General features: G+C 40.2%; 1 pseudogene; it reads left to right on the forward strand.

Annotated features, from left to right (window-relative positions):
- Positions 1-144,129: 144,129 nt before the first annotated feature.
- The window catches only part of LOC149749039 (acyl carrier protein, mitochondrial pseudogene), a 3,108-nt pseudogene continuing 3,058 nt past the window's right edge, over positions 144,130-144,179 (forward strand).

Here is a 144,179-nt window from a genome sequence, read left to right on the forward strand (position 1 = left end):
TCAACTATACTTCAATAAATTTTTTTTAAAAAAGGACTTGTTAGGGGCTTTCCTGGTGGCACAGTGGTTAAGAATCCGCCTGCCAACGTAGGGGACACAGGTTCGAGCCCTGATCCAGGAAGATCTCACATGCTGCGGAGCAACTAAGCCCACGCACAACAACTATGGAGCCTGCGCTCTACAGCCCGTGAACCACAGCTACTGAAGCCTGTGCACCTAGAGCCCGTGCTCGGCAACAAGAGAAGCCACCGCAATGAGAAGCCCACGCACCACAACGAAGAGTAGCCCCCGCTCACTGCAACTAGAGAAAGCCTGTGTGCAGCAATGAAGACCCAACGCAGCCAAAAATAAATGTAAATAAAATAAATAAATTTATTTTAAAAAAAAAAAAGGACTTGTTAGATGTTAGTCCCAATTGAAAACCACACATCTTTGAAACAGAAGTAATCCTAGTGATTACTTAATCAGATTTTTGTTTTGTGATAGTTGTTTTGTATTATTTTATTTATTTATTTTGCGGTACGCGTGCCTCTCACTGTTGTGGCCTCTCCCGTTGCGGAGCACAGGCTCCGGACAGACGCGCAGGTTCAGCGACCACGGCTCACAGGCCCAGCCCCCCCGTGGCATGTGGGATCCTCCCGGAGCGGGGCACGAACCCGCGTCCCCTGCCTCGGCAGGCGGACTCTCAACCACTGCGCCACCAGGGAATCCCATGTTTTGTATTATTTTAATTCCTTTTTGTCATAGGTATACTGAGACCCAGATGAATCAATAAGTAGCCCAAGGTAATACAGTAAATTAATGGCAAATCTGTGACTCGAATTCAAGTATTTTAAACAAGAGACGTGATTATTTGTAAAAAGTGAACAGTTGATATCTAAATTATCTTTTCCTTGGCTTGTAAAGCAGATTATTCAAGAGTCAGATATGTTTTTGGATTAACAGATAACCACTTAAAAGAGAGAAATTCCACTGTGCCTTATAGCCAAGACTGAGAGAAGACCAGGTCTCCCATTCTATGCCTCTCTCTCTGTGATACAGAGATATACTGGCTGGGTCATCTTGGATCAGATGGGCACCCCTCAAAAACTGTAACATGCTACTTACATGCTTGAAATCTTAACTCAGGTAGCCTGTAGAATTTATAGCTTTTTCAAGACAGTCTGATGTCTCTGAGATTTTCATTAACTGCTGTTTGGAAAAACTTCAGTTGCTGCAAAATAAACAGGAGCAGAAAAAAGCAAGCTGTCTTCTGTTCCTGGGAAAACTTAGTCATGCAAACAGCTCCAAACCCACAAGGGACTGTACAGTGCCAGGTGAAGAGTGGCTCACTGGATTTCTGAATATTTTGTCTATTGGGTAAGCGAAAACTGAGGCTGTTGAGGATATATTTTACTGTCCTTTGTAGGTACTACACTATTCGGAGCAATGTCTTGCCCCTGGTGACTCTACCATAAAATCCTGACGACATTCTCATAAGCAACCTTGATATTATGAGATAGTAACAACAGGCACACAATAAGTTCATGTTGAGTTTCTGGTCAGATGCCAACTAACTGTGAATGTGGAAACATTATTTGGTTTTATCTAGTGATCCATAAAATCTAGAGTAAACCTCCGGGACATCTAACTCAGATCAAGCCTCCTGTCAAACTTAAGTGTCTCACAAATAGTTATCTAGTTAATACTATGTGAGTCCATATGCCAGAATTCAGCTAGACAGTCCCAGACAATTTAGAGTTCATTTCTTTACTACTCCCAGTGCTTGATTTAGTTAAGAATTCCCAATGCCTCCAGGAAGCCCTGTTCTTGAACTCGGCATTCATCTGTACCATTCACTGGACCCTTGAATTCAATACAGGGCTGGAAGATCATCCAGCCCAGTGTTTCATAATGTGAAGTATGTATACTACTAGTGATACACAAGGTGGTTCGGGGGAGTAAATCAATAAACTTAAAAAAACTAATAAGTAAACATTCAACCTATACAATACCTTATTATTAACTGTAGTCACCATGCTGTACATTAGATCCCCAGAACTTAATTCATCTTATAACTGGAAATTTGTACCTGTGACCAATATCTTCTCATTTTTCCCACCACCACCCTTCACACCCTGGCAACCACCATTCTACTTTATGTTTCTATGAGTTTGACTTTTTTTTCTCAGATTCCACAAGTAAGTGAGATCATACAGTATGTGCCTTTCTCTCTCTGGTTTATTTCACTTAGCATAATGTCCTCCAGGTTCATCCATGTTGCAAATGGCAGGGTTTCTTCCTTTCTCATGGCTGAATGATATTCCATCATGTATATACTTTTAGTATGTTATATAAATATATAATTTTATATATCAATATATTATCTTGTATATTATAATATACATAAAATGCATCATTTTTTCTTTATCCGTTCATTGATTGACAGACACTTAGATTGTTTCCATATCTTGGCTATTATAAATAAAGTGCAATGAACATGGGAGCGCATGTATTTCTTGGAGTTACTGATTTTATTTCCTTCAGATGTATATCCAGAAGTGGGAATGCTGGATCATGTAGTAGTTCTATTTTTAATATTTCGAGGAATGTACTATTTTCCATAATGACTGTAACAATTTTACATTCCCACCAACAGTGCACAAGGGTTCTCTTTTCTCCACAGCCTTGCCAACATTTATCTTTTGTTTTTCGTGGGTTTTTTTGATAAAAGCCATCCTAACATGCATTTAGTGATTTCTCATTGTGGTTTTAATATTCATGTTCCTGATGATTATGTTGAGCACATTTTCATGTACTTTTTGGCCATTTGTATGTCTTCTTTGGAAAAATATCTATTCCAGTCCTTCGCGCATTTTAATATTGTATTATTATTATTTTGCTACTGAGTTGTATGAGTTCCTTACGTATTTTGGAAATCAACCCCTTATCATATGTATGGTTTGCAATTATTTTCTCCCACTCCATAGGTTACCTTTTCACTCAATTGACTAGTTTCCTTTGCTGTGCAGAAGTTTTCCTAAGAAGCAAATCCACTTAGCCTGACAGAATACTGTATCACTCAGGGCAGGTTAGGTTATATTATGGCATGGTGACAAACAGCCCCCAAATCTCTGTGGCTCAAAACAACAAGGATTTATTTCTCATTCACACTAAATATCCATTAGGGATCAGTAGGGACCTCTGCTAATTGTACATCCTTGGGGACCCAGGCAAGGAAGCAGCAACGTTTGGACATTACTATTCACCATGCTAAATGGAAAGACCTCTGGAGAGTCTTGAAAGGGCAAGTAACTGCTCTGACTAGAAGGAAGACACTTTTTTCTGCTCACTACTCACTAACCAGAGTTAGTCACATGTTCTACAGGAGGCCAGGAAGCTTATCCCAGAAGACAAAGAACACTACTTATTTGGCAAATAGCACTAAGGAATCATGCAGGAATCTACAAAAATTATATAGCTACCTTCATGCTTAATGCCACAACATTAAAAAATAACTTTGCCCATGAAACCAAGAACCAGACAAGGTTCAATAATATAATGGCGAGCCTAGTCATCTCAGAAAGGCAATATTAATTAACTAGAAATCAAGTTAAACTAGTAAATAAGAAAAAAAATGCTCATCATACATTCTATATATGAAATAAGAAATAGACAAACATAGGTATAAAATTAGTAAGAAAGTATAAGACATTTGCTTAATATAAAATTAATAACGATACCCAAGTGTTTTCTTGTCTCAGAAACAGACAATTCAATTAAAAATATTATTTTCTAATAACAAATAGACAAGTTCCCTAGAAATGAATCTATCAAATGATGTGTTGGACATTCTGTGTAGAGAGTTTTAAAAAATGTTTGCATTAAAAGAGATTTTTAAAAGTCCTAAATAAGTGGATCAATATGACATATTCATAGATAGAAATACTCAAGCCAATAAACATATTAATTCTCCCCAAACTGACAGACAAAATTAATACAATACCAATCAACGTCTCTGAAAGATTTCCTCTCTTTTTTGTCAAATTGACAAACGAATTCTGAAATTTATATTAAAGGGCTAACAGAAGCTAAGCCACTCCTGAAGAAGACAAATGAGAGAGGAACTTGCTAGGGCATTTAGTAAGACTTATTTGAAGTCATATAATTAAAGCACTTTAGATTGCTCGGGTATAGATATGTAAACTAATGACATCAAGCAGAAAGCTAAGCAATAGGACAGGCATTTATATAAACAGTGTATGACAAACAATGTGTGACATTGCAGAACAACAGAGGAATGGATCTGGCCTTTGGTAAAATAAAAGAACATATTTCTTTATACTACCTGTAAAAATCAATTAAAAACTTTATAAAGTTTTAAAAAAGAGGAATATATATGTGATCTTGAAGTACGAAAATGAGAAAAAAAGATACATAAATAGAAATCAAAAATGGAAAATTTGATAAAGCTAATTACATTTTAAAATTAAGAATCTCAGGGCTTCCCTGGTGGCGCAGTGGTTGAGAGTCTGCCTGCCGATGCAGGGGACACGAGTTCGTGCCCCGGTCTGGGAAGATCCCACATGCCGCGGAGCGGCTGGGCCCGTGAGCCATGGCTGCTGAGCCTGCGCGTCCGGAACCTGTGCTCCGCAGTGGGAGAGGCCACAACAGTGAGAGGCCCGCGTACCACACACACACAAAAAATTAAGAATCTCTATCAGAAAACATCATAAAGAAAGTAAAAATATAAGCCCCAAATTGGAAAAGGTATCTCTAACGTTTAGCAACAATAAAAAAGTGTTATTATCTAGAATATATAAAGTATAGATCATGCAACCACATATAAAAGTGAACACAGATGTGGACAGACACCATGAAAGCAGAAACACAAATATACATTTGAAAAAATGCTCAATCTCATTCATTAAAAAGGAGATAAGATAACCATTTAATACCCTTGAGACTAGTGAAAAAATAAAGTGTAAAAATACTGATTGTTGTAAAGCATATAGAGCAATAGTAACTCTCATATCTGGCTGATGGAATATAAATTAATCCGACATATTGAAAATAAATTGACATTTAGTTACTAAACTTCAAAAACCCTAAATGCAGCAATTCTATCCCTAGGAATATTTCCTAGAGAAACTTGCACATGTATGTCAGGAGACATTCTATAAGCATGACTCTAGCAACATTGATTTTACTAGCAAAAAACTTGAAAAATATCAAATTCCCATAATCAGTAGAATGGATGCACTGTAGCATAGCTATTACACTAGAATACCACACAGCAGAAAGAAAATGAACTACAATGCAAAAAATCAATGTAGATTCATTTAAAGACGTAAGATTAATTGAAAGCAGTAACTCATGAGGAAAATATATGTAGTATGATTCCATCTATGTAAAGGTATAAAACAGGCACAATAAACAGAGGGATATATTGGTAGGAAAATCTGTACAGAAAAACGAGGAGTAGTTAACACAAAATTCAGAATAGTGGACACCTCTGGAGGTTGGGAGACAGATAATGAAATACACATAGGAAAAGGCATATAGGCAGCTTCAAAGGTTCTGTAAAGTATTTCTGAAGCTGGATGGAGTATACGTAGTTCTTTGTTCCTACCTATCTATCTATCACCTATCTACATGCATTAGATATATTTATATATATATACACATAATATAGAATATTTCATAAGAAAAATAAATGCAAATTGACTCGGAGCTTTCCAACAAATAGAAAAATGAAAGAGGAAAATTCAGAGAGAAACAGCATGGACAAAAGGCATTAACATGTGAAAAACAGGTATGTATTGATGTATTTTTGAAAAGTGACACCTAATTCACATATTCGACCTTGAGACTGGAGAAAGTTTCAGAGTCAACTGAAAGAACAAGTGAAAGCACTGCTGCTCAGATCTCTGCCCCTTTTGGAGTAGGAAATCGGAGATGCACGTCCTTGTCTTGTTTCCCCTTTCTGAGATATCTAAGCACATGCTAGGTACAATCTACCTTCTGCTCTCAGGGGAAAGGGAACCTCTTTAGAGGAGGTGGAAGCGGGCTGAAGTCCTGGGAGCTGTGGTTTGTCTGGAAGAACATGCAGCGAGATAAAGAATGGCTATAGCTCAGGTTAGCATCAGTGATGTATCACTGGTGCTTACTGCAATGCTTGGCATGCAGTTATTCTCAGTAAATATTTGGAGAATGAATGAATGGAGACTTTGACACTGAGGGGTCCTGGTAACATGCCTCCTTTGTTAATGCTGTCCTGTTCTCTTTTCTCTTTTTGGCTATTCTCACAGTGGCTAGAGAAACTTTATAATGTTTTCCCCTTTCCTTTTCAGTAGCTAGTAAGGGTGGGAAGACCTAAAGAGGTCCAAGACAAACTGCGAATGGCCTTGATTTCCAGTGGTCCTCACAAAGTGCTGACAGATGTCTGACATGGGAGCAAGGCTGGAGACGCTGTCAGCTGAGGCCAAGAGCCAACCTCCTTTTCTGAGGAAATCTCCATAGATGGTGGTGGGTAAGGCGCCACTGCGGGTCGACTCTGTGCTTTTTCTTTCCTCCTCTTTACCCCTCATTTCTCCAGGGCACATCTCCTTCCATCCCCTACCTGATCATTTTCCTTTCCTTACGCTTTTAAAGGAGTGCTTTACATGCCTTTGCTTTGGTTAATTTCTTCTTGTACCATTCTTTCTCCTCACGGCCAGGAGGATACACAAGAAACTGGGGGCATGGTTGAGGCAACATAACTTGATTATAAATTTCATGGTTTTGAGAGCTCAAGTTTTCCTCCCATAGTGTAATTTCTATCTAGATTTAATTTCTTCTCAGTTTTGAATTTTTAAAATAATTTTTCTTTGGCAGAAATATAATGCAAATTCACTATAAATGAAATGTAGAGAGATATCAAAGAGAAAAAAGAATTATTAAAATCACCCAGAGATAACAGTCATTCCATGTATTTTGGGGAATACTATTCTAGTCTCTCTCTGTTTGATTTTTACTATTCATTTTTCTTTTGGAAATTAAGGGCACCACTCATTCAATGTCCTTTCTTTCCAGGTTATAACAAACATTGGGAAGAAGCACAGGAGGTAAAATATGGAGCTAGTAGTAATAGAGACAATAATTTTTAACATGTGGGGCTCCTCTATAAGGCAGAATTGAAGAGGGGTCCTCCTATAACCCTGTTATCTACTGTGGGGAGAATTGCATCTGACTGTGCTCGCCTAGCTAGCTGCCTAGAAAATGGTATCCGCCTCACAAAAAAGAACGGACAGCTGAGGAAAAGGGTGACTAGTGGGACTATGGGCTCGTCTATAGGAGGCTGAGCCTAAGCCTATCTCCAGGTGTTCTTAGACTTGAAATCAGGTAAACCAAAGAGAAACCCAAGCTCTTCTTCAAAATCTGTGAGGCAGGGAAAGGTGACTGCCTACTTCCAAAGTTTCGCACAAAACAGCCTCTCCCACCAGTGCAAATTTCAGTTTGTATCAGGAAGGATCAAATCAGGAAAACAGAAACCATACTAATCATTTTAACAGAGAGATTTAATAGTGGGAATTGGAGAAATAAAAAGTAAAACTAGGTAAATAAGGAAGTAAATAAATAAGGCAAAAAAAAGGAACTTTAGGAAGCAGGTACTAGAGTGGGAAGAACAAAGAGAAGAGGCTGAGATTATCCCATCCTAGGAGCAGAGAGGAATGATCTTGCAGGTTCTGGCCAGCAGGTACTGGGATATCAGGAGCTTGGAGAAGGAGCTTCTAGAGCTATGACTCAGATCTCCAAGAAGAACAGAGTCTGGCTGGAGCTGGTCTTTCTCAGGGTACATGATGAAACTGGCTCTGTGTGGGGAAAATACAGTAGCTAGAACTTTGCCATTACTTGGGTGAGGGGTCACTGCTAGAGCTAGGCTAATGAGAAAAGTAAGTAATCCAGAAGGAATAAGTGCCTCCTCAGACCAATGCTGTTTCTAGAGCCTAATGGGAGGAGAAGTGGCAAAGGCGAGATAATGGTTTGCAAAGTCCAGACCCTAGACTCACAGTTCAGAGTGTAGATGGATGTCAAGTTCAGTGTTGTAGCCACTCTGCAGAGACAGGATGGACCCTCTTTCCAAATTTGGTTTCGATGTAGAGACTGATGGCCCCATGCACATTAAGAAGGTATGAGAAGATTTCTTACCCACAGAATTAAGTTTTCTGGGGAGAGCAGAGGATGATCCCAGGCGGATCTGAAAATGAACTTGAGAGTGCAGGAAAAGGGGACTGGCTTGGCTTGTTAATGTGACCAAGGGGTGAGCTGGAGTGAGGGCTCCCCTGTGTGGACAGGGGCTTGCATGGTTTGAATCTTCCACTGGCCCCAAAGGAGGGAACACCAGGCTTTCTCATCACCCTGTTCAGATGTGGGACAGAAGGGGAAAAGGGAAGATTGAGACTTAAAAGCCATCAGCCGTCAAGCATTAAAAAGTGGAGTCAGACTCTTTATTACACTCAGAAGACAGAACAGAGACTTTTCCTCCTGAAAAGGCTGAAAGTGCTCCTGTTGGCATTCTCCAAGGGGAGAACATTTATGGGTAACTGGTGGAATGGGGGAAAGGGAAGATTCTGTCTTTCAGTTCCTAACCTTAGTTACCAACCTGAGTTCCAGCTGTACACTGCATCTAGGAGCTTCCATTTCTTTTTTTTTTTGCGTTACGCGGACCTCTCACTGTTGTGGCCTCTCCCGTTGCGCAGCACAGGCTCCGGACGCGCAGGTTCAGCGGCCATGGTTCACGGGCCCAGCCGCTCTGCGGCATGTGGGTTCCTCCCCAACCGGGGCACGAACCCGTGTCCCCTGCATCGGCAGGCGGACTCTCAACCACTGCGCCACCAGGGAAGCCCCTAGGAGCTTCCATTTCTTACCTAACAATATAGTCTGAACATATTACCAGATTATTCACTGTTCTTATAAAACAGTTTCTAATAGCTGCACGCTATTCCCTCTTTGGGTATTTGGATAAACTATGCTTTATATTATATCTGTTCTAAACTGATGGACACTTAGGTTGTTCCTGGATTTCCTTATATTCTTGAAATATGTATTCTATGCTGAGAAGTCACTGCTCCAGTCCCCAAGGATCCACTGAGCCCTTATTAGGTGCTTGGCACAGGATAAGAAGTGAAAAACAAAAAACAGCCTCTGCTCTCCGGACAAAATGACCCCATACAAACAGGACTGTGCTGTTACACCCAGAGGCAGGTGAAAACCACCAGGGGAAGCATAAGGTCACACTTTTTCTTTTTATTTCTTTTTAATTAAAGGATAAATCATGAATACATTCTCATTCAAAAAACTTTATCAAAATACACAGGTGGAAAAGCATGAATATCATGTGATTTTTGCAGCCCTGACTACCCATCCTTCCAAGCTTTGTGGCGTGAAAAAAGTACACAGACACACACACACATATAGATATAGAATACACAGTACATATTCATATAATCTGCAGATTCTCTGAGTATGAGGAGGACCAGAAAATAGAAAGACAGTTGCATAGATTATACAACGTTCTGGCATTTAAACTCTTTCCAGTTAATATGATACCTTAGAAATGCTCTGTTCTTTGGAAAGACTGCACTGTTCTCACAGGAAGAATCCTCGGGGATTAATGTAACCTTTTCTCCACTATTAGACGTTCGGTTTTTCCATTTTTAATAATTACAAAAATGCTACAATGTAAGAGCATTTTTATATACATATCTGTATGCAAATGTGAAAATAAATCTGAGCATAGTATCCTAGAAATAAAATTGTTGGATGAAAGGATACATGCAAGTTAATTTTTTTCTATTTTTTTCTATAGATTCTTCCTCTCAAAAAGAGTACTGATTTAAATTCTCTGCAAGTGTTCCTCTTTCAACATTATTTTGCTATGATTGGTTACTTTTGATATTTCTAAATATTACCATTCTAATGGGAAAACTCTCCCATTGTACTGTTATATTTTTAGCTCTTTAAACACATAGACTTATTAATGTTAAAGATCTTATTTACCAGAGATTAGGAACCAACACCGTGGAGTAGAAGGGCGTGCTGTCACTCCCTCTTGCGAGAACACCAGAATCACAACAAGCTGCTGGACAATCATCGACAGGAAGACGCTGTAACTCACCAGAAAAGACACCCCACATCCAAAGACAAAGGAGAAGCCACAATGAGATGGTAGGAGGGGCGCAATCACAGTAAAATCAAATCCCATAATTGGTGGGTGGGTGATTCACAGACTGGATAACACTTATACCACAGAAGCCCACCCACTGGAGTGAAGATTCTGAGCCCCACATCAGGTTCCCAACCTGGGGGTCTGGCAACGGGAGGAGGAATTCCTAGAGAATCAGACTTTGAAGGCTAGTGGGATTTGATTGCAGGACTTTGACAAGATTGGGGGAAACAGAGACTCCACCCTTGGAGGGCACACACAAAGCAGTGTGCGCATTAGGACCCAGGGGAAGGAGCAGTGACCCCAGGGGAGACTGAACCAGACCTACCCGCTAGTGTTGGAGGGTCTACTGCAGAGGCGGGCGGTGGCTGTGGCTCACCATGGGGACAAGGACACTGGCACCAGAAGTTCCAGGAAGTACTCCTTGGCGTGAGCCCTCCCAGAGTCTGCCATTAGCCCCACCAAAGAGCCCAGGTAGGCTCCAGTGTTGGGTCGCCTCAGGCCGAAAAAACAACAGGGAGGGAAACCAGCCCCACCCATCAGCAGTCAAGCGGATTAAAGTTTTACTGAGCTCTGCCCACCAGAGCAACAGTCAGCTCTACCCACCACCAGTCCCTCCCATCAGGAAACTTGCACAAGCCTCTGAGATAGCCTCATCCACCAGAGGGAAAACAGCAGAAGCAAGAAGAACTACAATCCTGTAGCCTGTGGAACAAAAACCACATTCACAGAAAGACAGACAAGATGAAAAGGCAGAGGACTATGTACCAGATGAAGGAAGAAAATAAAACCCTAGAAAAACAACTAAATGAACTGGAGAAAGGCAACTTTCCAGAAAAAAAATTCAGAAGAATGATAGTGAAGATGATCCAGGACCTCGGAAAAAGAATGGAGGCAAACATCGAGAAAATGCAAGAAATGTTTAACAAAGACCTAAAAGAATTAAAGAACAAACAAACAGAGATGAACAATACAATAACTGAAATGAAAACTACACTAGAAGGAATCAATAGCAGAATAACTGAGGCAGAAGAACAGATACGTGACCTGGAAGACAGAATGGTGGAATTCACTGCTGCGGAACAGAATAAAGATAAAAGAATGAAAAGAAATGAAGACAGCCTAAGAGACCTCTGGGACAACATTAAACGCAACAGCATTCACATTATAGGGGTCGCAGACGGAGAAGAGAGACAGAAAGGAGCCAAGAAAATATTTGGAGAGATTATAGTCGAAAACTTCCCTAATATAGGGAAGGAAAAAGCCACCCAAGTCCAGGCAGGGCAGAGAGTCCCATACAGGATAAACCCAAGGAGAAACATGCCGAGACACATAGAAATCAAACTGGCAAAAATTAAAGACAAAGAAAAATTATTGAAAGCAGGCAGGGAAAAGCGACAAATAACATACAAGGGAACTCCCATAAGGTTAAAAGCTGACTTCTCAGCAGAAACTCTACAAGCCAGAAGGGAGTGGCAGGATATACTTAGAGTGATGAAAGGGAAGAACCTACAACCAAGATTACTCTACCTGGCAAGAATCTCATTCAGATTCGATGGAGAAATCAAAAGCTTTACAGACAAGCAAAAGCTAAGAGAATTCAGCACCACCAAACCATCTCTACAACAATTGCTAAAGGAACTTCTCTAACTGGGAAACACAAGCAAGAAAAGGACCTACAAAAACAAACCCAAAACAATTAAGAAAATGGTCATAGGAACATACATATTGATAATTACCTTAAACGTGAATGGATTAAATGCTCCAACCAAAAGACACGGGCTTGCTGAATGGATACAAAATCAAGACCCATATATATGCTCTCTACAAGAGACCCACTTCAGACCTAGGGACACATACAGACTGAAAGTGAGGGGATGGAAAAAGATATTCCATGCAAATGGAAATCAAAAGAAAGCTGGAGTAGCAATACTCCTATCACATAAAATAGACTTTAAAATAAAGAATGTTACAAGAGACAAGGAAGGACACTACATAATGATCAATGGATCAATCCAAGAAGAAGATATAACAATTATAAATATATATGCGCCCAACATAGGAGCACCTCAATACATAAGGCAACTGCTAACAGCTATAAAAGAGGAAATCAACAGTAACACAATAATAGTGGGGGATTTTAACAACTCACTTACACCAATGGACAGATCATCCAAAATGAAAATTAATAAGGAAACAGAAGCCTTAAATGACACAATAGACCAGATCGATTTAATTGACTTTTATAGGACATTCCATCCAAAAACAGCAGATTACGCTTTCTTCTCAAGCGTGCATGGAACATTCTCCAGGACAGATCACATCTTGGGTCACAAATCAAGCCTCAGTAAATTTAAGAAAATTGAAATCATATCCAGCATCTTTTCTGACCACAACACTATGAAATTAGAAATGAATTACAGGGAAAAAAACACAAACACATGAAGGCTACACAATATGTTACTAAATAACCAAGAGATCACTGAAGAAATCAAAGAGGAAATCAAAAAATACCTAGAGACAAATGACAGTGAAAACACGACAATCCAAAACCTATGGGATGCAGCAAAAGCAGTTCTAAGAGGGAAGTTTATAGCTATACAAGCTTACATCAAGAAACAAGAAAAATCTCAAGTAAGCAATCTAACCTTACACCTAAAGGAACTAGAGAAAGAACAATAAACAAAACCCAGAATTAGCAGAAGGAAAGAAATCATAAAGATCAAAGCAGAAATAAATGAAATAGAAACAAAAAAAAACAATAGCAAAGATCAATGAAACTAAAAGTTGGTTCTTTGAGAAGATAAACAAAATTGATAAACCATTGGCCAGACTCATCAAGAAAAAGAGGGAGAGGATTCAAATTAATAAAATTAGAAATGAAAAAGGAGGAGTTACAACAGACACCACAGAAATACAAAGCATCATAAGAGACTACTACAAGCAACTCTATGCCAATAAAATGGACAACTTGGAAGAAATGGACAAATTCTTAGAAAGGTATAACCTTCCAAGACTGAACCAGGAAGAAATCGAAAATATGAACAGACTGATCACAAGTAATGAAATTGAAACTGTGATTTAAAATCTTCCAACAAACAAAAGTCCAGGACCAGATGACTTCACAGGTGAATTCCTTCAAACATTTAGAGAAGAGCTAACACCCATCCTTCTCAAAGTCTTCCAAAAAACTGCAGAGGAAGGAACACTCCCAAAGTCACTCTATGAGGCCATCATCACCCTGATATGAAAACCAGACAAAGATACTACAAAAAAAGAAAATTACAGACCAATATCACTCATGAATATATATGCAAAAATCCTCAACAAAATACTAGCAAACAGAAACCAACAACACATTAAAAGGATCATACACCATGATCAAGTGGGATATATCCCAGGGATGCAAGGATTCTTCAATATATGTAAATCAATCAATGTCATAAACCATATTAACAAATTGAAAAAAAAAACCATATGATCTTCTCAATAGATGCAGAAAAAGCTTTTGACAAAATGCAACACCAATTTATGATAAAAACTCTCCAGAAAGTGGGCATAGAGGGAACCTACCTCAACATAATAAAGGCCATATACAACAAACCCACAGCAAACATCATTCTCAATGGTGAAAAACTGAAAGCATTTCCTCTAAGATCAGGAACAAGACAAGGATGTCCACTCTCACCACTATTATTCAACAGAGTTTTGGAAGTCCTAGCCATGGCAATCAGAGAAGAAAAAGAAATAAAAGGAATACAAATTGGAAAAGAAGAAGTAAAACTGTCACTGTTTGCAGATGACATGACACTATACATGGAGAATCCTAAAGATGCCACCAGAATACTACTCAAGCTAATCAATGAATTTGGTAAAGTAGCAGGATACAAAATAATGAACAGAAATCTCTTGCATTCCTATAAACTAATAATGAAAAATCTAAAAGAGAAATCAAGGAAACACTCCCTTTTACCATTGCAACAAAAAGAATAAAATACCTAGGAATAAACCTGCCTAAGGAGACAGAAGACCTCTTTGCAGAAAACTATAAGACACTGATGAAAGAAATTAAAGATGATACAAACAGATGGAGAGATATACAATGTTCTTGGATTGGAAGAATCAACATTGTGAAAATGACTATACTACCCAAAGCAATCTACAGATTCAATGCAATCCCTATCAAAGTACCAATGGCAGTTTTTACGGAAATAGAACAAAAAATCCTAAAATTTGTATGGAGACACAAAAGACCCCGAATAACCAAAGCAGTCTTGAGGGAAAAAATGGAGCAGGAGGAATCAGCCTCCCTGACTTCAGACTATACTACAAAGCTACAGTAATTAAGGCAATATGGTACTGGCACAAAAACAGAAACATAGATCAATGGAACAAAATAGAGCGCCCAGAGATAAACCCACGCACCTATGGTCAATTAATCTATGACAAAGAAGGCAAGGATATACAATGGAGAAAAGACAGTCTCTTCAATAAGTGGTGCTGGGAAAACTGGACAGCTACATGTAAAAGAATGAAATTAGAACACTCCCTAACATCATACACAAAAATAAACTCAAAATGGATTCGAGACCTAAATGTAAGACCGGACACTATAAAACTCTTAGAGGAAAACATAGGATGAACACTCTTTGACATAAATCACAGCAAGATCTTTTTTGATCCACCTCTTAGAGTAATGGAAATAAAAATAAACAAATGGGACCTAATGAAACTTCAAAGCTTTTGCACAGCAAACGGAACCATAAACAAGACAAAAAGACAACCCTCAGAATGGGAGAAAATATTTGCAAACGAATCAATGGACAAAGGATTAATCTCCAAAATATATAAACAGCTCATGCAGCTCAATATCAGAAAAACAAACAACCCAATCCAAAAATGGGCAGAAGACCTAAATAGACATTTCTCCAAAGAAGACATACAGATGGCCAATAAGCACATGAAAAGCTGCTCAACATCACTAATTATTAGAGAAACGCAAATCAAAACTACAATGAGGTATCACCTCACACCAGTTAGAATGGGCATCATCAGAAAATCTACAAACAACAAATGCTGGAGAGGGTGTGGAGAAAAGGCAACCCTCTTGCACTGTTGGTGGGAATGTAAATTGATATAGCCACTATGGAGAACAGTATGAAGGCTCCTTAAAAAACTAAAAATAGAATTACCATATGATCCAGCAATCCCACTACTGGGCATATACGCAGAGAAAACCATAATTCTAAGAGACACATGCTCCCCAATGTTCATTGCAGCACTATTTACAATAGCCAGGTCACGGAAGCAACCTAAATACCCGTCGACAGATGAATGGGTAAAGAAGATGTGGTACATATATACAATGGAATATTACTCAGCCATAAAAAGGAACGAAATTGGGTCATTTGTAGAGACGTGGATGGATCTAGAGACTGTCATACAGAGTGAAGTAAGTCAGAAAGAGAAAAACAAATATCATATATTAATGCATATATGTGGAACTTAGAAAAATGGTACAGATGAACCGGTTTGCAGAGCAGAAATTGAGACACAGAAGTAGAGAATAAACGTATGGACACCAAGGGTGGAAAGCGGTGGGGGTGTGTGTGTGTGGGTGTGATGAATTGGGCAATTGGAATTGACATGTATACACTGATGTGTATTAAATACATACATAATATGTATTATATATACATAAATACTTATGATGACTAATAAGGACCCACTGTATAAAAACTATAAATAAAATAAAATTCAAAAGTTAAAAAAAAACAAAGAAAGCCAATCAATCTACCAAAGTAATAAAAAAGCAACAACAACAACAAAGAATTATTTGAGTCACAAGGTTAGTAGTACCAACGTTGAGAAACCCTGGGCTAGAGAATAGTAGAAACCGTGAACCTCCTACTTAGTCCTCCAAATTTTTTGGAATACAGAGCCTACAAAGAAAAGAAAAAACTCTTTAATATCATTGTTCCTCTCAGCATTTGGTTGGCAGAGGTGCTCTTGCTTGAAGACATAAGTCAGTGATGAACGCAATTATCTCATTATATTGATTCTAGAGACTATTAAGGAATTTTTGGACTCTACAAAGATCCTACCATAGACCGTTATTTATTTGGGTAAAAATCTGTGATGAATATAATATCTGTAATGGATCAAATCAGTGATTTTACCATGAATTCAACAGATTAGTTGAACAGTTTTTTAGGAGGTCTAAACAAACAGTGCTGCTCTGCGGTGACACAGAATAAACCTACCAGGCTCAGTAGACCCTTTAGAATTTATCCCTCAATCTTACCTTCTTTCCTAGCATTGTATACTTGAATTCTTTCTTCCTTTCTAAAAGACAGAAGAAAAATGTCTTCCTTCCAGAAATAAAGGAAAAGAATTCATTTTGAGAAGGAGAGTCTTAGTGCCCAATAGTATCTAAAAGCTCTTCCCGCCTCCACCAAGGCAATATGCTGTTTCTTCAGCAGGATTTTTATCTAAAGTTATGATGCATATTGAATGCACAAATGAGCAAATTAATTGCATAAAAGTCAGAATGAAAACCATTCTAATTACACTGGAGTTTTGTATCAACCACTTAATCTTCATGTGTTTAGGTCAATAGGTAAAACTACTTCAAGCTTCTCTTGGTTACATGAGTCAAAGTTATATTATTAACTCTTGAGTATTAAACTCTAGTTACTATATATTACATATAACATACATATTATATTTATTTTTAAAAAAAGGTCTTATTTACCTCATCGGTTTGTAAGAAGATTTGATGATTAAGGTGTAGAATAACAGTATTTTATTTCTTTAACCTTCATGTTAAATCAGGCAGAAGCTCTTTACCACCTTTTTAAGTAACATTTTGTTTCTAGAAAGAAAAAGCTAAAGACTTGAATAAGTTCTCAAAATAATTATTTGTAAAACTTCAGAGCGATTTTTTTATACATCTTTACTGGAGTATAATTGCTTTACAACGTTGTATTACTTTCTGCTGTACAACAAAATGAATCGGCTATATGCATACATATATCCCCTCCCTCTTGAGCCTCCCTCCCACCCTCCCTATCCCACCCCTCTAGGTCATCACAAAGCACCGAGCTGATCTCCCTGTGCTATGCAGCTGCTTCCCACTAGCCATCCATTTTACATTTGATAGTGTATGTATGTCAGTGCTCCTCCCCACTACGTCCCAGCCTCCCCTTCTCCCCCTGTGTCCTCAAGTCCGTTCTCAACGGCTGCATCTTTATTCCTGCCCTACCACTAGGTTCATCAGTACCATTTTTTTAGATTCCATATATATGCGTTAGCATATGGTATTTGCTTTTCTCTTTCTGACTTACTTTACTCTGTATGACAGATTCTAGGTCCATCCACCAGAGCAATTTTTAACTTGTCAAATATAACACTACAAATCCCTTGTAGACTTGTCTACAAGGGAACGTGATGGTTATTAAGTTACTGAATAGCTACCTAAGATGGATTGGGATGAACCACGTTGGGCTTTTAGATCACCCGAGTGCCTCTACCTTTTCATACCATTTCATTTTGGTCTTTAAGGAGGCAACTTGATGCACATTGTCTGCTTTCTTGATCTTCCTCCCTGAGATGTTGTGATTTTTTTTTTCCAGGTGAAGTTTGCACTTCCTATTACAGACTTTCACAGGATCTTGACTTCCTTAATAGGACATAACACTTATGTAGTAATTTCCTTCATTTCTGTTGCTTCTGCTAGAACATAAGCCAGGGCCGGGCCGTGTCTGATTTGTTCATTGCTGTATCCCCGGCACCTAGCACAAGGTGTGGCGCACTTTGTAAACTCTCCGATCATTTACTTTTGTGAAAGGAAGCACAACTCTCCCTTCTACAAAAGTGTTGAGGACCATTGAGCTGTTGTATATATTTAAATTACAGCAAAACTCCACGTGCAGTGTGGTGAGAAGCCTGATTTCTAGATAACTCACTTTTTAAAGAATATTTATTTATTTGACTGCTCCAGGTCTTAGTTGTGGCATGTAGGATCTTTTAGTTGCAGCACATGGGATCTAATTCCCTGACCAGGGATCAAACCCAGGCCCCCTGCATTGGGAGTGTGGAGTCTTAACCACTGGACCACCAGGGAAGTCCCTAGATAACTCGTACATTTATGGAATGCAATTATCACTTGGATCTCCTGCATGAACCCCCTTCTTCCTCCCTTCTGATTCCGTGACTTGTGCATTTCCATGGAAGTCAAAGACTTAACCAAATAGCCGGCAGACACCCAGCTCATTTCTCAAGGCCACCTCTGCCTCCTGAACTCCTTCTTATTCTGGTCCCTGATTCTCTGATAACATGTTTATGAGAAACTCAGGCCTGTCTTCAGGTTCCATTCACACAAGGTAGCCATTGACTCAGTAGAGTTTAGAGTTAGGGTTCGTATCAGATTAATTCAAGTAGTGAAATGAAATACAGTAGTCTGTTCATTTTCAAAATATTCTTCCATACCACCAAAGACTTCCTCTCATCTTTTCTGAACTTGCTTCACTCTCTATCTTCCCTTTCTCCAAAGAACCACAAATCCACCCCTCCCCTATTCTTACGAAGAGCTACTTTGCCTTTGTTCTCTGAAGTCCTGGAACCAGTCAAGGTCGAGGTCCTTGAGACCTCAATTTCTATCACAGTCACGTATTAAGGAACTTTTGCCTCATGAAAGATAATTTACTCCCAAAGAGGAAAGTGGTGCTGGTTTCTACAACAATAATACGCTGCTGTATTAGTTGCATTTACATCTGTGACATCTCAAATCTAGGAACGTTTTACATAGGTGAATTTCAGTTTGGTTTCTGTGAACAAAAGAGCAGCACAGTAATTACTGCTCTCTCCTTCCATAAACAGGCAGGCCTATGTTATCATTCAGAGAAAGCAGAGCTGGTTTCTCTTTACCCTTTCAGAACGTAGATCATGGATAAGGCCCAGAAAAACATGCCTTTAACACCACAGTAATTTGTGAGAAGGTTGGATTCAGAAGCATTCTGCTGAGAATTGCCAAAAAAAACCCAAAAGAAGCATGGAAGAATGCAAGTGCAAAAGTCATTAATTTTCAAACCAGTGAGGACTAGTTTGGAATTTTTTTAAGAGGCGATATGAATTACATCACAACACATTTATGGGAATAACTTAGCTATCTTTCCTGAACAATTGATGTAGATGATTCAGGGCAAGGTTTATCTAAAAAAAATTCTTTTACATTCCATAGAAGTATAACATATGTATGGAAAAGTGTACAAATCACAAGTGCATGGCTCAATAAATTTTCACAAATGGAACACACACATGTAACCAGGTGAGAAACAAAACCTTGCCATCAACCCAGAAGCCTTTCTCCTATGCCCCTTCAGGACCTCCACCAGGCTAATCACCCTCATCACTTCTGATACCATAGCTTCCAATAGGTTCATTTTGTCTGTTGTTGAACTTTATATTGATGCAATCATGTATCATACACTTTTGGGGGTCTAGCTTCCTTACCTCAACATTATGTTTGTGGGATTCTTCCCTACTATTGCTATTGACTATTCTCATTATTATTATTTGATATAATTAAATTTATACTATAAATACCATTTATTGAATTGCAACATTGAATTCTCTTGGTTGGAATATTTTATCCTTTTTTCTATTCTTATTTAGAAAATATAATTTAAAAAACCCACAGACGGACTTCCCTGGTGGTGCAGTGGTTAAGAATCCACCTGCCCATGCAGGGGACGTGGCTTCGATCCCTGGTCCGGGAAGATCCTACGTGCCACAGAGCAACTAAACCCGTGCGCCACAACTACTGAGCCTGCGCTCTAGAGCCCGCGAGCCACAACTACTGAGTCCACATGCTGCAAGAACTAAAGCCCGCGTGCCTAGAGCCCATGCTCCGCAACAAGAGAAGCCACAGCAATGAGAAGCCCGCGCACCACAACGAAGAGCAACCTCCACTCCCCACAACTAGAGAAAGCTCGCACGCAGCAACGAAGACCCAACACAGCCTAAAATGAATAAATAAATTAATAATTTAAGAAACCTACAGAAACACACACACACAAACACACACACACTTATAATAATATGTGCTGTCCAGGGAGTGGAAATGACTTCAGTTACGGTAGATTCTATAGGTTCTGAGTCTTAAATGATCTCCTCCTCCTTCCACTTGCTCTTCCTCTCCCTCCTCCTCCTCCTCCCCTCTTCCTCTTTTTCTTCTCCTCTCTGTCTCTCTCTCTCTCTCTCTGTCTCTCTCTCTCTCTCTCTCTCACACACACACACACAGACACACACACACACAACCCCCTCATTGGCACATTCTCTGTTCAGTGAGATCCAGTATTATTCCTAGCCAAACCTAGATCTCCCTATGGTTGGGCAATTGGAAGCTAAAAGAATGACAAGGTTCCTTCTCCCACCAGGACCTTATAGATTGAGGGGCAATTTTACCATAGGAAGGGGGATGCTGTTACCCGACAAAGGGAATTGTCCAGTCAAGCTGAGTAGGAGAAAAATATAGACACAGTGTACATCGTACCTACTCGAGAGATGATGTCTAAGTTAGTGTCAGTACTACAATAATCCAATGAGATAAGAACAGAGACTGCCAGTCAGTTTCACACCTGATGTCTAGATCTGAGAGATGTCTCTTTTCTGATGCACATATATTTTTGGCAGGATTTACAGAAAGCTTGGCATGATTCCCATTTGGTTGGCTAGGGAGTCAAGCATGGCCCGATTATATCTCTAGAGAGAGGGGGATAAGCTGTGTGCTGCAGGACCAAAACCCAAGTGGGATAGTCAACCCAGGGCCACACTCCCAGCATTGGCCCCAAAGGAGGCTCAGTGCATTAATAGTCTCCCTGGAGTAACTCTGGGGACTGATGGGCCAACACAATGGGAGCCTGGGCTTGCCTGCTGGAGACATGCATCCAGGCTTTCCAGCTGGTGGTCATGGTAACGGCACACATGTCTGACTTCCCTATCTCACTAGTGCCTGCTATCCCTGGACAAAGGTGGGGTGAGAAGGAATTATCAGAGTTTCTCTGGTGTCTCCATTTCTGGTAGCAGACCCCTTAACTGGTATAATTACTGCATGGGCTGCTACTTGTCTACATTTCCAGAAAACTAGGTTAAGTATTTCTTTTAATGGATGTTGATGCGCACCTTTTGGATGCAGAGAACTGATACATGTAGACCCCTTTAATACAGTGGGTTTCTGGTACTGCCTTGGAGACTTAAGTCACTGTTTCCTGGACATTTATAATGGGAGATTAAAATGGAATGAAGGCACCTCATGCTGTGTTAATTTTTTAAGAATTGTGGGCTCATATATATTTAAAGGATGGGGAATCTCCCATTCATTGATACATTTAATGCAATAGATGGATATATAGATAGATAGATGATAGATAGATAGTGATGGTTAATGTTATGTATCAACTTGGCTACGCCACAGTACCCAGATATTTGATGAAACATTATTCTAGATGTTTCTGTGAGGGTATTATTTAGATGAGATTAAAATTATATCAGTAGAATGAGTAAAGCGGATTACCCTCCATCATGTGGGTGAGCCTTATCTGATCAATTGAAGACCTGAAGGAAAAAGACCGACCTTTCCCAAGGAAGAGAGAATTCTGCCAGCAGACTGCCTTTGGGCTGGATCTGCAACATTACCTATTGCCCAGGTCTTTAGCTGGCCACCCCACCCTGCAGATTTTGGACTTGCCAACCTCCACAACTACTTGAGCCAATTCCTTAACATTTCACTCTCTCTCTCTCTCTCTCTCTCTCTCTCTCTCTCAGAGAACCCGGACAGGGAGAGAGAGAGAGAGAGAGAGAGGGAGGGGGGGGGGGGGGAGAGAGAGAGAGAGAGAGAGAGAGAGAGAGAGAGAGAGAGAGAGAGAGACGACAAAGCCTACTAAACACTCAGCACTCCTTGACGAAGCCCATGGGAATTATTTCATCTTTGGCATCTTTAGAACATGCCTAAGAGTTGGGCACTGATATTAGTCTAATTTCACAGATAAGAATCTGGAGTTAGGGAAGGTAAATCCCTTGCCCAAGGTCTTCCCGATGGTTAGTGCAGACCTGCATTCTCACTCCAGGATATGTGCCTCCACATTAGGTCCCCTTGTCTTTGAGGGTCTCTGAGTCTCGTTTATTCTCCTTTACACCTGCCTACCCTGCCTGCTCTCTCTGCATGCATTTGGAAGGGCTCTGTTCACACCATGGGCATTCTTCCCAGCTGCAACTCTAGCCCGGAGTCTGTTCACACAGTCTGGTGTTAATAGAGATCCCAGACGCTCCTGGCTTCACTGACAACATCAGGGGCAAAAGAATGCAAAATAGGAGCCAGGGACACTTTTCAGAGGAAAATGGGCTCCTTTCTTGAGTAGACCTTACTTGACCCCTTGAGCAAGGCCAGAATATGGGAATATGGGGCTTCCCTGGTGGCACAGTGGTTGAGAGTCTGCCTGCTGATGCAGGGGACACGGGTTCGTGCCCCGGTCCAGGAAGATCCCACATGCCGCGGAGCGGCTGGGCCCGTGAGCACTGGCCACTGAGCCTGCGCGTCCGGAGCCTGTGCTCCGCAACGGGAGAGGCCACAACAGTGAGAGGTCCACGTACCGCAAAAAAAAAAAAAAAAAAAAAAGAATATGGGAATATGGCTGTGAGAGACTGGACAGAGGTGCCCCAAGCTGCCATGGAAACATAGGCGTGTAATACATGCAACATTGTTACATTTCTCCTCACCTCCCCCTTTAAATTCTTGCAAATTTTCTGCACTAGTTTGTTCATTCATTTATTTCCTCATCCAATCAATATATATTTTTTGAGCGGGCATGATTGTCAAATGCCACACTTGGTGCTGGAGAGATGATGGAGAATAAAATAACCCGCCCTACTAGTTGCTAGAGTCTATTTCTCTGATGGAAAAGACAAGCAAAAGGCCAGGCAATTCCGGTACATTGTGACAGGTGTTAGGGAAGAAGGAAGTGCACTGTGAAATCAAAGGGAGGACACAGAAACAAACCTATTCAATGAATCAGGGAAGGGTTTCTGAAGGAGGTGACACCTAAGCTAAGTCCTGAGCAAAGAACAGGAATTCTCCCATCGTGGGGATGTGGATGGGGATGGAAAGGATTGTTTTTTGGAAGAAGTGAAAATGTGCTAAGGTTGGAGGGCTGGATTTGAGAGCGCACATGATGGTTGCAAAGAATTCAAAGTTATTCACTGTGACTTAGGTAAGGTATCAGGAGTGGGGTGGCATGGGTTGAGTATCAGGAGATGAAGCAGGAGGAGAAATTGCTTGGAGTCAGATTCTGTAACAAAGCTGGGCTAAAGAAAGCAATAAGGAGAAGAGAGGGGGAAATGATGGAAATCATGAGCGGAACATAAACTGCTTTTGTCACCTGCAGCTGCTGGTGTGAGTTTGGGTTCTGGCCCTCTCGCAGGCACCGTGTGTTCTAGAGCACATGCTTCTCCCCCATCAAAGAAGAATAGCCCTGCCCTGTCTACCTCCTGGATAGTGATGAAGGGCAAGTCAACAGTGACTGGGAAATGACAGTGCACTCTTTGACCTCCTCTCTCCTTTCAGGTCTCCAGCTCAGGGTGGAGACACTTATCAGTGCACTACATTTGGGGCTGGGGTGGAGGGTTATTCCAGAAGCCAAGAGGTTCATTCTCTTTGGTGTTTTCTCCAGCCTGGAAGATAAACTCTGACTCTAACCCACTGAGCAAGGTCAGCAGCCTCTTTTCTTTCTGCTTATGAACCCCATCCTCTGGCCATACAGAATTCCAAAGCTGGTGTGCCAAAAACAAAACAAACAAACAAAATACAATTAAACCCTCCACTAGTCTAAAAGTTTGATCCCCCCAACAATACAAGGTTAATGAAAAAGACTTGAGACTTGGATGCGATTTTCAGGCATCTATGCCTTTGCCTATATGGAAAACTACCCACTGCCCAAACTTCCCTTTTTTGATCATTTTCCTGAGTTCATCTACACCCATTTTCTGGTCTCTCTCCTTACGAAGGCTTTCCTGGCATGTGCTGCAGCCATAGTTGGGGCTCCTCTATACGTTCACAGCAAACTGCACCTTCAGTATCATTTTAACCTCTACAAATCGCTTCTTAAATGCAGAGTAAAAAATGGTCCCATGTGTTTTATATTCTTAATCTCTTGGATCCCCATTTGCGTCATTACTGTGTATTACTCCATTACTTCATTATCACACAGTACTGATTTTTTAGAATACCCTTTCCCCAAAAACTGTCAAAAATAAGCAAAACAATAACAGCAACAGCAACAAACAAAACTTGGGCTTATAAAATCCAAAAGTCAAGTCAGTTTAACCTCTGAAATAAAGTAAGAGGAGTGGCATCAAATACGAACATTTTTGCCATTGCTTTTAAAGCCACCAAGTCTATCCCTTTGGAAATCCCCAATCCCCACTCTGACAGGCCATGCTGGCTCATCTTTCCACAAAGCCTCACTTGTCTAATCGCTGTTCCACCCGCTATGATTTTTCAGGGGAGAACATGCTCAGATCCTCTGAACTAAATCAGGCCAAGAGGCCCCTTGGCTGGGCTCTCCATTTGAAAATCCTCATGCTAAGTTCTTTCAAGTACATACTCAGCCCTTCCCAGGTTATCAGCTACACATAAGAATTCTGGTCAAATTGATTATGATATCTGATATATCACCAACTTAGAATCCCTGTGCCCGTCTCCTGGGAATCAGCTTAAGAGGAAAGGCAGATTTTTCATACACAAAGGATAGGATTGTCATTCCCCTGTATGGTGAAGTTCCACATTCATCCTTCCAAGATATGTGCCTTAGTTTCTAGCTCCCTTTTTTGAGACTCTAATCTCAGTGACTCGGGAGTGATTGACTTTCCAATCAATTGATTGCAGTGTATTTACATGTGCATCCATATCTCCAAGGTACCCTACTCTGCTCGTGATTCCTTGTAAGAGAGACTACTCTTGGTGAGTTGAAAGTGGATTCCTGGCAGATACCTGACTGGTTGCAAAGAAGGAAAAACAACTGGCAGGTATCTTAGCACAATAAAATTTATGATTATTGCAGTTATCTAGTTTCTTACCAGGATGAGCCACTGGACTGTGGAACTGTATCTCATTTACAACCATAAGGTATTATGTCTTATTTCTAATCATTGCCACAGTTTCTAATATAGATCCTGATGCAGAGTTGGACTCCAGTAACTTATTATTTAATAAAAGGAAGAAGAATAAATGAATGTATTGACTTCCTGATAGAGTCATTTCTGGGTACCATATTCAAAATGAGAAAGATCCTTTATCTGTGGCCACCACAATTATATTTTTGAAAAAGACATTTGAGTTTTCCTTTATTAGGTCCACTTTCATGTTACCTGGATTTCTGGCTGTCTTCTGTTGAGATGCAATAAGCCCAGGATTGTCTAATAGCAATGCAAATGGAAGTACTATGTGCAAAGCCCTCTCTCTATGAAGTCCCAGGATGGAAAGACCCACCATGAAGAAAACTTGCAGTCTCCTCTTCAACAATACCAGATATGAGTGGTATCAAAATCTTTCACACATAGGTACCTACTTGTCCACAAGTGAGTTTGTGTGTGAACATGGTGTCCATGGGTTCTGGCTCTAGCTCAGCACGACCTTGTATAAGTCTCTCTCTCTCCCTCTCTGGGCCTCAGTCTCCCCTTCTCTAACAAGCAGTGGCATGAATGTATTATCTCCATGCTCACCTGGAGAATTATACCCCCGTTTATTCAATTCCTTAAAGCTCTTACGGTCTACATGTCTATAATTAGGGGTAACATTGTTCTGGCTCCCAGGTCCCTACCTTCATCATTTACCCACAGGTGACAACTTGGCTAAGGGAGACTTAGCATACGCTAGCAGGTTGTATCCCCAGAGAAAGGCAGTTATCTGATACTGAGTACTTGGAGTCTTCAAAATCCTCAATCGTGGCTGTTTGCTGCCCCCTGGTGGTTTAAGGAAGCTGCTGCAGATGCCCAAAGAAAATGTCCCTGAAACGTAGATCCCACTCTTTTCTTACTGGACGGCTTATTAAGCGAAATATGTAACATGCCAACACAATGCCTGCTACCAAATAACTGCTGAATAAATTCATGTTCATTTGTTTCTTCCAAAGGAAACTGGCTTCAGATTGTTGTGTTTAGAAGAGCCTTTAGAAATATTATAGTGGTAAAACAGGAATTTAGAGCATATAATACTAAAAAAATCAACAGTAAATGATGGGTATGTATTGAGTAATACCAAGATATTAAAAGTGATCAAAGCAGAAAGGTAGAGAAACTCTGAAAAAAAAAAGAATATTCATTCATTCCTTTTTTATTCATAGTTCATGGAGGTGATAGGAATAGGGAAAGTCTAACACTTAGCTTCTCCATGTTCTATGTTTTTATAAGTTTTATTACATTTGATGCACAGAAAAACCTAATGACGTAGGAGTTAATACCCTCAATTCTACACAGGAGGGAACTGAGGCTCAGAGAGGCAAATAACTATCTGAATGTCCATGGTTAACACATGTCCAGCATCTAGAATTTAATCTAAGTTTGCGCTGCTCCAAACTATGGTTTCTCCTAATACATCACCCACACTTTTGGGGGTTTTACAATTATTTCATTCTTCTACCCCTTTTACAGGTGGACAAACCCTGTCTCAAAGAGAGATGCTACTCCAGGGGCATAGTGGTAAGGGTTTAACAACCAGCTCAGGGTGGTGCTGTCAGTCTAATTTATATAGTGGTTGCTAATTTACATGGTCTACTTTATTGAACGTGGAGTGGGGAAGAAATGTACATAATCAAGCCTACGACTGATCTCATGTCTTATAGTGACATCTCACAAGTATATATTGGGTACAAACAGGTACTAGACTGACATGAACAAAAGCTGAAGTGCCTGCGTCAGATTCCAGCCTTCTTTCCCGTCTAGACAATACAACTGAGAATTGCTGATGTCACTCTGCTGATGGTCTCACCAGTTGACCATGTTCATTTCTGCCTCCTGCTTTTTCCTACTGACTCTGGCTTCCTGACATGAGGAGATTAATACTAAGATTCATCAGTGTGAAATGAGTGGCCATCAATTTGGAGAAATACCCCTCATTGCAGAGAAGAGGTGTTTGCCCTCATGGTGTGGCTCCAGCCAGCATCATCCAGATCTCTGCAATATGCCTTATCCCAATGGACTGCGTGCCCCACGGAAGCATAATATTTGTCTTTTTTATACACATTGCTTCCCTAACTCATAGAACAATGGACTGCTCCACAATAGGTAATGAATCAATAGTAGTTGAATGACTCTATCTCTGGACATTGTATTAAAATTTCACTATAAAGTGAATTTCTTACTACTCTGAAACATTGCAGAGGTCACTTGAACTCTCTGGAAATCAGCTTTTCCATCTTTCAAATGAAGAAAATACTAGCTACCATGAGGGTTTGTTGTAAGATTAGAGTAATATACTGTATATCATGTGCTAGGTACACAGTAGACAACTGACAAAGAGCAATTCTGGTTGTTATTATTATTATTAGACTTTTCAATTTTTAAGATACTCATAATATAAAGCAGGATTCCTGAGAAAAGTACATACTGATCATAATACCTTATATATGTTTGGTGGACCATTTTATATCATGTATCTCAGTCGATAATCATAACTTCTCTATTTATGAAAGGTATCAAATATTCTATTTTAGAAATGAAAAAAATATGAAGCCTGAACAATCAGTAGCTTCTGGGATTTCTTCCACCAAAAAGCTTCTCTGCTTGGATAACTCTTCTGTGCTGTTTTTTTTGGTTTTTTTTTAACATCTTTATTGGAGTATAATTGTTTTACAATGGTGTGTTAGTTTCTGCTTTATAACAAAGTGAATCAGCCATACATATATATATATCCCCATATCTCCTCCCTCTTGCGTCTCCCTCCCACCCTCCCTATCCCACCCCTCTAGGTGGTCACAAAGCACCGAGCTGATCTCCCTGTGCTATGCGGCTGCTTCCCACCAGCTATCCATTTTATACTTGTTAGTATATATAAGTCCATGCCACTGTGCTTTAAAGCCAAGCTTCGTTGTCCTATCCTCCCTGAAGGATTCCCCACTTCCTCCTCTCAAAGCAGAATTTGCCATTCCCCTCTCCGTGTTCCCATTTGGGATAACTAGATCTGCCATAGTAGCTCTCGGCTGTCATTCATTCTTCCATTTATTTAAAAACTTTTTATTGACTGCCTCCTAATAGTCAGGAATACTGCTCAGTTTAAGGTTTTGGGAGGTGAAACAGATAAGACTTCTTGCCCAAACAGAGCTCAGATCTAGTGAAAGAGACAGACATTAATCAGATAGCCATAAACATGACATATATATATATATATATATATATATATATATATATACACCAAGTGGCTGCAGTTGAGAGAGTAAAGCGTAGCTTGAGATTAGATTGATTTGTTTATTAAGCAGGGGCGACATAACATCCTACATGGCCTTGTGCGTCATGCTAAGGATTTCATGTTCTTATCCTAGGAACAACAGGAATCCCCAAAAGGACTTGGGAAGAGGAATGAATTAATCAGAATTTAATTTTAAAAGATCAGTGTCTCTTTTTTTTTTTTTAGAGAGTGCGGTTATTTTCCATGCTACTTGAAGTCAGAGACCATATTCAGTATTCCTGTAGCATCTAGCAAGGTGGCTGGCGTAATAGTAGGAGCTTAGGGCTGTTACTAAATAATGATGTAGGCATATCTATACACATATGTATATACACACACACATACATATTCAGTAATCCTGTCAATGACTCACCCAAATAGCCATTGTTATGTCAACTGAGAGATTAGAAGACTAGAATACAGAGAGATGGTATCATTTGGTACTGTTGGTAGTTGGGTAAGCCAGGATTCAAACCTGGTCCAGGATATTCTTTAGGGTCTACATTCTTCCCACAACAATAAGCCCTGACTCTCATTATGCCATGTGGCCTCTCATGGAAGTTGCTCAACAAAGTAGACTCTGAGTACATGAGAGCTTTGCCTAGTAGCCTGCCTCTCCCAATTTTCTAGGCAACCTCATCTGGTATCTCTCCTGACACCATAATTGTTCTACCTGCTCAGGCACCCATCTGTCTTCCTGTTGCATCCCCCGACTCCAGCCCCACTGGATAGACCTTTTCTCATCATCAATTCCAACACCAGCCCCTAGTGCTTGACCGTTACTCAGTGTCCCAGGTTCCTAGTCAACTCACTTCTAAGCCAGCCTGTGTCAAACGGCATTGTACCTTCATTTTCCTTATCGAGAAATCAGAAACAACCTGCATAAGGGTTCTAGAAGTTGAGTCCCAACCTGTAAAGTGAAGTCTATCCTATAGTGTTTTTTCTTTTTTACCTTTTTCTTTCTTTCCAGCTTTATTGTGATATAATTGATTTGAAACATGTTGATAATTGATTTCAAACATGTTGCAAAGTGATAACCATCATAGTGTTAATACCTCCATCATATCATGTAATTATCTTTTTTTTTGTGGTGAGAACATCTAAGATGTACTCTCTAAGCAACTTTAAAATATATGATACAGTATTATTAACTATAATCACCATGCAGTACACTAGATTCCCAGAACTTACTCATTTTATAACCGAGAGTTTGTACCCTTTGGCCAAAATCTTTCGATTTCCCCCACCTCTAGCCCCTGGAAACACCATTTTATTCTCTGTTTCTATGAATTTGGCTCTTTTTGACTTCCACATGCAAGTGACAGCCTACAGTATTAATCCTATAGTGTTTTGAACTCTACGTTTTCTATGTTTTGTAAGCTCATGTATTAAGAACTGCTTTGGCTCCTAGTAAGAGAAACCCAAAACCACATGTCACAAATAAATAAGGAACTATGTTATTCTTATATAACAAGAAATCTGGAGAGTAGCAAATGAGGGCTTCTATTGCTACTTCAAGATGCCAACAGGAACCCAAGCTGTTCCTGTTCACCCCTCCCCAGTCCTTCCTTAGCACGTGTATGCCACCAAAATGGCTGAACCACTTCCAGGAATACAGTCACGGTCTAGACAAGAAGGAGGGGAAGAGGATGAATAAAAGGTATTTGCTGGCTGAGAGGACTCCTTTTAAAAACGATTCTCCAAAACCCTACCAACAGCTCTGCTTATGTCTGATTGGCTAGAACCTAGTCACATGGCCACTCTCAGTCAGTGTTTTTAGTTGGGTTTTTGGTATTGTCACACCAAAGCCATCATTTACTGAATGTCAAGGTTCCCCCTCTAATTTACCCCTTGGAACAGGCCTTTTAAGAAAAGTATGAATTGTAGGTATGAAGTCACTTTTTACGTGACTTTGGGGAGCTCTGTGATCCCCTCTGCATGGAAATATTTTCTGCATACATAGCCTTTGTCAGGCACTTTCTCTTTGTTTTGTGAAGGCACAGCCTCACTGAAGCCTAATATTTGTATGAGATAGATATCACTTGTTATTCCCATTTTCCAGATAATGCAACTGAGGCTTATGACGTTAAGTCACTTGATTAAGGGCAAATGGCTAATATATGGCGTTTCCAGAATTCCAACCCAGGTCAGTCAGACTCTGAAGCCCATGGATTTTTCCATTCTGTTATGTTGCCATGTCTGAATCTGTCTAGCTAAGGAGGAGGGACATCCTTGAGGCATACCAGGATCATTTCTCACCAGCATCCCCACAGACTAATAAATGCCGACACACATCTTGTATCACGGCTTCCCATCAGTCTCTGCCTCCGCGTTTTCCCCAGACCTGTTCCAAAGGTCCCCAAAGGACCGAAAATGTCATCTATGCAGACAAATTGGAAGCAAGTTAAAAGAGAACAAAGGGATATTGAGCCAGGGTAAAAACTTAATGTTCCAAACAATTTTCAGCCTGCACAGATTGATTTTTCCTGGGCATTTTTCCTCTTCCAATTTTGTAATTTATGTTTATTTTCAGTGAAATTCAGTCCATCTGTATCTGATTCATTCACACGTAATTCATCAGCTGACAGCCCTGTCAGAGAAAAAGATTCCGATGTGCCTCTTGCGTTTGACTTTGGACTCGAGGTCTGTCTGGAACACCAGGGCAAGGTGACCTGTGAGAAACGTGGAGAGAAGCAGGTGAAGTGGCTTCACACCTGCCCTTCCAGTATGCACGGCCCTCTGATGTCTTCTCTTTGTTTTAGGCAGCTCTCGTTGTCTTCTCAATTATTTTGTAATTGGGCTTATGCACAAATCTTTCCAACTCTGCTGGCTCCATTTTGTCTGTCCATAAGCATGCTCACATTTCTCTCATTCTAAAGCACGAAACAGACAAGTCACCCCCAGACAAAGGGATCACAAACGACAATGCCCTTCCCCACCTCCATTCATCCTCAAACACATTTCCACACCAGCATCTCAGAAGTTTGCACTCTGCATTCATCACCTCCAGTTTATTTCTCACTCCCCCATTATGTGCCTCTGCCTCCTGTACCCGATCGAGACCTTCTAATGAAAGTCACCTTTCAATTGCCAAGTCCAACAGTTATGTTCTGCTACTATGTGATTAGTGTCTCGGTAGCACTGGCTGCTGTTGACAGTTCCGTCCTTCCTTACACTCTCTGCTCTGTTGGCTTCCTTCCATCCCTCCTCTTCTTTCTTCCCTTCTTTTTGGTCTCATACGTCTCCATCTTTCCTTATTCATAAAAAATTTATGCACTATGGCCCCCAAGTTTTGATTGAAGTTTCTGGAGCCAGAATGTCTGGGTGCAAAGCCCGCTGTGCCATTTCCAAATGTGCGACCTTGGGCAAGTTTCTTAAACGTCTCTATGCCTCAACTGAAAATTGGGGAAAATTATAGTTCTTACCTCATAGGGTCAGATAGGGATTAAATTAATTTATTACCTATAAAGTTCTTCAAACAGCACCTAATCTCATAACCACTTCATAGATTTTAACTGATAGGACCAGTACTAAACATGATCTAATAATCTGTAAATGCTTGTATGATTGATGATAGATGGGAATGTATTCTAATACAATCGCTGTGATTATTTTAAAATTACATTGGATGCATATTTTAGTCTATAGGAGATTATGGCCAAGCCTACAGATGTATGTAAAATAAGCCCATATGCTTTTACTAATTATATACACTTAAAGATAGAAACTAAGGTTAAACCGTTGTGTAATAATACAGTAACAGGAAAAGTAATGGAAAAATATATAACTTACCAACACTAATTACAAGAAAGCTGTAGTGGTCATATAAATATTAAAATAGACCAGAGGAATGTAGAGATATTTCATAATGATAAAAGGGTCAATTCATTGGAAAAACAGGAACTTATCTATGTGTATGTACCAAACTAAAGGAAACAATAAATAAATCCACAACCAGATCTGGGAATTTTAACTCTCTTCCCTCAACTTTAAAAAACAAAAAGCAAACAAACAAAAACTAAACCAAAAAATCACTAAAGCTATAAAACATTTAAACCCTGTCAATCACCACTGGTCTGACACTTATAGCAAACTATATCCAACAACTGCATAATACACAGTTTCTTCAACTTCATTTGGAATGTTCACCAAGATAAACAGTATGTTGGGGCATAGAAAGTCTCAGTGAACTAGAAAAAATTTGTTTTCTTATTGACTTTATTCATTGATCTCAATGAAATTAAATATGAAGTCCAAAAAATAACTAACACTATATCTTACATGTGGAAACTAAACAGCACACTTCTACATAACTTATGAGCCAGTGGAAAAATAATGAGGAAAACTAGAAATTATTATCAACTGAATGACATAGAAAGAACACATGTTAAAATTGTCGGAATGTTTTTAAAGCAGAGCTTAGAAAAAAATAGTTTAAATGCTTATATTAGAAAATAAAAAAGCTTTAGAATTAATTACTTAAATTTCCACCTTAAGAAGATGAACAGATAAACCCAAAATTAGTAAATGAAAGGAAACAGAAAATCAAGAGCAGAAGCCAATAAAATAGAAAAGCAATAGGGAAAATTAATAAAGCCAAATGTAAGTCTCTAGAAAATTACAAAACATTGATAAATCTCTAACAAGATTCATTAAGAAAAAGACAGAAACATAAAGTCTCCTTATCATAACAGAGAGGACATTACTAAATATCCTATACATATAACAAACATAGTAGGATAATATTATTAACAATTTTATGTAAATAAATTGAACAACTTAGATGAAATGGAAAAAAAGAATCCTTGAGAAAAACACAACTTAGAAAAAAACTGTTACAAGAAGAAATATAAAATCTAAATAGCTCTATGTCTTTTCTTTTTTGTCATCGAAAGGCTTTTTTTTTCAGACGCGCAGGCTCAGCGGCCATGGCTCACGGGGAAAGGCATTTTATTTTAAATACAGCAGTGTGTACATGTCAATCCCAAACTCCCAATCTACCCCTCTCCCCTCCCATCCCCCCCAGTAATCATAAGTTCGTTCTCTAAGTCTGTGAGTCTGTTTCTGTTTTGTAAATAAGTTCATTTGTATCTTCTTTTTTTCAGATTCCGCATATAAGTGATATCATATATTTGCCTTTCTCTGTTTGACTTACTTCACTTAGTATGATAATTTCCAGTTCCATCCATGTTGCTGCAAATGGCGTTATTTCATTCTTTTTAATGGCTGAGTACTATCCCATTGTATACATGTACCACATCTTCCTTACCCACTCATCTGTCCATGGACATTTAGGTTGCTTTCATGTCTTGGCTATTGTAAACTGTGCTGCAGTGAACATTGGGGTACACGTATCTTTTTGAACCATGTTTTTCTCTGGATATATGCCCAAGAGTGGGATTGCTGTATCATATGATAACTCCACTTTTAGTTTTTTAAGGAACCTTCATACTGTTCTCCATAGTGGCTGTACCAATTTACATTCCCACCAACAGTGTAGGAGGGTTCAATTTTCTCCACACCCTCTCCAGCATTTGTTGTTTGTAGATTTTCTGATGATGCCCATTCTAACTGGTGTGAGGTGATACCTCATTGTAGTTTTGATTTGCATTTCTCTAATAATTAGCGATGTTGAGCAGTTTTTCACGTGCTTCTTGGCCATCTGTATGTCTTCTCTGGAGAAATGTCTCTTTTGGTCTTATTTTTGGATTGGGTTGTTTGTTTTTTTGATATTGAGCTGCATGAGCTGTTTGTAAATTTTGTCGGTCACAGTGTTTGCAGCTATATAGCTCTACATCTTTTAAAGCCATGGTTTTCAAAGTCTGGCCCTCCCAAACCAGGACTAATGATGTCATTTATTACTGTATTAAAATGAAAATTCTTTAGCCTCACCTCAAAACTACTGAACCAGGAACTCTGAAAACAATGTTCAACAGTTTGTGTTTCAAAGCCCTCTAGGCATGAATTTAGCAGGAACATCCTAAACAAAATATTAACAAATTGAATCTAAAAACACATAGAAAGGACTAAGCGACACCTGTCCCAAGAAAAATAGGTCATTTTCATATTTTAAAAATCAAGCAATGAAATTAGATAAGAGAAAAACATAATACCTTAATAAATTGCAAAAAACTATTTTTAACAGTTCAATACCTATTCATAATAAAAACTTTTAACAAACTAGGAATAGAACACAACTTTTATCAATATGTTGAAAGCATCTCCAATAGCAATACTAACAAAGGATGAACCGTGAAGAGCCAATAAGCACATAAAAAGTTCTCAGCACCATTGATCATCAGGGAAATGCACACTTGAACCACAGTGAGGTGCCACTAAGAGAATGGCAACACTAAATATTGGTAACGTTGGGAGTACCAAACTCTAATATATTTCTGGTGGAAGTGTAAAATTGCACAACTACTTTGGGAAAAAGTTTTAATGTTTTCTTATAAACAAACCTCTGCTGTGTGACCTGGTAATTCTAGGTGTTTAGCTAAGGGAAATGAAAATCTATGTTTACAAAATGACCTGTAAAAAAATGTTCACAGAAACCTTATTCATAATAGCCTAAAACTAAAGTGGTTAAGCAAATGGTAGTATATTCACATAAAGGAATTATATTAAGTAATAAAAACACCAACAACTTACTTTTATACTCAGCAACATGGCTGGATTGCACAGTCATTACGCTGAGCGCACAAGCCAGACACAAAAGAGAACGCACTGTATAATTCCATTTATATGAATTCCTAGCATAGGCAAAACTAATCTAAGTTGAAGAAAAATTCAGAGCATTTGTGCCTCTGGGGGATACTCTGAGAAGAGGCTGAAGGGAAAATTCTGGGTTGACAGTTACATTATATAGATAGGTATGTAGGTTGCACCGGTGGGTGCATTTGCCAAACCTGATTGTGCATCTCCCAGAATTTAATTTTATCTTTTAAAAAAATGTGCATTAAGGAAAAAATCTGTATGCTTCTTGAACTGACAGCCAAATTGCTGGCTTGGTTAACCTTCAACAGCAAAAACGCTGATTAAAGTCTAACGTGAATGGAAAGATACGGAATGCAACATTGTAAGGTTCCTCAAGTCTTCCATATGTCTGTTATAACTGATTTTGTGTGTGATTTTTGCAGTCTTAAAGCCAATATCAATATTTGTCTGCAACTTGGGAAGCCCTTTTCTTGCCAGAAATGTGTAAGCTCTTTTTTCCTCTTGCTATAAATGGGATAAGTCCTACCAAACATTCTTCAAAAATAAATGAGCGGAACATTAATTTCCTGATAGCTCAACACCCCAGCTTTTCAACAGTATTAAATGTTTTCATGTGTTTAGTTTTTCATTGGTGGAGTTATTCGTTTCTGAATATAAATCTCCTTTTTTTTGGAAATTAAAGATACATTTAGTTTAGTTTATATTTCCCATATAATCAATTTTCAAAACTTAATAACCTTTCAATTTTAACGTTGCTTAGCAGGAAAACACACCTGAAATCATCTGTTGGTGCCTACAATTGGATAGATATATAAATGGGAAAACTATTATCTTGTTTTTATACAATATTGAATATATTAGAGAATGGAACAAGATGAAGAGAGGTAAATAAAATTTTGGTGGAATTTTTGGTGTTGATTTATATTAAAAAATTTTTATGTATTATATAATACATATATATATATATATTTTTTTTTTTTTTTTTTTTTTTTTGCGGTACACAGGCCTCTCACTGTTGTGGCCTCTCCCGCCACAAAGCACAGGCTCCAGGCGCGCAGGCCCAGCGGCCATGGCTCATGGGCCTAGCCACTCTGCGGCATGTGGGATCCTGCCGAACCGGGGCACGAATCCGTGTCCCCTGCATCGGCAGGTGGACTCCCAACCACTGTGCCACCAGGGAAGCCCAATACATATATTTTTAAAAATTGGAATTTCATTCAACACCTGCTTACTCTATAGGTCTAGCAGCTATCATGTTCTATCACTTTGACAAAGATTTCTGAAAATGATTGTGTCCCAATCCTTGAAAATACAGAAATGAAAACAAAATTCTACTAAGAAATGCAGTCTAGGGTAGGGGGACAGACAACCATATTAACAATAGTAATTTTTTTTTAAATTTATTTATTTTTGGCTGCGTTGGGTCTTCGTTGCTGTGCGCGGGCTTTCTCTAGTTGCGGCGATCGGGGGCTACTCTTCGCTGCTGGTGTGTGGGCTTCTCATGGCGGTGGCTTCTCTTGCTGCGAAGCACAAGCTCTAGGCACAGGGGCTTCAGTAGTTGTGGCATGCGGGCTTGGTAGTTGTGGCTTGCGGGCTCTAGAGCACAGGCTAAGTAGTTGCGGTGGAGGGGCTTAGTTGCTCTGTGGCATGTGGGATCTTCCGGATCAGGGCTCAAACCCGTGTCCCCTGCATTGTCAGGCAGATTCCTAACCGCTGCGTCACCAGGGAAGCCCCAACAATAGTAAGTTTAATAGGATATGTTAAATGTTAACACATGGAAACAATGGGCTATGGATGTAGTTATATGTAGACACTAACCCAATTCTGTGGGAGTATACTGGGCAAGATTCCAGAATTCTTCTCCACTTTCCTTACCTTTCCCTTCCATCACCTTCACCTTCACCTGGCTTATGTTAATTTCTTTCAGGTCTCAGATTAAATATCATGATTTTAGAGACATATTTTCTAAACTCTCAGACCATGAGGTATCCTTATTATATACTTTTATGGTACCGCATAATTTTCTACATAACACTTATCACAATTGTAATTTAAACACTTGGGGATAATTATTTCTCTAACATTGAATTCACCTGCTGGAGTGTAGGTACCTTGTTTGTTCTAGTCTTTGCTTTACTGCCAGTGATTACCATGCTATTTGGTATACATTGGATGATCGACAGATTCTTTTTTTTTTTTTTTTTTTTGCGGTAGCGGGGCTCTCACTGTTGGGGCCTCTTCCGTTGCGGAGCACAGGCTCCGGACGCACAGGCTCAGCGGCCATGGCTCACGGGCCTAGCTGCTCCGCAGCATGTGGGATCTTCCCGGACCGGGGCAAGAACCCGTGTCCCCTGCATCGGCAGGCGGACTCTCAACCACTGTGCCACCAGGGAAGCCCCGACAGATTCTTTTTTAACAACAGCAACAACAAAGAATGAGCTAAGTCTTGAAGGACCAATGTTTTTCAATGCAGAGCTTTCCAAAGTTCTCTTCTTCTGATACCTAAACTATAACATGCAGCTGGTGTGGTTACTCTATCAACCAAGTTACTGATCGTAAGAAGCCTACAGTGAACATCCATGCAGTGTGAGCAAAATTAAACCTGCATTGCTGTAAGCTACTAAGATTTGGGGGTTGTTTGTTATAGCAACATAATTTAACTCATCCTAACTGATACAGTGGTCATATCCAAAATCCACTTTTGCTAACTAAGCCAGTATCAAATATGCACTGAGCACTATGGAGGTACATACAAATTAATTAAATGTGGCCCCTGAGCTACTGCACCTCATAATTTCACAGTTCCTTCTTTCTAATGAAATAGAGCCCTCCTTTAGTCCAGAAAAAAATGCTACCTTTGTATTTAATATGAACTCTTAGATATGAGTACTGTAGTTATGAGTCATGAAGCCAGATCTCAGTTATAAAACCTAGAGGTTAAATTTTCTAATCTCTCTGGAATTTAGATTTTTGTTGTTGTCATTGTTAAGATGGGAATAAACCTCATCACATAGAAGTTAACTCTAACATTAGAAATGTGTCTATATCGGGCTAGGTAGTAATTGTAGTTATTTATAATAAAATAAGAAGAGGGAGAATGTGGTATGTTGTTATCGTAAGAATATTCTTTTAAGTTCTGCTATATGAAATCATCTCTTTTTTTTTTTTTTTTTTTTTTTGTGGTACGCGGGCCTCTCACTGCTGTGGCCTCTCCCGTTGCGGAGCACAGGCTCCGGACGCGCAGGCTCAGCGGTCATGGCTCACGGGCCCAGCCGCTCCACGGCATGTGGGATCTTCCCGGACCGGGGCACGAAGCCACGTCCCCTGCATCGGCAGGTGGACTCTCAACCACTTCGCCACCAGGGAAGCCCTGAAATCATCTCTTATTCATTATTAGAGAAGAATTGTGTCTCGCTTGTCTTTATATATCTGGTGGTTCGCACAGAGCTGGACACACGGTTGGCATATGATAAACGAATGTTGACTTGAATTCTATGAGGGTTGAGAGGAGAATAAGAGGAATTTCCAGTCTGAAGATGTCAAGGGAAATTTCAAAATGTCAAGGAAGTAGAAACGTTTCAACTTAAATCTTGAAAGCTAGGCAAAATTTTGACATGCTGGAGATAGAGCATGATTGTCAGAGAAAATAGGAAAAGCAAAGACATGAGTTAGGACCTTCTGGGATATGTGAGGCAAATAGTGAGTAGTTTAGTTTGGTTATATGTAGGGCACATAAAGTAAGAATTTTGTAAAAGGTAGGCCAAGGTCAGAATATAGAGAGCATCTTGCAGGATGTGTAAGGAGCTGAGTTTTTAGTCTATAGCAAGAAAGAGTTATTGACAGCAGTAAAGGAAGAGTGAGAGGTGGAAAGAGCAGTGCTTTAGGAAACCTGTTTTGGGACGCAGCGTTGTATTAAGTGCTTTACAACTGCAATTATCCTATGAGATGGAGAATATTGTTTTCATTTTCCATGAGAAAACTGAGGCTCAGATGTTAAACAACTTACCCAAGTTATAGCCACCCATAAGTGGAAAAGATACAATTTAAATCCAACATTTTGTTTGATGTCAATCTGTATTTTTTCCATTTAAGACCATAACAGAATAAAATTTACTTCAAGATTTTCCAAATGTACAGGAAAAATCATTCTTGTGGATAATGCAGCTCTACGGTTTGTTAAGCAAGTCCAAATGAGTTTCCTTAAAATATTGATTTTTCCTTAAAATGTATTTCAAAGATGATTTGTGAAGTGTAAAGTGTTAAAAGAATACAAGCTGTTAATACCAATGCTAATTAGATAAACTATGCTTAGAACGGTGTTGTTTAGATCTTTTAGATCTTATGTCACTCTAGCACAAAAAAAGAGATTATGAATTTAATTACCTTCTCATTTCTAATCTAATTTCCCTAAGCACAATATTTACATATCAAGAAGAAATTCATCCCAGCACCTGTTTTTCATTTAAAGTTCTTTAGAAGGTTAAAAAAGATGTCCAGACTATGAAAGTTGGAAAAAATCCAAGTGCTTATCCTATAATGGAGACCAAAACTGAGGAACACTTTGGTGGTGTGGGATATGACCTTTTTAGTCCAAGTGACACAGGGCATCTGCACAGGCTTCAGATGGTTTAAAAAATGTTTTAAAGGATCCCTGTGTGCTGAGCACTTATTCTTAGTAATTCAGCATTTACATTCAGAGGATGAATCCTAGGACAAGGTAAATAAAGGAGGTCAATATAATAGTATTTGTCTTTTACTAAATGTCCACCATGAACTGGATCCTTTATTCATTTTATTTCTAATCTTCACAACATCTTTTCAGGGCCTGTATTGCCATCTCCATTTTGTAGATAAAGAAAATAACAATCAGAATACTTTTAAAAACTAACATGTGCCTAAGTGGGGATCTTTAACTTACATTTTTGGAGTCATAAGCTCCCATGCTTTCTATTTAACCAACTTGCCCAAGTTCCCTTCAACTGTGATGCTCTGTGAGTCTACCTATCACCTCTGGTTCTTTCTTTTAAAATGGAAAGAGAGGGTGATTGCAGTTGAATCCACATGAGTTAGCTTGTTTTAGCCAAGAATGACCTCAATGGAACACTGTCTTGCTTTTTGTTCCCCAAGCATTGAGACACAACTATAATCCAGTTGTTCTATGGTTTATGGCCACTCTTCCCACTATACCCTTGACGAACAACAACTGTTGACATGGAACTCTATAAAAGAGTCAGTCCTGTAAGACCTGAGGAAGTCCCTTCTTTCGCATCCAACCTCATCCTTTCTCCTGCAGAAGAGATCAGTGCCCTGAAAATGGTAGAAGCTACGCCACTCACGAGGCTAATGATGGATAGTGTAAAAGTCTCAGTGTACAGAACCTCTCAGAGTAAAAACAAAGACTGTGGGGCAATTGAATCTATCTTAAATGGATTAAGTGCACATAGAAATTGATCCTTGGGCTAGGCAGGCTTTGTTTGACTCAATCTCATGGACATTTTGTAACTGTTATTTACCAGAAGCTGGCTCTATTTGTCTAAAGGCTCAGAGTAAGGAGCAAACTCCAAAAGAATGTTGGTGTCTCCAGAACTAGGGAGTAAGAATAAGAAACAGAGAAAAACTCTTTAAAATCCAGCCCTGGACTCCTCTTCCCTCTCCCCTCCTTTCTCATGTCTCATCCACACCAGACAAACGCCTTTCTTTCTCTTTCTGTCTTTCTCTCCCGACTTGTGAGCCTCTCTCTGCTTTTTGCTGCCAGGCTGGTCTTTTTCCACCTTATCAGCTTAAGCAAGCTTTTACTCTTTTTTTTTCAGGTGTTAGTAAGATGCCCCTACTCTCTGGAGCTTTCCCTACACCATCACCACCACACAGAGTAAATCACTCCCTCATCTGTACATCCTTAGGATGTACATCCTTCCTGTCTTGTAGCATCTTACATGGTTTATCATTGCTTACTGTGTTGTTTTCTCCCCCTATCAAATCCCCAAGTACAGTGCCAGAGACCCAGCATGAGCTCAGTAAATTTCTAGCTAATGCACACAACTTAGATCAGAGGTCCTTTACTCAGGGAGCTACTACTCCATTTATACCAACAGTCTTTAGCCCCACACCAAACCAGACTGGAGCACACAACGCAGAGTTCCACAGTGACTTCTCTGGCTGCAAAGCAATGTAGACTTTACTGAAGATCTCACTGCAGAGACTGAGATAGACACAAGCATTGCACACAACTAAAATCTCTCATTAGATAGGTCTATACTCTCTAAAGTCCTTTTCCCTTCAGGTCACTACTAGGATGTTTTTCTTTTTATCCTAGTTCCCAAACAGCAAATAACATTTTTCAGACTCTCTCTTCACCTAATTCTCCCCCAACAGTAGTCACCAGTTGAACTTTAGTTTTCTTACTTTTGTATTATTTAAAACAAATTCAAATAATCCTCTACTTTTTACCACTCTCTCGAATTGCACACCTGTACCCATCACAGTGCTCACGGAAAATGGGGGACTGTGCTCATCTCATTAAATGGCACATTAACCTCACCTCACCCAGGGCACTTTAGTGCTTTTTTCCCTAAGAAATATAATACTTTCTCCAAGAAAGTATTTGGTGAATGTGGTTGCCCACACTTGGTTATATGAATCTTTAATTACTGGGCTGTCTTAACTGCTGGCTGTTGAGCCATCCCAAATTCTTGGAAATACACAAAGGTTAGACAAAGAAATAAAGTGAGTTAGTGACAGAAGTGGGATTAGAAACCAGTTGACCTGACACTCGTGTGTCTTCTTTCATATCTAGAATATTGGAGGAAATGTAAACTAGATAAACAATGAACGGAAATATTGTCTACCATTTATTTCTATTTTCTCACTGACTGTGCTAGGCATCTCATAAATGTGCACTCTTTATTTCCTCACCATTGCCCTGCGATACAGACATTATCTCCATTTTATAGATGAGGAAACTGGGGCTCAGAGTGGGAGAGTCCCTTGCCTATGTAGGTCTTCCATGCTCTTCTCACTGTGTGCACTGACACAGTACTTCTCAAATCCTAGTTTAAGTGCAGTAGGGAACTAGCTATTTGAATGATTTTTTTGAAAATTAATTTTTATTTGAATTATTTTGGAAAGAATATCACAGTGCTCTGAACTTTCATGCTGAGGTTTGTTTAAAGTCGAGGTGGCAGGAAGTGCTCGGATTGGATTATTGGAGGTTGTCTCAATAGGGATTTAAAAAATGGGACTAAAATGTCCCGTGCATATTTATATACTATGCCATGGGGAAATGGGCCTGCTAAGAAAGTGATGCATTAGAACGGTGCTTCTTTATGCAGTGAAGCCTCGTTCATTATATCACGGGGGTTCCCTGAGGTCACAGGACGTCAAAACGTAATATTTGGTAATGGTGGTTGGAGGACATTTCATTGCAGTTGTGTGATTCCCTGGAGTGAACTCAGAATGTTGCAGCTGGCCTACTGAGGTCACGGTGAAGGGTCTTTGACAAATGGTATGTGGCTTTTCTAGGAACAGTCACCTCCTTGAGTCTTTTCCAGGAAGACTGCTGGTAGGAAAAATCAAAGTGAGGATTATTAATATTTTGCTGATACAGTTCTGTTCCATGTGGGCAACGTAACTCTGCCACTAGATTGTGTGCCTCTGGGACACAGGTACTGGAGCTTATTCGCCTTGATGCTTTCCACTCCCAGCACATTGTTTGTCATTTGCCTTTAATTCAGTTCACCACGCTTGACAGCCGTTGGCAATTCAGTCTGGGAAGACAAGGGAGGGAGAAACACACGTAGCCTTTCAGAAGAGACAATGTTGACCTTACTCTTTAAGACAGGAGTTAATGGGCAAAGAGCAAGTGAGGACAGTCATCTCAGGAAGAGAAAACAGTACGTGACAATGCACTGAGGGTAGGGCAAGAGCATTCTGGGTTTGTACGTGTACCTGAGATGTGGATGCAGAGTTGGTGAGGAGGGCCAGGAGATGATACTGAGGAACTTTCAGAAACTACATCATTAAGAGCCCTTTAAGTCAGCAAACGGAATTAGACTTTATCCTGAAGGCAAGTAGTAGCCACTGGTGAATCTGCCTGCAGAGTGAAGTAAGTCAGAAAGAGAAAAACAAATACCATATGCTAACGCATATATATGGAATCTAAAAAAAAAAAAAAAAAAGGTACTGATGAACCTAGTTGCGGGGGAGGAATAAAGATATAGACATAGAGGATGGACTTGAGGACACGGGGTATGGAGGGGGAAGCTGGGGTGAAGTCAGAGTAGCATCGACATGTATACACTACCGAATGTAAAATAGATAGCTAGTGGGAAGCAGCCGCATAGCACAGGGAGATCAGCTCGGTGCTTTGTGACCACCTCGAGGGGTGGGATAGGGACGGGGGGAGAGAGGCTCAAGAGGGAGGGGATATGGGGACATATGTATGCATGTGGCTGGTTCACTTTGGTGTACAACAGAAACTAACACAGTGTTGTGAAGCAATTATACTCCAATAAAGATCTATTAAAAAAAACTATAAAGAAAAAAGTCAGTTGGAAATCTGACTCTAAACAAAACACAGAGTACCTCAAACTAGTATATGGCAAAGGCTTCATAAACAAAGAAGAAAGACAAGCAGAATAAAGACTGGCAACTTAGGGTACTAAATATCCCTAATAGAAACAGGAAATTCACCGAGATGATCTTATTACATACTTATGAAATCAAGCTTGATCTCACTAGTCACCTAGGGAACACAAAAGAAAACAGTAATAATTCATGCCAACTGATCAACATATTTTAAGGCATTAAAAAAATCTTCTGCTAATAAAGGTGCCTATACAGTGTTGTGGTAAAATCACTACAGCTTTTTGGGGGTGAGTAATTCGGTAGCATCTGTAAACATTTAAAACTTCCAACACCCTTTGAGTTGGCCATCCCACAACTAGCCAGCTATCTAACACGGTTAAAAGCCCAATATGCAAAGATGTATGTATGATGTTCATCATAGCATTTCTTGTAAAAAGCCTAACAGACTAATCTGTTGCTTAGGCTCCTTTCACCTTTCTAGATCCATTCTTAGCCTCTACTGACATCTCATGGGCTCCTGGCCCTCTGGTTTCCAGCAGACACGGGAAGATGGGAGGAGAGAAAGGTTGGGGTATTTATCCCTTATGTTTCCCCTGCTCCCTGCAGGTGCTTGGTCTTAACAGTGGTTGTGTTTCCTTGTTATGACCACGGCTTTACGATAGCCATCTCTCCCCTGCAACCACAGCTCTCGCCAGGTTCTTGTAATTATGTTCTGTTACCTTTCCTCTGCAGGCCTTGGGGTTTAACGGCTTCGCTCCCTAAATACTTGCTCATTTCACTCTAACTCAGTTTCTGAGTGTGTCAACAGTCCCCTGCTGGAACTCAAATGAAGAGGACAGGATGAGTTGGAGAGGGTAAAATTGTATACGACAGGTGGGCTGGTCCTTACGGGATTTCCATGTGACCCAACAGAGAGAATGGGGACAAATTCTAGTGATAGCTAAGACAGCAGTTTGTCTAGTTCACAAAGTCAGCCTCTTTCTTGGTTACTTCCAATCTGTTGTCAACTTGCTGTTGTGTAGGACACTGGGATCAGGGAAGGAGGCTCAAAAGACAGGAGAGGTGCTGTCCTGCCCATAAGAAACTTTCAAGGTGACTTAACTTTCCTTAAAGTCACTCATCTCTAGCTTCAGGAATATTTGTTAATTCTCCTAGAGATTCGGGAGCTCACAGAGGCAGTAGAAAGAGCTGGGGGTTATGCATGCCAGCTCTGGGAGCTAGCTTCCTGACTTCACACCCGGGTTCCTCATTGTCTGGCTATGTGATCTTAGCAAGTTGCCTAACCTTCCCAGGCCTGACTTCCCTCATTTGTGTAGTGGGGATACTACTAGTACCTCTCGAATTTAGTAGTTATAACGAGTAAATGAGTTACTAGATATGAATATCTTACAACCCTGCCCAGTGCACGTGTAGGGGTTTGATAAATATGGCCAGTTGTCATTATCTACTCATGTCGTATACAGAATGGACACAGAGTCCAGCTACAAAGACAAAAAGGAGCAAATGAAAATGGTGATGACCTCACTCTGCTTATGCATGTGGTTTGGAACCCAGAAATCATATAGAAAGAGAACATGTGGAAACCATTATCCAGACAGTCTCATTTCCTTTTTTGATAGGGTTACTAGACTGATAGATTGGGGATGGTTTTGGAAGTAGAGAGTCTTGATTTTTGAAAAGCACTTGACAGGATTCTCCCCTGGCCCAGTTCAAATTCCTCCCTTTCCGGGAAGCTCCCAGAGCACCTGCAATGGGATTATCCTCTCGCTACTTTAAATGCTGGCAGTCCTGTGATCTTCTCCTTTGCAGCAGAGAGGCCAGTTTGCCGTTTGACAGAGTTCACGACAGTCTCCTAGACTGAGCTGCCGGAGATCAGTGTTCTCCGTCTTAGGAAGCTGGCAGACGACACAGGGTAGCATAAACGCCCTGGACTTTGCAGTCAGACCAACAAGAATTCAAGCACTGGTTCTGCCTCTTACCAGTGGGGTGTGCTCGAACAGTTACTTTCTTTGAGTTTCCATTTCTTCATCTGTGAACCTGAGCTAGTGATATCATCCTTGTGTCACAGATACCATTTATTACACTCATTCTGTTTGAGGTAAAGCCTCACGTCACTCAAAGGTACTCCCAAGTATATAATACAATATTGTAAGTGGAAGTCTATACTCTGACTAACATCTCTTTATTTCCCTCATCTCCCAGCCCCTGATAACTACCATTCTACTCTGTCTCTGAGAGTTCAGCCTTTTTGGATTCCACACATAAGTGGTATCATACTATTTGTCTTCCTCTGTCTGAATTATTTTACTTTGTGTAATGCCCTCAAATTTTGTCTAAGTTGTTGCAAATGGCAGGATTTCCTTCTGTCTCATGGCTGAATAATATTCAATTGTGTGTATATATGTGTGTGTGTGTGTGTGTATATATATATATATATATATATATAGTATCTTTATCCATTCATCTATTGATGGACACGTAGGTTGTTTCCATGTCTTGGCTATTGTGAATAATGCTGCAACAAACATGGGAGTGCAGATACCTCTTCAAGATCCTGTTTTCATATCCTTTGGATATACACCCAGAAGTGGGATTGCTGGATCATATGGTAGTTCTATCTCCAATTTTTTAAAGTACCTGTACTGTTTTCCATCGTGGCTGAACCAATTTACCTGCCCACTAACAGTGCATTGGGCTCCCTCATCTCCACACGGGTGTACTTGAAAGTCGCTAAGTGAGTAGATCTTAAATGTTCTTACCACAAAATAGAAGTGTTAATTAGGTGACACGATGGAAATACTAGCTAATGCTACAGTGGTCATCACTTTGCATTATATAAGTGTAACAAATCAACATGTTGTACACCTTAAACTTACACAACATCAGTTATATCAGTAATATCTCAATAAAGCTGGAAAAAAAAGATAGTACCATTATTTCCTAGTTACAGAGATGAATACATTGAGACCCAGAAAGGTGTCCAACAGAAGCTCATCCAAGCTACAGAACTAGTAAGTGGTCCAGTTAGAATCTAGCCCCAGGCAGTTGAAACCAATATTGCTAACCATTGCACTACACAGCTTCACAGATGAGCAGTGCCTGGCTTATCACAGATGCTTTGTGCCACTGTCTGTTGAACAAAGGTTTACTAAGCTCCTAAAGTGTGCCTGGTATTAGATTTTGGGCATAAAGTAGTGATGCAGGCCTGATCTCAAAGACATTACCCTCTAATGTAGAATACAGACAATACAATAGTCAAATAAAAAAATAAAGAAGTACCTACACTTGTAATTAGTGCTCTGAAGGAAATAAACAGGGTGATGAAATAGAGAAGCCTGGGATAGTAGAGAAGACCTAGTGCAATACCTTTGCCCCGGTAAGGACGCAAAATATTTATTAACTTTAAATAGGCCTGGAAAGGAATAATGGGAGGCTGCTGTGAAACGCAAGGTAGATTTACAACCGGTTAACTAACCCTTTCCAAAGGCCGCTCATCAGTACACTGCTGTCAGTTTGGAGAGAGTGCTAACTCTGTCCAGGTCCTGAATCATTTAAAAAATGATATCCAGTTTAATACCTTCCAGAAGGTATTAAATTATGAGATTGGATTTTGAAATACGGGAAGTTTTAGTCAGATAGAGTGGAAATGATAGTGAAATGCCTGCTTTTTTTTGCAAAATAATATGGAAGTCATTCATTGTAAACATCCACAAACACTGTATTTTAAACTGAGAAACCCCAGTGTTTCCAAACCTTACCTTCTGTGTTACGTCTACATATTTCGGTGATTAGCTAAGAACAAACAAAATCATCCTGACTAGCTGAGTCTCCCTTATGGAGCCTCTATATTGGTTCCAGGGTAGGTAAAATGTTCCAAGTGCTTTCAGCAAATCATTTCTCATCCACACACAAAGGAATTTATGAAGAAGAAAGGACTCAGTGTTCTATGTCATATGACAGTCATCTTAAACATCTCCCCTACTGTAGTATATGCACTACTGGCACCTTTCAGTTGTCCATCTTTTTATCCTGGTCCCAGCTCCTCAGGCTCTGAATTCCTGGATGAGAATGTTATCTTGATCAGAAATGGTCTCAGAAATCTGACACCAGCTGATAACTTACGCAGGCATCAAATACTGATTCCAATTAAAGTTAGTGGGTCTTGCTGGGTTCTAAATGTGCACCAGGATGAGTGAATTTAGAAAATTAACTTCTATTGGCAGATAAACTCTCCACATATTTCTTTTAAATGACAGTGTTTGTTTCAGAATTGAGTATCTGAAATGCTGTAGAGTGGATATTACCAAAAGAGAAGAAAAAGGGGGATGGCCATGTAACAACAGCATAAGGGAGAAGAAAGACTGGGGGAGTCGGGAGTGGGGGGCTGAACAGACCTATTTGTCAGAGCTGGCTCTGTCACTGAATGGTTGTGCATTTCAGACAAGTCCTTTATACATTCTGGGCCTCTTATATACTCAAAGTCTCAAGTTCTTTCTTTGAAAAATAAGAATATGGAACTACATAAGAGGTGGCATTCTGGGTACATAGAAAAAACCTGACCTGCAGACTTCTGTGTTATGGCTTCTGTTTTTTGGGTGGTTTTGATTAATTTTTTTCTTTTGAGTTTTTTGATAACTATTTTTGGATAAAATTTCTATCTTATAGAAACGTTGCAAGGAAAGCACAAGAGACTCCCAAATATGAGACTCACCAATGGTTATGTTATCTCTGATCCATTTGAGAGTAAGCTGGGGCCTTCATGCTCCTTTACTCTAAATATTTCAGTGTATTTCCTCAGAACAAGGAAAGCATGTCCATAACCACAGTACACTTATCCAAATCTTTTGCTCTGTTCTTGTCATACAAATTACATCTTCAACTTGGCTTCTTTTCCTTTTGACAGAATCGCATTATTTTATGAGCAATTTCTCTACTTTTTAGCACAATATGAAATTCCAGGCTTCTGCTTTACCATGAATATGAGTTTTGTTTAGACTTGTTTGTCCTTTTAAAAATGCATTTCTCATATAAGGGCAGGTTGCTCATTTCTTTTGAAAAATAATAATATATTTTATTACTGGGTCTGAGCTTTCATGGTTTTCAGCTGGAAGCAATTGACCCATTGAGATAAGGCCTTACTAGTTTCCCTTTTTAGTGATAACTCACTCCCAGTGATAACTCCTCTGGCTCATATCACTCATTACCTGCCTAGTCTCCTGCCTGGTGTTTAAGTTTTGCAACATCTCTATAGGACAACCATATAGTTTAACATCCAAACTAGGAAACTTTTGACAGTAAAAAGGACTACAATTAATAATTACCCAAGAGAGCAATACTGATACTTTCTACCTTAACATTATATATGGATAGGGTCCTACCTCCCGTTGATTCCTAACTGAAAATGGAAAATGAATGCTGGAATCTGAGTGATACCTTACTGAGAAGTTTTCTGAATAACAAAAATGAAGAGACCTCTCTACAGACATTCTGAGAGCACAGAATGCTGAGTTTCCTGTTTTGATCTCAAGGATCATTACGGAGACAAGCAGATATCTCACTCTTTCAGCATGGCAAAATTAGTGTTAAGGGAGCCAGCTTCTTGAAGCAGGCTAAACCTCACCTTGCCCTGCACAATAAGTTCCTGTTGCCTAGGTCTGGGCTTAAGAGTAGATCCAGTTCTTTGCCACTGATGGAGCTTTTTTGCTCCACTTCAGAAATCCAGAATATAAGGACATTCTCCTTTTGGGGACAGAAAAGCTGAGATTCAAAAAGGAAAAATAATTCCCACTTGCTTACTTACTCCTCGACAAACCTTCTTTACTTAGCTTTCAGGTCACCGTATTATCTTAGTTTTTCTCCTAACCCATTGTTCCCTTTTAGTATCCTTTGTTGGTTCCCATTGTTCTGCCTCATATCTTAAGCTACACCCCCCACCCTGACTCTACCAAGACTCAGTTCTTGGTTCTTTTGTTTTATTTACATTCTGGTGATATCTTCTGGTATTTTATCTTTCAATATTTAAAGGTGATATCACCTATAATCCAATGACCCACAAATTTATTTCCAGCTCAGTCTTTTCCCATGAACTTGATTTGTATATGCAACTGCTATCTCAACATCTTCATTTAGAATTGTAATAAACAAATTTAACATACTTAAAATTTTACTTATAGTCTCTAATCTTGACATTTATATCTTTCACATGTCAGCTGATGGCAATTCCATCCTTCCAGATCTCAGGCCAAAATAAGAAGAATCATATTTCCCTCCCATCCCAAATCTTAACTGCAGAAATTCTTCTGGCTCCACCTTAAAAATATATCCAAAATATGAACACTTCTTGTCAATGTAACTGCCATGATTTTTGCCCAAATCACAGCAATCTCTCACCTGAATCACTGTCATAGCTGTCAATAAATTCAACAACTTGGATGAAATGAATGAATTTCTTGCAAGACAGAAAATTTCAGACTTACTCAAGAAGAAATTATCTCAACAGTCCCATATCTATTAAAGTAACTGAACAAGTTCTTTAAAACTTGTTCACAAAGAAAACTCCACCCTTAGATTGTTTTAATTACGGAAATCTCACCAAAATATTCCAGAAAATTTAAAAGGAGAGGATACTTCCCAGCTCAATCAATGAGGCAAAAATTACACAAGTACCAAAGTCAGACAAAGACATTGCAAGAAAGGAAAACCATAGAACAATATCTCTCATGAAATAGACGCAACATTCTTAATAAAATTTTAGCAAATCAAATCCATCAATATATGAAAATGATAATACACCGTGGTCAACTGGGGTTTATACCAGGAATTCAAGGCTGGCTCTATATTCAATAGATAAGAATGAGCAATTGACAAACTGCAAAGTTAATCCTGATGACAATCTTTCAGCAAACAAAAAATAGAAGTAAATTTCTCAACCTGATAAAGGACATCTACCAAAAATCTATATTTAAGGTCATACTTAGTCACAAGAGAATGAATGTTTTCCTTCTAAGATCAGGAATAAGGGAAGGCTATCTGCTCTCAGCCCTTCTTTTAACCTTGTACTGGTGGTGGTTGTAGACAGTGTGATGAGGAAAGAAAATAAATAAAAGTTACCTAAATTGGAATAGAAGAAATGAAATTGTCTTTAATCATAAATAACATAATCACCTTTCTAGAAAATCAAATGGAATCTATAAAAAAATCTATAATGAAATCAATTTATAAAAATAAATGTATTTTTGTATATTGGCAACAAACAATTAGAAATTGAAATTAAAATTATCATTTATAATACATAAAAAATAGACACTTTCAGGGATAAATCTGACGAAAGACATTCAAGACAAAGTACACTGAAAACTACAAAAAACTGTTGAGATAAATTCAAGAAGACCTAAATAAATGTGGATATAGTTAATACTTATTGATCAAATGATATCCACGAGTTAAGATACCGATGATCCCTAAATTGATCTATATATTTAAAGCAATTCTAATCAAAATCCCATCATGCTTCTTTCTTATAGAAATTGACAAACTAATTCGAAAATTATAAGGAAATGCAGAGGACCTAGAAGACCTAGAATAGCCAAAATAACTTTGAAAGAGAACGAATTTGGACGAATTATGCTGCCTGACCTCATGATTTATTATAAAGCTACATTATTTCAGACAATGTGGTACTGCCATCAAAATAGACAAATAGATCAATGGAACAGAACGAGTCCAAAACTATGCCCAAACATATGATAAACAGATTTTTAACAAAATTGCAAAAGCAATTGAAAGGAGAACTAGTAATTTTTTCAACAAAGGCCCTATAAAAATTAGATATGGGTATGCAAAAAAATTAACTTTGATGCACATCTCATAGCATGTACCAAAATTAACTCACAATGTATCATACATCTACATATAAGTCCGAAAGGTATAAAATTTCTAGTAGAAAACATAAAAGAAAATCTTTGCAGTCTCAGGTTACACAAGGATTTCTTAGATACAAGAGAATAAAAGGAAAAAATGGATAAATTGAATTTCATCAAGTTAATAAGTTCTGTTCTTTGAAAGGCATTGTTAAGAGAATGAAAAGACAAAATGTGGACTTCCAGAAAATAACTGCAAATCATATATATGATAAGGGATTTTTCCCATATTGTGTAACAACCTTTCAAAGACTCAAATAATAGGAAAACAAAGCACCCAATTAAAAAAAAAAACAAAAAACAACGGTGTTGAAAGATAGTTTTATCAAAGAAAGTATACATCTGGTAAATAAATATACAAAAATATGCTCACTATTATTAGTCCTGAAAGAAAGGGAAAGTAAAACCACATTGAGGTATTGGTTTCCCCACTATCTAAAAGCAGCACATTCCTGGGAAACCATTCCTAAGCCAAAATGGCATTAAGCAAAGAGTATCCCCTGCTTTCTGAAAGCTGGAGTTAAGCCACTTTGCTTTTTTGAAAGACCTATGTCAGTATGGTAATTCTGTAAAAGGGAAAATCCTACTTGAATTTCTTTCAGTTCGTGAAAACAGGCACTAATATAGGTCTTTTGTAAAAGCAAAGTGGCATTACTCAAACTTTCAGAAAGCAGAGGATACATAACTATACCTGTTACAATGACTAAAATTAAAACCACTGACCATACCAAACCCAGTGTTGACAATAACATGGGATAACTTTCATACCCTTGTAGTGAAAAGGCAGAATAGCACTTCCGCTTTAGAAAACAGTTCATCAATTTCTTAAAAATTTAAACATACATCACCTATCATATGACCTACCCATTCCACTCCTAGGTATTATCCAAGAGAAGGGAAAGCATATGCACATACAAAGGCTTGTATCAAAATATTCTTAGTAGCTGTATTTGTAATGGTCAAAAATAGAAACAATCCACATATTAATCAAAGGGTAAATAGATAAACAAATTATGGCATCACCATGTTACAGAATATTACTTAGGAATATAAAGGAATAAACTACTGACGCACTCTGATATAAGAATAAATCTTAAAATAGTCATATTGAGTGAAATAAATAAGGCAAAAACCCAGCATGTACTGTAGGAGTCCATTTGTATAATTCTTAAGACAACACAGGCTAATGTATCATGACAGAAAACAGATGTATGGGGGTAGGGAGAGGAAGGGGATGGGCAAGAGGGAGGGATTACAAGGCGATGCTAGAAAACTTGTGGGAGATGATTATATATTTTCATTATCTTGACTGTGGTGATGGTTTTACAGTTGCATACGTATGTTAGAACTTGCGAAATAGTACAATTTCAATATGTGAAGCTTATTATAGTCAAATTCACCTCAACAAAGTTGTTAAAATATACATCAATAAATTTGACTAAATAAAAGCAACAAACTGCAAGCAATAAGTATAATAGATGTCCAAGACATCAAAATGTAAATAACAGAACACACCTGAAAGTAAATTAAACCTAAATAAATGGAAAGACACACTATATTCATGAATCAGAAGGCTTAAGTGTTCAGATACAAGTTTTCCCCAAGTTGACTTATAGACTCATTGAACAGACCTGAAGACTTACGGACTTTATAAGGGACTTCTATGAATCAGTATGGGAAAGGCAGAGAAAGCAATAGGTAAATAAGCAAAATATTTGAACAGCACTTGATGAAAAGAGAATAAAATATACATATGAAAATGTGCACAATTTCACCCATTCTCAGAGAAATGAAAATCAAAACCACAAGATTCCTCTACACAACCAATATATTGCCAAAGTAAAAGAACAGACACTAACAAAGTGGACATTGGACAGGACTTAACCTTGGTATTCTTGAAACTTTGGGTCATATAATCATTTATTGTCGGGGGCTGTCCTGTGCACTGCAGGATGTTTAGCAGAATCCCCGGCCTCCACCCACTAGATGCCAGCAGCACTCACCCCTTCACCCCCTCCACACTTCCAGGTATGACAACCAAAAATGTTTAGCTAGAAAGGAGGGTGGGAGTGAAACTATTTAATGGACATTTTGCTGACCTGAGCTATATTGGAATTTGTTAGCCAGAAATAGTGGAAACAAATTTGCGACGGCAAATAATGGGGCCATTGGGGCAGTGTCTGTCACATGAATGAAATAATGCAAGTTTTAAAAAGATAAACATAAATGCCTAGAAAAAATACTGGAAACACATGGCAAAATATTGAGTGGCTATAATTGAATGGAAACATAAAGGTTATTTTCCACCTTTGTCTGTATGTACATTATTAGAATTGAATACATACATACATACATATACATATATATATTCATATATATAATTTGCACTTTGTATGAAAAACTCATTTTAAGAAAATAAATTAAAGCAAAACACAGCTAAATATGATTCTGTGATAACTTATTTGTCAATATTCCTCTCTGTCCAGTAGAGGAAATTGGTACCTATGAAGCATTTTAAAAAATTGATCTCTACCAAAAACGTCAGCCAGTATACACAGATATAACAGAAAATGAATATAACAGAAAATGAGCCCATTTGTAAAAAGCCATTGACATTCAGGGCTGGGTCACAGATGGCTGATTATTTTATCTATCCAGACGGGTTCATGTTTTAGAAACCCAATACTGAAAAGTAAGAAAATTCTTGGAGTTAATGATTAGGTGTAATAATAACATCATCATATGTTTGACCTTATCAAAACTAATTCCTTAAGCCTTGCTTGCTGAGATGGGTTATTCAGATGTGACTCTTCCCACTTGAAAATGGCACAGAGGGCCAAAGGGCTGATATAAAACCACCCTAGTAGATGCAGTGATAAGATCAAGAATTCATGACATGACCAAGACTAGTGTATTGTCAGCCTATGGATAGATTAGAAGCAGAACTTTCCTGGACACATTCTCCTGAAATATGATAGTACATAACTGACTGTGCTCTTACTCTATTGCTGGTATTGTTCTAAGCGCTTAAGATATACAAACTCATTAGATAACCACATCAACACATGGCTTAAATTATTATATACCTACTTTATTGATGAGGAAGATGAAGTGCACAGAAGTTGAGGAATTTTCCCAAGGACACTTAGCTAACAGGTGGCAGAACTGGAATTCAAGCCCAGATGTTATGACTCCAGAGCCAGCCCTCTTTAAGTACAGCAGGTTCTTGCCTCCCAAACGACCTCATTTTATTTCTTTCTTTCTTTTTAATTTTATTGAAGTATATTTGATTTACAGCGTTGTGTTAATTTCTGCTGTACAGCAAAGCGACACAGTTATTCATATATATGTTCTTTTTCATATTTTTTCCACTATGGTTTACCACAGGATATTAACTATTGTTCCCTGTGCTATACAGTAGGACCTTGTTGTTTATCCATCCTATATATATTATACTAGTTTGCATCTGCTAATCCCAAACTCCCAATCCTTCCGTTCTCAATCCCCTCTCCCCCTTGGCAACCACAAGTCTATTCTCTATGTCTGTGAGTTTGTTTCTGTTTTGTAGGTATGATATGTTCATTTGTGCAAACGACCTCATTTTAAAACAGTGCTATTTAATATATATTTTGAGACATAAAGACAAGACAGTCATAAAGCATCTCCTTTTTGTATGTACTTGCTTGTCTGATAGTAGATAGTAGGCAAGTGTATGCTAAAAAACAAACAGCTTGCTCTCCACTCAAGGGGACAAGTACCCCCGGTTGCATTTCTCCTGAGAGATCTCCTATTTTCACAAAAGCTCTATATTCTCTCTCTATGTTCTTATAGTTGTTCATAATAATGCTAATCAGTATGGAGTGTCTATGTATTCATGCAGTTCCTCCAATAGTCCTTACAGAGTTTGCATTGCTTTCCATGTTTTTCAATTGAGGAAGGTGAAGAAACATAGATACTTTTCCCAAAGCTGAACATCTTTAAGTGGGAGATTCTGGATTCAACCCAGATCAGTGTTATTTTTAAAAATGCCCCTACAGAAAAAACAAAAGGAGATGCACCACTTTCTCTCGAATTTAGCACCTCTGTTAAATGAAGAACTGCAACCTCTCCACAACGTCTCCTGTTCCCTCAAAATATAAGCAAACAGCAACAACATTAATGACCATCCCATGATGGTCATCCCATCCTATACACCATCTTTAAAAGTCTTGTTCTTTTAATTTTTCAGGGGGTAGCGAGAAAGATATCAACAGCCTGCCATCTTCTGCCCCGACAGAGTCATAGTTAATCTGTTTCAGTCAAACTCCAATCCTAACACCTTGTCATGCATTCGAGATTTCTTATAATGGCCACCAGGAATGGGTTTACAAAGGGTAAGGGAACATGGTGAATTGTATGCAGTACAATATTTGTCTGTTTTTTAATGGTTAATTTCTATTTTATTTTGAGATAATTTTAGACTTACAGAGGAGTTGCAAAAACAGTATAGACCTCATAAATCCTTCACTCAGCTTCCCCCTTATATTAGTATCTTACATTAACAGAAGATATTGCCCAAACTAAGAAATCAACCTTGGTATAACACTATTCACTAAAGTAGAGAGCTTACTGACGTCACCAGTTTTTACACTAATGTTCTTTTTCTGTTCTAGGATCCAATCCGGAATTCCACACCACATTTAGTTTTTCTGTCTCTATAGACACCTCCAATCTTGACAATTTCTCAGTTTTTGCTCATCTTTTATGACTTTAATACTTTTGAAGAGTAATGGTCAGTTATTTTGTGGAACATCCCTCAGTGCGGATTTTCTTATATTTTCTTTTGATTATATTCAGATTTTGTCTTACTTCCCACTAAGGAAACCCTAAAGGTGATTTGCCCCTTTTCAGTGTACATGTCTTTCACTGTTTGTTTGGATTTATTCCTACGTACTCTACTCTTCTGGATGCCATTATATGTAATTTCAAGGAAAATTTCTGGCCCTTTCCAGGAAAAAGAGGGGACAGAAGCATTTTTGTTTTTAATAAGTCTCCCAAGCTTTGAGCGAGATTTATCTCTAACCATGCAAGCCGGATCTGATGAAATTTCCATCTTGTGAGACTTTCCTCAGACAGCACTACTGCACGCAAAGGAATGCACACGGTTCAGACTCTATGCATTCTCACTGCATCATATTAGGAGGTACCATGTCAATACGTATTACTGGTTATGTTAACCTTGATCATTTGGTAAGGTGAGGATGACAGAATTATCCCCCATAAACTTAGTAGCTTCACTTTATAATCATGTAATATATTGGTGCAAATATTCCATTTTGACATTGTGCAAATATCCCATTTCTGTTTAACATTCTATGACCCATTTTAGCAACCTTTGATGGATCTTGCCTGTAGCAATTATTGCTGTGGTGTTCTAATGGTTATTTTCTATTTCTTGCCTTCCCTCTCCATTTACTAATTGGAATTCTTCTGTAAGGGATTGTGTATTTTTCTATGTCTATTTATCTGAAATCTGGAAAACTGGGTCCTTTTTTTCCCCCTTTGGAGGACTTTCAAAGGGAAAAAAAATGACCTTAAAAAATAGTTTTTAAAGCTACCCCTTGGCAACGAGAACTAATTTCAAGGAAAGTGTCCAGCCCTTTCTAGGAAAAAGAGGGGACTGAAACATTTTTGTTTCTACTAAACGTTCCAGACCTTGAGTGAGATCTACCTCTAGTCATGCAGGCAGGATCTGATAAAATGTTCTCTCTTCTAGGCTTTCCTCAGACGCCTCTAGTGGTAGCAGAGGAACACACAGAATTTAGACCTGCAGTTCCCTTACAGCAATTTCCCTCCTCTTCCTACCTTCCTCTTATGCTTGGGAGCCAAACCTTGCCCAGTTATACTGGTGAACTCAAGAATCATTATCTTTGAGTCCAGAGGTAAACCCATGTACCGAGGTCAATTAATCTATGACAAAGGAGGCACGAATATACAATGGAGAAAAGACAGTCTCTTCAGCAAGTGGTGTTGGGAAAGCTGGACAGCTACACGTAAATCAATTAAATTAGAACACTTACCCACACCATATACAAAAATAAACTGAAAATGGTCTAAAGACTTAAATATCAGACATGACACCATAAAACCCCTAGAAGAGAACACAGGCAAAACATTCTCTGACATAAACTGTAGCAATCTTTTCTTGGATCAGTCTCCCAAGGCAAAAGAAATAAAAGCAAAACTAAACACGGGGGACCTAATCAAACTTAAAAGCTTTTACATACCAAAGGAAACTATCAACAAAATGAAAAGACAAACTACAGAACGGGAGAAAATATTTGCACATCATGTGACCAACAAGAGTTTAATAACCAAAATATACAAACAACTCATACAACTCAATATCGATAAAGCAAACAACTCAATCAAAAAATGCGCAGAAGAGGCTTCCGGGAAGATGGCAGAAGAGTAAGACGCAGAGATCGCCTTCCTCCCCACAGATACACCAGAAATACAACTACACGTGGAACAACTCCTACAGAACACCCACTGAACGCTGGCAGAAGACCTCAGACCTCCCAAAAGGCAACAAACCCCCCACGTACCAGGGTAGGGCAAAAGAAAAAAGAAAAAACAGAGACAAAAGAATAGGGACGGGACCCGCACCAGTGGGAGGGAGCCGTGAAGGAGGAAAGCTTTCCACACACTAGGAAGCCCCTTCGTGGGTGGAGGCTGCGGGCGGCGGAGGGGGGAAGCTTCGGAGCCGCGGAAGAGAGCACAGCAACAGGGGTGCGGAGGGCAAAGCGGAGAGATTCCCGCACAGAGGATCAGGGCCGAACGGCACTCACCAGTCCGAGAGGCTTGTCTGCTCACTCGCCGGGGCGGGCGGGTCCTGGAGTTGAGGCTCGGGCTTCGGTCGGAGCGCCGGGAGAGGACTGGGGTTGGCGGCGTGAACACAGACTGCAGGGAGTTAGTCCGCCACGGCTGGCCGGGAGGGAGTCCGGGGAAAAGTCTGGAGCTGCCGAAGAGGCAAGAGACTTTTTCTTCCCTCTTTGTTTCCTGGTGCGCGAGGAGAGGGGATTAAGAGCGCTGCTTAAAGGAGCTCCAGAGACGGGCGTGAGCCGCGGCTAAACGCGCGGACCCCAGAGACGGGCATGAGACGCTAAGGCTGCTGCTGCCGCAACCAGGAAGCCTGTGTGCGAGCACAGGTCACTATCCACACCCCCCTCGCGGGGACCCTGTGCAGCCCGCCACTGCCAGGGCCTCGTGATCCAGGAACAACTTCCCCGGGAGAATGCACGTCGCGCCGCAGGCTCGTGCAACGTCACGCCGCCTCTGACGCCGCATGCTCGCCCCGCCCTCCGTGCCCCTCCCTCCCCCACGGCCTGAGTGAGCCACAGCCCCCGAATCAGCGGCTGCTTTAACCCCGTCCTGTCTGAGCGAAGAACAGACGCCCTTCTGCGACCTACACACAGAGGCGGGGCCAAATCCAAAGCTGAAACCCGGGAGCTGTGCGAACAAAGAAGAGAAAGGGAAATCTCTCCCAGCAGCCTCAGGAGCGGCGGATTAAATCTCCACAATCAACTTGATGTACCTGCATCTGTGGAATACCTGAATAGACAACGAATCACCCCAAATTAAGGAGGTGGACTTTCACAGCAAGATTTATAATTTTGTTCCCCTTTTCCTCTTTTTGGGAGTGTGTATGTGTATGCTTCTGTGTGAGATTTTGTCTGTATAGCTTTGCTTCCACCATTTGTCCTAGGGTTCTATACGTCCGGTTTTTTTTTTTCTCTTAATAATTATTTTTTTATTTTAATAACTTTATTATATTTTATCTTACTTTATTTTACTTTATCTTCTTTCTTTTTTTCCTTCCTTCCCTCCTTCCTTCCTTCCTTCCTCCCTCCCTCCCTCCCTCCCTCTCTCCCTCCTTTCTTTCTTTCTCTCTTTCTACTTCTACTAATTCTTTCTTTCTACTTTTTCTCCCTTTTATTCTGAGCCATGTGGATGAAAGGCTCTTGGTGCTACAGCCAGGAGTCAGTGCTGTGCCTCTGAGATGGGAGAGCCAACTTCAGGACACTGGTCCACAAGAGACCTCCCAGCTCCACATAATATTAAATGGCAAAAATCTCCCAGAGATCTCCATCTCAACACCAGCACCCAGCTTCACTCAACGACCAGCAAGCTACAGTGCTGGACATCTATGCCAAACAACAAGCAAGACAGGAACACAACCCCACCCATTAGCAGAGAGGCTGCCTAAAATCATAACAAGTCCACAGACACCCCAAAACAAACCACCAGATGTGGACCTGCCCACCAGAAAGACAAGATCCAGCCTCATCCACCAGAACACAGGCACTAGTCCCCTCCACCAGGAAGCCTACACAACCCACTGAACCAACCTTAGCCACTTGGGACAGACACCAAAAACAAAGGGAACTACGAACCTGCAGCCTGCAAAAAGGAGACCCCAAACACAGTAAGATAAGCAAAATGCGAAGACAGAAAAACACACAGCAGATGAAGGAGCAAGATAAAAACCCACCAGACCTAACAAATGAAGAGAAAATAGGCAGTCTACCTGAAAAAGAATTCAGAATAATGATAGTAAAGATGATCCAAAATCTTGGAAATAGAATAGACAAAATGCAAGAAACATTTAACAAGGACGTAGAAGAACTACAGATGAAACAAACAACGATGAACAACACAATAAATGAAATTAAAAATACTCTAAATGGGATCAATAGCAGAATAACTGAGGCAGAAGAACGGATAAGTGACCTGGAAGATAAAATAGTGGAAATAACTACTGGAGAGCAGAATAAAGAAAAAAGAATGAAAAGAACTGAGGACAGTCTCAGAGACCTCTGGGACAACGTTAAATGCACCAACATTCGAATTATAGGGGTTCCAGAAGAAGAAGAGAAAAAGAAAGGGACTGAGAAAATATTTGAAGAGATTATAGTTGAAAACTTCCCTAATATGGGAAAGGAAATAGTTAATCAAGTCCAGGAAGCACAGAGAGTCCCATACAGGATAAATCCAAGGAGAAATATGCCAAGACACATATTAATCAAACTGTCAAAAATTAAATACAAAGAAAACATATTAAAAGCAGCAAGGGAAAAATAACACACAAGGGAATCCCCATAAGGTTAACAGCTGATCTTTCAGCAGAAACTCTGCAAGGCAGAAGGGAGTGGCAGGACATACTTAAAGTGATGAAGGAGAAAAACCTGCAACCAAGATTACTCTACCCAGCAAGGTTCTCATTCAGATTTGATGGAGAAATTAAAACCTTTAAAGACAAGCAAAACCTGAGAGAGTTCACCACCACCAAACCAGCTTTACAACAAATGCTACAGGAACTTCTCTAGACAAGAAACACAAGAGAAGGAAAAGACCTACAATAACGAACCCAAAACAATTTAGAAAATGGGAATAGGAACATACATATCGATAATTACCTTAAATGTAAATGGACTAAATGCTCCCACCAAAAGACACAGATTGGCTGAATGGATACAAAAACAAGACCCATATATTTGCTGTCTACAAGAGACCCACTTCAGACCTAGAGACACATACAGACTGAAAGTAAGGGGATGGAAAAAGATATTTCATGCAAATGGAAACCAAAAGAAAGCTGGAGTAGCAATTCTCATATCAGACAAAATATACTTTAAAATAAAGACTATTCGAAGAGACAGAGAAGGACACTACATAATGATTGAGGGATCGATCCAAGAAGAAGATATAACAATTGTAAATATTTATGCACCCAACATAGGAGCACCTCAATACATAAGGCAAATACTAACAGCCATAAAAGGGGAAATCGATAGTAACACATTCATAGTAAGGGACTTTAACACCCCACTTTCACCAATGGACAGATCATCCAAAATGAAAATAAATAAGGAAACACAAGCTTTAAATGATACATTAAACAAGATGGACTTAATTGATATTTATAGGACATTCCATCCAAAAACAACAGAATACACATTTTTCTCAAGTGCTCATGGAACATTCTCCAGGATAGATCATATCTTGGGTCACAAATCAAGCCTTGGTAAATTTAAGAATATTGAAATTGTATCAAGTATCTTTTCCGACCACAACACTATGAGACTAGATATCAATTACAGGAAAAGATCTGTAAAAAATACAAACACATGGAGGCTAAACAATACACTACTTAATAACAAAGTGATCACTGAAGAAATCAAAGAGGAAATAAAAAAATACCTAGAAACAAATGACAATGGAGACACGATGACCCAAAATCTATGGGATGCAGCATAAGCAGTTCTAAGAGGGGTTTATAGCAATACAATCCTACCTTAAGAAAGAGGAAACATCTCAAATAAACAACCTAACCTTGCACCTAAAGCAATTAGAGAAAGAAGAACAAAAAAACCCCAAAGTTAGCAGAAGGAAAGAAATCATAAAAATCAAATCAGAAATAAATGAAAAAGAAATGAAGGAAACGATAGCAAAGATCAATAAAACTAAACTCTGGTTCTTTGAGAAGATAAACAAAATTGATAAACCATTCGCCAGACTCATCAAGAAAAAAAGGGAGAAGACTCAGATCAATAGAATTAGAAATGAAAAAGGAGAAGTAACAACTGACACTGCAGAAATACAAAAGATCATGAGAGATTACTACAAGAAACTCTATGCCAATAAAATGGACAACCTGGAAGAAATGGACAAATTCTTAGAAATGCACAACCTGCCAAGACTGAATCAGGAAGAAATAGAAAATATGAACAGACAATCACAAGCACTGAAATTGAGACTGTGATTAAAAATCTTCCAACAAACAGAAGCCCAGGACCAGATGGCTTCACAGGCGAATTCTATCAAACATTTAGAGAAGAGCTAACACCTATCCTTCTCAAACTCTTCCAAAATATAGAAGAGGGAGGAACACTCTCAAACTCGTTCTACGAGGCCACCATCGCCCTGATACCAAAACCAGACAAGGATGTCACAAAGAAAGAAAACTACAGGCCAATATCACTGATGAACATAGATGCAAAAATCCTCAACAAAATACTAGCAAACAGAATCCAACAGCACATTAAATGGATCATACACCATGATCAAGTGGGGTTTATTCCAGGAATGCAAGGATTCTTCAATATACACAAATCAATCAATGTGATACACCATTTTAACAAATTGAAGGACAAAAAACATATGATCATCTCAATAGATGCAGAAAAAGCTTTTGACAAAATTCGACACCCATTTATGATAAAAACCCTGCAGAAAGTAGGCATAGAGGGAACTTTCCTCAACATAATAAAGGCCATATACGACAAACCCACAGCCAACATCATTCTCAATGGTGAACACCTGAAACCATTTCCTGTAAGGTCAGGAACAAGACAAGGTTGTTCACTCTCACCACTCTTATTCAACATAGTTTTGGAAGTTTTAGCCACAGCAATCAGAGAAGAAAAGGAAATAAAAGGAATCCAAATCGGAAAAGAAGAAGTAAAGCTGTCACTGTTTGCAAATGACATGATACTCTACGTAGAGAATCCTAAAGATGCTACCAGAGAACTGCTAGAGCTAATCAATGAATTTGGTAAAGTAGCAGGATACAAAATTAATGCACAGAAATCTCTGGCATTCCTATACACTAATGATGAAAAATCTGAAAGTGAAATCAAGGAAATACTCCCATTTACCACTGCAACAAAAAGAATAAAATACCTAGGAATAAACCTACCTAAGGAGACAAAAGACCTGTATGCAGAAAATTATAAGACACTGATGAAAGAAATTAAAGATGATACAAATAGATGGAGAGATATACCATGTTCTCGGATTGGAAGAATCAACATTGTGAAAATGACTATACTACCCAAAGCAATCTACAGATTTAATGCAATCCCTATCAAACTACCAATGGCATTTTTCACAGAACTAGAACAAAAAATTTCACAATTTGTATGGAAACACAAAAGACCCCAAATAGCCAAAGCAATCTTGAGAACGAAAAACAGAGCTGGAGGAATCAGGCTCCCTGACTTCAGATTATACTACAAAGCTACAGTAATCAAGACAGTATGGTACTGGCACAGAAACAGAAAGATAGATCAATGGAAGAGGACAGAAAGCCCAGAGATAAACCCACACACATATGATCACCTTATCTGTGATAAAGGAGGCAGGAATGTACAGTGGAGAAAGGACAGCCTCTTCAATAAATGGTGCTGGGAAAACTGGACAGCTACATGTAAAAGTATGAGATTAGATCACTCCCTAACACCATACACAAAAGTAAGCTCAAAATGGATTAAATACCTAAATGTAAGGCCAGAAACTATCAAACTCTTAGAGGAAAACATAGCCAGAACACTCTATGACATAAATCACAGCAAGGTCCTTTTTGACCCACCTCCTAGAGAAATGGAAATAAAAACAAAAATAAACAAATGGGACCTAATGAAACTTCAAAGCTTTTGCACAGCAATGGAAACCATAAACAAGACCAAAAGACAACCCTCAGAATGGGAGAAAATATTTGCAAATGAAGCAACTGACAAAGGATTGATCTCCAAAATATACAAGCAGCTCATGCAGCTCAATATCAGAAAAACAAACAACCCAATCCAAAAATGGGCAGAAGACCTGAATAGACATTTCTTCAAAGAAGATATAGACTGCCAACAAACACATGAAAGAATGCTCAACATCACTAATCATTAGAGAAATGCAAATCAAAACTACAATGAGATATCATCTCACACCAGTCAGAATGGCCATCATCAAAAAATCTAGAAACAATAAATGCTGGAGAGGGTGTGGAGAAAAGGGAACCCTGTTGCACTGTTGGTGGGAATGTAATGGATACAGCCATTGTGGAGAACAACAGTATGGAGGTTCCTTAAAAAACTACAAATAGAACTACCATATGACCCAGCAATCCCACTACTGGGCATATACCCTGAGAAAACCATAATTCAAAAAGGGTCATGTACCAAAATGTTCATTGCAGCTCTATTTACAATAGCCCAGAGATGGAAACAACCTAAGTGTCCATCATCAGATGAATGGATAAAGAAGATGTGGCACATATATACAATGGAATATTACTCAGCCATAAAAAGAAATGCAATTGAGCTATTTGTAATGAGGTGGATGGACCTAGAGTCTGTCATACAGAGTGACGTAAGTGAGAAAGAGAAAGACAAATACCATATGCTAACACATATATATGGAATTTAAGAAAAAAATGTCATGAAGAACCTAGGGGTAAGACAGGAATAAAGACACAGACCTACTAGAGAATGGACTTGAGGATATGGGGAGGGGGAAGGGTAAGCTGTGACAAAGCGAGAGAGAGGCATGGACATGTATACACTACCAAACGTAAGGTAGATAGCTAGTGGGAAGCAGCCGCATAGCACAGGAATATCAGCTCGGTGCTTTGTGACCGTCTGGAGGGGTGGGATAGGGAGGGTGGAAGGGAGGGAGACGCAAGAGGGAAGAGATATGGGAACATATGTATATGTATAACTGATTCATTTTGTTACAAAGCAGAAATTAACACACCATTGTAAAGCAATTATACTCCAATAAAGATGTAAAAAAAAAAAAATGGGCAGAAGACCTAAATAGACATTTTTCCAAGGAAGACATACAGGTGGCCAGCAGGCACATGAAAAGATGCTCAACATCACTAATTATTAAAGAAATGTAAATCAAAACCACAAATCTCACACCTATCAGAATGGCTATGTCATAACGTCATCAAAAAGTCTACAAATAATAAATGCTGGAGAAGGTGTGAAGAAAAGAGAACCCTCCTACACTGTTGGTGGGAACGTAAATTGATGCAGCCACTATGAAAACAGTATGGAGCTTCCTTAAAAAAACTAAAAATAGAACTACCATACGACCCAGCAATCCCCTTCCTGGGTATATATCCAGGAAAAATGAAAACACTAATTCAAAAAGATACATGTAGCCCAATGTTCAAGGCAGCACTATTTACAATAGCCAAGACATGGAAGCAACCTAGATGTCTACTGACAGAGGTATGGATAAAGAAGATGTGGTGTATATATATACAATGGAACATTACTCAGCCAATAAAAGAATGAAATATTGCCATTTGCAGCAACATGGATGGAACTACAGAATATTATACTTAGTGAAGTAAGTCAGACAAAGAAAGACAAATGCTGTATGATATCACTTATGTGTCGAATCTAAAAAATAATACAAATGAATCTATATACAAAACAGAAGCAGTCTCATAGAAAACAAATTTACGGTTACCAAAGGGGAGAGGGAGGTGGGGAGGAACAAATTAAGAGTAAGGGATTAACAGATACGAATTACTATATGTAGAATAGATAAGCAACAAGGATGTACTGTATAACAGGTAATTATATTCAGTGTTTTGTAATAACCTATGATGGAACATAATCAGAAAAAATAACGGAATCACTATGCTGTATACCTGAAACTAACACAATATTGCAAACCAACTATTCTTCAATAAAAAAAAAAGAATCATTAGCTTTTTTTTAAAAATTTATTTTTGGCTGTTATGGATCTTCATTGCTGCGTGCGGGCTTTCTCTAGTTGCGATGAGCAGGGGCTACTCTTTGTTGTGGTGCGCGGGCTTCTCATTGTGGTGGCTTCTCTTGTTGCGGAGCATGGGCTCTAGGCGCATGGGCTTCAGTAGCTGTGGCACATGGGCTTCAGTAGTTGTGGCTCATGGGCTGTAGAGTGCAGGCTCAGTAGTTGTGGTGCACGGGCTTAGTTGTTCCACAGCATGTGGGATCTTCTGGGCCAGGGTTCGAACCTGTGTCCCCTGCATTGGCAGGAGGACTCTTAATCACTGCACCACCAGGGAAGCCCAGAATCATTAGCTTTAATTGGAGATTTTTTTTCAAGATCCCAAACCTTAAGATTTTTCTAACCTCCTTTTCCACAAAAGTTTCCCTAATGACAAAAGATTACCTTTTAGATTTTGGGAGACAGTATAAGATAAATAAACAAAAATCAGTTATATTTCCATATACTAACTATGAACAACCCCAAAATGAAATTATAAAAACAATTCCATTTACAATAGCATTCAAAACTACAAAATACCTAGGAATAAATTTAACCAAGGAAGTGGAAAACTTTTACACTGAAATCAACAAAACTTTGCTGAAAGAAATTTTAAAAGAACAAACAAATGGAAAGATCCTGTGTTCACGGATTACAAGACAATACTGTTAAGATGGCACAACTGCCCAAAGTGATCTACATATTCAATTCAATTTCCATTAAAATTAACAGCATTTTTTGAAGAAATTGAAAAACTGATCCTCAGACTCATATGGGATTACAAAAGGCCCAGAATCACCAAAAGTATATTGTAAAACAAGAACCAAGCTAGAGGAATTGCACTTTCCAATTTCAAAGTTTACCATAAAGCTACAGTGATGAAAACAGTGTGGCACTTATAAAAAGCTAAATATATACACCAAAAGAATAGAATTGATAACCCAGTAATAAACCCTAAACATCTAAGGGCAACTGATTTTGGACAAGTGTACCAAGACCATTCAAATGGGAAAAAATAGTCTCTTTAACAAATGTTGCTAGGATGATTGGATATTTACATGGAAAGACTTAATGTAGATTTCTGCCTTACACCATATAAAAAAATTAACTCAAAATGTAACTATTAAAAATGACCAATTGTTGCCTTTTCCCCTTCCCCAAACATGTAGAAACAAAATGACTAAGAACATTTTTAAAAGTCTTACCCACAAATTAAAACTCTAAGAAATGAAAATTAAAATCATTAAATTAAAACCTTAGTAGATGGATGAAACAGCATATTAGGTATAACTCAAGAGAAAATTATTATAAAGTAGTTCTGAAAATAATGCTTGAGTACAACACAAAGAAACAGAGATGTACCATAACAGAATTGGTTAAAGGGACATAGAGAATGGAATGGAATAAAATGGTCTAATAATACACACTGTTTTACAAGTGAAGAACAATTCCACCACAATAATGCAAAGAACATCTTTAAAGCAGCCATACCGAAAAGCCACCTAGCTACAAAGGAATAGCAAATGGACTAGGAATAGACTTGTCAACAATAAAAATCAAAGGACGTTGGCAAAATAACTTCAAAGTAGTGAGAAAAGACAAATATGTACCCAATGCGTACACATAAGTGTGTAAATGTGTACTTACCGAATTCTCTTTCAAGAAAGAGAATGAAGAAGACGGCAGAGTAGGAAGACCCCCTAGCTCACCTCCTCCCAGCAACACACCAGCTACAACTCCATATAGAACAACTCTCTCTGAGAGTGACCTGGAGACTAGCAGAATAGCTCTTCTACAATTAAGGATATAAAACACACACACACACACACACACACACACACACACACACCCTCGTGGGTGACCCAAAAGAGGAAGGGGATATCAGAAACTCAGAGGTCCTCCTTAAGTAGCAAGGGGTTAGAGCCCCACATTGGGCACCACAGCCCTCTTTACTGGTTTTGAAAACCAGCAGAGTTTACAACCAGGAAAACCTGAGGGCTGTAGGAAACTGAGACCCTGCTTTTAAAGGGTGTGTGCAAAAACTTACTTGCTCTGAGTCCCGCTCACAGGCTGCAGATTGAAAAGTGCCTGACACTCTAGCCAGTCTGCCAAGGCTGCTCCAGCACATCCCCCAGCCTGCACCTGACTCTGGCTCCACCCTCACCCCCCCCCACCAAGGCGGTGGCTTCTGACATTTCCGGGGAGGAGCTCTAGCCTGTGCTAAGCTCCAACTCTACCCTTTTGACTCTAACCCACCCCTGCCAAGGCAGTGGCTTCTGACATACCTGGGGAGGACATATCTCCAGCTCTGGCCCTTCTGGCTTCAGCCCACCCGTGCCAAGGTGGCAGCTTCTGACGCACCCAGGGAAAAGCCCCAGCCCATAATCACTTCAGCTCCAGCTCTTCCACTAAAGCCACCAGGCACACACAATTTACATGGGGAAACTCCTACATGCATTAGTGTAATAAAACACTAACTTGTCGAAACTGTGGTATATGGCGAAAACAGTATTTCAAGAGGTATGATCGCCTCAATAATAGAAAAGGGAAATGGCTATGGATCAACAATGCAAGCAAGCATCTAACAAGTTAGAAAATAACAAGTAAGACTAAAGAAAATAGAATTAATGAGTTAATTAATAATGATATGAATTAAAAAATGAAACAAACACAGATTTAAAAAGTTAACAAAATCAAGAAGGGATTTATTGAAAATGAGGCTTGGATTCAACCCAGTAAATGTGGAAGGGAAAAGAAGGGCTAACTGCTTTGGATCAGAGCTAGGAGAAGCTGTTGCATTGCGACAGACCTGCAGTTAGGTTTGTCAGGGCAGGGGGACTGTGCTTGCTTCCCCAGGAACATATGTGGGCTAAGTGAGAAATAGAGTTTAGTGGGGTCTTCTTGGTGGGTCTTGTCCAATAGGCGGTGGAGGAACAAGGAAAACTCAGTAAAAAGGGACTGGTGGTGGACATTTGGAAGCCTGTGGAATAAGGACAGATCCCCAGAGACCTCCCAGAATAGAGCTGGAGAAGCCTGGGGTCAAGAAAACTGCAGGGAGAGGTGTTCAACATGGAAACTCTGACAAGTGAGGGAAATTACCCTCAAGAGAGAGAAAAAAAAAAAGCTGCAATTTTCTACTAGACCTGGAGACTGAGAAGTCCAGCAGGCATGAGAAATGGCCCGTCTTCTTGCCCCCAGCACCCCTTAACCCAGAGGGGAGCTCAACAGAAGCTGGCAAGTGGAAGATGTGACCTCGGGATAGGCAAGGTTCTCCTATAGTAGTGAGTAACCCAAAGCTCTCAGTGACTCAGAGTTGATTTCTTATTCTCACTGCAGTCCGTCAGGGGCTGCCACGGGTGTCTGCTGAGCACAGCTCACGCGGGTGCACAGGCTGACGAAGCCTCTGTCTGGATACATGCTTCCAGAAGACATTGTCATTGTATAAGCACTACACTGGACCACTGCGTGATGACTGTCCTTCTGTGAGTCAATGGTCTCATCTTGAAACGGAAATTAATGTTTTAGTACAGCAAAAAGAGCACTAGATCAGCACTTCTCAGATTGTGTTCCAAGGAGCATGTGTTGTCTGTGTGTCTGTGTGTGTGCGTGCATGCACACACAAATCTTAGATTAGAAAAATTTAATTAAAAAAATGTTTTCCTCTAATGTGTATTTCAGACAACACACTGTTGCAAAGACCAGAATACAAGTAACTCCCAGTATTTTGTGTTATTTTTGCTGTTGTTATCATCCTCCAGACAGGTCCTTGTGAAACAGCATTCTACTTTTATGTTGCGATTCTTAATTCTGAGATGCCATTGTAAAGCATCTTCTTGCTTGAAGGCAATATGACCACTAGAGGGCAGCAACCACAAGACAGAGCAGTCCCTTTACAACACGGGTACATTTAATCTCTCTGGATGAGGCTTCAAGGGTTTGAGCAAATGAGTAGTTGCATCAGGATTTTGGAGAAATGGAAGCTGATTTTTGTCAAGCTCTTTCTCTGACTTTGAGCAAACTGGTTTCGGGCTCTCTGTGTCTCTGGGTCCCTCTAGGCACATAGTACAGTGACTAAAAGAAACGAGGGGCTTCTGTGTTTCTTTTCCTAACCATTCCCAGTAGCTGTCTAAGGCCCTTCAGTCTCCATGTTTAAAGCTAACCATAGAGCAACAGCTTCTCAGTGGACTCAGAACTGACCTCCTCTCCATCCAGCCAGTGAGAACTCCATCCTCACGAGGCAGTTCATGCTTCTCTGAGCTGTAGGGGACTTTGTACATGAAAGCTAAGCCTCACTCCCCTGTGGGCAGGAAAACAGATCACAATTAGATGAACCAGGGACCTTAATAAATGCAGATGTCTTTAAATAAACAAGTATCTTTGGGGATATAAATATGAACAGAACCATACTTCACAATTAGAGATGAATGATGAGTGAATGAGTCAGTTGAGGGTGGATTGAAGCATTAGGTCTGCAATGAGCAAGTCCGAATCCCAGCTCTCTCACTCATTGCTGATGTCTGTTCCATTATTTAGTCTCTCTGTGCTTCAGCTTCTCCATCTGTACAGAGAAAGTGAGGATACCTACATTTCAGTTGAATAAAATAATGCATGCACAAAGCCAAATACATGACAGTGACTAAATATTCATCTTAAGGAAAAACAGAGAGAGGGAGCAAAAGCAAACTTTGTGTGTCTACTAAATGGTACAGTGGAATCAACAAGAGCTTGGAACATATCAAGTTTGTGCTCAAATTTGGTATGAACACAGAACACAGCCTATAGGTGTTCTGCCACCTATAGGCTATGTGACCTTGGACTTGTCATCAACTCATACTGAACTTCAGTTTCTTATTTGGAAAACTAAGGTATTGATGGCTACTTGTGTTGAGATCTAAAGACGACAAGGGGTGTGAAGTAGCATCAAGTTGGTAGATACCAAACTGATTATTATTTTCCATATCAGACTCTTTTCCAAATGCCTACAGATTAATGCTATAATACAATCTCATCATCAACCTTCTAAATCAGACATTATCATTCCCATTTTACAGGCCAAGAAACTGAAGGTTAGAGAGCTTAAGTTACCGGCCCAGAGGCACAGAGTCTCAAAGTGGACAGTGTCTGGTTTCTGACAGGATCGTGTCCTTAGTCTAATGCCTCGTGATGCCGTTAGCTGTGGTATAGACCTGTTGACCTATGCTGACTACCAGAGCTACCGCCTAATGTTCCTACTTATAGGGGCTGTTACCACTGCAGAACCTCCCCAAAGCTGAAAGAGTACACTTTTCCTTTGCTCACCTTTTTCTCCTGCAGTGTGTGCACTGGCTACATACACCCACTAGATGGTGCCGATACCCTAGCTTTGGTTCACTTTGGTTTCCATCTTCTGTGTGAATTAAAAATTTACCTTCTGCATGAACAGATCTAAATCTCTACATAAATCCCAGCTTGTGAGACTCATTTACTTGTAAAGATTTTTAAAAAATATTCAGGGTGAACTCTGGAGGCTTAGTTATCTTGCTTAAAAATGCGGACCAACCCTCTATAAATTCACTCGCTGAGGCCCCTCAATAGCCATGAGCCATCACAGTGCTATGTGTGTCTCTGCTCCAGGGTGAATTGGGAATTATTAGCAGCTTTTTCTTGGAGTGTATAGATCGATGGGCCCAGGAGAGCCCATCAGGACTTCATGGCTTTTGCTTACTGCTCTATGGAATGAGACACGGAATATGGGTAGGCTCACAGCTGATACGAGGATAGGGCAGGCTATCCCAGGAGGTTAGATGACTCCCTTACCCCAAATTCTTCCCCTCGTAGCCTGTTACAAATGTCTATGATACCATCATTTGTTTAAGGCATTGTACTCCTTTATATAATAACCATAACAATAACATAGCAACGATAACCAACCTCTATATATCATCTTGCGTAGTTTACAAAGCACAGCTCTCTCAATTATTGTATTTAACACACCTGGAGTGACAGGGTATTTATTCCATTTTACAGAGGAGAAATTGAGCTCAAGAGAGTAAGTGAAATCCTAAAAATCTCCAAGCTACTCAATTAAAATGCTAGAACTCAAACCCAAGACTTCTGATTATCAGTATCGTATCCATGTCACTGCGTGAGACTCAAAACCTGTATGACATCCTGTCATTTACAATGACAGTTCCTCTACTGCTATTCCTTTACTCTTCTTATTGTCTCTGAATTTCACCTCTCCCCAAAATTCAGAGTCCCTGGAGGGAAACTCCCATTCTCCTTCCCTCCCTTCCTCTCTGCCTCTGTCCCATCCTCCATCAGCCCAATAGTACATGCTGTAGGAGCCAACAGAGGAGACATGTCTGTGTCCCATGCGCAGAGCACCAGAGCTGGAAGGGATGATTGGGATTATCTCATCTAACCACCCTCTTTATATGTAAGGAAACCAAGCCAGGAAGGAGAAGTATTCCTAAATGTGATACCATGGGATTATCTCAGATGACCTATTTTTCATGAAAGCCAGTCTTCACCTTGGTATCCATTAGTTTGGAAACTATGTTCATGCCAACTGCGTTATCCTTTAAAACAGGGTCTCATATAAGTTTTCCACAGATGCAGCTGCTTCCCCCCACCCATATGCCTAATCACCAAATAAAATATCATTGGGATTGACATAGATACACAAAAATGTATAAAATGGATAACTAATAAGAACCTGCTGTATAAAAACATTAATAAAATAAAATTCAAAAAAAACCAAACAACAACAAAAAAAAAACCCTTTGTGCTGTGAAAACTCATCAGAGTTGAAATCTTTATGTCATAACTTTTTTACTTTAGGGCCTAAGAAGTCTGAGCTGTAATTAGCCCTTTTGTTTTTCATTTGTCTCGTAGCCTCTGTTTGTCTTGTACACACTTCTGCTATTTACTCACCTCAGTGTATCATGGTTGTCTTTCTCTTTGCCTGATTCCCCCATGGAGCAGAATATCCCCAAGGACAAGAACTAAATCTTAGAAATCTTTGTAACTCCGGATGCTAGTTTAGTTTTTGGCAAAGAGTAGATGATCAATAATTAATTGCCAAATTGAATTACACTGCATTGAATTAGACCTACCCATTAGAAACCGCCTCCCTGCACATGTATCGTCAAGGTTTTAAAATCCAGATGGGTATGAAAAGGTACCTATTAATAGATATTTAAGCTTTAAGAGCTTTTGAGACATTTACGGTTTAACAAGCATTCTCTTTATCCTGAGCTCAAGGTCCTTACTGCCTCACCGGTCAGATGAGGGCAGATGAATTAAAGATTAAGCTACACAGAATCTGGTAATTAAGTAAATATTTATTGAGCTCCTTCTATGGGGAAAAGGAAGTAATCAAGAGTTCTAAAGATGGCAGAATTCCTATGGGCAGCAACAAATCAAGGACCACCAGCAACAGGAGGATAGGTGGAACCAGGCCTTGAATGGAGGGTTGAATTTGGAAAGGCACAGAGGAATCCTTCCAGCAGGAATGAATATTGTGTGGTTTAGGCGTCGCCGTGATAAGAAAGTCTGCCTAGTGCCCTGGCTCCAGGGATGTAGAGCTCCATCATTTTCAGAGAGAGAAGGGGCTTTCAGGTCTTCTAGCTCAACCTCTCCTTCTATAGCTGGGGAGACTGAGGCCCATAGCGGGGAGGTGACTTAGGCAAGGTCCCCCAGTGAGTGAGTGACAGAGCTGGGATCAGAGCCCAGTCTCCTGACTCCCAGTCCATTGCTCTTTTCACCACATTTCTTGAATAATCCACTGTGCACCTGGCGATGCTTTTCTTTCAGAGTCCAGCCACTATTTCGTTTTCTCTGCATGGCAGGCAGCCAAGAGCCTCCTTGAACTTCATGTTACCATTTTGCCCTCTGCTGAATGGGATATTAAAGTGTTCACTTGGGGGATGGGTCATGGGGATCCGTCAGTAAATGTTTGTGAATTGCTCTGAGCTATTTGGGCCAGAGGGACTCCAGAAATGGGAGACCCCAGTGGCAGTGGTGGTGGTATCGGAGCCCTTCTTGAGGTCTTGCCTTTGCTCTGCAGAATTAAAGAGATGGTGGAAGTGATAAACTATTCCTTATGAGCTGTATTTGTGTTGAAAGCACAGCATGAGTTCCCTGAGCGCTCCCTCTTGCACAACCACAGCTATGCACCAATCCTCCTGGGTCCAGAGATGGAACTTTGCTTAAATGCATGGAATTTATTCTTAGTCCTTTTCTTAATTACGACTTTATTTTTATTTCTCTGGCGTTCTCTAGGGGAGGGGTTAGAGAGGAGAGGAAAAGGAAGGAAGTAGGCAGGGAAATGTGTTACAGATTCAAGCCTTTTTTTTTTTTTTTTTTTAATGTTTCTGAGCTGCTTGCTGCCTGCAAAGTAAAGGGATTTAACGGATCTTGCAGAGATGCAAACTTCATTCCAAGGAAGCTGGAGCCCAGAAGACACGTAACAAATACAATGAAAACATAACTGCAGGTGAGGGCAATTGTTATTTGACTAATAAACCCCCTAGGCTGATGGAAAAAAAGACTGAACCTTTCATTCATCATCGAATTCAATAAACAAAGGGGGTGGACGTTCAGGGTAAGAGGACTATGTAGTCATGTTGAGGGTATTTCAGCAAATTGCTATGTAATCACCACCACCACTGCTACCCCAGGTTAGTCATGCAGCCTTCCCTCCTGCGTCCAATTTGGCCCAATTTGGCATCTCACAACACTGAAAACTTTATTCACTCTCATGAGATGGTCCTTGTTCAAAATCCAGTTCAGAACAGGTCCCCTGAATGTCTACATCTGTGTCCTGTCTTAGTGAGTCTTCTTCAATATCTGGAGCTCCTCTACAGTAAGTACGTTGAGTGTAGGCGCATTCCCGTTACCTGTTCTCTCACTCTTGCCCCGCCTCCATCTGCATCTTCCTTACCTCCTTCTTCCTCCCTGCCCTTTTTATTTTCCTTTTTCACCATGATCATTATGCCACAGCTCTAGGATACTTTATAGTCCCCAGAGGAAGGGAGTAAAAAGAAAATGGACTTCGGAGGGAAGTATCTTACTTGTGAATCCTGGCCCGCATAGGGACTGGCTGTGGGAAATGGAGCAAATCCTGAAACTACACAAGACTTGAGATTTCTCATCCACAAATTGAAGGAAAAAAATCAGTGGTCTAAAGGCTTCTTGTAAGGATAACCTGAGAGAGTGAAGTAAAACACCACAGTGCCACCTGGGGTAGAATAAGCACTTGACAGATGTGAGTGTCTGCACGCTCCTTTGATCTTGGGCTCAGATGGTGGAGACTGGGAGTTCTGTCTCATCCAAGCACAGCTACAGAGCAAATGTATGACCCTGGGGGAGATCCAAGGGGACTTCTCCTCAAGTGCTTCCACAAGCTCTCTTTACCTCCTTTCCGCCATGGAATATTTAAGCCTTCTGCCCAAGGAGGTAGTGAGCATGATCTTTAAGAAGGTGGGTTAAGGAGTAGAAGACAACTGGGATGGAGCCCAACTGCTCCACTGACTAACTCTGTGACGTTGGACAAATGGTTCATATTTTATCTCTTCTCCAGTTTCCACATCCACAAAAATAGGGATAATACCTTCCTCATATGCCTTTGTGGTGAGTAGCTAGTGAGGGTGAAATACTTCAAATGATACCTGGCACACAGCAATGTTGGTTACTATTATTTTTGCAAGAGTGGCCCGGCAAGGGCAGCTGCTTTGTGCCATGGGACTTCGGTGAAACAAGAAGGCACAGGGAACTGGCGGAGACCGTGCTTTCCTCTGACTGGGCAATGCTCCCACCTCCCTCCCTCACTTACAACTGATTGGTAGGGCATACGCACTTCTGGTCCAGCTCAAGGGTTTCCCGCCCCATGAAGCCTTCTAGTTCCATCTCTTTCCTCCTTTCCACCTCTAGACGTGGCCACCATTTCCTCTGAGGTTCCAGAGCACCATATGTCCTCTTTGATGTCAGTGAGTACTGTCTAACTAGTGCCATTGAAATGGATACTCAGGGTTCGGTTGTCATGCCAGGACATGAGCTCCTGGAGGGCACAGACCATAGCTTTTACCTCTCACCCTATCTAGTGGCCCGGGTTGATGTAGTCGGTGCCCATACAATAAGCAGGTTGGTAAATGAATGGCCTACCAGTTGCGACTCAACTATGTCAGGATAGTGATTTTCTGAACTATGTGGTGGTATTCTTTCCAAAGGAAACGTCATAAGCAATGAGATGTGATGAACCTTGGAAAGTGATTTGGCTTCTAAGAAACATCCTGTAAGATATTTTCGATGGTGGTTTTGAACTTACTCATTTCAGCTATTCAGAATGAAGCATGATCATTGATTTGTATTAGCAAATAGCAAAGGGATAGACGAACGAAACAAAAGGGGAGCCTTGCTCATACCCTGCACTGGGTGTTGAAGTTGTCAAAGTAACCCGCTGTTGTTGAATGCTGTCAAAGAACAGACCGAAAGGAAAACAACTACATCTCAAATGCCCAGTGCCTGAATGGGTAGAGAGGTTTTATTGTGTTGGTCATAAATAGCTTTCACGAAGTTAGAGTGCTTACTTGAACCCTACTTGAACTAGCTGGATGCTGGTGCATTCATGACTCAGAGAAGAATTTTTTTTAAAGGTTTTGGGTTGCTCCCACTTCTTGTCATGGAGTGAGCCAATTTATAAAAATTGTTTATTACTCCGTAGCCCAGCTGGACCCCAGAAGGATGGGGCTGTTGTGACCATGGAAAATAACACAAATGCACACAGACACCAAAATGAAGTCAGAGATCTTCTGGAGGCTTAGATAAACATTTAGTCTCATAAATAAATACATTATCAGACCACACAAAGCACTTCCTACCCGGTCTCTTCCTCAGAAGTCACAGTCCAAATAGCTTCTTTAATTTGTCCAGGTTCAAATGATGAAGATGTACTTATTGATTACCTACTGGATGACCAATTCCAAGCCCCATGTTCCAAGAGAAACAGTAGCAGAAAACATGGTCCCTTGCTTCTTCTAATAATTTGGTACTGTAGATACAGAGGCAAAATGCACAAACTTAAATCAATTAGTAACAAACGTAAGCCAGGATGAACACTAACTTGTGATGTCTTGGGAAATGGATTGCAAGGTAAGAGGTCTGAGTCCCAGAGCTACTACCAATTTGCTGGATGACCATTTATTCATCCACTCATTGGATAAACAAATCAGCGCGTATTATGGATCAGGTACTATGATAGGTAGTGCAGATATCTTGAACAAATCATTTATTTTTTCATTCACTTATTCAACAGACAGTTAATGATTATACAATACGTGAAGCATTGTGCCAGGTGCTAGGGAAGAGGGGAAGATAAGTCCCTGCCCTCTGCAGGTCAGACTCCTCAAGACAATGGTGAGTGTTGGCGTGGGGGAGGGTGGTAGATTCATTGGTTTCTACTGTCCTTTCTGCCAAGAATATGCTAAGCAGCAGATTGGAGGATTATGTGGTTCATTTGCTAAGCGTCAGGTCAAGAAGATGAATGGTCATTTGTAAATATGGGATAAACCCCTGGACTTTGAATTGCAGACTTTTGGATGGGAATCCCCTGAGAGCCTCACAGCACAGCACTCACGTGCCTATGTGTTCCGTTAAGAATGCAAGTCAGCCCTGTTCATCCCCTTGAACATATACATTTCTTTATAGTTTACAAGTCGCTTCCATGTGGACAGTTTTATTTGCTCCACATAACAATCTCATGAAGTCAGGGGTTTAATATTCTCTTTTTAAAGATAAAGAAACTGAGGCCACAAGTGGTTGAATTTACTTACTAATGTCTGGGAGGAGTAGAGCTGGGGTCAGAGCCCAGGGCTCCTACTTCCCAGTCTGGGTCTTCTGCAACAGCAACAGTATTTATTCATTCGGGACGCATGTTCTGAGGGCCAGTTATGGCTCAGGCATTTGGCAAAGTCCTGGGAAGTCATGAAGAACCACGCAGTCATCTAAACGATGTTACAGTCAGTTCTCCTCTAATTCTTGATCAAAATTAACAGGCTATTACGCTGCTTTGTAGCTTTTTGTGTAGTTTTACATGCAGTTTAAAGTACGAGTTCCTAGATCATAAGCTCCTTATACTCAGGTGCCAGGTAAACAACTCTTGATGAAGCACTTTCATATCTTCATATCAGTTCAACTCATATTGGTGGCAATGTGCGTGTGTGTATAAAACATTATTCCTATTCATTAACCATGAAGTGTCTATTCTGAGAGACCCAAAATTATACACTTGATTAGTAGAAGATCTAGAATTTAATCCTAAGTCATTTGTCAATCAGCACTTTATCATGTGCATCCCTTAAACAACACTCCATCCCACTGTGCCATGTATAGGAAGTGGAAGAGTATTTTTCCTATGGTAGCAACTCAAACACTTACTGTAGAATGAGTAGATTGGACATGGATTCATTTAATCTCTGAATGGGCTCTACATTCAGCCCCTAACATCTAACTGTCACTAAGTCTAAGAAATAACTTTCCTCCTAGACACAAGAGTGCTTAGAGAGTTTGAGATATAGGGAAGAAGTGAGAAGAAATCAAAGAGTGAAAGATGAAGGAATGATAACTAAGAGAGGCAGAAAGACCGAGAGCTTTGGCATCAGACCTGGGTTTGATGTTAGTATCACCACTGAGGTGAGTATACCTTCAGGCAAGTATTTTAACTCTTGGGTCTTCAGGGATGGTTAAGAGGATTAAGGGCAATAATGTATGGTGAACATTTAGCACAGTGCCTCCTCTACAATAAATACTCAGTAAACACTAACTCTCCATTCTAATACAAGCAGAGACAACTGTAAGAGCAAATACAGAGTTGTGAGGAAGTGTAGCATATGTTTGGGGGGAACTCTGAGGAGGATAAAGTATATGCATAGGGACATAGGAAGAGATGAATTTGAAAGAGTAATACGGGTCCACATTTTAAAGAGCTGTCAGTGCCATTCTAAAGGGTTAGAATCTATCCTGTTGCTACAAGGGGTCTCTAACCAGTTGGGTCTTTTATAAACATGTTGTGGGTTTAGGCAGGGGAGAGTCGGTAAGTAGGGAGATGCCAGGAAGCTACACAAAACTGGAGTAACATTCACAAAGATCCTTTTCCCCTGATTTGCCTTTAGTAATGGCTGTAGGAAAAAGTACCTGGTACCCAACTGTACAAACCTGAGCCACTCTGAGTTTCTCCAGGACACAAATCTTCATCCACTGCACAGTTAGAAAAGGATATATACATATATTTTACAATGGATTAGCCCTTTTTGGACTGTGGCCACACCATAGAGGGTTTTCTCATCTATTTTGAGTTCTAATTGATTACAGCATTTGGAAAAATGTACAGCAAATTGCTCTGTTAATCAAGGTAAATCAAGCTGATGTCATAGATGCTAAATATATGTTTTTGCAGTAATACTATTTACGTGGCTGGAACCAAGGCTGCTGTCAGTGTTTCCACTTGACAGCTCTGCCTTCTCAGGAGCTCATGGCTTATCTCTGAAAGCATTTAGTGGTTCATCTTCAAGGCTGGATTCCTGGGTCCTTCTCCCTACATCTAAGGAAGGGGTCTTGGGAGAGGGCAAGGCTGCCTCCTTCTGTACAGACTCAAAGGCAGTGGGAGTGAGGTCATGCCACAAAGGCTAGGAAGACAAGGAAGGGGATATCAAAGGCAGACGATTTTATGAAACCAGAAGGACCCTGGCACGTCACATCCTTTGGCTGATGAGAGAATTGAGGGATAAGCAGAGAACTCTGTTGAGATACAGAAGATCACAGTATGCAAGAATCCTCAAAGACCATCTAGTCTTCCTCGTTAAGACCCTTGAAGCATGGCTACAAAAAGGAGTTTATCAGCAATCACAAAGCAAGTTAGTCTCAGAGCTAAGATTAAAAATTAGGTGTCCTCACTCCTCATGCTCTTTCTAAATGATAGAAAATGTTGTTGTCTTGTTCTTTTCTTTTTCTTTTCCCTTTTCCTTCTTTCTCATCATCATCCCTAATGTTCAGTGTTATCCGTAATGCTCACTATGTACCAGGCTATGCAATAAGCACTCAATATTATTATAACCATGTAAGGTCACCATTACTTATATTCTTACTTTTTAAATGAAGAAGTGGAGACTTAAAGAAACAAAGTAGCTTGATCAGAGAAACTCTGCTAATGAGTAGCAGTAACAGGGATTAAAACTTGGAAATATCTAACGCGTATGCTCGTGCACTTCATCATCATAATCCATTTTCTATCATGTTTGCATACCTTTTTATTTATTTATTCATTTACTTTTGGCTGTGTCGCGTCTTTGTTGCTGCGCACGGCCTTTCTCTAGTGGCGAGCAGGGGCTACTCTTCGTTGTGGTGCGCAGGCTTCTCATTGCGGTGGCTTCTCTTGTTGCGGAGCACGGGCTCTAGGCACGCGGGCTTCAGTAGTTGTGGCACGTGGGCTCAGCAGTTGTGGCTCACAGGCTCTAAGAGCTCAGGCTCAGTAGCTGTGGTGCGTGGGCATAGTTGCTCTGCGGCATGTGGGATCTTCCCGGACCAGGGCTCAAACCCGTGTCCCTTGCATTGGCAGGCGGATTCTTAACCACTGCGCCACCGGGGAAGTCCCTGCTTTCTAAACAACTCTTTGAACGTGGCGCTCTGTGCTTCATGAACAATATTTTAAAAATTCACTGATGATGGATTTTAAATGATGCTGAGAGTCACAGCTGGTCACTCTCTTGCAAGTTGAGGGGAAGTAACTTGTTGAAAGTCACACAGCGAGGAGGTTTTAGAACTAACCATCGAACCTATGGATATTTCTGTGCGTCTGAGTATAGCAGTGAGTATATGATAATGAAGGAAGGTAAGAGAGAAGAGAACTAAAACTCAGCTCTGTCCCTGAATGGCTGTATCCTGATCCTGACCAATTTCCTCTTCTTCTCTGGGTCCTAGTTAGCATGTTTGTACCATGAAGACACTGAGCTTCCTGTCGAGTAGTGTTATTCAAAGAGAAACACCAACAGCGATAGAAAGAAGAGGAAGGAGGGGAAAGCAGAGGGAGAAAGAGATCCAAGAATACACATGCAGAACTTCTAAAACCAGGAAGGATTGAAAGAAAGGATTTGGGATGAAAACAGAGAACCAGAAAATTCACGCTCAGGTCAGTTTTTGAGGGTCATCCATGGCCTGGGTGGTGCCCCATCAGGACTAGATCAAAAGCAGAACAGTGACGCAATCAGCTGTTTGTGTACAGATGCTGGCCTTCACATTCCCACATGGGAACATCTGCTGGGGACAACCACTTGACAAATAAGCAGGCAATTAGGTAGCAGATATATCTGTGTCAAGAACATGGGACCACCAGCAGCGGGGAGGTTGCAGCAGAGGGAGATGGCTGTGCTGGGAAAGATTCTCATGTGAGAGTCAGACAACCTAAGGCAGAAGAAGGGAGACAGGGTCAGGGACAGAGTTCAGCAGAGAAGATCATTTGCTGCTTGTTTTGTAGCATGGCTTTATGATTCTCAGTCTTGGCTATAAATGATAATCACCTGCAGATTTTAAATGTCCTGATGCCCAGGCTGTACCCCCAAACAACTCAATCAGAGTCTTTTGGACTGGAGCACAGGCAGCAGTGTTTTTTACAGCTACTTAGGCAATTCCAATGTGCTGATAAGGTGGAAAAACAATGGTCTGGAGGTCTCTAACCTTAACTACTCGGGTTGGTGACACAAAGACAGTGGTCTGTAAAAGCTATCATCTTCATTCCTCTATGCTTCTCTTTGGAATAAATCTAAGTATGCATTTTGAGTTTATACAATCCCATTTCAATGGTCTAGGCCTCAAGCAAAGTCCATCTATTCCATGAAACAAATACAAACTACTTCTACCTCCGCTACTAGCTAATTGTAAACAAGTTGGTGCTCTCTTCAAGATGCCATTACCTTATCTGTTGTCCCATAGAGTTGTTTGTTGGGAAGTAAAATGGGATAATGTATACTTAAGGGTTTAAAACAGGCTGGGAACATAATAGGTGCTCAACAAGCGTTGGTGGAATTTAATCTGAGTCACACACACACAAAAGGAAACATTATAGCAAGTCAGTTTGGGCATCGTTCTTGATGCCCTTGTCTCCATCAGACACCACAGCCAATCCGTCATCAATCTCGCAGATATTATGCCCTAAATATTTCTTAAGCCTATTTCTTTTTCTCCAGTCTCAGTGCTATTGTTCAGGCTCTTACCATCTCTCATCTGAACCACTGCAACAGCCAAGAACGAAGAGCTTTATGTCCCCAACTGTGTAGCCCAGGGTCAGACGGCTTCACACGGAACACACATTAAATGTGTTCCATACGCCACAGACAGAGGAATTCACAACAAACAAATATCACCTCAGCTCACAACCTGTCAGGGATTCTCTGTCATCCAGAGGACAGAGACGGAGCTCTTCAATGTAGCATGTAAGACTCTTTAGGACTTGTTTCCACTGGTCTTCCCACACTCACCTGTTTATAAAGCTCTCTCCACCCGTTCACCTCTCTCCCACCATAACCAAGTTCATATCCCAATGCTATCAATCTACTTAGATTTTCCTCTGACTGCACTTGGATGTTTTACACATCACACCCTTTTCTTATGCTGTTTGCTCATCTCAGAATACCTTTCTGACCTTTATCCTTCACCTAGCTAACATAATTCTATTCCTTAAGCTCAACTCAGGCACTACCTTTCTCAGGAAGCCTTCCCTGATTCCTTTGCCTTGGTTTCCATTTCGTTCTATGCCTCGCATTTCCCTCTATCATAACATTTCACATTTTGCTGGAATTATCCAAACACACTTATGAATTTCAGCCAGTAGACTGTTAGCTCCTCCACGACAGAGCTATAGTCCTCCACTATATACAGTCAGGATATAGAGGACGTAGATGCTGCTTCAACTCATAGCAGATGCTCCATCACTTGTAAAACTTCAGCACAGTGAACCTGAGACATTGTAGTGAGCTTTGTTCCCAAGGAAGAGGTTGTTTTCTCTCCCACGTCTTCTTTTCCACTTACTCATGGGGAAGGGCCAGGACTGGGAGATCTGTGTTCAAACCCTGCTGGTCAGGCAGCTCCTAACTAAGGCCAAGGTCCTAAAGGCAGTCCTCTGGGAATCTTTTGCAGACAGAAATGGAGCCATGCAGGAATAGATCTCAGTCTTATTTCTTTCCTCTGGACCAAATTGGCTCTGAGTAATGCCTCTGTGATCCTAACCACATCCTCCTTTTCCACTGCCAAAAACAAGGGGATAGAGATAAACCATAGCTCAAGCTCTAAGAATTTGGAGAAGGTGACTCGCTTGCTGGGTCAGGGCCATATTCTAGGAAGGCTGCTTCCACCCCCTTGGGTCTTAGATTAGACCGTGTCCTTCCAGTCTTATAAAAAATGGATTGTCAACAGCAAGTCAGAAAATATTAATGAGGTGGGCAAGAGATGCCCCCCAAAGGGGGAGGGTTGCAGAAATTGCTGAGGAAACGCTCAGTAAGATGACATTTCTAAAGAATTTGCCCTCTATTTCTAGTGACTTTCATACAAAGTTACTGTTAACTCCCCCATCTGCATTGGAAATATTTAGATACTATGTTTGATTTCAAAAAATTAAGCATGATTTGAATTGGAAGCAATGTTAGAGATAATCTGGGCCAAACTCAGAGCTTTTGCTTTTCTGAAGGGAAGTGGGGGATTTTGTTTTCCTGGTCGCCCAACGTTTAATGTCCTCTTTTTAACCAGACTCCCATTTTCCTTTGGTTGGTTTGCAGTAGACAGAATTTGAAGATGGCCCCTAAGATTCCTGCTCCTGTGTACATTCTATGTGTAACAGAACCAATGGAATATAATGGTATATCACTCTCATAATTAGATTAGCAATCAGTCAACCTTGAGTTGATCAAAAAGGAGATTATCCTGGATTACCTGGTCTAATCAGATGAGTCATTTAAAAAGAAGTGTCAGAGGGACACTCTTGCTGACTTGAGGACAAAGAAAACTGACATATTGTGAGGTTCAGGCCATGAGGCAAGGACTTGAGGGTGGCCTCTAAGAGCTGAGAGAGGTCCCTGGCAAAAAGCCAGCAAGAGAATAGGGACTTTGGTCACACAGCCAAAAGGAATTGAATTCTACCAACAACCACGTGAACTTGGAAGAGTACTCTGAGTCTCAGGTGAGACCACAGCCCAGGCTGACTGACACCTTGATTTCAGCCTGGTTGAGACTGAGTAGAGAATGTATTTATGCATTGCCCAGACTTCTGACATACTGAAACTGTGAGATAATAAAATTGTGTTGTTTGAGCTGTTACATTTGTGGTAATTCCTTGTACAGCACTAGAAACTAATACAGGGTCCATTTCTCGACTGTTGGTTATATGAACAGGGCCATCTCACCTCCATTTCAGCAATGGCATGTGACCCAAGCTTAAGCTAAACACGGCGTTACCTCCTCCTGTCCACAAGGATTGGCTCAAGACCAACATGTGAGCCAATCTGTGCCTATGAGAATCAGGCCAAGTTCTTTTGTTGGATCTGTTTAGGAAAGAAAAGTGCTCTCTTTTCACTGAAATTGAAGCTGAGGGCATTTAGCTCTGGAGCTGATGTCAACCATACTGCCCCCACGTGGAATTTGGGAGTGAAGCCAACATTGAGAAGAATAGGTTTCAGCAGTGGAGAAAAACGGATTTCTTGACATATTTTGAGTCCTGGATCAAAGTGAGCCTAAAGGAGAGCTTACCCATGGAGGTTTCAATTACCTAAACCTGTAGCATCCACATTTAGTTTAAGACAGCTTGAGAGCAGGTTTTTGTCCCATGCAATAGAAAATGCTCTATCTGAAATATGGACAACTTGGCGCCAGAGAAGGAATATGTTGATCCAATCACACAATGTTGTAAGTACAGGTTTCCTCATGTCCATTCAAAAGGGATCAATATTACCTTATTTCTGTGCCGAGCCCCTACCTGGGAGCCATGAATTATTGATTTCCCAGGAAAAGAATATAATATAACAGCGACAGCAACAATAATTACAGTTCAATGAGGGTTTATTACTAGCCAAGCTTTTTGTTATGAAGTACAAATGGTATTTAATTTTATATTTCTATAAACCTTAAGAATTTTGTATCTTAATCATCTCTATTTTAAAGATGGAAGTTCAGAAATGTAATAACCTAATCAAGGTCACATAGAGGAGCCAGAATTTAATCCTTATCTGTCTGGCTCCAAAGTCTATTCTCTTAACTAATGTATTAATTGTTGCTAGGATAAAATAGGAACAAAACAAACCTAGGGGATGTTTCTGTATTACTTCAAATTTATTGTAAGAATATGTCATAAAGGCATCTTTTCCTAATTAATTAATTAATTAATTATTTTTGGCTGTGTTGGGTCTTTGTTGCTGCACGCGGGCTTTCTCTAGTTGTGGTGAGCAGGGGCTATTCTTTGTTGTGTGTGCAGGCTTCTCATTGCGGTGGCTTCTCTTGTTGGGGGGCACAGGCTTTAGGTGCGCAGGCTTCAGTAGTTGTGGCTCGCGGGCTCTAGAACGCAGGCTCAGTAGTTGTGGCACACAGGCTTAGTTGCTCCGCAGCATGTGGGATCTTCCCGGACCAGGGCTCGAACCCATGTCCCCTGCATTGGCAGGCAGATTCTTAACCACTGTGCCACCAGGGAAGCCCAAGGCATCTTTTTTGATTAATACAGATCCACAAAGACTGGTGATATTTCTTAGCCAAGCAGCACTACATGCTAGAAGAAATCTTTAATCCCTAAAATTGGAATATTAAATTGTACATCTCTTAACCCTCCTTTATTTTGAAGACTATACAGGAAGTATACTTGGAAGGAAAAAATGCAACTCGCTATGAGGGAAAAAAAATTCAAACTAGCATTTGGGACACTTGTATTCAAGTTCCTATTCTTCCTACAATTCCCTATGTGATCTTGGCCAAATCACCTCTCTATTGGCCTTTGTTTTGTGACCTATAAAATGAAGGAATTTATATTAAAATTGATGAAAAATCTTTCATGTGTAGAAAACTTTGTCCTATTATGAAGACATTTTGATGGGACTCCAAATACTCCACAAACATTTTTGGATAAACCTATGTTTACTTCAATTTAGATCCTTTGGTTCAGTCCTGGAGTGTCTCTGAGATGTTCAGCCACTGGAAAGCCACTATGCCCAAAGTATAAAAATACGGTTCATTAGTTAAGCACTTATCTGCTAAGATGCTTACAGAATTGCATATGGCATCCTGTTTATTAAACACACATTACCAATGAGGAAATAGAGCTACAAAAAGTTACATAACTTCACTAAGGAGCAGCACCAGCAAGTGAAAATGGTAAAGAGTTTAGATTTAGATGGACCTGGGTTTGATTCCTTCCTCTGCAGCTTACTGACTCTGGGATCTTAAGTATGAGAGTCGATTTTATGAAATCTGCTTTTTATGAGGGGGGTCAAATGCGTCGCAAGATGACAGAAACAGTTCAATGCCATTGACACAGAGATCACATCCTACACTTTCGTTACCATGTAGAACGGGAGCAGTAAAACACCGGATAGTGTATGCCAATATAGACACAGCAAATTAATGATTACAGTTCCCTCAAAGATAATAACACATATAATTACCTCATGATAATAATCTCATGAGGGAGGGGTTATTTATTATTACCATCATCATTATTTGACAAAGGAGGGAGCTGAGGCTCAGAGAGGTTAAGTAAGTTGCGTGAGGGAAGAGCCAGAATTTGAACTCAGTACTGTCTGACTCTTGAGCCTGTGCAGAAAAGCACTAGATTATAACTATGCACCCTTTCCTTTTCTGGAGAGAATTTCCTTGTCTGATGTAACTGTAGTGTTCTATTTGGGGATTGCTTTGGGATGAAGCAGAGCCATCACTTTTAATGATTCAACTCATCTGAAGTATACCAGATCCTTTCTAGAAGAACAGAGGGGAACTAAAAATTCCCTGTAAATGGAGATCACTTTGTTCCCCTGAAAAGAGCTTGCTTTATAAGCCACACTGTAGGAATCACTCTAGGGTTTGTTTCACTTTGTTGTTTTTTTTTTATTCTTTTTTCAGTCTTTATTTCTTTCTTTAAGAGAGAGTCATAATTGCTAAGATTTATGCAGGAAACATTTCTCTAGAGGATTCCAAACAATTTTGCAGAGTTTCTTAACCTCCTTAGCTGCCCCCTTGGGGTCCCTCCAAACTGCTGTCTCATGAAAGAAGGAGTGCCCTACCCAGCCTTTTGGGGAGAACATATTCAACCATTTCTCAGATGTATCATATACATGAGAGATGGGTGGCAGTGGTGGGGGGAGTCCTCAGGCATTAGATCATCTGGTTTATCCCAACACTGGGAGATTGTTCCCAGTTGGATATCTCAAGTGTTGTGAATGGCTGCTAATCTGAAGGACTGCACATCTGTTATTTGACGCCCGCCCTTGAGCAGCAAGAGCTACTGATGGAACAGGTATTGCTTTTCTTTCTTTAGATTATCCATGGCAAGCCTGCTAGATAAGAAAAGCCCAGAGATCATCACTGTACACACTAGTAAGACTGAATTATGCTGGTTTTATGATCTGATGCTAGAGGAGGCACAGACACCATGTGCCCACTCCTTGACTCTAGCCAGCGGAGGAGGGGGAGTTGAAGTAGGAAGAAAAAGTAACAGGAGGAATGTGGAAAGATGGAAGAGGATTGCCCTCTGTCCTTTCTGCCTTTGTAACCAGCATCATCCCCATCCATCTCCTAACACGGCTCTCATTTCTTCCCCTGCACTTCCAGTGTAACTGAGGGTTTAATCTACTCAGACAGTGGCAGAATCGGTTGTACTTTCTCTTTTACTGCATTTGCAGTGGGTGTACAACACGTCTTCATTAACTCTCCATGACATTCAGAATAGCTTGGGATAAAAAAGACACTCGATCAAAAAGGAAAAACAGTTCCCCGCCCTCCCATCTCCAATCCAAGCATCCCCCAGGGCATGTATTAATTACTGAAGATGAATGCTGGACTTTCCTTCTCTGCAGGGGCTTTTAAATTGTATTGCTCTGTCCTGTCAGAAGATGGTGCTTCATCTTACAAACCGGGAAAGGAGTTTCAACTTCTTATGGAAGTAGCAGCTAATAAGGGCTTCTGTTACTGAGTTCCTATAATGTATCTAGCATTGTTAGATTCTTTTCATGAATTAGCCCACATAATCCTCACACCTACCCTGCAGAACACATTATTATCCCCATCTGTTGGATGGAGAAACTGACTCCAAATATCATGCTATTTCCAGACAACAGGTGGCTCCTGATGGTTCAAACATGGAGAGAGGCTATAGTTCCACAAAGTGATCTTGTGTCCACGAAGAGATTGTCACAGTATCTCCACTGTTGGAGCCTGATGGGAATTGAGAAGATGATTCTCAAATCCCAGTTTATGTGTCAACCTTCCAAGGAAGGTTTCCTAGCTGCAAATAAGATGAAACTTTTCTCTTTTTTCTATCAAGTGGGGTTGTTACTGTTTCCATAGGGGAAACAATGTTCAGGTGCAGTTGACCTGCCTTTGCTTAACTGTTTTGTTGCCAAAGTACCTTCCAGACATCCCCTTTTTCTCTCATCCTTGCCCAGACTCACCTGAGTAGTTATTGACATTCCACAGGTGAAGCTAGAGCGATATTAAGAGTCCAAAAGGACAATATGTATCGACGTGTTTTCCTGGGAACACTAGTCTCAATGCTAATTTTCAGAATAATAATTTTTTGAGAAATCCTAAATATTCTCCCCATCCTTTACTCATTATTTCAAGACACACGTGCTCGTTGAATATTCTGAGATGTCCGACAGGAAAACAAACAAACTAAAAGAGAAAGAAAACAAAGCACAAATAAAAAACATTTGTTTCACCCCTCTGCCTTTTCCTCTATTTAAATTTGAAAAAAGAAAAATTCTCCCTGGAAACACCTGCTCATAGATGGAACTATGGCACAAATAAAATGAGGATTTCACTGATTCTCCAGATAGATGGACACTCTCCCTCTTCTGAAATCCTGCATTGCTTTATCTGTATTGCTCTTTTGGTTTATAGATTAAAGATGATAAGCTAATGGTGAAAGACAGATGTATAAACAGATAAAGGTGAGCAATATGTCCTATCTTGTTCTTTTTTCCCCTCTAACTTGCTTTCCCTGATTACAAACGAATATATGTTCATTACATAAAATTCAGACTTATACAAATGTAGAATCCGTATGACCTACCTTGGGCTGTGCCAGGATTTCCTTCACATTCTCTCACAACAGCATAAACGCTCTTAGAGTGGGCACATAGCCTGATGCCTCGAACGCTGCAGGTTCTCAGGAGAGGTGAGTTGAATAGCTGAACGAGTTTTGTTTCATTAATTTTACTCAACTATGAGTCTTATTCAAGTTGACTAACTAATCTTTGATCCTCCATACCTAGCATAGTGCCTAGTGCCTAGTAGACACCCAAAACAAACACAAAAACAAAAACCGCTACAATCATTTGCCCTTTAAGAGTGCTTCTCAGCAGCCCTTGAAGGAAGGTCTCTGCAGTTAGAGCCAGATACACTGTGTTTATATTACCATTCTGTCATGTGCTTGCCGTATAAGCTTATTCAGAAACTTGGTCTCTGTATCTATTAAATGGGGCTAGCCCTACCTGTCCTATAAAGGTGCCCTTAGGCGCACATGTAGAAACATTTGTAAATGTGCTTTGTAAACGCTGAAGGGTTACTCAAGTTAGCTATTTTATGATTATAGAAAAAAAAATGGTCTGTTCTTAAAATGAGCCAAGTTTATTCAAATAAGCAAGCATGAACTGAGCTTTAATGTCAAGGAGAGAAACAAAGAGATAATGGTCAGCTAATGTGATAAGCGGTGAGGGTCAAGATTAGGATAGGCAGAGGATGCCTTGGGAGCAGAGGAGGGAGATCTTCGGATGATATTGAGGCTGCAGGTGAAAGAGGTGATGCTGCAGATGTATTTGGAGGGGGGACCCCTCCAGGCAAAGGGAAGAGTTTCAGCAAAAATAACCGAAAAGATGGGTAATACATACACGTGTAGGGAATTGCCACTGTTCCAATAGGGGTGCCAGATGAAAGGTCTTGTGACAAACCATCACCTACTTTATGTGATGTTGTGCACAGCTTTGAAGAAAAGAAAGTCAAGGGTACTTTGTCAAGCTGCCTCCCGTCTATCATGTTGATAGAGCATGGACCCCCCTCCTCATAATGTCTTGAGGGTTTCTAGAGCTCAGAGAAGTTTCCTACCAGCATCACGCAGGCGGTAGGGGGTCTAAGCCAGGATCACAACTATGGCCTGGACCAAATGGCCCTGTCCATCACACCTCCAGCCTTAACCCATCTCTCCTTATTTACTGTGAATTGAAGAGAGGAGAGGATGGGAATTCCTTTTCTATAATAAATCCTCCTTTTTGTGGTGGGCTAGTGAAGGGCACTGAGGGCCTGAGCTGGGCCTTTTGTTCCAAATGGCCAAGTTAAGTCAATTGTGGCTGCTGTGGAAGTGGGGTCCCACGAAACCTGGCTGGCTGGTTGTAATTAATCACTACAAGGCAGCAAAGAAGGAGCTCAAGCTGTCGGAACACCCAGGAGGCTGTGGTTGAGGAGTTCCAACAACTCACATTTACAACTCAGTGTCTCCGTAGGAGCCCGAAGTTTCGGAAACTCTGGAGCTCAGCACAGATTCTGAGGCTTGGGAGCCTTGTCCTTTTGGACAATTTACCCCAAGGAGCTCTCCAAGCCCCTGACATTTGGGGGATTGTCAGAGCTCTGGGCCGCCAGAGAAAGGCCTTGTCTCAGAAGCCAAAGGCATCAACAGAAATGGAATTGAATGAGCAGGTTTTTCAGAGGCTGGAAGAGAAACTGTTTCGAAAATCTGTTTTGACTTTTGCAAACACTGCCTTTCCCTCTGGTCCCGTAATTGAGTGGAGCTGGCGATACGTATTCATCTCTTAGTCTATGGCTGAGTCACCCCCTCCTTCTCATCAGAATGTTATGAGCATGCAGAGGAAAGGTGTTTATTGAGCAGTCTTGCTCCGTTCTACGGTGGTAGTGATGCTGGAGGCCATGGCTGTTGTCCCCAGGCAAAATCCAGAAGGGTCCTGTGCCACCTAACTGAGTACGAAAATAAGAGACGGTATGTAACAGGTCCAGATTACTTAGATTTTCTTCTGGTAAGGATGGGAGAAGGGAATCTATTTGGGCAACAAATCAGGCAGCAATGTTCATTCCGTTCATCAGGACCTCTTTGACAGTTAAGCAAATGCCTATGAAGGTAGCCAGCAAATGCTTGGGGTACCAAGTGCTCTGTGTCTTCTTATATGTGTCTTCTGGTTTTGTCTTCTTTTTTATCCTTCCTTTCCTTCTGACCCAGTTCCTTCCCTCTGATTCTATTTGCAAACCCAGACCAAGTTCTAAAGAGCTTCTTTTAGCCAAGGGTCATATATGAAAATAGTGCTGTTGGTAGAGATGATGTAATAAATCTAATAAAGTTATGTCCCAGGGCTCTACAGTTAATAAGAAACACCTTGCAGTTGTATAGCACCATAGAGTTTACCAACGAACTTCAGATTCACTGCCTCACTCACTCTGCACTTCAATTTCATGAGGTAAATGGGTAAATCGTATTTTCCCCATTTACTAAAGCTGAGATCCAAGAACAGCTACGAGCTGATGATTCCCCGAATATTTTCTCCTGGTTGTTTTCTATTCTGTGTTGCTTTCAGTTTTAGTTTGGGACATATCCATCTACTTACTTGACATCACTACCATGACAACCCATGGGCCCTTCAAACTCAGCATATCCATAACTGCTCTTATCACCTCTCATCCCTCCCTCTTTCCCCTTCTTAGTTTCTCCTGGTACTGGTTCAGTGGAAAGCCCCTGCTATTCATCCATTCATCCAAGAGAGAGACCCCCTATTTCTTTCTCTCTGCAGCCCCACATCCAATCAGTTGCCATCTTGTATAAATTCTTCCTTCTTATAATCTCAAAAAGATTCCTCCACTGTTTCCAACCCAATCTAAGCTGCCATCATTGTCAGCCTCCTAACCAACCTGTGTATATTGAGTTTGGTCCCCCTTCCCCAGTCCATTTTACACAACAGACTGAGCGTTCTTTGTAATATGAAAGTCTGATCATAGCCCTTTCTCCCTCCTGGACATTGAAACTTTCTTTGGTTTCATGGGCCTAGAGGGAAAATTCATATACTTGATTATTTGTGATCTGAAAATTGGTAGTAGTTATTCTATTTTAGTCTCATTTTTTATTAGATTCCCATATTAGCCCATTTTACAGCTCATCCCAAGCTATGTGACTGTTTCAACCAGATTGAAATGTCTCACTTCTACCCATGCGTCACTCATCTGTGTTCCCCACTTCTTGTCTGGCTAACATTGGTGTGTTTTCAGCTTCCACACTACCTCCTCCAGGAGGTCTTCCTTGAGTGTATTTCCAAGTTGTCTCTACTAGGTTTTCATAGTATTTTGTGTTTCCCTCTACTGTTGCCCTTATTTCACTCCAGTTTTATTTTTGCATTTTTTTCCTCTGCTTCCTTTCTGAGTGCAGAGTCTGTGTCTTATTCACCCTTAGTTTCAAAGGCTCTAGAAGCTGTCATGCACACTGTAGGTTCTAGAAGCAGTCTGCACATTGTAGATCCTTGGTGAATGCTTGAGAGGTACAGTAACCTGTCTGAGGTCCTCCACTCAGTGTGAAGGGCCTGATATTCAGACTGACATGTACACACTACTATATTTCAAGTAGATAACCAACAAGGACCTACTGTACAACAAGGATTATACAGTACAGCACAGGGAACTCTGCTCAATATTCTGTATAACCTACATAGGAAAAGAATTTGAAAAAGAACAGGTATATGTATAAGTATAACTGAATCACTTTGCTGTACACCTGAAACTAACACAACATTGTAAATCAACTCCACTGTAATAAAATTAAAAAACAAAACAGAACAAAACAAAACCCCAAAAAACCTAAATCTTATTTCTCTGAGTCAACTGTTGCGTGGAGGAAAGAAATAACCAAGAGGCCACATTGCAGGAATGATCAGAATTTTTTCTGCTTCAGTCGATGGATACGGTATCGCGTATAATTTATGATATAATATAATGAAATGTAGTTGGGCTGTCTACACATCATCTACAAAGAAGCTTTTTTGGTTTCATCTTATCTCCATGATCTCTCCACTGTCTTCTTCTCTAGCTGTTCACTTGAGGACACTCTGAGTCTGCACCCCACATCGTCCTTGACTCTCTTGGAAGAAGAGAGACGTTCCCAAGAAGTTTTGTGGTTCTTGCTTTTTCTGTTTTTCCTGGAAAGGTGAGAGAACTGTGGGTCCCACTAACAAGACCCACTCTCGCCAATCCCTCAGGAAGCCCCCTACCCCACAAAGGGAAATGCAAATAAACTAGCAGTCACTGTGCCTGTAAAACCAAACACAAGGATCAGTGCTTTACTCCCCCATCATATGCTTCCACCAGTGTTTACTTAGTTAGAAGTTTTAACATAACTAAAATAGCTTTCATCACTCCAGGGAGGACTGCAGAGTCCCACAAGGAACATCTCTGCCAACAAGCCTGGTATTGCATTTGAAGACTGTTGTGAGGTTTCCCATTTCTTTACGAAGAAAAAGGAGGTCGGGGGGGAAAGATGGGCCTAAGACCACTCACTCAGTAACGAAGCCACAGAACTGGAGCCCAGGTCTGTGGCTTCCCTATCCTTTGCTCTTTCATCCGTCCTAACAACTCTAAGGACACTCAAGGATAAAAGGCCAGAAAAATGAATTCCATTTACCCTGGATCCAGTGGCAGTTAGCATCTCAGTAAGTTTCTGAGTGCATTTTGGGGGATGGGATGCTCCATTAATCACGGAAACCAATAATATGCATTCATTTGACCAATTTTTTCAGAGGCAATACTAAATGTCCACTATTTTCCATTCCATTGATAATCTCTGTATTTTGGAGAAGAAAAAAAGAGGAAAGAAGAAAGAAAGAAAGAACAAAAGAAAGAAAGGGAGAGAGAGAGAAAGAAAGGGAGAGAGAGAGAGAAAGAAAGAAAGAAAGAGAGGAAGGAAGGAAAGAAGGAATGAAGGAAGAAAGAAAAAAGAAAGAGAGAGAGAGGGAGGGAGGGAGGAAGGAAGGAAGGAAGGAGGAAAGAAAGAGAGAGACAGAAAGAGAAAGAGAGAAAGGAAGAAAGAGAGAAAGAAAGAGGGAGGAAAGGCAGCAGGATGACTCCATGCATGTGTTTGGCTGTGGTGGAACGGATAGGCTAGTTTAAATTTGTCAGCTGCTGGCTCAGGTTCCCAGTGTCCTGCCTCTGAAGCGTGTTCCTGTTGAATTTTAAAAGGGAATGAAATTAGGTCTCCACGTAGGACCCCTTCGTACTTTTATTTCCTTGGGTGTTCCTGAATGGCACACCAGGATGGAAAGCAGTGCTATGCATTTGACCCTGTTGAAGAAGCCATTATGCTCTGAAGAAGAAATTACTCACTGTCTCTGTGTTATTCGTTGAAACACATGTAAAGCCTGGCCATGCAGGTGTTAATCATGAGCATTTGGAGGCTTTAAAATATATCAGGAAAGGAAATTTAGACTATGAGGAAACATTGCGGATTTGTCTGAATCTGTTTTGTTTTTTTAAATGGAGAAAATCATAGGGAAGAGTCAGGAGGTTGCATATCCCAAGGTCATACAGTGAGTTACTAACAAATCAAGGAAGGATATCCCAGTTTCCTAGATAAGTTTTACTAATGATGTGAGCCTTTTAGGCACTGTCACCATGGTTGATTGCAGAGGCCCTGTGGACAAAATAGGGTTTGGTCCTTTCTCTTTCATTGCTTTCCATGCAAAAGTATAAGGTCTTTTGCAGTTAACTCTCGTTTTTATGGATAGAAACTCTTCCAGGGCTCACTCTGCTACTTTTCCAGGGTCTGCCCCTTCACTCTCTACTTTCTTCACAATGTTGCAACTTCCTCTATTTTCCTTAGACTTTCTTTAGAGTTACATTTAGTTGTGTCCCTGAAAAGCCTCTTTCCTTCAAACACGAGAGACTGAGGCAATGCTTACGGTCTAATACTTTCTTGCAACTTCCACCACAAAGGAGGGACGGAGGGAGGGCAGTGAGGCAGAGACAAAAACAAAGCAAGGACAAGAGGATGAATTATTGAGTTATCCACAGCTTCACAAGAACGTCCAACTGAGGGCTAGCTCATGGAGGCTGTCTCTGCAGAGGCATATAGAATCACTATGTATCAGAACAATTCAGGGTTGAGGGAAGAGGAAGGGAAAGCAATTTATCTGTTTAGTCTTTACTTGTGCTGTATCTCACCGGTCATAATGTCCTCCAAAGAAGTTAATTCTCCAACATTTCCAGTTAGCGTCATTTGACACCTCCAGAGACTGCTGTAGCAGTCAGAGCATCTATCAGTTTGTGGTACCTGAGCGAGCTGGAGGCTGGAGCTGCTGGAGCCCACATCACAATGGAGGGTGACAGAGGCCATGCAGCGTCCCGGTCCCTGCCCCTGGGGAAGGCTCAGACACTCAGATGTCCAGAGCTGAGGTGACACAAAAATCCAGGAAATCCTAGCTCAGATGATTGTATCAAACAGATCTGAGATGTGCAACGATAACTGGATGGAGAATATCATGGATGGAGAATCTCATGGATGGAGAATATCAAAGCCCATAACTTAAAGAGGGGCCTTGAGAAAGCATTTTTCTATTTGAATCCTATGTTTCGCCAAAATATATCAACTGTTTATCAACCATATGCAATGAAGGATGAGAAAGGGTTAAACTAGATCTTGGCAGAGGAAACTCTGCATAGAGTTTCTGAGACCTCAATGTGAACTGACCTACTGAAATACTTAGAGAGGTGTGGTAGCCAGGCCCCAAAATGATCTTTGGTGATGCTAGTCTCCTGGTATTTATTTATACTCTTGTGTAGTTTCCTCCTGCATTAAATAGGGTGAATCTGTGTAATCACTAAGATATTTTGAAAATGATAGTGTGTGAAATTCAAGGCCAGGTCAAAAGGACATTACAGTTTGTACCATGCCCTTCCTTGGATCACTCAGTCTCGGGGAATGCCAACTGCTATGTCATGGAGACACTCAAGTAGTCCTATGGAGAGGACCGCATAAGGAAGAACCAAGACCTTCTGCCAACAGTGAGCCTTCCCTTGCCAGCCATATGAGTCAGCTCCGTTGGAGAAGATCCTCCAGTTCCAGTCCAGCCTTTAGATAACTGCAACCCCAGATGACATCTTGACTACAACTTCACAATATCCTGAGCCAGAGCTCCCCAGCTGAGCTGTGAGAGAAACAGTGTGAGACAATAAATACTTACTGTTTTAAGGCATTAAACTTTGGGGTAATTTGCTGTACGGCAATAGGGAACTGATACAAGAGGAAAGGGGGCATGCCCTAAACCTGGAAAAGTAGGCAGGAGTCAAATCATGTAGGGATTTGTAGGTCCCATTAAGACGTTGGAACTTTTAGAACAGCAGCAAATCATTAATGGGCTTTAAGCAGAGGAGTGAAGTCATCAGGTTTATGATCCTGCGGACCCTTTGAGATCAACTGTGTGCTTAAATTTCTCTTTCTTACATGGCGCTGAATACAATGCTTTTGCATTAAGCATGACAAATGTAAATTTCAACTGGAGAATGATAGATTGAAGACAGTATAGGATCACTCAGTAGCAGCAAGAAAGGAGGATCTCTGGTTCCCAGACTAAGTAAAATTGATGGAATGCAATGTTTCCACTCCCCACCAAACCCATATGTATGGATGAGTGAAGTGCAATGGCTGCTGTCAAGCATGTTCAATGCAGTCTCCTTACAATGTGGGTGTGTGTAGTGGGGGACAGGAAGAACATCTGCCTAACAGGCGTACCATGATTTTTCCAAATATATTTATATTCTTGGTGTGGGAGTTGGAGTAATGATTTGACCCCAAAATGTCAAAATATGTGAAATAAAACTATAGAATCATGTGGTCTTAGAGTAATAAAGAGACTATAGAAGTACTTTAGCTCAACTTCCAACTCAGTGTTGGATTCGTCTGTAGAGAGACTAATAATAGCCCTGCAATTTATTAACTGTTAGGCACTCTGCTGAAACCTTCCATAACACGATCTGATTTATTGTTGAAGCACACCTGAGAGGTAGGTATTATTTTCACTTTTTAAATAAATAAATAACCAAGCCAAGGTTTAGAAAACCTAGGTCAGTTCTTCTCAAACTCCAGCATGTGTGTGGATGGCCTGAAGACCTTGTTAAAATCTAGATTCGGACTCTGTGTCTGGAGCGGGGCCCAAGTTTCTTCATTTCTAACAAACTCCCAGGTGATGCTAGCATAGGATGGGTAACATAACGTCTCAAGGTTGGGATGTGGCAGATTTTAAGCCTCTTCTGTCTGACTTCAGAGAGTGAACTCTTAACACACTAACAGCCCCTTCTCCTTCCCACTGAAGTGGTGGGTTATCCAGTCTCTACTTGAATGCTTCCACTTATTTGGAGCCCTCTACTTTGCCAGGTGGCTCTCCTTTCCAATTCTGAGTACTAACTATAAAGTAAAAGTTTTTTTCTTGTGTCGAGGCAAATTCTGTACCCATGCAACCTCAGTGGATCACTTGTTGAACCATTACTAAAGACGCACTTTCTCCATGATTGAATTATTATTCCTTTGACTGCTCCAATTGTCGGGGAACCATGGAGAGAAGGAGGGGAGAATTTGGATACCAGCATACCTCTTGAACCCATAACGTTAGCTAATGAATGATCGGATGAAGGATGGGAGACAGAGGTGCAGCATTCTAGAACAAGTCCAGGCATTTACTAATCTGAGCCAGAACTAAAGCAATGGAAATGTCGCAGGAACCAATTGTAATCAGGACCAACTTCCCCTTTTCACACTATGTCCAGTCACCAATAGGGATATGGCCTTGGACATATTGATAAATAAAACATACCATGAGTCATATCAATTAGATCCTCTCCATAAAAATGAGCCCTTTTGATTAACTGAGTCTACTCTTGCCCCCAGTCATATGAGATAAGGCGTAACAAGTTGCCCATGAGAAAATGAGTCAGAGCTCTGGTGGACGGAATTCACAAGTTATAGAGTAGTAAGAGTAACTTTCCTATAAACTGGCTGTAGGCTCTCGAATACTAAGCTAAATAATTTAGTCTCCAAGAAAACAGAGCAGTATATAGAAAAGACATTGGGCTGGGAGTCAGAAAACCTGAGTTCTAAAACTGCCTATAGAGCTAATTTCTTTATGTCATCATCTAACCTGCAAAAAGAGAGCCTGGGTGGGAATCAGACCAGTCACTCATTCCTCTTCTCGATCGGAAATTCTAGGCATCTACTTCATAGAGAGCAAGCGAAGCTTTGGGTTCCAAAGGAGACAGGCACTAAATATCTCACAACCAAGAACTGAACCACCAATTACTTCTCTTTCTAACAACAGCAGCAGGAAGAAAAAAAAAAATCAGGGATGTTAGAAAAAGAAACAGAGATGTTGAAAAGGGTTCTAATCTGTTACTCAATTTTTCAGGGCAGGATGTATTTCTCTCAAAAGCCAGCTGAGATAAAAGGCTCTCAGACGGATGGTGGCAACGCATGCCGCCTTGCCACTCAGTTCAGAAAATACTGAATTAATAGACACTTGGAAACCTCTCTCCACTCACAAATAGGAATTACGAGGTCTTTGATGTCCTGCTGATATTATATTGCTTCTTGATGTTCTTTGGGGAAATTTAAGTGTCTCTATCCTCGGCTGAAATGATATCTTATAATTTTTTCCATCAATAATCCTTAGTGACTTGTAGAAGGTGAGCCCTAAAATGTTGCCATCCACCATAGGGGGACCAAGTTTCCATTTAGAAGATGAACCACAAGAATTTTAGAAGCTATGGGCCAATTTTTATGGAGAGTTCTTGTTAATATTACTCACGATATATTTTCCCTCTTATTACTCCAAAGCCATATCCTTTTCAATGACTGGAAACAGTGTGTATTGTCTGAGTTTAGTAGAGACAGAGGTCTGGGGAAATTGAGGCTTCTTGGGTGTGGATTCAGCACCAGGAAAGTGTTCCGATTATAGAATTGCAGGATCAAAAGTGTAAAAGAACCAATCATTTTAAAATCAGATTTTAGAGAGTGAAGGGCAAAGAGAAAGGAGGAGCTAATGTCTATCAGCACCAGCTATGTGCCAAACACATGCTAGTATCTTTATTCATATTTACCTACGTCCTGAGACGGAGCTACTCTCTGTTGTCCAGGTAAGAACATTAAGTGAGACTGCCACAGTTTAAATAACAAACCCATGTTCACACAGCTAGCAAGTTGCAGAGAACCAGTGGCTCCAACAGGCCTTTGAGATTTAGAGTCTAAACTCCTTTCAACATTACTGGCTCTGCTGCTTGTTTGCTAAGTTCCCTTGGCTGAGTTACTTAACCCGGGGAGCCTTTACTTCTTCATCTATAAAAGAAGGTGTGTAGGGTGCTTGGGATGGTTTTACCCCGAGGGAACAGAGTCCTTAGCAACAAATAAGCACACTAAAGACTGTAAATATTAAAGCTGTCAACATCATCATTATTGCAGCATGCTGCCTCTTTTAAACAAATAAACAAATAAGTAAATAAAATATTAGAGTAATGCTAAGGCAGAGGAGGAGAGGAGAGGGAGAAGAATACAATGCCATTCTCTCCCTGAATCGTACGCGGACATGTGTTTTGACCCCATGGTCATGAAGGTGACACTTCAGGATTCCACCATGTGCTCCTGGGACCATAGTCAAGACGAATGCGGGCAACATTCATAAATAAAATCCCACTTTTCTCCTTTTGTCCTTCCTCCAGTTACACCATCTCCTCCTCACTTCTTACTCTGGCCCCTTGTCTACTTGCATAAAGCCTCCTTATTCTCTCTTATCTCTGGATGCATCCTCATCTTGACAGGTGGGCTGTAGAGTCAGGGAAGAGGTGGTCGTGATGTTGGTCAGATTCACGTGGGTGAGGACAGCCCTCTACTCAGAGAGAGTGTAAAGGAGTGCATAGGTTGTACACTATCCAGAATTACCTCAATTTAGCTTCCTAAACGGCCAGTGTTGAGTAGAACTCTGAATTATTTCCTAAAAGCTAAACCGGATTGAATAGGAGCACCCTTAGAAATCATCTAGTATCCTTGGTCCATTTTACACATGAGGAAACTGAGGCACAAGGCAAAGGGTTGGAGGCAAAGGCTGTTCTGGCTGTCAATCTCTCTTTGATATACTCTAGCCCGCCAGCCCTATCTCATCTTCTGCTTGGAAATATATCAGAGTGACCTCAAGTATTTTGACTTGCCGCTTTTGCTCTGTCAACCTTACCCCCAGGTTCCTGACTTGGGGGCTTCAAAAGACGCTCATCAATCTTACTTTCTTTGTCCACTTCAAAACCATCTAACTTTCCCCCAAATGGATTGCTCTCTTTTCCAATCCTGCAATTTAACCCTGGAACATTCTCCAGTAAGAACTCAACAGAGGGAAGTCAACCAACAAATACGTTCCAGACTTATAAAACTAGTATCTTTGCATATATTTTTAGGGCCGTGTGTGTGTGTGTGTGTGTGTGTGTGTGTGTGTGTATTCCACAACATACTTCTTATCGGCGACCGACTTGCTTTTGAACACTGGACAAGTGAGTCCACGTTTCTTGTCTCAGACTTTAAGGCCTTAAGGATGAGAGGGTTTGGCTAGATTGCGCTCTAAGCTTTCATCTTACCCTGGAAGTCCGGCGTACTTCTCAGTTGGTTGTTGTATTTGAGAATGCTCTCTTTTCTAACTGACCACCTTGGATTATCAAATGTACAAACCAAGTCGACTACCAAAAGGAGGTATAACCAGGTAGTAGAGGTGCATTTTAGGGAGCTCCAATCTAAGTTTTGCAGAATTGTGATAATTCTTTTCTTTCTTTCTTTTTTTTTTAAATAAGTTTTGAAGACCCAGGATTAAATGTCTTGGTAAAAACAGGTAGATAGATAGATAGATGATAGATAGATAGGGCAAGCTAATAAATTTGTTTTGTTTTCCATTTGGAAATGTTTGTGGTTTTGTTCGTGGTATTCCTTACCCCACCCGTTTTTGGAGATCAAAAGGTCCCCTTTTGGACCAAGGGAAAAAATCAGGTTTTAGAAACTGCCACACTTTCCCCACCCTCCCTCAGAACAGGCGGCAGCTTCGGCTCCTTGGATCTTGGCAATTGCATTCCCCCTTTGTCCCTGAGGTTGTCCATGGGAGGACATAGGCCATTGTCCGAGGCTTCAACCTTTGTTGGATTCTTGAGAAAGGGCTGCTGAGGCAGACGTGAGGCCTGCTTTTAAGTTTTCCCGCCTCAAGAAGTCTATTGAGAAGTTTTGTGTGGTTACTTGTGGGGGTCAGGCTTCTGATCTGACCCCTCGCATCCCCAGGTAATTAGAGCATGCAGAACAGCACCTCCTCCCTGGCTAATTGGCTCTCTCAATGAACCTTTCAGAGAGGAAGTTTGTCTATGACTCACTTGCCCTCTGCGACAAACTTCAGGCCCCAACACATTCATTTGTCTATGTGATGGGATGGCGACTTAGGAAGTGATTAGAAGTGGGATCAAACAGGCTCCTGATTGCCCCATTAGGAATGGGGCCCATTAACTCTTTGAGAGCTCTCTACCACCCTGGTGGGAAACTGATTGCAACTGAAGACACTTTCTCAGGTTTGGTGATGCTAACAGGTTTATAACTCATTCCAAGAAAGTATGGTAGCTCCTGGAATCTACCTGGAAATCAACTGGCATGGTATAAAAACAGTGACATATAACTTGATATTAAGAAACCCCTTAGAAAAAGACAGGAAGTGGCCAAGAAAGGGAGCTGAAGTAGAAACTAGTTATTTTAATAAATCGTAGCAGACACTGGGGTATAGGAGGCAATAAGGATTCTGTCCTACAACTATCATTGTGGTCATCAGCTCTATGGAGAGTTGTGCAGTTTGATTCAAGGAAGCGAGCGTGAGCGCTCCTAAAATATCCTAGACACAAGACCTCCCTGTACACAATCCTTATAAACCGCCCTCAAGCCAGGCCACTCCATCTGGTAATGGCCACATTACATTTCCTGCTGGAAAGAGTACGAAGGATTCTTAGCAGGCTCCAGTGCAGACAAATTAGGCCCTAGTTTTGTAGGTCATCTCTTGTTTTTCATGAATGATTTACATCTTACTTTCTTGGCTGATGACCAGTTCATTCACAGACTGTAACTTGAATCTTCCCTGACAGGTTGTGACTTTTAGGAGTTCTTAAGTGGTGACTTATGTGAGCAAGAAATGTTAACTGTTAAAAAATAAAGACAAACACCAGGCTGTTAAGGCTGGTTACTTTAAGGGTGCTGAGGAAGAAAGGAGGAGCGAGGGGGTGGGAAAAGAGTATTTTTTCTTTTTACAGCTTTGATTATATACTTCTTACGATGATGCAGTAATTTTTACTTTTAACAATGCTAAAAAAAAACTTTAAAATGTGTTTGTGTATTTTCATAAAGAGAATATATACACGTTGGCTTTTATTAATCTTAGCTCTTTTACTCAATGCATCTTGTGTCACGTGGATTATTAAGCATGATATTTTACTAATGACAGAAACATACTGAAGAGTTCATATAGGTCCACCAATGTATTTACTTTTTTTTTTTTTTTTCTTTTGCGGTACGCGGGCCTCTCACTGTTGTGGCCTCTCCCGTTTCGGAGCACAGGCTCCGGATGCGCAGGCTCAGTGGCCATGGCTCACCGGCCCAGCCGCTCCGCGGCATGTGGGATCTTCCCGCACCGGGGCACGAACCCGCGTCCCCTGCATAGGCAGGCGGACTCTCAACCACTGCGCCACCAGGGAAGCCCTATTTACATATTTAATCTCAGTTCTACCTCTTAGTTGCTGGATAGTTTGGGGCAGGTAATTTATCCAATTTCATCAGAGATCCAAGATCTTCATCTACTAAATGGAGTTATTTCGTAAACGTCTTAGGGAGTTGCCATGTGGATTAAAAAAAGACAGTGCACGTACAGTGTCCAGCAGGACACAGGATGCTATGGAATGGCTTTGTCAATGGAGCTAATGTTGGTGCTATCATTATAGTTGAGAGGACCGCGGTCCAGGGGAGTTAGGCCAAGATAACCCAAGAAGAGAGAGAGGATACACTTCAGACACTCTGATTCCAAGTTTGCTGCCCTCTCAGGACCCCAGGTGGGTCCTTCTTGATCCCTACTCTCATCTCGGGAGTTAAACAGAGCATGTCTGCTTTATTATCTCCACTTTATACGAGAAGAAAACTTTTAATCCTGGTTCAAATAGTCCAGAACGCTCTTCACAGCCTAACCAGTGCTACATTGTCTCAGGGATCCTCCTGAGATTCACGAGGTACCACAGATGATTTCCCCATCGGAGAGGGGGCAGATATTCTTGTGATTTTTCTCACCGTGGGCTTTTAACAAACTGGACCCCCTAGAGGAGATGGTTTGACCCCTTTCTCCTGCTTTGTGAGCTCTTTGGAAACATACATTCGTCATCTATTTACGGTGCCTATCACTTGTCTTAACCTTTGAATGGGCAATAATCAACATCTAAAATGAATAAATCCGTGAATATAGCACAGAGAATTTTCCCACCTAGATCTTAAACATTAATGGTGAGACAATCATATCCTTTCTTACATCCCAAGCAATGTGTGCTGTGCCTGGGGCATAGTAGAGACTCAATAAATGCTTGTTGAATGAATACAGCTACTATTCAAAAGTCTAAACAAAACAATGAAGGCATCAAGGCACCACCACTTCATTTGCTGCTTGCAAGGCATGTCCTTGGGTAATCACCCAGAAAGAAAGATAAGGCCGGACTTTGAATCTTTCTGGACCAAAAGAAAAGACAAGGGGGGAGGGGTGGAGGCCATAGGGAGAGGAGGGACAGGACGGATTAGGTGGACGGGGTGGAGAAAGAACGAGGAAGGAAGAGGAGAAGAAAGAAATCAGGTCGGTGCCCCTAAATCCTGCCTTGTGGAAAGCGCACACAAGGGGCTGTCATGCAGATGAGCCTTGGCAAGCGAAAGGGACAAGACCAAGGGCCAGAACTTTCTGAATTAACAATGGAGGTGCTTGTAACACACTCAGTGGAGTACGTGACAAAGACTTCTATTTTCAGGGCTTACTATGAATTCATGCCAACTTTACACAGATGCACGTCAGCTTCCTGCCATCATTTTCTCTCCCCCCCCCCACAGGCACACACGCATGCACACGCACACAGGCGCACACACACACACATACATTTTTATCTTCCTATATATATACTTTGCAGGCAGCAGTATCTGCTGGAAACTTTTCTTAAGTTCCACATTCAGGTTCATTTTCTCAGGTTCAGAGAAAAGACCAGGACTGGAAGCAGTTATGTTTCTCCCTGGCCACTTAGGACTGTGCTGGCTGGGAGCACTTAGATGCAAGATGCTCTGCTAGAAAGCTGACGGGCCCAGGGTCAGAAGACCAGGTTTCCAGGCCTTGGAGTTCTGCCACCACTTACCTGTAGACTTAGACCTATTCTATCTTTTTCTCTTACAGCCTCAGTTTTGCTCTTGTGAAAGGAAGAATTCAGAACAAAAAGTCTTTAAGGTTTCGTCAGTTTAGAAATTTTCTATTTGGTCTTTTTTCCATGACTACTTAGGCCCAGGCCTTGGAAGGACGGCACCCCATGGGCTGGTAGCTACTTTCATTGAGTGTGTTGTCTGGCTATATGCTAAGGGCTTCATGTGCAGTATCTCAATGAATCCTCATAGCAACCTGGAAGAGGCCATTCCTCTTCCGTTTGGTAGGTAAGGGCTGGAAGCTCAGCGAAATGAAGTTGGATCGTGCTCTTTTATTGTAACTCTTGAGATGGCTCCTTTTATAGGAATGCCTTCATTAGGTATCCACAGCGTGAACTCTACACAGATATCAGATGACTGCATTGCTTCCTTTCAAGCTCATTACTGCATGGGGCACCCAGCTACACAAATAATGGTAGTGTAAAGGCAATGCCCGGTAAGTCAGTTGTTGACGTCCTCTCCTCCAAGAAACTGTCTAGTGAGAAGTCCATACATAGGCTGGGAAGTGGGAGACATAGGGTTTACTCTTTCTCTTCGTAAGCTCACTGTCCATCCTTGAGAAAAACATTTCCTTTTCTTGGATTCAGTTGCCCCAACTGTAAATGAGGGGGCAAATATGGCACTGATCTGAGTCATTACGGGCATTGGATAACAGCATACAAAGGCTCTGGTGCTTAGTTTAAATCCTAAGCCCTTCCTTTCTAGATGTATGCCCTTTGGCAAGTTACTTAACCTCACTCAAATTCAGTTATTCTAGCTATAAAATGGGAACAATATGACCCTGCAAGTTCTCTGCAGGGTTTGTGTGAGTATTGAGTGAGCTAATGCATGTGAAACGATTAGCACCACCTCTGGATGAAAGTACTTGTGAGTTGCATGTTGTAGACCAGTTGGTTTCTAAGAACTGCCCGATATCTTTTAAGAATGGACTCTGTGTACAGATTTTGAACCCTGGGCCCTGAGTATAGTCATAAACTGGGGAAGGGCATTCTAGGAGGAGGGCTCAGCACATACACAGGGTGGAAGCAAGACAGCAAGTTACGTTGAGAAATAAAATAATTCCATACTGTTGGGGTACTGGGCATGTGTCTACGGAGTGGGGTGGGCCTCAGCGAGAAAAGAGACTGGGAACACAGGCAGGGGGCAATCCGTAGAGCCTTAGACCTCAGGTTACAGAAACAGGGCTGTATCCTGAAGGCGGTGGGGACCAGAGCGTCAGATCAGGTTTGCATGGTGAACTGAAGAACAGCGGTGACGAACATATTTCTACGGGGCACACGCTCAGCTGATGAGCTGGATTTATGTAGACTGTATGTTGATATGGAAATGATTTGGGAGGCTGGGCTCGAATGAGTGATGAGGTATACTGGGGGCTCTCCCAAAACCACTTCTTGGCACTGTCACTGGTGGGATTCAGAGGGAAGAGAGAGAAACTGGACACTGGGAGGTCTGCAAAGAGGCTCTGCAGAGGGATGCTGTGAGCTGGACTCAGGCAGTGGCCCTGGGCACGGGGAGCAGCAAGTTCCAACCCACTTAGAGGCTGGAAGGGCAGCTGTCTCTAGCCTTGCCGCCAGTCTGGCCTTCATGCTTTGGTGTAGAAACCTGACCACCGAGACACTGATCCACCCCAGGGCTGCTCTGTGGACCTGAGGGCCAGCACCCGTGAAGGATGGTGAGCTCAGCTCCTGGGCCCCTAGGGACCATTGCTTGCAGGAGGAGAACAGACGTGCCAGGTAGGAGCTTCTCAACGCTCGTCTTCCCCCACCCCTTGATTTCGGGAATGCATAGAGAACCTCTGTGGTTTGGATGTGAGACTTGAAACTCAGGACTCAAATGAAGTCAGGCTGTCCGTCTGTTCTAAATTTAACTCCTTAACCACGTTTGGGCACAGTACCTTGTCTGAGGTTGTTTTCTACCCAAAATGTATAATGTCAGGGTGTGCCAGGGAGGGATGAGGGCAATGACGGCAAAGAGCCTAGGAGAAGAAAATACAAGCAGCTCCTGCAGCCAATCTGATTAGCGCGTAAACTCCTAACTCCCCTCCGCCCGAAACCTCACTTGGTCAACAGTGACTAACTACAGGCAAGCTGCTTTCTTCAAACGGAACTGAACAAAATGACCATTTGAGTCTCTGCGCATAAGTGCGATTCAGTACTCTTTTCCTTTAACTTCTTTTAGGGGCATACCATTTGGAAAATATTAATAATTGTTATTTTAAGCATTCTCCATGTACAAAACACTGGGCTCAGCGTTCCCTATTTGTTATCTCCTCAGGGAAACTCTATGGATTAAGTACTATTATTAGCTTCCTTCTAAAGATTAGGGAAAATTAATCATTCAGTGATTAAATAACTTGCCCAAGTCCTCACAGTAAGTGAGGAGTCCTAGCCAGTTAGAAGGATCTAGACTTGAATTCAATATTACCTCAAACTGAACAGTACTGCATAGATTCCTAAGTTCAGTGAAGTACCTCTGTGGACCCCCTGAGCCAGGCCGCTACTCGTGCAGAGGTAAATAGCATCATCCCATTATAAAGATGGGGAAAAGGAGGACCAGAAATGGGTAGTGACGTGCCCTAAATCATGCAGAGAAGAAGAGAACAGAGGAGCAAGCACTGGAACCAGGACCCTTGTCTTCAAGAAAATGATGCAGAATAAACAGCCAGTTTGCTGTCAGATATCTTAAAAACAAACAAAAAACTTTTTATTTTGAACTATTTTTAAACTTACTAAAAAATGGCAAAAATAGATCACAGAGTTTCCATGTATCTTTTTTTTTCTAACATCTTTATGGGAGTATAACTGCTTTACAATGGTGTGTTAGTTTCTGCTTTATAACAAAGTGAATGAGCCATACCTATACATATATCCCCATATCTCTTCCCTCTTGCGTCTCCCTCCCTCCCACCCTCCCTATCCCACCCCTCTAGGTGGTCACAGAGCACCGAGCTGATCTCCCTGTGCTATGCGGCTGCTTCCCACTAGCATTCTATTTTACGTTGGGTACTGTATATATGTCCATGCCTCTCTCTCACTTCGTCCCAGCTTACCCTTCCCCCTCCTCGTGTCCTCAAGTCCATTCTCTACGTCTTCATCTTTATTCCATATATCCTTTACTCAAATTCACCCGAGAGTAACATCTTATATAATTAGAGTGCAACGATCAGAACCAGAAAATGAACAGAGGTACAACACCATTCACTAAAGGCTTTACTGAAGTTTTACCAGTTTGTCCACTTATGTGCTTTTTCTGTTGCAGAATCCTATCAGGATCCCATGTTACATTTAGTTGTTACTTCTTAGTCTCCTACAGTCTATAACAGTTCTTTAGTCTTCTTCACGATTTTGACACCTTTGGAAGGTATCGGTCAGTAATTTCATGACCAATGAACTGAGGGACTGTCCCTCGCTTTGTGTTTGCCTAGAGTTTTCACACGACTGGACTGAAGCTCCGCATCTGGGGCCAGACTATAACAGAAGTGATGCTGTTGCTTTCTTAGTGCACCATATCACCTGGCTGATGATATCTACGTGCCCTACTACTGGTGAAGTAACCTTGATCACTCGGAAAACGTGGCTTCTGCTGGGTTGCTTCACTATAAAGTTGTTATCCTTCCCATCCCTGACCCTGTAGTAAGCAAATATCTCAGAGGACGTACTTTGAGACTATATCTCTCCTCTTTCTCCTCAAACTTTCATTCGCTGGTTAGCATCCATTAGTAAAACTTGTGTGCAACAAGTGCTATGCTGCTTGCTCACCACTGACTTTCAATCTCCCTTTCCTTCTACTTACATTAATGTGAATTCTGTTGTAAGGGAGCACTGTCCATTCACTCCTGTCTATCTATCTAATCAAATATTTTTATATCCTCGTAAACTCATAGACATGTATTTTAGCCTATGGATTATAATCCAATACTATCGTTTTCTATTTTGTTTAATGTGAATTCTGTTGTAAGGGAGGACTGTCCATTCACTCCTGTCTATCTATCTAATCAAATATCTTTATATCCTCGTAAACTCATGGATATGTATTTTCGCCTATGGATTATAATCCAATACTATCATTTTCTATTTTGTTGCTCAAGTTGTTCAGCTTTGGCCACTTGGAGCTCCTGTAGGTTTGCTGCCAGATCTCTTACATCACTGTGTTCCTCAACTTTCTTTTCTTTAATTGCAGCAGATGCCTAAAATAGAAATAGCTACGATTTCTTTGGTTCTCTTTTTCTCTTATTTCCTACACCCTCTTCCAACTTCATCCCTTGTTTCCAAAGTCTGTTAGTTTCGGCTCCAAAATGTCTCTCAAATCTCCCCTCAGGGTCTCTTCCCAGTTTGGAATGCACTACTTCTCATTTTAACCATGATGACATTTTGGTCTTTGTCTTTCCAGTCCCCACCCCCCACCAATGAACCCGTTTTCCACACTGCAGCTTAAATAATGTTCTGAAAATGTGAAGATCAGATTACCCCCCTACAAAGGCTCCTGCTTGCTCTCAAACAGAGAACTGGTGTTTTTTAGCCTGTTTGTAAGACCATCCATGATTTGGCCACAATCAACTTCTTCAATTCCATCTACTGCTTCTCCATCTGTTTTGTGCTCCCATCCCCTGAGTTCCTCACCTTTCCTATAATGTGCTACAGCATTTCATCTTTTTGTGTTTTTGCACATGCTGTTGCTTTTGCTTAGAATGTCCTTAATCTGGAAGATATGTTAACACCCCAACTCAGAGCTGGTTGAAATCTGTGGAACCTATGAGGGAGTGCCTCCTTCAGTACCTACCCATTGATTCCAAGTATCCTCAATTATTTTCACAACTCTTTGAAGACCTACTTTACATTTTTTTTTTTTCTGGAATAGAGAGAAGGACGTCTTATGGAATAGCCTTAATTATTCTATTTGAGTTGCAATCTTGTGGCAGAGCCAGCAGAATTGTGAACTTTGATGGAGGTTAAATCCATCTTTGTTGAGTTTTTCTCTCATTTTAGAGGATAACACCATCACCACTCTCATTACCGCCTCATCATTACCACCATTGCCTAGCCACTGCTACCACACAAAGTTTAACACTACCACAATCACCACCACCAATAACTTTGCACTACCATTATGACTGCTACCACCAGTACCATCAAACCAACACCAGGACTAGACAACCATCACCTCACCACCACCATCACCATCAGTACTGGTAACCACCACACTACTAAACCACCGAGAACTAACTTTTATTGAGTGTCAAAAAGGTCCTAAGCATCTCACATATGTTAATTCATTTATCACTCTTTATATATACCTTTGTGCTGAGACATGAAAAAACTAAGCAATTGTTTAAGATTACTCAACTGGTAAATGCTGGAAAAAACAGAAATATTGAATATAAATACTGAGTGAATTTAGATGTCTGCTAATTCAACTCTCATATTGTCTTGTATTTAGCTTTCTTATTTTACAGGTGGGAAAAAACTGAGGACAAGAGAGGTAGGGAATGGCCCATATCTTGCTTTGACTCTTAAACCAGGACTATGTTCACCGTGCTATATAGACCCACTTTCCCTTCTGTTATTATCTGATATTATCTTTGGATTTTTCCCATTGTATAATTTTTTAAAGCATCTCAGACATGCATGTATTGGACCAAATAACAGACCAAAAGAAAATGAATATAGAAACCCAGAAAAAGACTTAAAAGGTATAAGAGTAATTTTTCTTCTTCCCCAAATCCCAAAACTAAACTTGACAATAAATAATTTTTTATTCACTTGAATTCACCCCATTAACACTGCATGAATCTAATGTGCTATCTCAGAATGAACATGGCGGCATCACTTAGTGCCCCAGATCACAGCTTGGCAGCCAAAAGAGAATCCTGAGTCCACGACGAGGGAGAAGAGGTGATGTCTTCCAATGTGATTTACACAGATGGAGAGGCAATGAAGCAGAGGAATAAAGGATGTCAGTGCCAGAGGGCAGGGATGGATTTGGAGAGCCCTCTTTAATCTCAGTGGTAGGAAAAGCCTTGGCCTTGAGTGACATGGATTAGTTGCATATTTGAGGGATGAAATGGTTTGTAGTTTCTGAATGGTTTTCTTCCTCAGGTGAGGCACAGCCAGGTCTACAGGAGGAAGGAGCAAAGCTGCCACAAGTTGAAAAGAGTTTAGAACTGGGGCCTCCAGGAATTGGCTTGGACACAGAGCCTCTGGCTAGGTCTCAGAGATATTCTGCTGGGCAGGTTAGGAAATGCTGTCAACACCCTACTCCTCCTCCTTTTGTAAATTCTGGGCTATGCAAGGCACCGTCTGCACTCAGCCTTTCTAATGTGCTCATTCCTCTGGACGCTGAAATCCCAGCTGAGGCAAAGTCATGACTTAATTGCCAACTCTAGATTCTCTGTGGACACCTGGTCTACCCTGTAGTGATCCCTCATTTCTTTTTTTTTTTTTTTAACATCTTTATTGGGGTATAATTGCTTTACAATGGTGTGTTAGTTTCTGCTTTATAACAAAGTGAATCAGTTATACATATACATATGTTCCCATATGTCTTCCCTCTTGCGTCTCCCTCCCTCCCACTCTCCCTAGTGATCCCTCATTTCTATATTCCGATTAGAGTATTCATGGATGTAGGAGGTAGTAGAAAGAGCACCAAACAGAAGGCTAGAACTTAGTTCTAGAATGTACATGGAATGAAGGAAACAAGAATCTACACACAAGGCCTCAGATTGATTTTTAATCTTATTGAATGTTGCAGTTATTAGAAGTTGGATCAGCTGTGCTTATTGCTTTCTGGCCCGTGTTTCTCCATCCAACTTCAACATATTTTCCAGGAAAGTTTACTGGTTCCTCATTGTGCCAGAACCCAGCAAAACTCTGCCTCAGTATTTTGGCCTTGGTCACATTTTGTACTACACATTGAATTTGTCATTCAGAGAGTCAATAAATATTTTTGTGACTCTACTATGCACACATATATATATATGTATATATACACATACAGAGAGGGAGGGAGAGAGGAGGAGGAGGAGGAGGAGGAGGAGGAAGAAGAAGAAGAAGAAGAAGAAGAAGAAGAAGAAGAAAAAGAAGAAGAAGAAGAAGAAGGAGAAGAAGAAGAAGGAGAAGAAGAAGGAGAAGAAGAAGGAGAAGAAGAAGGAGAAGAAGAAGGAGAAGAAGGAGGAGAAGAAGGAGAAGAAGGAGGAGAAGAAGGAGAAGGAGGAGGAAGAAAAGGGGGAGGGAAGGGGAGGGGGAGGGGAGGGGGAAGAGGGGAAGGGGGAGGAGAAGAGGAAGAAGGAGAAGGAGGAGGAGAAGGAGGGAAGGAGGGAGGTGAAGGGTGGTTTGCTGCCTTTAATGAGATTATAGTCAAAAGAGGAATTCAAAAAATAATACACAATTACAAAAATTCGAGTGTCCCAAGCATTGTGAAAGAGAAGCACAAAGAAAATTTTACTTGCGGACCTAATCTGGGTAGGAGGGTTAGGATGGCTTTTTCTGTGTAGTCACGTTTTGACTGAGAGATGAAGGATGAATAGATTTCAGCCAGCTGAAAAGAGCACAATTTGTTCCAGGAAGAGCAAAAAATCAATGAGCAAACCCCACAAATGCAAGAGAACATTGGAGAAACTTCAGCTGAAGTTGTAGGGAATATCAGGGTGTGGGGGGCAGTGGTGAGAGTTGAGGCAGGACAGCTAAGCAGTGTCTAGATTGTGCAAGGCCTTGTAAGTGAGGTGAAGGATGCTAGACTCTAGTCTAGAGCTGTGCATGTGTTTACGGGTCCATGCTGAGTAGAGCTTTGCCTACAGTAGTCTCTTAATAAATGCAAAATTCAATGCGCTGTGTGAGGGGGCAACTGACCCAGAAGAATCCACTGAAGTGTTGCTCTCTGTTCACCCCTCAGACTCCTCTACTGTAAGAGAGGTATTATGTGAAATGGGAACTTCACATACCCGGGCCTCAGTTTTCTCATTTGTTTAATGGGGCATTATGATAACTGCATGAAGCAGTACATGGAAAAGTGCCTAGTCCTAGGGTATTGAGTAAAAGTTCTTAACCTTTGCCTCCCTTCCATGCTTTTAAATTCAGATAATCATTGATACTATCATCTAAGGGAAAAATTATTCTAAATTGTTAGGTAAGGTATACACACCAGAAGATCCCAGGCAGAATGTCAGAATTAAACAATATTGCTAGTAATTACATATATATATTCCTTGGTCTCTTTTACAAAGCGTATTGATGTCAGAAAGCTGAGATTCAGAAAGCTGGAGCAACTCAACTGTCACTTAGCTACTTGGTGATAATACTGGAACAAGAACCCAAACTGTCTTACTGGTCCAGGCCTCTTCCCCTCTGGTCCCTTTTATGTCCAACTGCTCATCTCCAATCCCCTTCCATCTCCACCACTCATATCAATGCTTAATCCTCACTGTGCCTCTAAATTTGTGGCCCAAGTCTAGTCACTCGGGTGTTTATTGTGCACCTCTGTTTTGTCTTCTGTAATGTAAGGACAGGAAGACATTATCCATATGTTCTCAGATCAGCTAAGGTGGTCACAGGAAACAAAGCAAGTGAGAGAATACACTAGACTGTCCGTCCACTGTGAATCCTTTCATGACATCTGTGCTACCCAGTCCCGTAGGAAATGAGGAGAGTAGAAGGAAGAGAAAGGACATTCATTAAAACCCCAGAGAAAGATGTCTTATTACTTATACGTAGAAAAAGAATAACCTGGAGCCCCAATAGTGCTTTAGCATGAATTCAAATACTAAATGTTCTAACCCTAACATTCTCTTCCAGTTGAAGCCTTCTGTCTCTATTTGGTCTGTAAAACCTGGCTTTCCCCTTATACAGTCTCTCAGCAAATCATTCCGATTTTACCCTACAAATACCTCGCCCATCAGTTGTTCTCCTCTCCATCTATTTGCTATTGTCATGATCCATGGTCTCAGAACCTTTCCCTAGGTCTCTCCACTTCTGGTTCTTTCTATCTCAATCTATTGCTATACGTTCCCAGACGAATCTTTTTATATCCCAGTGCCGGTCAAGTTTTTACCAACATTAGGTTATGCTTCCCATTCAACTATAGAAGAGGTTACAAACTCAACTCCCAAGCCTGAAATCCCAGGCCCTTCACAACTGTTAATGCTTTGCCCTTGTCAACATTACCTTTACCTTCCCTGAACTTGAGGCAAACTATTGTCTTTGTCTGCTGGTACTGCTCTTTTGAACAAAAGCTCCCTCTGGCTGTGTTCCTCCCTGCCCTCATCTCCAAACTATGCTTATTCACATGTTCAGCTCAAATGTTTCTTCTTCCATGAAGACCTCAATGGTTATCCAGCCTCATCCCCAAACAGCACCCATTTCCAGCTGGAAATGTCTTCCAAAGTCTTTGTACTCCATTTTTTTTCCTTTCTCATGCAAAACATTGGTTTATTAATTTATTAAAAAGTTCGTTTGTGACAATTTTTTGTCTCTGACTTGATAATATGATCCCCTTGAGGGGAGGGGCTATATCTGATTCCTAACATCAGCCCCAGTGCCTACCATGATGCTTGACACATAACAACCCAATATACCTCCTGGGAATGAATTGGTTATTCTGAGTGCTTTCTGTAAATTGCAGCAAAGAGGAAGTCTGTGAAGAGAGCCAAAGGTAGCTCTCATAGAACAAGAATAATCCCTGAACAATGGTAATTCATAACGTAATTTCGACTGAGAAACGACAAGCCCAGAGAGGGTTTTCTCCCTTACTGTTTATCTTTAGAGGCCTCATGTGAAATATGGCTATGAGAGTCTCGGGCTTGCTCAAAATTGTTTTGTTTTTCTTCTTTTTCCTGGCCCTCCCTTACCCCACTTTCTTTTTATAATGTTCTTAAAAAGTTGAGAATGGTTTATCTTAGCATTTGTAAGTTTATTTGTGGATGCAACTGCAAAGCTCATCATGTCATTTTTATGAGAATTCTGAGTCCATTGTCCTTAGAAAACGAAAATGATTAACATTGATTTGTTTTGTTACCCAACTGTTTAAATTATAATAACTCCCCATCAGGGTTTTTTAAGTACAGCTGTGTTTATGGATTAAGATCTACTGACTCAAATATTTACAGTGTTTCAAAAATTACGAGAACATACAGTGTCAGGAATTTTCCATAGGCTGCTCCTTTGAACTGGAGTGAGTTTCTGTTCAAATTGAAGAGGAGGCTTTAGACAGTTTCATGGACAGGTTCATGTAATTGTATCCCCAGACAGTCACCAAATGGAATAGCTCCAAAGAAGGGAAACATTGGCTAAAATGGCCATATTAACAGTTATCACAGGCTGTGTTAATGGAGCAAATATAAAAGGCTAGAGGCCCTAATACTATGAAGGATAGACTCTACTAGCTTATAAAATCTAAACTGTTGCTTTCACTTAACTTCTATATTGCTTAAAGACGCCTCTGCCTTGACACATTTGAAGTTCAACTGGCCTGGAGTGGGAACAGAGCTATGCCATTTTCTAGTTCTATGATCTAGGACGAAGCATGTTTCTAGACCTTTTGTTCCAATGTATGGAATAAAGGTACTTGGGGGAACATGAAAAGATAGCATGATGTTCTGCATGTATACATGTTCAGTGGACTCTCAGTGGTCTCTTTTTTCTTTAAACCAGATTCTGCTCTTGGAAACACTGGCTTAGAAGTGGTACTTTCCCCAGAAGAATCATATAAACAGACAGAGAGAATCTGGAATTTGAAACTGAGGGTTTTGGCTGGTCTCTTCAGTTATTCCACTTTTCCTGCCTTGGTTCCGTCACATATCTGTCTGCTCCTTGTGCCCAGTTTGAGGCTGCTTTATGACGGAGTTATGCCTTAACTGGCCTTGTGTGCTGTGTCACAGTGCCAAGTTCATGGTAAGACATAAAAATCGGTTCGTTGAAAAAACAGAGAGAAGGAAGGAAGGAGGTAGAGAGGGAGGAAAATGCAAGGGAAGGAAAGAAGGAAGGAAGAAATATGCAAATAAGGTAAGCATATTTGTCCTACCTAATTCATAGGACAGATGGGAGATGGAGAGAGAAAACACACACACACACACAAAACCTACACCATCTTCATTGTATTTTATAGTTTACAAACTACTTTCACATCCATTATCTAATCTGATTCCCCAAAGTCCCTTGAACTAAGTTGGACAGGGAAAATTACCCCCACCTGGTGGGTGATTGAACTGATACTCAGATCATTGAAATTATTCACTCAAGGTTACACAGGTAAATCGCAGGTTGGGACTATGGCCCCTATTTTCTAACTTAAAATGCAGAGCTCTGGCTAATACACTATGCTAGTTAGATACACTTCTGGAATTCAGAGAAATAAAATATAAATTGGAACTAAAATAATGAGACAGAAGACAGTGAGGAATCACATTTTAGATGAACCAGTCATCGAAGTGTTATTTGTCTGGAAAAGGAATTAAGTTCTATAAGAATTGCCAAAGGGACTGGCAGAACATAAGCTTGTACTAGAACACTGAGCAGATCCAAATAACCAGTAATGTTGTGGTATTTTGAGGGTAAAGAGAAAAGCCATTTGAAGTCAGACAGGTCTGCTTTTCAGTACGATCTCAGCTACTTATCCATTCTGTGACCCTGAATCACGTGAACTTTGAGTCTCAGGTTTTCAGTCTGTGAGTGGGTTTAATAACACCTGCTTCAGAGGACCTTCAAGACGGCAGAGGAGTAAGATGTGGACATCACCTTTCCCCCCACAAATACATCAGAAATACATCTACAAGTGGAACAACTCCTAAAGAACACCTACTGAATGCTGGCAGAAGACCTCAGACTTCCCAAAAGATATGTATGTTTTTCTTCTTTTTCTCTTTTTGTGAGTGTGTATGTGTATGCTTCTTTGTGTGATTTTGTCTTTATAGCTTTGCTTTTACCATTTGTCCTAGGATCCTGTCTGTCCGTTTTTGATTTTTTTTTTAATATAGTCTTGAGCGCTTGTTATCACTGGGTTTTTGTTTTTTGGTTTGGTTGCTCTCTTCTTTCTTTTTTCTTTAATAACTTTAAAACATTTTTTAAATTTTAATAATTTTTTGTTATTTTAATAACTTTATTTCTTTTTATTTCCTTCCTTCCTTTCTTTCCTCCTTTCTTCTTTCCAGGACCTCCCTCCCTCCCTCTCTCTCTCTCTCTCTCTTTCTTTCTTCATTTCACCCTTTTCTTCTGAGCCGTGTGGCTGACATGGTATTGGTGCTCCAGTTTGGCGTCACGCATGTGCCTCTCAGGTGGGAGAGCTGAATTCAGGACATTGGTTCACCAGAGACATCCTGGCTCCATGTAATAACAAACAGCGAAAGTTCTCCCAGAGATCTCCATCTCAACGCAAAGACCCAGCTCCACTCAACAACCTAAGAGCTACAGTGCTGGACACCCTATGCCAAACAACTAGCAAGACAGGAACACAACCCCACTCATTAGCAGAACGGTTGCCTAAAATCATAATAAGGTCACAGACACCCCAAAACACACCACCAGGCGTGGTCCTGCCCACTAGAAAGACAAGATCCAGCCTCATCCACCAGAACACAGATACTAATCCTCTCTACCAGGAAGCCTACACAACCCACTGAAACCAACCTTAGCCACTGGGGGCAGACACCAAAAAAAACAGAAACTACGAACCTGCAGCCTGTTAAAAGGAGACCCCAAACACAGTAAGATAAGCAAAATGAGAAGACAGAAAAACACACAGCAGATGAAGGAGCAAGGCAAAAATGCACCAGACCTAACAAATGAAGAGGAAATAGGCAGTCTACCTGAAAAAGAATTCAGAGTAATGATAGCAAAGATGATCCAAAATCTTGGAAATAGAACGGAGAAAATACAAGAAATGTTCAAAAATGACCTAGAAGAATTAAAGAGCAAACAAGCAATGATGAACAACACAATATATGAAATTAAAAATTCTCTAGAAGGAATCAGTAGCAGAATAACTGAGGCAGAAGAACGGATAAGTGACCTGGAAAATAAAATAGTGGAAATAACTACTGCAGAGCAGAATAAAGAAAAAAGAATGAAAAGAATTGAGGACAGTCTCAGAGACCTGTGGGGCAACATCAAATGCACCAACATTCGAATTACAGGGGTCCCAGAGAAGAAGAGAAAAAGAAAGGGACTGAGAAAATATTTGAAGAGATTATAGTTGAAAACTTCCCTAATATGGGAAAGGAAATACACAATCAAGTCCAGCAAGCGCAGAGAGTCCCATTCAGGATAACTCCAAGGACAAACACGCCAAGGCACATATTAATCAAACTATCAAAAAGTAAATACAAAGAAAAAATATTAAAATCAGCAAGGGAAAAGCAACAAATAACACAGAAGGGAATCCCCATAAGCTTAACAGCTGATCTTTCAGCAAAAACTCTGCAAGCTAGAAGGGAGTGGCAAGACATGTTTAAAGTTATGAAAGGGAAAAACCTACAACCAAGATTACTCTACCCAGCAAGGATCTCATTCAGATTCGACAGAGAAATTAAAACCTTACAGACAAGCAAAAGCTGAGAGAGTTCAGCACCACCAAACCAGCTTTATAACAAATGCTAAAGGAACTTCTCTAGGCAGGAAACACAAGAGAAGGAAAAGGCCTACAATAACAAACCCAAAACAATTAAGAAAATGGTAATACAAAAATATATATCGATAACTGCCTTAAATGTAAATGGATTAAATGCTCCAACCAAAAGACATAGGCTGGCCGAATGGATACAAAAACAAGACCCATATATATGCTATCTGCAAGAGACCCATTTCCGACCTAGGGACACATACAGACTGAAAGTGAGGGGATGGAAAAAGGTATTCCATGCAAGTGGAAATCAAAAGGAAGCTGGAGTAGCAATTCTAATATCAGACAAAATAGACTTTAAAATAAAGACTATTACAAGATACAAAGAAGGACACTACATAATGATCTAGGGATCAATTCAAGAAGAAGATATAACAATCGTGAATATTTATGCACCCTACACAGGAGCACCTCAATACATAAGGCAAATGCTAACAGCCATAAAAGGGGAAATCGACAGTAACACAATCATAGTAGGGGATTTTAACACCCCACTTTCACCAATGGACAGATCATCCAAAATGAAAATAAATAAGGAAACACAAGCTTTAAAGGATACTTTAAAAAAGATGGACTTAATTGATATTTATAGGACATTCCATCCAAAAACAACAGCATACACTTTCTTCTCAACTACTCATGGAAAATTCTCCAGGATAGATCATATCTTGGGTCACAAATCAAGCCTTGGTAAATTTAAGAAAATTGAAAGCATATCAAGTATCTTCTCCGATCATAATGCTATGAGACTAGATATCAATTACAGGAAAAAATCTGTAAAAAATACAAACACATGGAGGCTAAAAAATACACTACTTAATAACCAGGAGATCACTGAAGAAATCAAAAAGGAAATAAAAAAACACCTAGAAACAAATGACAATTAAAACACGACAACCCAAAACCTATGGGATGCAGCTAAAGCAGTTCTAAGATGGAAATTTATAGCAATACAATCCTACCTCATGAAACAAGAAACAACTCAAATAAATAACCTAACCTTGCACCTAAGGCAACTAGAGAAAGAAGAACAAAGAAACCCCAAAGTTAGCAAAAGGAAAGAAATCAAAAAGATCAGATCAGAAGTAAATGAAAAAGAAATGAAGGAAATGATAGCAAAGATCAATACAACTAAAAGCTGGTTCTTTGAGGAAATAAACAAAATTCATAAACCATTAGCCAGACTCATCAAGAAAAAAAAGGGAGAAGACTCAAAATCAATAGAATTAGAAATGAAAAAGGAGAAGGAACAACTGATATTGCAGAAATACAAAGGATCATGAGAGATTACTACAAGCAACTATATGCCAATAAAATGGACAACCTGGAAGAAATGGACAAATTCTTAGAAAAGCACAGCCTTCCGAGACTGAACCAGGAAGAAATAGAAAATATAAACTGACCAATCCCAAGCACTGAAATTGAGACTGTGATTAAAAATCTTCCAACAAACAAAAGCCCAGGACCAGATGGCTTCACAGGCGAATTCTATCAAACATTTAGAGAAGAGCTAACACCTATCCTTCTGAAACTCCTCCAAAATACAGCAGAGGGAGGAACACTCCCAAACTCATTCTACAAGACCACCATCACCCTGATACCTGAACAAGACAAAGATGTAACAAAGAAAGAAAACTACAGGCCAATATCACTGATGAACATAGATGTAAAAGTCCTCAACAAAATACTAACAAGCAGAATCCAAGAGCACATTAAAAGGATCATACACCATGATCAAGTGGGGTTTATCCCAGGAATGCAAGGATTCCTCAATATACACAAATCAATAAATGTGATAAACCATATTAACAAATTGAAGGAGAAAAACTATATGATCAACTCAAAAGATGCAGAAAAAGCTTTCGACAAAATTCAACACCCATTTATGATAAAAGCCCTGCAGAAAGTAGGCATAGAGGGAACTTACTTCAACATAATAAAGGCTATATATGACAAACCCACAGCCAACATCATTCTCAATGGTGAAAAACTGAAACCATTTTCTCTAAGATCAGGAACAAGGCAAAATTGTCCACTCTTACCAGTATTATTCAACATAGTTTTGGAACTTCTGTCCACAGCAATCAGAGAAAAAAAAGAAATAAAAGGAATCCAAATCGGAAAAGAAGAAGTAAAGCTATAACTGTATGCAGATGACATGATTCTATACACAGAGAATCCTAAAGATGCTACCAGAAAACTACTAGAGCTAATCAATGAATTTGGTAAAGTTGCAGGATACAAAATTAATGCACAGAAATCTCTTGCATTCCTATACACTAATGATGAAAACTCTGAAAGAGAAATTAAGGAAACACTTCCACTTACCACTACAACAAAAAGAATAAAATACCTAGGAATAAACCTACCTAAGGAGACAAAAGACATGTATGCAGAAAACTCTAAGACACTTATGAAAGAAATTAAAGATGATACAAATGGATGAAGAGATATCCAATGTTCTTGGATTGGAAGAATCAACATTGTGAAAATGACTATACTACCCAAAGCAATCTACAGATTCAGTGCAATGCCTATCAAACTACCAATGGCATTGTTCACAGAACTAGAACAAAAAATTTCACAATTTGTATGGAAACACAAAAGACCCCGAATAGCCAAAGCAATCTTGAGAACAAAAAACGGAGCTGGAGGAATCAGGCGCCCTGACGTCAGACTATACTACAAAGCTACAGTTATCATGACAGTATGGTACTGGCACCAGAAAAAGAATATAGATCAATGGAACAGGCTAGAAAGCCCAGAGATAAACCCATGCACATATGGTCGTCTTATTTTTGATAAAGGAGGCAAGAATAAGCAATGGAGAAAAGACAGCCTCGTCAATAAGTGGTGTTGGGAAAACTGGACAGCTACATGTAGAAGAATGAAATTAGAACACTCCCTAATACCATACACAAAAATAAACTCAAACTGAATTAAAGACCTAAATGTAAGGGCAGACACTATTAAACTCTTAGAGAAAAACATAGGCAGAACACTCTGTGGCATAAATCACAGCAAGATCCTTTTTGACCCACCTCCTAGAGAAATGGAAATAAAAACAAAAATAAACAAATGGGGCCTAATGAAACTTAAAAGCTTTTGCACAGCAAATGAAACCATAAACAGGAGGAAAAGACAACCCTTAGAATGGGCGAAAATATTTGCAAATGAAGCATCTGACAAAGGATTAAACTCCAAAATTTACTAGCAGCTAGTGCAGCTCAATATCAAGAAAACAAACAACCCAATCCAAAAATAGGCAGAAGACTTAAATAGACATCTCTTCAAAGAAGATATACAGAGTGCCAATAAACACATGAAAGAATGCTCAACATCACTAATCATTAGAGAAATGCAAATCAAAACTGCAAAGAGGTATCACCTCACACCAGTCAGAATGGCCATCATCAAAAAATCTACAAAAAATAAATGATGGAGAGGGTGTGGAGAAAAGGGAACCCTCTTGCACTGTTGGTGGGGATGTAATTTGATACAGTCACTCTGGAGAACAGTATGGAGGTTCCTTAAAAAAACTAAAAATAGAACTACCAGATGACCCAGCAATCCCACTACTGGGCATAAACCCTGAGAAAACCACAATTCAAAAAGAGTCATGTGGGCTTCCCTGGTGGCGCAGTGGTTGAGCGTCCACCCGCTGATGCAGGGGACGTGGGTTCGTGCCCCGGTCTGGGAGGATCCCACGTGCTGCGGAGCGGCTGGGCCCGTGAGCCATGGCCTCTGAGCCTGCGCGTCCGGAGCCTGTGCTCCGCAGCGGGAGAGGTCACAGCAGTGAGAGGCCCGCGTACCGCAAAAAAAAAAAAAAAAAAAAAAAAAGTCATGTACCACAATATTCATTCCAGCTCTATTTACAATAGTCAGGACAGGGAAGCAACCTAAATGTACATTGACAGATGAATGGATAAAGAAGATGTGGCACATATATACAATGGAATATTACTCAGCCATAAAAAGAAACGAAATTGAGTCATTTATAGTGAGGTGGATGGACCTCGAGACTGTCATACAGAGTGAAATAAGTCAGAAAGGGAAAAAAAATACCGTATGCTAACACATATATATATATATATATATATATATATATATATATGCTAACATATATATTTAAAGATGTAGAGAATGGACTTGAGGACATGGGGAGAGGGAAGTGTAAGTTCGGACGAAATGAGAGTGTGGCATGGACATATATACACTACCAAATGTAAAATAGATAGCTAGTGGGAAGCAGCTGAATAGCACAGGGAGATCAGCTTGGTGCTTTGTGACCACCTAGAGGGTTGAGCCAGGAGGGTGGGAGGGAGTTGCAAGAGGGAGGAAATATGGAGATATATGTATATGTATAGCCGATTCACTTTGTTATAAAGCAGATACTAAGACACCATTGTAAAGCAATTATACTACAATAAAGATGTTTTAAAAAAATAATACGTGCTTCATACAGCGCTTATGAAGCTTAAATATAATAAGCTATGGAAAACATAATGCATGTTCTTAATATGGCCATTACCCAGAAAGGGAGAACTGTTACCTTTGGTAAACTCCTTGCGTTCCTGGGGTGAAGTCAGATTTTGTTCCTCTATGCTATCATTCTAGGTGAGAACAGTGCTTTGTCCAGGCATTATCTCCATAGCCATACAACAACATGCATAATACTCGTCGATCCACCTAACAACAGACGTAATCCTGAAGAATGCTAAAACATGGGTAATCCCCCTCCACGGGAACATTCTGTGCCTGGCAGTAGGAAAGAGCTCAAAGGGCAGCAGTGGAGCCTTGTGGAACCCGGCTTACATCAAGTACTTCCTCTTCCTAGAGGCACTCCCACCCAGGAGTTCCAGCCAGTATCCTAGCCCCTGGCTTTGGTCACCTTTTGTATCAATCTGTGTCTGCTTCTGACTTCTTTACGAAAGTGAAACTCCCCTGCAAAAATTTGTTTGCTCATTCATCCATTGATTGCTTCAATCATTCATTCATTTATTCAAACCATCTTAACTGCATCCGTGTGCATGGTCCCTTGCTGATTTTGCACATCAACAATGATTTTAAGGCAAGGGTCACTGAATCCTCCTCCTAATAGCTGAGGACTTAAAGACAACCTAGTTAAAGGAAAGGCTGCAGAACTGAGGAAAAGAGAGCTGAATCTGAATTCTCACTAGCATTATGAATTTGGAAAAATAAGTTATTTTATCTCTATGAGCCTCAATTTCCTCATTTGATTAAAGGATGTGATCCCTTCTCTTATGGGCTCCTGGAAGAATTGTTGAAGAGATGTGTTTAAAGCACCTGGCAGATATAAATATTCATCATATGTCTCTTTTTCTTTGACATAATATTTCAGAGGAAAAGGAAATTGGTTGTTTTAAAGGAGGTGATCAGAAGACTTAAGAGCTGGCTAAGACATTTATCTCTCCTTGGCATGTTCACAATTAAATATTTTTGAAAGAATTATTGAAAGAGCAAGAGTCTCAAAGACTCTTGATGTGTCTTTACTTCTTTGTGTTCTTCAACATTTCTACCAAAACTAACCACTCAATAAATTTCAAATTGTAAAGAGTTCATGCATTCTGAGAACCAAGGAATTACAACATTCTAAATAGATAAGGTCCACAGAAATGATCCAATACATCTCGGTTTTTTTCCAGGCAGGATCAGCTTGGCACACATAAGAGGGATAATGCAGGAGTGGTTAATGAAGAGATGATTTATGAAGGCATGACCAGGGTCAGAGAAACCAGCAAGAGATGGTGCAGCACCACAAGGCTAGCAATAGTGGGGAGCTACTAGCACCCTTAGGCCTGATGGGACAAGTAGAGGGAACAGTGTTACTGGAGTCTAGAGAGAGCAGACTACTGTTGTAGGAGATGACCTCTTAAAGGGGCTGTGGGCTTTAGATGAAGGACTAGCCACTGCTCATATGTGACTTGACAAGGAGCAGAAGAATAAAATCCCAGTCTCAGTCATCTCCTTCCCTTCAATCTCTTATCTGTTCTTCCCAGTGGCCAAATCCAAGTGAACATCAACGGGCAAGGGACCTCACTGATACAGCATGTAGAGGTCTGTGTCTCAGCTCAGAGAGCAGAGGGGAAAAGGGAAAAGGGTGGTGATGCAAAGGAAGACTATTCAACAAATGCATCATAACTGAGGCTTGGGGAGGAATGGCAACTTGACTTGCCCATATGAAGTTTCCTTAGCAGAGTTGAGATGACAGTTCCTGCTTACAGAGCAGTTACTTTGTGGCAGGCACTATCCCATATGCATTTACTTGCATTGATTAACTCATTGAATTCTTATAACAGTCTTATGAAGTAGCGCTCTCATAACTACCAAGTGAAATTGAAATAGTCCATATTAAATTGTTCTTGATTGGGTCACATAAAATGCCAGAAGCACTTAATCAGAGTTGACAAAATGTTGATGGCGGGGGGGAAACTGGAACAGATTGTGGGAGGTGAAACCCCAAATTCCAACCTCTTCATCTACCAGAGGTCTGGGCATTAGTCACCTAAAGGAGCTGTGGTAGAAGAGTAACGTCTCCCCAAAGAAGTCCGTGCCCTAATCCCTGGATCATGTGAATATGTTACCTTACATGGCAAAAGAGACTTTGTAGATGTGATTAAGGTTACAGACTTTAAGATAGAAAGATTATCCTGATTTATCCAGGTTGGCCTTAATGACATGGGCTCTTCAAAGCAGAGAACTTTCTCCAGTTAGAAGCGGAAGAGTTGTGGCAGAAGGGTAAGTCAGAGAGGTTGCAAGTATGAGACTAGTTTCTGTGAAGGAGGGGGCCAGGTGGGAGGGCTAAAAAGAGGCCCTGAAGAACTAAAGGTGGCCTCCAGCTGACAGCCAGGAAGGAAATATGAACTTTAGCTCTAAAACCTCAAGGAGCTGGACTCTGCCAACAACCTAAATGAGTTCTTCCTTGGAGCCTCCTGATAAGAGCCCAAGCCAGCTGGCAACTTGATTTCAGCCTTGTGAGAACTGAGACAGAGAAACAGCTGAGTCTACCCAGATTTCTGGCCTAGAGGACAGTGAGATAATAAATATGTGCTGTTTTAATTCACTATGTACATGGTAGATTTTTTTACGGTAGCAATATAAAGCTAATACAGGGATGCAGGTAACCTGGATTGGATCCCCAGGAGCTCTGAGCTCTGTGGACATTCTTGTCCAAGCTCCTCATTCTACAGGGATCTTTGCTACTATATTCCTGTGAAATATTGCTGGACCCACCAGAATAGCCCAATTTTTTTTTTTTAAATGACAACACCAGGTGGCTGAGCATGTAGAGCAACTGGAATGCTCATACAATGTTCATGGAAATATAAAATGGTAGGACCACTTTGGAAATATTTGTTGCAGTTTCTTATAGAACAAAACATACACCTAATACTGTCCCCCAGTAATCCTAATCATAGGCACTGTCCCAAGAAAATGAAAACATGTGTGTCCACAAAACACCTTTTACATGAATAGTCATAAAAGCTTCATTCAAAACAGCTCAAAACTGGAAACAGCCCAGGTATATGTCAACAGGATAATGGAAAAATAAACTGTGATAAGTGCATACAATAGAAGACTATATGAAGTGTCTAGAATAGGCAAATCCATAGAGACGTAAAGTAGAATAAAAGTTGCCAGAGTCTGGGGTGGAAAGGGGGACTGGGTGTAATGGTTGATGTGTGCAGGATTTCTTTTAGTGGCAATGAAAATGTTCTGGAATTAGAGAGTGGTGACGGTTGCGTAACACACTAAAAACCACTGATTTGTACACTTTAAAAGGGTAAGTTTTGGTATATTATATATATCTCAAATTTTTAAAAACAGCAAAAAAGAGAAAGAACAAATTACAGATACATGTAAATGACACAGGTGAAACTCAAAAATTTATTGTGAAAGAAGCTTCACACAAAAGAGTAGATACTTTATAATCTCACTGATGTGAAAACTTAGAAGAGGCAAAATTAAACTATGGTGAAAACAATTTGGAAGAATGGTTGCATTTAGGGTGATAGAAGTGAGGATTGACTGTGGAGTGGGATGAAAAATCTTTTTGGTGTGATGGTACTGTTTTATATCTTGATAGGTGTTTGGGTCACACAGGTATATGCATTTGTCAAACCTCAGCAAATGGTACACTTTAGATTTGCGCACCCACTGCATGTGAATTTCACCCCACAGAAAAAGAAACAAACACTGAACTTCAGTAAAGGAATGTAGGCTAAAATATTTAGAGGGCAGTGTATCGATGTCTGCGACTTAATTTGAAATGCATAAAAAACAACACTGCACTGTCAGGTAAACAAAGGGATGAATGGATGAATGGTTATGGGATAAAGCAAGTATAGTAAGATGCTAATTTTAGAATCCAGGACAGAGGCATGTGCTATCCATGCTACTTTTATGTTTGAAATGTTCTTAGTAAAATGTTAGAAAAATACTCCTTGGTCTTTGCTGGAATATTTATAATGAAGGGTACTCATCTCATAATACAGTCCATATTATCGTCCATCAGCTCTTGATGTCAGAATCATCTTCCAGTTATCAAGATTTTGCTTTAATTCCATCCAGCAGCTCTTGTTTCATCTTCTGGGGTCCCCTAGAAAAGTCTACTCCCCAAACCCTTTAGCAGGTTGCCTGGGGTAGTGTAGGAACATGGGCTATGGAGGGTTCAAGACCTGGTTCTGCCCCTAGTGCCTCACTACTCTAAGTGCAGTTCTCCGACCAACAGCATAGACATCACTTGGGAGTTTCTTAGAAATGCATAATCCTCATCCCAGAGCTACTGAATCAGAATCTGCAATTTAACAAGATGCTTGAATCCTCTGGATGCAAGTCAAATTTTAAGGTATGACCAGGGCAATAAAGCAAAAATATAAATGTGATTTGTGTCAGGGTAATAGCATTAGGGAGAGTGAATTCAACGGAATAAAGACATATTTAGGAGAGATAAAGAACTAGGAGGTTAGAGTGACAGTGGGAAGGGATGAGGGGAGTTGAAGATGATACAGAAGTTTACAAGTGTGGGTGACTGGGTGGGTAAGAGGGAATCTGGACCTGAGTAGGCATAGCGTCTGCTGTTTGGCTGACATGGATACAATGCCAGACTTACAGGAATATGTCCATCCTTAGCTGCTATACCTCTTGAGATTTACTTTGATATCCTCTCCAAACATAAAACCTTCTCCTAGTCTGGTGCTTCTATGAGCAAAACTCCTGAAACCCTCCTTGCCAAGGTTTTGCCCTTGTTTTGCTCATCCAAAAGCACTTTCCAAGTGAATAATGTGGCTTTCCTTCCATTTCCCGCCTCCTCCTTCCAATTATGTAAACATACCACCAGTGTTTTAAACATTAAAAAAACAGACAAAAAAATCCCGATATAGATCAATTCATCAATACTTCTAAATGAGGCTTTTTCATGACAGAACATCTGCCCAGGGACTAGGGCTTTGCTTTCTTAATACTGATGACCTTGGTTACCAGGACTTCCCAGAGGATCTTTTGTTTTGATGTTGTTTTAATGAACACACAACACTGTTTTCCAACTCAGAGCAAACATCCAGGAGCACGTCCCTTCCTCACCCTTCATGAGCCCTTCACTGAGTCTGCAACTTCTATTAACTCTAATGGTCCTTGCTGGTGGTGAATGTTCCCTCTGAGCATGCTGGGAGCTCACCTAATTGGGTCTATCTCATTGTGGCCTGAAATAGCCCTGAGGGGAGCGGTGACCTAGGGCTGACTACTTGGTTATCTCATCCTTCAAGGTTCAGCTCAAATAGCTCAAATAATATATGCTTAGTGAAGCCCTCTCTACCTTCCCCACCTGCCTCTTAATGTGGCTCAGGTAGTTAGTAACCTCTTGAATTATGTACATCCTTCTGTTCTAATTGTAGAGGGAAGAAATATATACATTAACCAAACAGTTGGCAAGAAAATCCCTCCTGGGGTGGGAAATGTTTGTCTATTAAAGTACCCTGATTAACTCCTCGCAGTGGAAGGTGAGACCCTGAGGACATGGTTAGAAAAAGTCAGGAAATAAAAGAGATTCATAAATTGCTTAGTATTGGAAAATCAGTGAAGCTGAGGAATAGAAGAGAGAAGAGAAGTGAGGGGAAAAGAGCAACGTGGCAAAGGATTAGAGACTGAATCCTGAGCATGTCTGAAGCTTGAAGCTTGAACTCAAGTCATCCAAATACCATAACTGATGGCACAATGGCCATCTCCACCTCTCCTTGGACGAGAAAGAGCATGGGATGTCTTTATGGAAATGGTGCTATGAACATGCAGATACATTTATAAGCACAATATCTCACTTATTCAAAAATAACAATTTCTAACACAGTCCATGACCTATGGATAGGCAATGAAAGGCTCTGAGTAGCTGACATAAAGATATAAATAGCAATTCTCAATAATAAGGCATAGCTGTCATAGACAGAGCTTGCACAAGGCATCAGACATTTTGTTGAATTCTTCCTCATACATTATATCTTGTTATATGTGCAAATATCACATACATATTTGCCATATTTCTGATAAGGAAACTAAATCTTGGAAGGCTAAATGGATGCCAAAGTTCTCTGAGTTAGAATATGATGGAGTTGGCTCTAGCACGCAGATTCCAAAAAGCCCATTCTTCACCAAACATTCGTCTTTTTCACAACTTTACTGGAGTGTAATTGCTTTACAATGTTGTTAGTTTCTGCTGTATAACAAAGTGAATCACCTATATGTACACATATATCCCCATATCTCTTCCCTCTTGCGCCTCCCTCCCACCCTCCCTATCCCACCCCTCTAGGTGGTCACAAAGCACTGAGCTGATATCCCTGTGCTATGCAGCTGATTCCCACTAGCTGTCTGTTTTATATTTGGCAGTGTATACATGTCAGTGCTACTCTCGCACTTCGGCCCAGCTTCCCCTTCCCTCACTGTGTCCTCAAGTCCATTCTCTATGTCTGCGTCTTTATTCCTGCCCTGCCACTAGGTTCATCAGTACCGTTTTTTTAGATTCCATAATATATGCATTAGCATACAGCATTTGTTTTTCTCCTTCTGACTTCACTCTGTATGACAGACTCTAGGTCCATTCACCTCACTACAAATAACTCAATTTCATTTCTTTTTATGGCTGAGTAATATTCCATTGTATATATGTGCCTCATCTTTATCCATTCATCTATTGATGGACATTTAGGTTGCTTCCATGTCCTGTAAATAGTGCTGCAATGAACACTAGAGTACATTTATCTTTTTGAATTATGATTTTCTCAGGGTATATGCCCAGTAGTGGGATTGGTGGGTCATATGGTAGTTCTAGTTTTAGTTTTTTAAGGAACCTCCCTGCTGTTCTCCATAGTGGCTATATTAATTTACATTCCCACCAACAGTGCAAGAGGGTTCCCTTTTCTCCACACCCTCTCCAGCATTTATTGTTTGCAGATTTTTTGATGATGGCCATTCTGACTGGTGTGAGGTGATACCTCATTGTAGTTTTGATTTGCATTTCTCTCATGATTAGTGATGTCGAGCATCTTTTCATGTGTTTGTTGGCAATCTGTATATCTTCTTTAGAGAAATGTCTATTTAGGTCTTCTGCCCATCTTTGGATTGGGTTGTTTGTTTCTTTGATATTGAGCTGCATGAGCTGCTTGTATATTTTGGAGACTAATCCTTTGTCAGTTGCTTCATTTGCAAATATTTTCTCCCATTCTGAGGGTTGTCTTTTCCTCTTGTTTATGGTTTCCTTTGCTGTGCAAAGGCTTTTAAGTTTCATTAGGCCCCATTTGTTTATTTTTGTTTTTATTTCCATTACTCTAGGAGGTGGGTCAAAAAGGATCTTGCTGTGATTTATGTCCTAGAGTGTTCTGCCTATGTTTTCCTCTAAGAGTTTTATAGTGTCTGGCCTTACTTTTAGGTCTTTAATCCATTTTGAGTTTATTTTTGTGTATGGTGTTAGGGAGTGTTCTAATTTCATTCTTTTACATGTAGTTGTCCAGTCTCCCCAGCACCACTTATTGAAGAGGCTGTCTTTTCTCCATTGTATACTCTTGCCTCCTTTGTCAGAGATAAGGTGACCATAGGTGTGTGGGTTTATCTCTGGACTTTCTATCCTGTTCCATTGATCTATATTTCTGTTTTTGTGCGAGTACCATACTGTCTTGATTACTGTAGCTTTGTAGTACAGTCTGAAGTCAGGGAGCCTGATTCCTCCAGCTCTGTTTTTCTTTCTCAAGATTGCTTCGGCTATTCAGGGTCTTTTGTGTTTCCATACAAACTGTAAAATTTCTTGTTGTAGCTCTGTGAAAAATACCACTGGTAATTTGACAGAGATTACATTGAATCTGTAGATTGCCTTGGGCAGCATAGTCATTTTCACAATGTTGGTTCTTCCAATCCAAGAACATGGTATATTTCTCCATCTGTTTGTATCATCTTTAATTTCTTTCATCAGTGTCTTAGAGTTTTCTGCATACAGGTCTTTTGTATCCTTAGGTAGGTTTATTCCTAGGTATTTTATTCTTTTTGTTGCAGTGGTAAATGGGAGTGTTTCCTTAATTTCTCTTTCTGAATTTTTGCTGTTAGTATATAGGAATGCAAGAGACTTCTGTGTATTAATTTTGTATCCCGCTACTTTACCAAATTCATTGATTAGCTCTAGTAGTTTTCTGGTGGCATCTTTAGGATTTTCTATGTATGTCATCTGCAAAAAGTGACAGTTTTACTTCTTTTCCGATTTGGATTCCTTTTATTTCTTTTTCTTCTGCGATTGCCATGGCTAAAACTTCCAAAACTATGTTGAATAATAGTTTCACCAAATAGTCTTAACCAGAAGCATCTTTCTCTAGATAACCAAAAGTGCCTACTAAACCAAGTCTCCATCTTTAACCATAAAATAGTCCCTTGGGTTCCAGAGGAGAGCTTATTTACACTTTATATAACAACTTACTTCTGTGTGACTATTTGGTTGATTTATTAAAACATCCAAAACTAAACATTTAATGAGGAATGGTGGTAAGGGAATCTGAGAAGTAGATCCATCAACAACCTCAACAAGTGGCAGGAAACTGAATACCTCTGAGTGAAGATAAAAGGAACAAAAACAAAACAAAAAAACACAGCCCAAACAAACAAACAATCGAATGTGAAAAAATTGGGTTCTAGGTCAAGCAGTCGAAGTTGTCACTGTACTTTGGTACAGAATGTGGCCGTGAAAAGTGTTAGAAAGAAATCTTGTTATTCTATTTCCCATTTCGAAGTAGCATGAAAGGATGAAATACACTTCAGGGGACAAAAATCCAACACAAATGGCTAAAATTAACAGTGGTGCAATGGAACAGCTCTAGCTATGGAAACAGTAGACTTACGTGCTCACGCTGGCCTTGCACATGCTAGTGCTGTGACAGGGGGCCTCACCATTCTGAGTCATACTTTGCTCCTCTCTACAGCTCGAATACTAATTGTATCTATTTCTGAAGGTCCTTGTAAAGAGGAAGTGGATGGCATCTATAACATGCTTGGCACATGTTATGTTCAGTACAGCTCTATTAAATCACATTTAAGGACAGACTCGATGCCCAAATGGAAAGGTTCTGGCAGTCGGAAGGGATTTCCAACATGGAGCAGGTCTTGTTTGAAAATGGTGCATGTGTGCAGTATTCACTCATCATTAGGAGGAGAAACAGGAGGCGGCTTTCCCACTCCTGGGTTATCTATCTCCACTCTGTGAGGAGAGCCGTAACATGTCTGATAGACTAGCTCTCACTCTTCACATCCCAGCCAGCATAGCCCAGGAGACAGAAATAGCATTCATCGAAAGCCGCAATTACCTCATTTCACTGGCCTGTTTGTGCGAGATGTGCCTTGCCTCACAGTGACTGCACGGGGCCAAAAGTCCAGCAAACAGAGCCACTGCTTGTCCAAGAAATGGCCCTGCAAACAGGAGAGGACAGCATGTTCCCTGAGTAGACTGGGACCCTTGGCTGTTTTGCGGGTGTTTTTGTTTTTCAAGCCAGAAAGTGTCTGAAAACTGCTGGGGATTTCCCAAGCCCCATTCGTCAGATGGCCAGGCTTCCTCTGACATCATCTCTGAGTGATGCAGTGCAGAGAGAGGGTCACACACGAGGCAATCGCGGGGCAACCTTAGCACGATTGCGGGAAATCAGAGAGTTAGTGCCAAGGTGGTCAGAAAAACAAGGCGGACTTTCTGAAACAGTGTGTGGCACATGGTGGGCATTCAGGGAGTACTTCTTGAACGAAACATGGAGGGATTAAATAAGTGGCTTCCAGATTATGCATCTAGTACATGGTAGAGATGAGATTTCAGCTAGGGTGACCAACTGTCGTGGTTTACCTGGGATTAAGGGGTTTCTCTGGATATGTGACTTTGGATGCTAAAATCAGGAAAGTCTGGGGCAAAAGGGCATGAGTTTGTCACATTAATTTCAACCCAGGTTTGTCTGACTCCAAAGCTCATGCCTTTAAACATAAAACAAAAACCTGTCCTCAAGGAGACTTAAGTTTAATAGGGGATTAAACATGGGAACAGACAACTGTAATATACATTGAAAGGGCTTACTTGCTCCAGAGAAGGATTAGCAGCTTAGTCAAGCACCATTCATCAACACCCATGACTCCTCCTTTCGAAGAGCAGTCCAGTTTTGTTCAGGAAATCCTTCTACTAAACATATGCTTCAATGAGCCAGTCCCAGAACCTGCACTCCCCTTGCCAGTGAATGGTTTAGGAATGAGCATGAGACATAATGTTGGCCAGTGAAACATGAGAAAAAGTCTGATGGTCAGATTCTTGGAAAGGTTCCCTTGTTCTTAAAAAGAAACCAACATCAACAAAAGGTCTTTTCACCCCCTGGACATATTTATGTCTGTAAGTGACAGAACTGTGGTGGCTGTTTTAGATTTACCAAGGGAACTAGAGTAGGATGGAAGATGCGGAAGGTGGAAAGGGCCTGTGTCTTTTATGATATTGTTGAGCTATTCGATGAACTGACCTGCAGCTGTCCTAACTCAGGATTGAGGTGCATTGCCTTTATGATTGAAACTATTTGAGACAAGGCATTCTGTTCTGCAGTCGACAATATTCTATGTTTTTTTCAATTGTTCTTGCTTTAAAGAAATTATCATCCATCATTAAACACACAAATCCCTCTGTGCCCTGCTCTAGAGCACCTTACATGGAGTTGCCCATTTGAAAAGTAACTCAAATGCAAAAAAATGCTTGTGATTCAAGAGTCTGGTATTTTGATTTTTCCCTTTAGGACTAAGGTGAATATGTATTACAGTTTGTTCAGGATAGTGCTGGCTTATACCTGTGCAGTCGACAACATTCTAAAAAGATACAGTGTCCAAAATGTGACATGCCATCAGAGGAAGGGGAGATGCTCACCAGTTGATGACACAAGGAAGGCTTTATGAAGGATACAACACTTGAATTGTGCTGTGGAGGAAGGATATTCTTTCAATAGACGAAAGCAGGCATAGGAAATAAAACTATTAAAACTAGAGAGAATGTGTAATCTAGGAATAGCTGGAGAAAAGCAAGTAGTCTAATTTGGCTAAAGCAAAGGTTTATGGAAGTGATTAACAGAACAGAAGCAGGAAATGTACTCAGGAAGTAAAGCATAGAAGACTTTTAATTCCAGGCTAAGTGAACTAGATTTTCCCCATAGATGATGGACAGTCACTGAAAATGGGTGGCTAGACCCAAATTACTGTTGACCACCTGGACTTCTCCTTCATTTAGATTTACTGAATACTTAGAGCCATAATTCTCAACTTTAGAAGCATGCTAGAATCAACCAAAGGCCATTAATCACCTCTTTCTCTCCCTATATGCCACATATAAGGGATGTGAGCAGACTGTATTGCTCTGGGGAGAGAGGCCTGGATGTTTTTTACTTTCTGTTAAGCTCCTTGGTGATTCTGAAGTGCAATCATGTTTGAGAACCATTGACTTAGCCATCTATTATTCTGTATATTTTCGGTGTACTAATATGAGAAGTCTACTAGAAAGTCAAGCTGTAAGGAATATTGGAGATTTTCTAAGTAAACACCTTTCATTTTTGGCTAATCACTGTCCTGCCTACCTCTAAAATAAAGGCATTATAAATGCTTAAGGGCCTTGAAAATGTACCATTACCACCACCACTATTATCATTTTAATTGGGATTAAAAGGAAATACATAGCAGTTAAATGATTTGTCCAAAGCCAACCTGCATATTAGCATCAGATCTGGGACTGGAAACAAGTTTTCAAAATTATCTAGCATACTTTCCACTAAACTGAGTTGTTTCAGTAATGTATATTTCCCCAAAAGTTTTAAAATTACTCTTTGTGTAGAAAACATGTGTTATATTTCTTTGTATCCTCCCAGCTACATCCTCCTCAGACTGTAACCTTCCTGAGCAACTGCCTCTTATATAATTGATTAAACCAACTTATCCGGTGATTCCAAAGCAGTAGTGGGCATCAGAATTACCCAGAGGGCTTGTTCAAACAGATTTCTGGGCTTCACCCTCAGCATTTTTGATTCAGTAGGTCCGAACTGATTCATATTCATAGAATATTCTCAGGTGAGGTCTATGCTCCGAGTCCAGAGATAATACTTTGGGAATCACTACGCTTGTCCAAATCCAGAGGCAGACTTTTTGTCTAAAGTTTATTTTTTAGTCAAATAAGGCTGGTCTGGATTCCAGATCTGGCGCTCCCTATCTGTCTGACTTTGAGCAAACTGCCTCCTCTGTTTAAGTCTCTGTTTTCAGATCTATAAAATGGAGCTGTTAATAAATACCTAGGAAGTATTATCATACAGTGGTTAGCATATAGAAAGGGCTCATTGACTGTCCATTTCCTAGCTCCTTTTCCCTTTACTGACTTTCTGTTGACAATCTACCTTTTCCAGGAAGAGAAATGCTGCCTGGCTCCAGTGGTAGATTCATGACTCCTCTTGTAGCTGGCTCTCCTTCAATGATCTTGAGTTTCTTCCACCAATTGCTAACACACATATGGAGACTATTTCTAGGAAATGTTATACAAATCATTTCAAAGGGGGAAAATGTGATAGGCAAATTATGTCAATATTATCCTCAAAGCAGTATTTTGGAGATAAAACCTATCCCATATGTTCTGTTTCACTTACTTTGGAGTTTTTAACAGTTTAACCATAGCAGCTGCTCCTGTGATCTCTAATTGCCTGCAACATTAAACAATGGATGCATATCAGTTCCCAGACTTTTCCTTCTGTGTCAACCTCAGAGCTTCCAGATATTTACAGATTTCTCCAGGTCGTTTCATTCCTCTTGTGCTGAACTCTGTCAGCCTATGACTGAGCAAAAGATGGTATGGGATGGATCCAGGTGACCTTTGGCATGAGCCTTGGTGAAACCAGAGCAGTAACAGATGGGGTTCCAGACCCGGAGACAATCTGGCTCCATGCAATCTTCCCATGACTCAAAGGACCTTGACTAAATTTCCATCACCACTCCTGGCTGATGGGTGATTTTCCATGTGAATTTTCTGGGACCTTCTTCATCAGAAACTATGTATCTTATTGTGTATGCAAAGAACTTGAAATTTGCTGCTTATTCCTTTTTTTTTTTTTTGAATCTACTATTTCAAGTCAGTTTCCAAGTCCTATCAGTGCTTCCACCTAAGCTCTTGATTCTCTCTGTTCTCTCAGTCTCCACTGCTCTTACATAAGCCACCATCTTTTTAAGCTAAGGTCACTATAATATCATCCCAACCAATATTTCCTGACTTCTATTGAACCCCATTCCACCTATGCCTTCCCACAGCTGGAATGATCTTTCTATGACACAAATTGTACCATGTCATTCCCTTGAATCCCTTTCCAGGGACTTCCAACTAGACTCAGAAACTGAGTCCAATCTCATCATCCTGGTTGACTCTAAATCTGCACTGTTCAATATGGTACCCACTAGCCCCATGTGGCTATTTAATTTACATTTAAATTAATTACAATTTCATAAAGTTGAAAATGAAGTTCCTCAGTCACACTAGCCACATTTCAAGTGCTCAATAACCATGTGTAGCTAGGAGCTACTGTTTTGGACAATGAAGATACAGACTATTTCCATCATCACAAAACTTTCTACTGGAAAGCGCTGCTCTAAATATTGAAAGCTGGTTAACATTACATACCTTACTGTGATGCTATACACGGCCATCATATTGGGAAACGGTGCCTGCGAACACTGATGAAGGGAATGTAAACTGATGTGAGCATTCTACAGTGCAACAGTTCTTAATGAAATTAAGGATGCTTATAAGCTCCAGAGAACTATCACACAGCTCTCAAAGGGAATACACTCAAGGTTGTTTGTCACAGCAGTATTTGGGTTAGCAGTTTATGAAAGACGACCTAAGAGTTCATGACCAGGGGACTGGATGGGTCAAATATGGAAGATGCATATTGCAGAATACTGTGAAGCAGTGAGAAGCAAATGACTAGATACACACATACTTATCTTTAAAACATATTGTTATATTCTTATTGTGGAACATGAGTTAGCAGTAAAATAATTTTTAAAGTACTAATATATGCCAAAACTTGGATGGATCTCACAGATATTAAGTTGAATAAAAAAGCCAGACAGAAGAGGGTACATACTTTATGATTCCATGCTTATGAAGTTCACTGAACATGCAAAATAATTTTTGGTGATAGAAATCAGAACAGTGGTTGCATCTAACTGGGGATTTACTGTAAAGGGACAGAAGGAAACTTTCTGGGGAGATGGAAATGTTCTATATTTTGATCAGCGTGTCCATTACATGGAAATATACATTTGTCAAACTTATTTAACTATATGCTTAAGATCTGTGTGTTTTACCGTATGTAAACAGACCCCAATAAAATTAGTTATTTTTTAAAAATATATAGTTTTAAAGGCAAAAAGATTAGTTTCAGATGAGATATACAGCCATGTATATATGCATTCAAAACCACACTAAGTATTTTATAAAGTTACTCATAAACAAAAGGATACATAACTAAAACTTTGAATCAGTATTTTTGCTGAGGATCAGGGGACATAAATGCTAGTAGGGATTAGGGATGAAAGAGATATAAATTAGGATAAAGTAAACTAGTGAGGGTCCTTAAATGGACTAGAGGCGATTGAGCCGTGACTGGGGAGTGTGATCAAATCAACTCAACTTTCTGTACCAGAAACCAATAAGACCTTCACTGGGAGAGAGCTCCTCTCTTTTTTTCCAGGGGTGGCTGAACTAGGATTGTGTAATACTTGTACGAGGTGGAGTCTATCGGAGAGAAAGGGGATGAGCTGCACAGGAGGGATGGAGATACTGCGGGAGGGGAAGAGGGAGATGGGGAGAGAGAAGGGGAAGAAATGGAACACCTAGACATTTGAATCTTCACAGTTTCTGAGACAGCTCCATCTCTGGAATTTTCAGGAATATAAATACATATATTTCCTTTCCCCCCCCGCCCCCGTTAAACTAGTTTGAGTGGGTTTCTCTCATTTGCTTTCAAAAATGTACTAATATCCTAAAGTAGTTTAATATTTTAAAGAATCTGTGTTAAGTCCTATTTTAGCATTTTAAAAACTTTTTATCATGGAAATAGTCAAATATATACACAAACTGAAAGATTAGTATAAAGAGTTCTCAGCTTTAACAAGTTTTAGAATATTGCTAATATACTATATATCTCACACAAAAATACTTATGTATGTCTAAAGTTAAGAACTGTCTTTAAAAATATAACCATGATACTAAGATTATACCAGTTTTCCCCTTAACATTACCAAATACACAATGTTCAAATTTCCCTGATTGTTTAATAAATATCATTTTACCATATTTTTTCAAAGCAAGATCCAAACAATACCTAAAACAATTAATATTAATGTTTCTTGAATTTATTTTAATTTACAGTTTCCCCATCCCTCTGTGTGTACGTGTGTGCCCATACCTGTGAGCCTGTGTATAACTTATTTGTTGAAGAAACTCGCACTTTGCTCCCACAGAATTTTCCTTATTCTGGATTTTTAGACTGCATTCTTGCTTCATATCTTACCCTGGTTCTGTATTTTCTATGAACTAATAAGTTTTACTTTAATTCTTAGGCAAGAATACTTTATGGAGGTATTCTATAGTTTCTGTTGCATCACATCAGAAGAAAATTAATGTCTGATAATGTCTCTTCCAGTGATGTTAAGAGTGATCAGTAAATTCAGGTGTTTTCAGCTGGATCCATCTATTTTAAACTTCCTTATCAGCTTTTTACCTAAGGTTTGAGAATCCATTGATGATCGTTCATCATTTCATGAAAGGTGCTAAAACGTTGATATTTTTTTACTCCTGTGTTTAATAGCTGTACATGGTCTATAAAGAAAGCTTTTCTTTTCACATTATTTGTATATGTGAGGTACAGTTCTTATAGGAAAGATACATTAATGCGTGATTCTTTCCCCATGTTTAACAGTTTTCAGAGTAAGCTGACACTTATAAAGGCAATAAATGAGAGTTTGGGATTTTTGTTTAAAAATATCTTTATGAGCTCATGGATTATAAAATATTTTATATGTTTAAATCTATTTCATTTATTATTCTCTTTGTGGCCCAAATGTTCTGTTTTTGGCCAATGGCAGCTCATGAGTCCTTTTGATCCAATGTCATTCATTGATAGACCTACTTTTTTTTTTTTTAATTGGAGTATAATTGCTTTACAATGTTGTGTTAGTTTCTGCTTTACAATGAAGTGAATCAGCTCTATGTATACCTCTATCCCCTCCCTCTTGGACTTCCCTCCCACCCACCCCCATCCTACCCATCTAGTGTGATAAGATGTCACAGGCTCCTCTCATGTTCCTGACCCGAGACCTGGGGAATTAATTATTTCTCCAAGGTACACTTTTTCTTTTTTTGGTGGGAAATAGCATTTTGAAACAACACCATCTGGGAACTAACAGTGATCGTCACTGCTAGTCATTATGGATCGGACATGGCTTCTCAGTATTTTCAGTGGACAGAGCTAGGAAATATATATATTTTTTAGAGAAAATATTTTTCTATTTCCAACCACATGTAGACAATTTGTGGTTTGGTTAACATCTTGATTTTAAATTTTTATCTCATCTGCTGAAAAAATATTGATTTTTAAATACTTATTTGCTTTATACAACTATAAGATAATAGTATTGGAATAAGCAGGCCAATATTATTACTATCAATATCATTGTTGCAAGCAAGACTGTTTTGGCAGTTCATGTTTTCCTTGGTATATGTTACCACATTATCCTATTTATAGTCAATTAAAATGAGTCTTCCATGTGTAGCTAAGTCATTGACTTCACACACAGATCCATTTGTTACATTTTACTTTTTGATGGATTGTTATTTGATTTTTATGGATTGCCATTTTTATTTCTGATTTAAAAAAAAATATTTAAAATATTTACATGGCTCCAAAGTCCTGTTTACAAAATGAGGTATATTCAGACAAAGTTAGATTTTATTTTAACCTTTACCTGTCTCCCTCCTCCTCCCTATAGATAACTGCTTTAATTTGCTTATTCTTCTATTTTTATGTATGTGCATATGTGGATCTTAGATAAGAGGTAACATGTGCTATACATGCTGTTCTGCACCTTGTCAAGCCTTATTTCAGAAGTGAAGAATCCTTCCTTTGAGACGTTCTATTTTCCTGCACCTACCTCAATTATTTAAGTAAAAGTAGGGGTTTATGTAGAGCAAGTTTTCTTAACAAAAGGCACACTTATATCTTGTAACCAATGTGAAAAGGACTTGAAAAGTTAAGAAGTTCCTTTGAAGGCTAATGTCTAGGACTATTAAGATTCACAGCAGAGTTTCTTTCCTCTTTGGAGTTAAACAGATTTTTAGATGAAGAAAGTGTAGGCTTTGCTAATGGAGATGGCCTTGTGTATATAACGAACTGGGTTTGTGGACATTAAAAGCTACTTGACATGCACCGATCTTTTACTGGTAAGAATTTGGGAACAGCAATTTCTTTCCTGCTTCTTTGATCTCCTCCCAAATCCCGTGGTGGTACATTATGGCTGCAGAGAACTGTAAATATTAGCAAGCAGCAATTTGAAAGCCCTAAAAAATGTAGTTGCAGAGGCAATTCAAACATCAGGTACCCTTCTCATCATCCGGACTCTGGTTTTAGAGCTATTGAGGGAATTCTGTCAAATCTCAAACTGCATTGGATCGCTGATCTGGTATGAATACTCAAGTTACTCTGAATAGCTGCATTTTCAATGCATGAAAGCAGCTGTTACTTCTTTCTGTCCTTTCCTTAAAACAAAACCCAAAAAACATACATATACGTACATATATATGTGTGTATATATACATATATATATATATATATACACACATACACACACACATACATATATTTCACTGAAAAGGCATTTCTATCTGAGGACAAATACAGCAGTTTTGAATAAGGAGGTTGAAATATCTACCCAGTCTAGATGTATGTCTGATCCTTAGTGTTCTCTCACTGAGGTCTTTTCATACCCATTTGCAGTTTGTGAGTCCTATTCATTAAGTGTGCTTGGGTGGTTAATGACAAAGAGAGACATTGTACACCTCCTACTACAATCACTGTGAAGAGACTGAAGGTTAATAAGAAGGGCAAAGGTACAGACTGAAAAGCCTATGCTCTTTTTCTCTTTCCTATAAATTGTAGTATAGAAGATAAATACATAGTTTATTTTTAGCTGTACAAAATAAATTTTATTTTACTAATATTGTTCACATTCAAACACACACACACACATTGTATGTTAATTATCTCTAATTCTGTCCATGCTATTTATTGGGGTTTCCCATCTTCCAGCATTCTGAATTATCAAAAAACGATCTGTGTCTACAAAAATGGAAGCTACTTGCCTCAAAGAGACTGAAGAATGGGGAAGAGGGTGTTGGGGAGGATTCACCTTTCCTTAAAGATCTTTGTCACTAACACTTAAGGACCTTTTTGACCTCAAAACCTTTCAGTATCAGTCACCATCCTTCTGAGGTAAATAAAAGAGAAACTGATGTCAAAACAAATGGCTGTCTCCATAAATTCTAACCAAGTCAGTAATAATTCCAGAAGAGAATGAGCTGCTGCTTGCTGTGTCCTTTGAGATTTTAAAACTGTCTGGCTGAGTATTTAAGCTGACCTGCCCACACTCGACTCCTACTGCATCCCTGCCTACCTTCCGCAAACCTTCCTTCTCCAGAATTAATGGAGGAGACACGATCAGGAGAAACAGCTGAAGTAGGAGCTGCGTGAAATTCTTGTTCATCTAGCAGCATGCTGTGCGACCTGAGGCCAGCTTTTTTCCTCTCTGCACCTCAGTTCCTCTCACCATAAAATGAGAGGCTTGGAATAATCATCTCCATGGCTCCTTTCAACTCTGACATTTGGGGGAATCTACAAAAATGCTCCAAGATATTAGAAGAGTTCCATTTAAACACCTGGCCACTTTAGAAGCGTTTTGCATATATATTGTATTTCACTTGCTAAATCGCCAAATAAACCTGATGTGAGTGATCCCCAAGAGGACACGAGACCAAATTGCAAATGTCTGTTTGTGATGATGGAGGTCTTGTAATCTGAGCATTGATCCTAGAAAGCCTTTGGGTGCTTCTCAGAGTAACGTAAGATTATAAAGTGATGTATTACCCACGAGAAATCCTTTCCCATTTACATTTCATTTTCCTCTGTGGTATTTAACTTATTTTTTTATTATGTGCCACCATCATAAATATTTATACTGCAATGTATGATTGGTCAATAAAGAAAAATCAATACTAGGTTTTTGCTGCCCAGGAAAGAGACTGTTCTTTACCTGATTCTAATCAAGAATCTCAAAAAAAAAAAAAAAAAAAAAAAATCACAGCTGGGAAGGTGCAATAGGGACCCAACTGGGAAAAGGAAAACATGTATTATTTATTTTATATTTTTATATTATATATATTTTATACTTACACACACTCACACTGATACACAAAGGCTTTTTGTTTAAAACTGTCTTGTTAGCAACCTTCAATTCAGTCTAACTGCCTTCCTATAGTGCCTATGAATTACAGAAAATGATGAACTTTAACACAGAAAGCCATCACTCCATTGTGGTTGTATCTGCCATTATATATAAGGGAGATGAACTTGGAAGTAAGAAAAAAAAGTTTGCTCATCACTTCCATAAACCATATTTACCAAGTACCATCTCTATGCCAGGTAATATGCTTGTGTTCCAGCTGAAAGGATCACGCTCTTACTTTATAATAAAGGGAGTAGACAAAAAAAGGGGATAAGTCCTGTTAGGCAATTAAAACAAGCTTAGGTGATAGAGAGTCACTGAATGTCTGTTTAGATTGGTTAGAGAAATTCTTGAGAAGTAACTGTAGAAGCTACAATCAGATCATCAATAAAATTACTACAATCCAACTGAGGAAGTCAGACGCACAAACAAGTAATTGTAATACAGGCAAGAAGTGGCCAGTGCTCCAAAAACTCTTGCTATACTCAGTGGGTGGTTTATGGACCAGCAGTATCAGCATCATCTGGGAGCTTGATAGCAATGGAGAATCAGAGATCCCACCCTAGATCTGCTGCATTTTAACACATTTTCCCGGTAATTCAAAGGCACATGAGCATTAGAGCAACACTGTTCTTAACAAAACAGAATTCAGAGGAAACAGAAATCATATCCAGCTTGCAGATGGAAGGGTTCCTGGAGGAAGAATTATAAAGGCAACCTAAGAAAATGGATAAGATTCAAATCACTCTTTGTTTATCATTTCTTCTCCATGTTATTTAGAGGGATTCACAACTAGACCATACAATGAGAGCCATCATGCTAAAATTAACATGCTAAAATTAACAACAGCATCAAAAAGAATAATATACTTAGGAATAAATTTAATCAAGGAGGTGAAAGATATGTATCCCACTTTCATGTATTGGAAGAATTAATGTTGTTAAAAAATTTATACTACCCAAAGAGATATAAAGATTCAATGTGATTACTACCATAATTCCAATTGCATCTTTCACAGAAATAAAAAAAAAATTCTAAAATTTATATAGAACCACAGAAGTCTCCAAATAGCCAAATTAATCTTGTGAAAGAAGAACAGAGTTGGAAGCATCACACTTCCTGATTTCAAATTACGTTACTAAGTTATAGTAATCAAAATAGTATGGTACTGTCATAAAAACAGACACATAGACCAATGGAACAGAATCAAGAGCCCAGAAATAAACCTGTGCATATACAGTCAACTAATTTTCAACAAAGGTACCAAAAGTATACAAT

This window comes from Delphinapterus leucas, chromosome 6, assembly GCF_059928025.1.
Source record: "Delphinapterus leucas isolate spDelLeu-1000000601 "Yukka" chromosome 6, BTC_Dleu_Yukka2, whole genome shotgun sequence".
Classification (NCBI taxonomy): Eukaryota; Metazoa; Chordata; class Mammalia; order Artiodactyla; family Monodontidae; genus Delphinapterus; species Delphinapterus leucas.